Here is a 121896-nt window from a genome sequence, read left to right as displayed (position 1 = left end):
CTGCCTCCTTCCCCTCCCCCATCACTCAACACAACCAGGCCATTCACACTGCCTGCGGTGCCCAAACTTCCACCTGCAGGCAACTGCCATCCAAGGGCAGGCAAGGGCACAAGGACCTGTGTCTCTCCCCTCGCCTCTCATTCCCTAGCACCCAAAGTTTGAGCAAAAGTGGAGATGAGATCTCTGGGAAGGCCAGGAATGGTGAGGGATGGTGAAGGAGCACATTGGGCCCGGGACACAAATTCTGGCTGCAGAACATTCCCGGTCAGACAGTTGTTTGCATAAAAGCCAAAAGCCACTGCACCTGGGGTGGGAGGCCCTCTGGGGAGGTACTCCCTGGCTTGGGGGAGAGGGGGAAGGAAGGTGTCATGGAAAGTCCCTGAAGGACACGGGGCGTTGAATTTGCTGCGGTTTTGTTTTTAACTCTGTCTTGACCTGTGAAGTAGGCAGCTGCCTCCCTTCCCCCCAAATAACAGACCTTCCCCCAGAATAACACGAACATACCCAAGGAAAGAGCACTGCAGTGGAAAGTATGGAGGTTAGAGGGCCTGTGGGTGATGTAAACTGCCCCCCTTCCCCAGGACTGGTGGGGCAGGAAGCCCAGAGCAGTCTTTTCCCATCACCTCACCTCCCCCCCTACCCCCCAGGCCCCCTGGCCCAGAAGAGCTGCCTAGTCAAATAAACCACAGCCCTGGGGGTGGCTGGTGGGAACTAGGGGGGGGCAGATGCCACCTCTTCCCCAGCCTTGTCCTTCCACCAGGTCACTCCCCATCCCACCCCCACTGGAATTTGTCTCTCTGCCTCCCTGTCACTCACAGAGCCTACCACCCTCCCTAGACTCCTGGATGAGGGGGATGAAGGGGGAAACAGAGTCAATGAATAGAGCAAAGCTCTGAAATGTCAGTAAAGCAAATGGCAGCCTGGTGCAGACTCCAGCTGTCCTGTTGGACTCCTGCGGTCCAACCCCAGCTCTGCCACTCTCTGGGTGAACCTGGGCACTTTGCTTTCCCTCTCTGGGCCTTCATTTTTCCCTGGAACTGAGTCTCTGAAGTTCCTTCCAGCTGAGACCGAGTCTGGCCTCAGTCCCATTGTTCTGGCCAGGCTCTTCCTCTAACTCGAGAAACAAGAGGAAAGAAAGGGGGTACCGTGCCCTCTTCCTTTTCTCCCCACCACACCTCAGGCATTCACAGGGAGGTTCGGCGCTAGAGCTAGGGTTATGGCGGCCTGTGATTTTCCCAAACGATCACTTTCTAAACCATTCTATGAAATTCCGATCCTGGCCCACAGGAGTGTGGGGGACGAGGAGGTGACAGTGGAGTTGTAGCCTCTGAATATGGGCACCGAGGCTGGGTCTGAACTCCCGGTCCCGTCCTCTCTCAGTTTCTCTTAATTCTGTGTGGACGCCACACCAGATTCCCGGGTTGGGGGTGCCCAGGTGAGGCAAGCGAAGGCCAGGCGGAGGGGGGAAGGGGTGCCGTGCGGCTCGAGGTGGGAGCTGAGGGGGGTGTGAGGGGAGGGGCAGCTGCACTTCTGAGAAACAGCTCCGGCGTCTCAGCAGCCCGCAGCCTAACCCCCTGCCTGCGGCTTCACAGCTCGCTCCTCCTGCCGCCCACGCCGCTCGGGGCCTCTCCGGGGGTCGGCAGCCCCCGCGGAGGCGGCGGCTGCTGGGGAGGAGCCGCAGCTCCGGAGACAGCGGAGTGGAACCCATGGCGTAGGGGTGGAAAATGCAGGGAGGCACGGGGCGCGTGACACCCCGGGAGTAAAAAGTCATCCCTCCCCCGGGGTCCCGAGCGCCAGCCCTCGGCACGCCTGTGTGTCCCCCCTCCACCCCCACCCCAGATGCTCTTCCATCACACCGGGGTAGGATCCAGAAGTGAAACTGCTCGGGGTCACAGCCCAGCGCCGCCGCTGCGCCCCGCCCCGCCCTTCCGGGCACTGCCGCCCGGCAGGATCTCCCAGCTCTCGGGCGACTGCCGCGGAGGAAACTGGGGGAGGGGGAGGGGAAGTGCCCCGCGGGGCAGTCTGCAGAGCGCGGCCTTCTCTCCCGGGGGTGCCCGAGCGTAACCACGAGTAGGAACCTCGAGAGGCGCGGACTTGAACAGCGCGAGCGGAGCGGCGGCGCCTGCACTCCCCGCCACGGCCGCTGGGTGTCACTGCCGCCGCGCGGCTGAGCCGCTCGGGCGCCGTCGGAAGGCGGGGGCGCGGGTCCCAGGGAGCGGGAGCACTGGGCCCGCCGCGCCCCGGAGGTCCTGCCTGGTCTTGGCCGCCGAGGCCCCGCGAGGCTTGGCTGCGACGCTCAGACATCCCTCCACGCCTGGCGTCCTGAGGCCCCCACGCAGCCCACCAACTCGCAGCGAAGAACAAAGTAACCCCGGGCCCCGCGTCGGATGGGCCCGCTGCTGTGGCGCCACGCGAGCCTCCTCCAGGAGTTCCAGAGACCGAGGAGCGTACTCAGCGGCCCCGAAGCGCGCCCCCTGGCGATGCGGGCCGGCCTTTCCCCGCGACCGCAGCTTCCCGACTGCTCGACGCCCTCCAGCCCAGCAACCACGCGCAGGCCGCGTCGTTGGGGGCGGGGGAGGGGGGAGGGGGGGCGAGGAGAAGGGAACCAAAGGGCAGGCGGCGGGTCCAGATCACCTTCCTCCTGTGCTGCGGTGCCAGAGCGACTGCTGGATTCTCACTCTGACTCCTGCCTGGTCCGACTCAGGCCTCACCTTACTCGTGCAGCGGCCCCTCCGCACCCCACAGTTCATCCCTTAGAAGAGTGGGACGCGGTGGCTCAGCTTGGAAGTAGAGAACCAAAAGGTGGGAACCCGTATCGGGACTGATGGGTGTTAAGAGGGCTGGGAGAAAGGAGATGCCCTGGAATCTTTTGGAAAATGGAGGTAGTGTCTGCTAGGAATACCCACTGCTGTCACGTCCTGAATCTAACTCAGGGCGCGGGGTGCGCAGGTAGATGCAGAGGAATACGTCCTTGGGACAGGTCAACCCACATGGGACTGAATTTCAGACCTCAGTAACGCCTGGTAAAGCACAACCCTTCTCAGCCCAGACAGCACCCACGCTTCCTAACACTCCTTCCTTTATGGAGATCATGGAGAACCCCTCCGTCCCCAGGATCACCCATCCTGTGGCTGTAGACTCCAGCCTCCAGTTGCAACATCCAACTTCCCCAAGATCCCAATGTCTTTTCCCTCCTCTCTCAACTCCCTACCCCTGCTGGAAGCTCAGAATCCTCTGTCCTAAGAGGCCACACTGCACACCTCACTCCCCAGCCCCAAAGCTAGGGTTCCGTCCAACAGTGCAGGACAGGAAAGCAGACTCTGCCGCAGACCTTACCTCCGTGCAAGTTGGATCCACCAACCCCTGACCTCTCTGCTAGACCAAGTCAGTCACACAGTAATGGAAGCCTTTTAGCCAAATACACCATGAAGCGTAATTCCCAGATATAAAGGCAATCAATGCTCTCCCCAACCCCACCCCAACCTGCCCCCCCCCAATTCCTGCTGCAACCCTTGGAAGCAGGAAGCCAGTAGTAAACTGCTTATGTAGACAGTTTGGAAGAAAGGATCCTCTGAATGGCCGTGGTCTCCCCTGCCTGTCTCCTTTTATTCTTCCCTCCCTCCCTCCTCAGGGTGCCTGGCATGGGCACAAGGAAGGAGCCAGGCAGGATCACTGACCCAATGTTGAACCCTCTACTGGCACCAGGAGGGCCTCCACCCATGAACTTGGAGGCAGTGCAGGTTTCATTGAACAGGATGTCTGGGGAGCAGGGAGAGCATAAATTGTCCAGAACGTTGTTTGGATGTCCCACGTAGGGCAGCCTATGGGAGGTGGACTTTCCTAGACTCGTGCCCACCTGTTCCCAAGTCCAGAAAGTTGGCAGTAGCCCTCCCTGCCCTCCATGCTTGACCAAGCAGGGAGGTCATCCCTGTGGCCACACCCTCCTCCAGGCCCATGGTGCTGCCAAAGACAGCTATACCCTGGCACCAGGCCCACACCAGCCATACTAGCCCCAGGAGCTGGTGTCCGTGATGTACTATAGGCCATTTAGAGCCAGCCCCCTGGATGTGGGCCCTCCGTTGCCTTCTCTCAATGCCTGGGTCCTCCTCAGCATAGGGAGATTACAGGGAATTTCCTTTTTCTTTGTAATTTCTGAAATGTTCTTTCATAGGCGCATATACTTTTTATAATCAAACCCAATAACTCGATGTGGAAAAGACAGTATCTGAGGTGCCAGCCTCTACCTTCTCCACGGTGCCCCTGCCTCGCTCCCACCAGCCCAGTCTTCCTCAGAGCCACAAGCCTCCTCTAACCGCACTGCAGCTATCCTTGGAATTCCCTTGTGCCGTCTGGCCTCTGTGGCTCATGCTTCAGCCTCTTTTGACAGGAGAACAGCATTCTTCCCATGTCTTCAGAGCTGGGGAATCTTGCCCTGGGTCCCTCTGCAAGCTGATCTTGAGGGGCCCTTGTCCCCCACACTCTCAGCTGCTGCCTTTCCTCCAAGAAGCCAGAGAGCTCAGCCACCCAGCAAGGATGTTCCGCTGCTGGTCTCCAGTATCCAGCTCAGGGTCAAGCCAGCTGCCACCTCGAAAGGTCCCCGATGGCCCAGATCCTTCCTAGTGGCCGGCACCGACAACGGAGGGGACAGAGAACAAAGGGCAGAGAAGGGCTATGTTCTACCACTTGCAAGCTGGGCTGAGTCTGACCTCTGTCTCTAACTCCATGTAGGACCTCAGGTGGGTCCTCGCTTTGAGCCTCAGTTTCCCATTTGTAAAGTGAGAATGATATCTGTCGCACATACTCCGATTAGCTGATTGACAGAGAAGGGCATTGTCCACTGCCTGGTGCCTCAGACTATGAGGAGACACTGGGTCCTGTTTTTATATAGCCTAAATCCCTGGACATGCTTAAGAAGTGACTTATTCTGGTCCCTTTACTCCCACCCCAGCACGGACCCCTAGCACCCACACCTTAGAAGTGGCCCTGGGCATTCCTGGCCAGTCACACGTCCAGCACCAGTCAGCTCAGGACCGATGCTGGGATGGTTCTGGAAGCCATCCATGGCAGGCAGCACACAGCAGGTTGCTCTGGTTCCCGCTAAAAAGAAACAAAACCTGCACCCCTCTCATGCCTTGACTGCGGTAATTTCTTCGGGGTAGATCCCCACCCAGAAGGTTCCAGGCTACAGGGTGGATGAGGACTTTCTACCCACCTCTGTCTGACAGGCCTGGCTCCCCAGCCTGGGATTAGCCAAGGTTGGGGGTGCCTTGGTCACAAGTGGCTGCTGGGGCTGCCAAACCTAGCCCCAGGGCTGGCTACGGTGGCTGGTCCTTCTCAAGGTCACTTCAGGACAACCTGCTCACCAGAGACCAGGGCTGCAGAGAAGGAAAGGGCTCTTCAGGAGAGGACATTCCCACCCCCCACAGGCCATTTGGGAATCCCACCTGGAAGTCAGCCATGCAGGGCTAGCAGAACAGCCCAGACCTGTATTCAGACCTGAGGTGATCTCCTGGCTCTCTCACTGTGACCTGGGGCAGGTCTCCTCACTGAACCGTCAATTTCCTCACCAGCAAAACAGGATCCCACCATCTCGTGCCCCATCTCAAAGATTTGAGGAGAGGTTCTCCGTTTAAAAAAATCTGCAGGGGTTGGCACCTGGGTGGCTCAGTGGATCGTCTGACTCTTTGGTTTCGACTCAGGTCGTGATCTCACGGTTCGTGGGTTCTAGCCCCACACCTGCATCAGGGACTTAGGATTCTCTCTCTCTCAAAATAAATAATAAAAGAAAACTGAAAAATGTTTATTACAGAATTTTCAGGCTTACACAGATTTAGAGAATTTAATGAATCCCCATGTACCCATCACCCAGCTTCAACTATTAGCAACTCATGGTTAACCCATGACTATACTCACACCCTCTCCCCTAACCTTGGAGTTATTTTAAAAACAAAGCTAAGACATCATTTTACCTGTAAATACTTCAGAACGACTCTCTCAAAGATGACGACTTAAACGCACACACATGCACACGCACACGCACACACAATACGGTTATCACCCCTTGAAAAGTTAACCATAATTCCCTAATATCATCAAACATCTCACCGGAGCTCAAATTTCCCCCAATTGCTCATAAATGTTTTTACAGTTAGCTAGTTTGGATTTGAATCAAATAAGGTCAGCACATAACATCTAGTTGACATATGTCTACATTTCTTGAGAGCTAGAGATTCCCCATCTTTTCTTGTAATTTTGCTATTGTGGAAGAAACCGGGTTGTCTATTCTGTAGTTTCCTAGTCTTGATTTGGGTATTTGTATCCCCATGTGTAATTTCACACGTCCCTCTGTCCTCCATATTTCTGATAAATTAGTAGCTGTATCCAAAGGATAAGACTGCGGTTTTTTGTGTTTTTTTTTTTTTTAATTTTTGTTAACGTTTATTTATTTTTGAGACAGAGAGAGACAGAGCGTGAACAGGGGAGGGGCAGAGAGAGAGGGAGACACAGAATCTGAAACAGGCTCCAGGCTCTGAGCTGTCAGCACAGAGCCCGACGCGGGGCTCGAACTCACGGGACCGCAAGATCATGACCTGAGCCGAAGTCGGATGCTTAACCAACTGAGCCACCCAGGCGCCCCGAGACTGCGGTTTTATTTTTTGGCAAAAATAATGTCTAGTCGGAGTTCATGTGTCTGAAAAGAGGGTCTCTTTGTGATTTAAAAATCAAGTGGCAGATTCGGGTGTTGCCAGTTTGACAGAGTTATAAACCTTTCCTGTCACATAAGAGCTAAGACTATAAAATTCCCTCTTAGACAAAACTCTTTAGACAAAAACAGACCAGCATGGGCAGTGGGGAGAGGCCAGACCCTGCAGGATCCATCTGGACTTGTATTTTGGAAAGATCACTCTGGATGTTGGAGGATGGGTTGGAGGGGGAAGCCAGACTCAGAGGGCTGAGTGTTGTAGTGTACCCATTATATGACTTTCTGGAAGGAACAGAACTGTAAGGACAGAAAGCAGGAGGGAGAGGGGTTGACCATGGGGGGCATGGGGACTTGGGAGAGATGATGGGCCACGTGTCCAAGTAGGGGTTGTAGACTCATTAACTGTCAGGACTCATCCCAGCAGTGGGCCCAGGACTTGCAGAGGATACAGGCTATGAGAGTCCACTCCAGCTCCCAGGCCTGTTTGAGTTACCCCCACAGCTTTAGGTCCTGTCAGGAGATCTCACCTGGATGACATTCCCTTATACATTCATTTATTAAACAAGAAGTTACTAGGCACCCACTATGGACCGGGCTCCATGCTGGACACTGGAGATCCTCAGATGACCAAGACCACCCTGCCCTCAAGAAACATCCAGGCTGGGGGTGCCCGGGTGGCTCAGTCGGTTGAGCATCGGACTTCAGCTCAGGTCATAGTCTTGCAGTTCATGAGTTCAAGCCCCACATGGAGCCTTCTTCGGATCCTCTGTCCCCCTCTCTCTCCCTCTCTGCAAGGAAGAGAGAGAGAGGAAGAAAGAAAGAAAGAAAAGAAACATCCAGGCTGGAGGGTACCTGGCCTGGACCCATCGGACACATTTGCCAAGGCCTGGTGCCCTCTTCTCCCACTCCCCTTCTCTACTCCAGCTAGCCAGGTCTTACCAGACAGAACTCATAGATGTATCAAAAAATAATCTTTATTGTCACTAGTATAAAACATAGCAGATCAACTGGCCTCTCAGTCTGTACAAAGTGTGGGGCATAAGACCACCTGGGCTACCCCATTTCTCCCAAAATGCCCTGCCCAGGGCAGTGCCCAGGAGTTCCGTGAAGGGGAGGGCCACCCCAAGTGCCTTCTCTTGAGGAGACAGGTCGGGGGTGGAGTGGGTGAGGAGCACTTTCTGCCTGAGGGAGGCAGAGGGGCCGAGGAGAAGACCCTCTGGAGTAGGGGAGCCCTCCAATTGTTCATGAGCCTGTCCCCACCTTCTGCCCCCTCCAAGTCCACCCTGTGAGCATCGGGGGCAGTGTGGCCAGCCTGGAACAGGCTGAGACCCATGCCTGCTTCCGTGGCCGTCAGAGGGCCACGCGGGTACAGCAGTGGCGCAGCAAGCATGGCAGGATGCCACGGTTCAGCTGGTGGAACTGCACAAGCTGCAGCAGGTCCGTGAAGCGAGTCTGGCCGTCATCCATGCTGAAGTAGAGGCGGCCCTCCTCCTCGCTCTGGGGGGACGGCCACAGGGGGCGGGGTGGAAGGTCAGGGAGGGACTCGAGGGGATCCCTCCTGGGCAGGGCCGAGGTCCCCAGTGCTTGTGCAGGGGCAAAGGAGAGAGCGGGAGGCCCCAGATACACCGCGGGCCGGGGAGCTTCTCGAGGGGGCCTGGTGAGGAGACCGGGATTACTCACCGGGAGGATGAGATAATGTTTGACCTTCTGCAGGTGGCACAGAGAGAGGACAAAGCCTTGTGGGTTCCGTTGACTCTCTCGAACAAGGAACAGGCTGCCAGGAGACAGGGCAACGTTACCCGAGGACACACAGCTGCCGCCTGGACACGGGGCCTCTCCTGTCCCTGGGTCTGTTGGCCTGCTCAGCCCTGCCCCTTACCCGTCCACCAGGCCCTGCTGCCCGATGAGCCGCTGGCTCTCCTCTCGGGAGATGCGTCCATGGAACCAGGGTTGGGTGCGGTGGATGGCTGGAGTTGGGGGAGGCAGATGGGCCGTCACTCTGGGGAGGAGGTCCCCACACTAACCTCCCCCACCGGGAATGCTCAGAGAAGCCACGGCAGCCCCCACCCCTGGGGACGCCGGGTGCTCACCCACCTGCACTGAGGCTCGTGCCTGAGCCTGGGGTGGGCAGGCTGAGACGATGGTTCTTCTGCAGAGCAGTGGGGGACACAGGGGATCAGGGCGTGACTGAGGTATCACCCGGCACCTCGAGAACATAGAGACCCTTTCCGCACCTGGCGGCCCGCCTTACCCCACTCTTCGTCCCACACCATGGAAACCCACATGGAGAGAAAGTGCCCAGTATAAACATGCAAATGGGTACAGGCCCCTCACCCTCCAGGCCTGGGCCTCCTCCAGGGCTGCACTCAGAGCTTCCCGGGGGTTCTCGATGACACGCCCAGCATGGCCAGAGAAGTCCATGGCCACCAGGGTGTTATCAGAGACACTCCTCTGTAGATGGGATAGGATGGAGAGGGGTCAGACGGGGTCAGGGCACCCACCCCCAGCTAACCCCCCTGTGTACACTCACCAAAGGCGGGGAACCCACACAGGACGGACGCAGGTGGCGAGACTGTGCCTGCTGATAATTCTTATACAGCTGCACTCCATACTGTGGGTTGGAGAGAGAGAACCTGAGGTCAAGCAGGTGCTGGCAGCTGGGCTGTGAAACCCACACACACCAGAACTCTCCAAGGGCAAGACTGCATCTCTGCCCTGGATAAGGAGCTTTCTGAAGCCGGAGTGAGGACTCCAGCCTTGGGCCCAACATACTAACAGAGCAAGGCTATGATGCCCCCTCATTCCTGGGGGCAGAGTTATAACTCCTCACTCATGCCCCCATGCCACTCCCAGGGTCTCACCTTGAAGAGGCGGAAAGCTGCTAACCAGCAGGTGCGGCTCTGCTCATCCTCGCTGCAGAAGACCCGAAGCCCCTTGTGGCCGTTTCGAAGCTTATTTGGCTGTAGAGAGAGGAAACCAGCTGGTCCCATATCTGCCATTAGGACCAGATATCTGTCTCCGTAGGGCAGGACACAGGGCAGAGGGCAGAGGGCAGGGGGAGGAGCCTGGGTGTCCCAGATGGGAGCTCAAAAGCCCTAGGTAAGATCCCAGGGCCTGAGCAGCTCCCGTTGCCTCCCAGGCCAGGCCAGGGTCTTTACCTTGATACAGAAGCCGAAGTCCGTGGGCATCCCATAGAGCTTGCGGCCCTGGGTCACCACGTACACGTTGGACTCATTCACATCCGCTACATACTGCAGGTGCCTTGGATCCTGTGCAGCACGGGTAGACAGGACTTGTAACAGGCAGACCCTGTCCCCCTATTATTGTCCCAGTAAGCCAGCTGGGGAGATGTCAGGACCAGAGAGGAGCAGAGAAGTGCCTCAGGTCACAGAGCAAACAGAAGCAGAGCCAGGGCTCGAACTCAGTTTCACCTGCCTTTCCCACCACTACTTCCTGGGGTAGGTACGCTAGGAGGGAAAGAGGAGCAGCTGAGGGTCGCAGGGTCCAGGGGAAGAAAGGTCCAGGAGTTCCAACAGGGAAGGGACAACTCCTAGAAGGACCAGGAATGGGATACCCTAGGGGCTGGGGCTGTCAACCTTCAAGACCTCACCTTGGAGGTGCCCTTGGTGGAGTAATAGAGGCCAGACCGGCGCAGGAAGCAGAAGAAGCGTTTCCAAAGCTTCCGTCCTGACCCTCGAAGCTGCAGGAAGCCCTGGATCTCTGGGAAGCTGCCTGCATTCAGGAAGTTCTGAGGCCACAAGAGAGCAGGAAGAGCGTGAGACGCCAAGAGGGAGACAGGGAGATACACACACACATACACAAAGGCCTTCATAAGAGAAGGTGATCCACATGGATTTACCGTCCCATTTACCAGATGCAGAAACCTGACGCTCAGCCAGGAAAAGTAACTTGTCCGGTCGTTTAGGACCGTGCTAAGCCCTCCACCACACACAGGGAAGGCACAACGCTTAAGGGTCAAAGAGCGACAGGAATCATGACTGGAAATATCCCTTTACCTGGATGAGGTCTTCATGGGATATGCCTGTGTGTGCATCCAGACAGCTGGAGACCATCTTTTCCGGGAACAGGGAGTGCTGGGGGGAAACGAGAAAGGAGCCAGGGATTGAGGGCCCAGGTTGGGGATCAGGGTATCCCAGTGCCCAGACCCCCTGCACCCACACTCACTGGGGAGCTCTTGAACAGTTCATACTTGGCGAAGTTCTTCCGGAAGACAAAGCGGCTGTCTCCACCAATGGGCCAGGCAGCCTGCACTTCCACCACTGACTCGTGGTCCTCCAAGCCCCGCTCTGGCGTCAAGGGCAAAAAGCAGGGCTCAGCGGAGACCTGCCAGGCCTCCCAGATGAGCCACCTGCCCAGCCCAACGTGTGAAGCATTTGCCTCCCTACCCAGGCAGCCCCCTCCACCCCAACTCACCCAGCGCCAGGTGGGGGTGGCACTCCACCAGCCCCCAGTTTTCATCGCTCAGGGCGTGAGCCCGCTGCACCAGCATTTCACACACGTAGCGAGCCGTGGCACCTGCCGCCACCTCCACAGACCGGCAAGCCCCATCTTCACTGTACACCTTTACTACCTGTGCCCCGGGAATTGCAGATGACTTGAGGAAGGGCAAAGGGCGGTTATTTCCCTTCTGCTGCTGCTACACCTGCAGGGATTCCTGATCAAATCCCCCAGCCTCCACGGAAGTGGCACCATATCCACCCTCATATCCACAGCATCCCCATATCCCTGCCTTCTCTCTCCCAAGACAACTCACATGGGGGCGGCTGGCGTCTCGAGGGAGCAGCCCCCTTGCAGTGGAGGGCCCCCCAAGAATGGGGGTCTGTGAAGGAGGACTGCAGAGCTCAGGGAAGGGGTTGGGGATGGAGGGTAGAGAGCTTGTCCGCAGCTCCTCCTCTCGAAGAAGATTCCTGTGGCCCAAGGTAAGGGGCGGAGAAGAGTTGACTGCAAGCTTCTGTCTCACCCCGGCGCTGACCGCCTCCCCACCACCAGCCCCTCCTCAGCTCCATCACCCCATCGTACCTGCTGGTTGGAATGGGCAGAGGCTGGGACCTCTTCACCTCCCCAGGCAGAGGGGCATCGGGAGGCGGGGGAGTCCCAGGAGGGGTCCCAGGGGTCAGGTACAGATCTTCTGGCGAGCTGCTGAGATGAGGTGGAGACAGACCCAGCTCCATAACATCTGAGGGAGAAGAGGGGGCTGGAAGTGGCTGATCTTGACCCCTTGTCCTGGGAAGAGGGGCCAAGAGGACCCAGACCTCCTGACTTCACACAGCTGCCAAGGGGCCCCTCAGAGTTTGCCCAGCACCTCATTGCTCTCCCTCTAACTGGAGTTTCTCTGGAGCCTCTGGGGAAGGGTAGAGTGAGTCCATTTACAAAAAGGGACTTCAGGTCCCTGAGAAGGAAGCATTCTTGCCCCCATCGCAGGTGAGTCAGGGAGTAAAACCTGGTATTTGGACTCCAAGTCCAGTGCCCTTCTTTTAGCCCCAGCTTGCCCAGGGGAAGAGCTAAGAGGGTCCCACTCCGCCACCATGGGGCAACAGACTCCATAACCCACAGACTGTTCGAGGCTCAGACTTTCAGTCTCTGAGCATGCTCTGAGCACAGGGCACTCAGCTCCTCCGGGCTCTGCCCCAGGTTTTTCCAGTGCTTTGTTGCCAGACCTGGTTGCCAGAGCCTGTTGTGGCAACGCCTGCCCAAGTGCTGAGTGATGCACAGAAGGGGAGAAGGAGATGGGCCAGGATAGGAACCAGGAGGGCAGGAGGCAGGCTCAGCTGCAGTGAGAAGGACAGGACTAACCTGGGGGCCCTGGCCCCAGCAGCCCCCAAACCTTCTGTGCCCTCCCCAGATTCTTCCTCCCGCCCAACTTTCTTGAAGCCCCAATGCCAGAGCTCCCTCCTCTGAGCAGCCTTCCTGGATTTGCCACCTTCAGACTGAAGGTCTCCCTCTCTGCACTGTGCTGGGGACTCTGTGCCAATTACGTGCACCTGTCTTACCCACCCACTGGTCTGAAGACGCCTGGCACTGCTAGGCAAGGCCAGGGTCTTACCCATGTCTTATCACCCACAGGTGCTGCACAGGTACCTGAGACAAGTAAGGACAAGAGAGCTGGGGCAAAAATGCCCACCGGGGGCAGAGGCAGCACGGGCTCCTCCTCCACAGGAAGAAAGACCCCTTTGGCTGGGTGAGGACCTGGGAGCACCTGAGACCTAGGCCAGCGCTGTTAGGCTGCTGGGGGCACCTGGCATTGACCCTCCAGGATGGGGTAGGTCCCGGACTCTTAAGTGAGGGGATCTGGGGGACAGGTGAGTCAGGGTGGGGCGGGACAGCACTGCCTGGGGCTCTCTATTCAACCTTGACTCATCTGCACAACTTCCTGGCTTAGGAGAAACACAAACAACCCTGCCTCTGCCCACCTCCCTCCACTCCCGCCCCCAACCTACCAGCCTAGGAGGAATGGGGGAGGCACAGGGCAGGGACAGGATGGGGGAGAAAGAAGCTGCCTGGCCTGCAGCTCCTCTGACATCATTTTCTCCTCCCCACCCTTGGCCCACCTCCAGTCCAGGTGGGACTGAAGTCTGCCCCCAATCTGGTAGCCACCACCCAGCCCAGGAGCCCCCTCCCCCAAGGAGAGAAAAAAGGCCCGGCCTGGATTTCAAAGGCCCATCTGGAGTGGAGCTGACCTCCACTGATGCCCTCACTCACCACAAAGAAGAAACCACGAAGTGCTCTCTATCCCGGCTGGGGCCTACCAGGCTTTCATTCTGATGCTGCTGCCCACCCCTGGAACCCAGGACTCAGTGGCTCAGAGGACTCCTCTACATCAACCCTGGGGGATGAGGGTCCTCCTGACACTCTTCAGGGTGTCCTGGCTGGAAGGGTACTACAGGAGCAGAAGTAGAAAGTCAAGACACCCAAGAGGACAGACACAGACAGGCAGAAAAAGGAAGGTTGGAGGGAGAGACAGGGAGGGGGCTCAGGGTCCTGCAGGGAAGGGTAAAACACACCCACCAGTGAACATCAGCAGACACCAGAACATCAACAACAAAACGCAGTGTCCCCACTCCCATCCCGTTTATCCTCTGGCAACCAGCCCTGGTGACTTCACTCCAGGGAGAGGGAGACTGGGGGAGGGGGGTGTGCAGGGAAGCCAGACAGGATATCAGAGACCAAAACTGGGGTCCTCCTCCAACCCAGGGAGGAGGAATCAGGGCAGTATTTGGACCGGGAAAGGGGAGAAGATCTAAATCAGAATCAGATTAGATAGAGTCTGGCCTCAGAGGGCTGGAGGGCCGACTGAAGACTTGGGTTTGGCCTTTCCATCCTTCACCCTGCCCTTCAGACCCTTCCAAGACAAGAGAAGAGTGGGGCAGTTAGGACCAAATAGATGAAACTGGGAGAAGAATGGGGGTCCTAGCTGTGGGGCCCTGGCAGGCCCCCTCCCAAGAAACCCGAACCCTCAAACTGGGGCCCTCAGAAAGCTTCTGTTGAAGAAACAGACCCCGATAATCTATCAGTCCCCGAAACACAGCAACTCCACGCCGAAGCTTCCCCTATGGCCTCTCCTGCCCCGCGGCTCCGGCCCCACCCTCCTTCCCGCCGTCCCAGCCTCCTGCCTCCTTGTTTACTTCCTGAATCTCGCCCCACCTGGCTGGCCCCAAGGGCGGGTGGCAGGGCAAGAAAACAAGGCCACCTCCGCTGCTAACCGGGGGAGGGGGAGGGGCAGGCAGGGCCGAGGCCCGGGCTGGGGACCAGCAGGTGGCGGGAAGGCCCCCGTCTGGCCCAGCACCCCTCCCCGCCCCCCATCGGGATTTATTGTAAGGGGAGGAAGGCTCAACCTTCGGGGAGTTCTGGGGGTACAGGGCCCAGGTGAGGAGGCGGGAAACCCCTAGGTGACCCAGAGTTGGGGGGAGGGTCCAGGACCCTGAGGCCCCGCCCACTCCCTCACTCGAAAAAAATGACCAATGCGAAAAGGGAGGGTGAGCTCTCTTAAAGTTTAATTTGGGAAGAATGCTGGAGTGTCTGTGGAGTTAATCATTACACGCTGCTTGCCTTCGTGGAGGGCTCCCCCAGCAGGATCAGGGGGACAAGGGAGACCAGAGTCCAGGGCAGGCCGACCAAGAGGGGCGGTGGGGTTGGGAGACTTTCCAACGGCAAACAGGTGCATTCTCCATCCCCGTAGTGCCAGGGAGACCCAGATTCTGTCTTTGTGCAAACACTACCCCCCCCAAACATGTACACACACTTTCCCTTGGCCCCACTGCACTGCTGACCCCCGGCACCAGCCCCCCAGCCTTCGAGCCTTCCTTCTGAAGCCGGGAAAGACCCTCAGGCCTGCCCCGCCCCCACCTTCCCTTCTGAGGGTAGGACCCTGTGTTCTGAGCAGGCAAACAATAGGAGAAGGAGTTCTAGCAACTTCAGGGAACCCTCTCCTCTACTGCCCTCCAAATTGGAGGGTACCCCTTCCCCAGGGGAGACGTCAATCTTTAGTAGAGCCTTGGGGAAACCTCAAACGGGTAACCTCAGGCTGAGCAAGGAATGATCCGAGGCAGCTCTCGGTATTCGGCCCCCCTCCCAGCCCTCTTTCTGGGGAGGTGGGGAGGGGCTTCAGCGGGAAAGCAGCGTCTCTGGAAGGAGAGGATCAGAGATCTTCCTTTCTCAACCCCATCAGCAGCTTTGTCCGGGGGCCAGAGGGAGGCGGGGTACAGGGAGGGAAATAAGGAATAAGGAAGACAGGAAATGAGAATAGGGAAAGACTGAGAGCAGATGGTGAGGAAGGGGCGGGATATGGGAGACTGGAGAAAAAAGAGAAAGTGAGGCCGCCAGAGTAACGCAGAAGGAGGCTGGATCTTTCCAAATTGGCCCCAGACCTGCTGCTCCTCCCCACCCTCACGATGAAGGCCCCGTTTTGGTCCTTACCTGCACCCTGGCGTTGGAACACTTGGCTGGGGCCACCGGTTTAGGGAGAGAGACGCCTGGCCCTTAACTACCTGTCCCCCTCCTGCCCCCGCCCTTGGCCTGACATCACTGAAGGGGAGAGGGAAGGGGGGAGCCAGGCGGCTGTCCGTCCGCCCATCAGGGCAGCCTGCCAGCTCCTGGCCCTGAGACCCGCACAGCCTGGGGCCCTGGTGGGGCTGGGGGTGGGAGCAGATTATCGTCTGGGACCCATCCTGGCAACCTTACCTAGAGAAGCCCCAGCAGGAGTAGCAGGACACGGGGTCCGAAGTCCGGTTCTGTCTAGGGACCCCAGATACCTGGACTTGATTTCAAATCCACTCCCTCTTCCCTACAGGTGGTAGGAGGGCGTCCTGACTTTGGAGGTAGAAGTGAGGGTTGGGGGAGGGACAGCCCTATGTGTCCAGGCTTCTGGACGAAGGAAACTAAAATTATCTTGGGCAGGTGGGGGCGGGGCCGGGGGGGGGGTGGGAAGCATGGGAGGAGGAGCCACAGGAGGAGGGGCGGGGACTCTGACACTCTACTCTGGCTGGGATTGTTTTTGCCCTTCTTAGCCAGCCAGCAGGTGCCAGGGGAGAGGCGGGGAAGACAGTCGAACTGAACAGCCTCCAGAGCGAAGATCTGGAGTCCTCGTGACCTGGGAGGGAGGGGCTGGGGGCTGGAAGGTAAGGGGAAACGACCGGCGCACCCTTCCCCAGGCTCCTCACCAAATCGGGTCTGCTCATTGGCCAAGCTAGGGGGCCTGTCTGCGGCTCTGAGTCCCACTTGATGGGGCAAAGAGCACTCAGCGAAAGAGGGAAGCCAGCCAGAGGGGTGTCCAGCAATAAGGCCTGCCCCTTGACCTCCAGCCACAGTCTGGCCACCCAGCCTGCACCCTGGCCCTCAGAGGCACCCAGAGTATGTTCTCCCTTCTTTGCAAAGTCCAGGGTCTCAGCTTCTTCTGAAATTGAAAGAGTTAGGCAGGGTCTCATGGTGAGAGGAGTGATCTGGGGGAAGCTCTGGCCAGGTGCCAGGGGACACGCCCTCCTCCCCCCCCCCCCCTTTTGAGCCATCACTTTAGCTCACTCTTTCAGCATTAGGCACACACAGGGGTCAGGGAGAAGGCCTGGATCAAAGGCAGTGGTCACCTCCCAACCAGGAGTTGGTGACAGTTGGGTAAACAAACAGTCCATAGAGTGATAAGAGGTCTGCCCTGGGGGACCATCAAGGAGTGGCTCTAGCCTCAACTTTCTCCAAATGGGTTTTCCTTGGAAAAACCAGTATAAGTGGACCAAGCAAAGAAGTAGGGGAGGGGACAAGGTCACCTGGGCCATGGAGCAGTTTGTGCAAAGCACAGCAGGCAATTCACTCAATCATTCCTTCATTCATTCAGTTAATATTTGTTAAGTACCGGGGCGCCTGGGTGGCTCAGTGGGTTAAGCATCTGACTTCAGCTCAGGTCATGATCTCACAGTCTGTGAGTTCGAGCCCCGCATCGGGCTCTGTGCTGACAGCTCAGAGCCTGGAGCCTGCTTCAGATTCTGCGTCTCCCTCTCTCCCTGCCCCTCCCCTGTTCATGCTCTGTCTCTGTCTCAAAAATAAATAAAAAAACATTTAAAAAAATATTTGTTAAGTACCTACTAAATGCCAACCGCAAGCTTGGTACTGGGGAAAAAGTGGGGAGAAACAAAAACAGATCCTGCCCTTATCCTCATGCAGCCCAGTTGGAGAGACTGATGTTAACCAAAGAATCACACATGGGCGCCTGGGTGGCTCCAGTCGGTGGAGCATCTGACTTCGGCTCAGTCATGATCCCATGTTTCATGAGTTCAAGCCCATATTGGGCACACTGCTGTCAGTGCAGAGCCCACTTTGGATCCTCTGTCCCCCTCTCTTCCCCTCCCCTGCTCATTCTCTCTCTCTCTCAAAAATGAATAAACATTAGGGGAAAAAAATCACACAAAAAATAAGGGGCACCTGGGTGGCTCAGTCAGTTAAGTGTCCAACTCTTGATTTTGACTCAGGTCGCAATCTCACAGTTCATGAGGTTGAGCCATGTGTCGGGCTCTGCGCTGACAGCTAGGAGCCTTCTTAGGATTCTCTTTCTTCCTCTCTCTCTACCCCTCAGCTGCTCGCTCACTCTCTGAAAATAAACTAAAAAAAAAAAAAAAAAAGAACCCCACAAAAATAAGAAATGACAGGTGACAAATATGCTGGGAAAATGACTCACCCAGGGAGTTGGGGAAGCCTTCTCTGCGGAAGTGACAATTGAGCAGAGGGGAAGCTGGGTCTGGAGCAGGGAGAAGGTTGAGACTGGTGGGTGGGAATGGGGGGGGCACCTTTCATGATGGGGAAACAAGTGCCAAAGCCCTTGGCAGGAGGGGACACAGCACACAGAGGCAGAGTGGGGTTGAGAAGAAGGAAGGAGAGGAGGCCACACAGGTAAGCTTGAGCAGGTGTGGAGAAAAGCAAGCATTTCGGACTGAGCTGTGTTTCTCCTAGTGTAGCCTGTGACCACCTGCCTCCACATCTCCCTAGGCTTGTATAAAAAAACAGATCCCTGGGCCCCTCCCCACCTACTGAATCTCAGTCTCTGGGGCCAAGACCCAGGAATGTGTGGTATTGACAAGCCCTCAGGTGGTTAAACCAGGTTTAAGAGCCATCCATCCTGTCTGTCCAGACAGGCAGGAACTATGGGCAGAGGCCAGACCCTGCAGTGTCTCTCTGGGCTTGAGCAGAGGCGAAGAGAAGTGGGCAGATTTATATTTTGGAAAGATCGCTCTGGATGTTGAAGGATGGAGTAGAGAAGGAAGCCAGAGTTGGAAGGCTGAGTGCTGTAGGATTCCATGTATAGGTTTTCTGGAGGGGGTGGAACCATAAGGACAGAAAGCAGATCTGGGGTTGGGGAAGAGGGATCGGGGTTGACTGCAAACAGCACAGGGACTTGTGAGGAGGTAATGGAGCTGTTCTGTATCTTGGTCATGGTAGTGGATATACAACTATATGTTAGGACTCGCAGAAAGGTACACTCAAGAGGGCAAATTTTACTCTGTATAAGTTATATCTGAGTTTTTTTTAATAAAAAAAAGAAACGACAACAAAAAAAGAATAGTTTTATAAGTTAATGGAATAGAATCAAAAGTCCAAATATAAACCCTTACATTTCTGGCCAAATGATTTTTGACAAAGGTGCAAAGACAATTCGGGGGGGGGAGGGGGAGATTAGTTTTCTCAGTAAATGGTTCTAGGACAATCAACATGCCAAAAGATGAATTTAGATCGTTACCTCACACAATCTACAAAAATTAACTCAAAATAGATCCTAGACCTAAACGTGAGAGCTAAAATGAAACCTCTGAAGAAACCATGGGGAAAAAAATCTTCATGACCTTGAGTTAGGCAGAGATCTTAGATGCAACAGCAAAAGCACAAGTAACAAATGAAAAAATCGGTAAATTATACGTCATCAAAATAAAATTCTTTTTGCACTTCAAAAGACACCATTAAGAAACTTTAAAAAACAGGGGCGCCTGGGTGGCTCAGTCAGTTAAGTGGCCGACTTCGGCTCAGGTCATGATCTCGCGGTCCATGAGTTCGAGCCCTGTGTCGGGCTCTGTGCTGACAGCTCAGAGCCTGGAGCCTGTTTCAGATTCTGTGTCTCCCTCTCTCTGACCCTCCCCCATTCATCTCTGTCTCTCTCTGTCTCAAAAATAAATAAACGTTAAAAAAAATTAAAAAAAAAAAAGAAAATTTAAAAAACAAAACAAAACACCTGTTAAAGACTGGGAGAAAATGTTTGCAAATCATATATCTGCTTAGGGACTTCGTATCCAGAATATATAAAGTACTCTTATGAATCAATAATAAAGAAACAAACAACCCAATTAAAAGTGGGCAAAAGATTTGAAGAGATGTTTTTCCACATAAGATAGAAGGATGGCTAATAAACACATGAAAAGGTGCTCAACATCATTAGTCATTAGAGAAATGCAAATTAAAACCACAATGAGATACCACCCCACGCCCACCAGGATGGCTATAATCAGAGACAGACAATAAGCGTTGACAGGGATATGGGTAAACAAATCCTCATATAGCTGATGGGAATGTAAAATGGTACAGGCACTTTGGAATAACAGTCTGGCAGTTTCTCAAAAAGTTAAACATACCATGCAACCCAGCAATTCTACTAAAGAAATGAAACACATGTACCTACAAAGACACTTGGGCGTTCATAGCAGCATTATTCAAAATAGCTAAAAACTGGAAACTGGAAACTCAAATGGCCATCAACCGGTATTGAATAGATAAACAGAAGGTGGTATATCTATACGATGGGATACTGCACACCAACAAAAAGGAAAAAAACTACTGTACGTGATATAGCACGGATGAACCTCAAAAACTTTACACTGAACAGGGGTGCCTGGGTGGCTCAATCTGTCCAGTGACCCATTCTTGGTTTAGGCTCAGGTCATGATCTCTTGGGGTTCATGGGTTCAAGCCCCGTTTTGGGGCTTGTCCCAAGCCTGCTTGGGATTCTTTCTCTCTCTATTTCTTTCTGCCTCCCCCCACCCCCTCTCAAAACTAAATAAACATTAACACACACACACACACACACACACACACACACACACACAACTTTATACAGAATGAAAAAAAGCCAGAAGCAAAAAAAATGGATATTATAGCATTCCATTTATATTAAATGTCCAGAAAAGGCAAGTTTATAGACAGAAAGCAGATCAATGGATGCCTAGGGCTGGAGCCAGGAGCGGGACTGACTGCATACACGCAGGAGTGACCTTTCTAAGTTGATGGAAAGGTTCTGTAACTGGATTGTAGTGGTGGTGGCACAATTCTATAAACCACTGAATCTGTTTTTAAAATGCATGGTTTGAAGAGATGCTGATGTAGGTAACCTGTTAGGATACTACGGTGGGACTCCGGGGAGGAAAAAGGCAGCGAGACAGCCTCCATATTTGGAGTTGGAAAATGGGAATGATGCCGGCCCTGTAGTGAGAGCAGGATGAGATAGGGGAGGTGCAGGAACAGGACAGGAGTGATGGGAGCATGGAGCTTGAGGAGTGGGAACCCCGAAGCCTAAGGGTCCCAAATGCAGGGGAGAGGCCGTCACTGCCCCGCTTTTGCTTACAGTTTTGGAGCTTAAGAATCAGAAGTACTTGAGTGCTTAACCATGAGGTGGTTTAAAAAGTCATCAGCATGTTTGCAAGAAATGGCAACTATTCCACACCATCCGCCAACCCCAGGCCGAGTCCGCTTGCCCCCTCACTTTCGCTTCCTTTTGTAACCTGGGAAGCGCTTTACAGTCTAAGATATTTCAGTAGGTTATATAAGACGGTGACGTCCAGCAGATACGAGGTGCTGGGCAAGCCTAGAGCTCTGAAAAGGTGGTCTGGACGGGTCCACCCAGCCCAGAGTCCTCAAACCGAGGATACGGCCAAAACGCAGCAGTAACTGCGGCCTGCAGGAGGCGCCCGGACGTAGCGCGCGGCCCGCCCCGCCCAGCGGCCCCGCCCCGTCACGTGCCCGCGGCGTCGCGTCACACCCGGAAGCAGCGGCTGGAGCGGAGTCGGGAGCAATGAGCGGGGAGCCGGGGCCGACGTGTGAAGCGCCCCCTCCCGGGGAGATTGAACCGGGTAGTGGGGTCCGCATCGTAGTGGAGTACTGGTGAGCGTCTGCAGCCTGTGGGGTGTCCGGGCCGGACGGGGGTGGGTCCACGGGAGGCCCCTCCCCCGAAAACCCAAGCGGACCCCAAGCGTCTTGTCCCTAGTGAACCCTGCGGATTTGAAGCGACCTACCTGGAGCTGGCGAGTGCCGTGAAGGAGCAGTATCCTGGCATTGAAATCGAGTCGCGCCTTGGAGGCACAGGTGAGGCCCACAGAACACCTGCTGAGTCAGTGTTCTAAATCTCAACTCTACCACTTTCTAGTTCTGGAATTGCCTGTTTTATATAGTGTCCCACAGTGTCTGGCAAAGGTCCAACCAATTCGAGTCCCCTCCCAAAGGTGAGGGGGTTACAGATGAAGCCTGTAGGGAAAAACGGGGGAGACTGCAGAAGTGTGGGATTGGAGGGGAGGGATTCTTTCATTGAGTTATGAAGCCTGAGTTCAAAAGGAAGGACACACAGGTGATGCCTCCCTCAGGTTCCTTTGGCTTGAGTCAGGGCTAGGAAATGGCTTAAATAACAAGAGTCTCTAGTGGGGCTGGTGGGGACATGAAGGAGCCTGTGTGAAGTCTAAGAAGTGTGGAGAGTCTCTCCAGACTTGTCTGTTCTCAGCATACAGTTCATTCATTGATTTATTTTATACCAGGGGCCTTTGAGATTGAAATCAATGGACAGCTGGTGTTCTCCAAGCTGGAGAATGGGGGCTTTCCTTACGAAAAAGATGTGAGTATTTACAATGTTGGGAGGCCTCTGTTCACCCTGCCCCTGCAGTGCATCATCCCATTCCACGTGTCTGCCCTCTCTCTAGCTCATTGAGGCCATCCGAAGAGCCAGTAACGGAGAACCCCTAGAAAAGATCACCAACAGCCGTCCTCCCTGTGTCATCCTGTAACTACATGTGATTCCGGGTTCCTGCTCTGTTCTGAGACCCATGCCTTGGTCTCCCCTTTGGTCCTGCTGAGGGCTCCCCACTGCCCTCACTTAGCTCCTGGTAAGCTAGGAGACTCTGGCCTCCACTTTGTCCCTTTGGGTACCAGGAGGGAATAGAAGCTGTTGTGGTCTTAGGGGTGGGAGAGAGACCCTCTCCGTGGACCTTTCCATAGCCACCTTCTACCCCCTTTCTAGGATCAGTGCCCAAGAAAAGTCTGCTCCCTGCCTCCAGCTTAGCCATACTGGTCAAATGCCACCACAGTTATAACTTATTTTCCACTAGCCCTGGGCAATGTCAGCTATTGGCAATAAAGTGGCACTACAAATACCTGTGCCCAACTAGTGTGTTTTTGTTCAGCGGATGTGGGGATAGTAGCAGAGGCCAGCCCAGCCTTTATACCACCAGAGTGGCTATGCTGGGTGGGTGGGCTTTCTGGATAGCTACTTCTATTTCATTTCCTCTGTCATAGCCGAGGCAAGGAAAATGAGTCACGCAGTAGGTACTGCCTCCTCCTGCCTCTGTCCCTCCCCACACTGCCCCTATCCATAGGGAATAACCCCATTCTGGTGGGTGGCCTTAGGAATTCATTTTTTCTCAGCAAGAATGATCTGGTTGTCAAAGGGCTCTTGAACCTGGAAAAGAGCCTCCTCATTCAAGCTTTCTCGAGATTTCTAGCCACTCCCTCCAGGAAAAGATGACTTGAGTGTAAGGAGGTGAGCTTAGGGTGGGCACAGAGCCACCCCAGACATAGGCTGGTGCCCAGCTATTTTCCAAAATATATTTGCAAATGGAGAAAGTGGGTGTGGAGAAAGGACATCCTTCCCCCAACTCCAGGGACCCACCCCTCTCCACAATACCCGCTCTCCCCGAGTCCTTATTTCATTAAAAAAAAAAAAAAAAAAAGGTAAAAACAAAACAAAACAAAAAAAGCATAAGGACTGGATCTGTACAAGGACTGGATCTGGGTGGCATTGCTGCTCCCTTGTTCCTGGGCGCAGAGCTAGGTCTCAGAGACAGTCTCTGAATGGGTTGCTCTTATTCCTAGACACTCCCTGGAGCCTCCTCCTCTTCCAGGCCCAGCTTTCCTAAGTCCTTCTGTGTCAAAGGTCTGGAACAGGACAGCCAAGCTGGGCTGTTCCCTCAGGTGAGGAGACTGGCTGTGGCATCCACGGGACCCTAGAGTTGTCTGGGGCAGGGCTCCAGTCAGTCAAGGCTCCCCAGTGCTGCCCCCTCTTCCAACCAGGCTGGGCCCCTCTTGGCCACCTGGGAACTGGAGGAGGAAGGAAGGTGTCTAGCGTGGCAGGATTCCCTGCTTCATCGCGATGAAGGCCAGAAGTCAGGCTTTCCCCACTCCCTGAGGGTTCAGCAGGGTCTCGGCAGATTTGGCCTTTTGGCTCACACTGGCACATCCAGGCCCAGGTATTCGGGGTTCTCTGCTGTAGGGGTCCCTTCAAAGGTGCTGGGTGGAGAGCCCCGCTCAGATGTGTCCTGGTCCCAGTAATAGAGGTTGTCAAAGGCTGGGCTGAAGGCTGGAGGAGGGTGAGGCTGAGGGGCAGCCCTGCCCCGGGGTGCCAAGTACTCGGGGTTCTCCACAGCACCCCCAAAGGCAAAAACGTCTTTGACAACCCCATTCTTGCCGGGGGAAAGAGTCTTGGGGGACAGAGTCTTGGGCCTTTCCAGAGTGGCACCGGCAGGTCGAGAAGGAGGCAGAGGGCCTTCTAAGGGCGATGGGGGCTTTGGCCAAACCTCTGGCTGGTTCACGTATTCTGAAAGGGCGAGGAGGGGGCTCGTTAGAGGAAGAAACCCATTTGTCCCAGCTACTACCGGTGTCCCCACAGTGGGCCCTGGGCTGGGCACCCCAAGCTCCCCCCGCCCCTCCCAATCTCTCATCTTGGGCCTGGATTCCATACCAGGCTGGGGACTGCAGGTCAGGGGGGCAACGTAGCCATCAGTCTCAGGGGGTAGGGGTACGGTAGGATCCTCACTGTACCGCTGTAGAGGGCTGGGGTCCTGTGGGGAAAGGCTCTGCAGCCCCTTGGCTGCCCCCATTCCCAAGTCGCCATCAAACACATCAGAGCCAGCCCCTTCTGAGGGTGCCAGTGGAGACTTGGGAGGCTCTTCCTCAGAGGGCTCCAGCCCCAGTGTCAGCTCACCACCACCACTCTGGAGATGAGAGAAAGTTACAATGGGGTCATTCATGGATCTGGGATAGAGACTCCATGGGAGGTGATAGGGTCACAGGGGATAAATTGGGACACCATTGGGATTTGACATAGTCACCATGAAGAGGAAGGGGTCAAGGCTTGGAAGGCAGTAGGAGTCGTCAGGGATAATGGGGTCTCCATGAGAGGTGACTGTTGGGGTGGGAGGGGACATAGAAGAAAAGGACACGGAGGAGGTAACTACACCCACCCACCACAGTGTGACCGAGGGCACTGACCCTGGTGGATGAGCTGCGGTGTCTGCGGTGGGCTGTGCCCCCGGCGCCTGGGGCAGGGTCTGGGCAGAAGAAACCCTGCTGGGGTACCAGGTACTCCTCAGCATCCACCAGGTCTCCCATGTCCTCATCCTCCAGCAGTGAACGGTAGAAAGTGCTGTCCAAGGGACTCGCTGGGCCCAAGTCCTCATTCTGGGAAGGAAGGAGACGGTGACAGCCTCTCCCCAGCCCAGTGCACAGCCTTCCGAGAAAGGCTCAGGGCGGACAAAAGGTATGAGGAATGAGGCAGGAGCTGGGCTTGGAAGCCTGGGATCCTCTCCCTTCCCACCCTCTGTGGGAGAGCGCTCTTAGACATAGGCAGGGATGGGGTAGAAAGGCCCAGTACCTGGATGACCACAAAGCGCTGGGGGTCCCTGGCCATCCGGGAGAATTCGGCCACCAGCTCCCGGAAACGTGGCCGACATTCAGAGTCTATCATCCAACCTGGGGGCGGGAGGGAGCTCAGCATCTCAGTTCTGGCTGCAGCCTGTGCACGGGCCCCACCCCCTCTCCAGTCTGGTCTAGACAACCCCAGTGACTAGAGTCCAAAGTCCTCGGGTGGTAGAAAAGAGGTATCAGACTCAGATCCTGAGTTAGACCCTTTGAGAATCTCTACTAGTTTTCCCTTTTTATTTTGCATATAAGTCTCTTCCTAGTTGGTCTTCTAGAGCTCCTCTGGCCTGGTACTGTAAAAGGGAAGCGAGACCCTTCTGAGGCTCCTTCAACCATACTTGGAACCCTGGGCCCACATACAACCTTCTCTTGGCCTCCTCCCATGCCCCTTATAGGCCCCCCTTTACCACCCCCCCCCAGCACTTTCCATCCCTTCTCCAAGTAGCTGGCATAACTCAGCCACACACATTTGACCATGATCATGTAGACATCAATGGTGCAGATGGGGGGCTGGGGCAGCCGTTCCCCCTTCTCCAGCAGGTCAGGAATCTCCCGGGCTGGGATCCCATCATAAGGTTTGGCCCCAAAAGTCATCAGTTCCCATACAGTCACACCTGGGGCAAAGACAGGGTTAAGAGGTGAGGAGACAAGAGGGAGCTTTAGTGCACCGAGTCCCAGAGGCTCTGCCCAAGAGCCTGGCACCATGGGAAGAAGGGAGGGGTGCAATGCCAAGGGGCAGGAGATAGCCAGTCTTTCCTTAGTCCCAAGGAAGTACACAGACCCCGGCAGCCCCTTCCTTCCTTCCCACATTCATGCTAAGGTGTCTCCATTAATTCTATCCCTGCTCTCCTCCTTCCACCAACATGGCCCCCCAGGCCCGTGGCTCCTTTTCCACCCCTCCTCCCAACCTTCCCTGCCACACACCGTAGCTCCACACATCACTCTGATGGGTGAACCGCCGGCGGAGAATGGACTCCAGCGCCATCCACTTGATGGGCACCTGGGAGAGCAAAGAAGTCCTCAAACTAGGTGTGGTGGGGAGGTGGCTGTTCGTAGAATTCTCCCAGGGTCCAGACCCACTCCACCTTGCCTCCCTCCGCTTCCTCCTCTAACCTTGCCCCCATCGGCATGGTACTCTGTCTCGTCAATGTCCAGCAGCCGAGCCAGCCCAAAATCTGTAATCTTGACGTGGTTGGGACTCTTGACCAGCACGTTCCGGGCAGCCAGGTCCCTGTGCACGAGCCGAACATCCTCCAAGTAGCTCATCCCCTGGGATCAGATGTATCCATATGGACTCCGCTCTGGCCATATTCTCCCAGGAAACCTCCCCAATCCCAGCCCTGTGTGAAGTCAGAGACTTGCCCCCAAGGACACCTGCAGAGCTCAGGCCCCCTAAGTGCATACCTTGGCAATCTGCACACACCAGTTCAGCAGGTCCTGGGAGCCTAGGCGCCCACGGTGTTCTCGGACATGGTCTAAGAGGCAGCCATAAGGCATAAGCTGTGTCACCAACTGCACGGTGGATGTCAGACAGATGCCCAGAAGGCGAGACACATATGGGGAGCCCACGCCAGCCATCACATACGCTTCCTGGGGGGCAAGAGTGCACCCTGAGAAGGTGTGGGAGACCACAAACCTGCCACCACCACATACGCCTCTTGAGGGTCGAGGCGTGATGGGGGACCTTCACCCAATCCATCCCCATCCTGCACAAACCAGAACCATGGCCCATGGGAGGTTAAGAGTCAAGGCTTGGGGAATCACAGAGTGCCTCCCGAACCTCAGTGAAGAGAGAGCCCAGAGCCCAGACATACAGCTAGGAGGTCCCTCCTGTACTCCTGGCTAGGGAGAGCGGAGGGGCTTACGTCCAAGATTTCTTTGTTGGCTTTGGGAGATGTATTTTCCCTCAACACTTTGATGGCCACTGGGATTTTCACATTTTCCCCATCAGGGATCCAGATGCCCTGGGCAGAGAGAAGAGGATGTGAGCAGGAAAAGGGAACCCCAGATCCCACCTACAGTCGCCTCCGAATACCCTCCTCACTCTGGGGCCAAACCTGCTATATCATCAGCCTCACTATGTAGCCCAGCTCTCCACTCCCCTTCCCCTTGTTCCAGCCTCCCACCAAACTGTCCAACCAAACAGCACCACCCCAGCTCTTGGCTGTCTTCCCCACAGAACGCTTGGCCACACCCGCTGTATCCTCTGGGACCGCCCACCCAGGAACTTTGGCCCCACCCCTGACCTTGTAGACAGTGCCAAAAGCTCCGGATCCAAGCACCTTCACCTTCCTCAGCTCTGTTTCTTTCAGGATTCGCATCTGAGCCTGGTTGGGCATGGCTCCACTAGGCGTCAGGGGCTCCACCAGCTGGGGCGAGGGGGGTGGGGTGTCAGTGAAGGAGGCTGGGCTGTAGACCCCAAGCCAACAGGGAGGCCCTCAGACTGCCTCACCTCCGTCTCCTGCAGCAGCCTCCGCATCGTGTACTTCCGGATCTTCTGCCGCCTTCGCTTGATTAGGATGCCAAGGACCAGCCCCACAACCACGACCAGCAGAATGCCCACCACAGCAGCAATGATGGACGTCACAGGGCTGGGGGCGGGAGCCAGGGTTAGGGACTGGGGACCAGGCTGGGGCATGAAAAGATGAAGGAGCCCCAGGGAGGGGCATGCAGGTAACTGGCCTTTGGAAAGGGAAGTCAGAAGGGTGACCCACGGACTCCCATCCTCTCTTTCCTACTCAGAAATCTCCCTTGGCTCCCTACTACCTCCAGGAGAGTCCAGCCTCCTTGCTGGACACTCAGAGCCCTTTTTACCCCCATCTCCAAATTGTCTATGTGACTGCCCATGGCTGTAGCCCAGGATTCTCAAACTTCCTGACAAAAATCACCAGGGAGCTGGTTAATGTGCATGAGTCTAGAGCCCCACTCCTAGCAACTCTGATTGTGGTATGGGGTGGGACCCCAGGAATGTGCATCCAGTGCTTCTGATGTTCCAGCCAAATTTTTCACCCATAGGTCATGATTTTCCACACCTCCCAGCCTTTGCACATTCTATTACTTCTGTCTGGACCACCGTTTCTCCATGGGATCATCGTTTAAGACTCAGCTCATCCTAGGATAGATGCAGCTCTTGGGTGTTGACCCTACATCATTACCATCCTTGCCCTCCTCCCTTGCTTGGCTAAAGCCTGGCACATCACAGACCTCCCGTGAATGCTTGCTTCATGGACAAATGATTGCTTAGATACTCCAATCTGTTTTTGTCCGCAGAGTCTTTCCCAAAGAAAGACTTTGCCCACTGCCCAGAAATCAAGTCCAACCCTGTGGCCCGGTAGTGAGGGTGGGCCTGTGCCCTAACGTGACCTAGACTTCACCCCTTACTCCCTTCTCTGGGCTCACTTAATGGCCCACCATGCCAGAACCTTCAAACACATACATCCTAGGTTTTCCTGACCCTTCCCCCACAATGCCACCTGGTTGCTTCTCCCTAATGCACGTGAGCTACCTGCCCCTGTTTCAAGGCCTGGCTCAAATGCCACCTCCTCCTTGAAGCCTCCTGCCACCCCATTAAGACTTCATCTTTTCCTCCAGGGCATCTGCACTCTCTTCTCAATCTGCCTTCTGTCCCAGTGAGTCGAATGTTGCCTATGCCCCTTATGAGGTATCTAGCTACTCGAGGGTGGGGAGGTACTGGGGGGGTCTTTGCCATCTTTTCCTGTTCCCCACTCTCTAAGCATCCTGAGGAGGTCCTCCTTCCACTTGCTGAAGCAAATTGAAAGGTGAATCAACAGGGGAAGACTGGGCTAGAAAGGGACATGTGTCATGTCAGGAGATGCCCCTTTCCTGCAGCAGGGACCACCCAGGGGCTGATAGGGGATTGAGGAGCAGCATAGGGTGTGTCCCGGGGATCAGGCTGACCTGGCTCTCTGCTCGGCGGGGCAGCCCTTCTCGTCCAGGTCCGCACAGCTGCAGGAGAGAAAGGCCCATCAACCAAGCTGGGAAACACCTCCTGGTCTCACTCCAGCCTCACAACCACCCTAAGGTGGGTGTGGCTGGGTTATTATCCCCATTTGACAAAGACAGAAACTGGGCTTAAAGTCACCAATACTCTTCCTACCACCCCACAAGGGGATTCCTTCTCTGGCCTTGAACTTGAATTTCCTGCTCCCCTCTACCTGTCTATGGTAGGTAGGAATTGGGGAGCACCCAAAGAAGCATCAAGTCCAAAAACACAGCTACGTTCCTCTATAAAAGAATGCCAGGGCAGTAAACTGGCCCAACTTCTGCAGAGGACAGTTTGGCAATACCTATTAATGTCCGTGACCCGGCAGCTCCACCTCACAGGATATACTGTGAAAATGCCAACACCTGGGGGCACCTGGGTGGCTCAGTCGGTTAAGCGTCCAACTTCGGCTCACGGTCCGTGAGTTCGAGCCCTGCGTCGGGCTCTGTGCTGACAGCTCAGAGCCTGGAGCCCGTTTCAGATTCTGTGTCTCCCTCTCTGCCCCTCCCCTGTTCATGCTTTGTCTCTATCTCAAAAATAAACATTAAAAAAAATTTTTTTAAACAAGAAAATGCCAACACCTGTATGCCAGGGGGCATGTATAAGATGCTAACTTGTACGTGGGGCTCAAGTGCAATAAACAGGAAAGAAAGAAAGAAAGAGAAAGAAAGAAACAAAGAAAGAAGGAGAAAAAGAAAGGGAGAGAGAAAGGGAAAAGAAAAAGAGAGAGAGAAAAAGGGGAGAAACAAAAGAAAAAAAAAATCACTATCCCTCAAACAAGGACATGGTTAAATAATACTATATCTGGGCTGCAGATTGAGTAGTTAAAAAAAAGAGGAGGTATGGGGAGCCTGGGTGGCTCAGTTGGCTAAGGGACTGACTTTGGCTCAGATTATGATCTCATGGTTTGTGAGTTTGAGCTCCGTGTCAGGCTCTCTCCTGTCAGTGCAGAGTCCACTTCAGATATTCTCTCCCTCTCTTTCTCTCTCTCAAAAATAAACACTAAAAAAAATTTTTTTAATAAAAAAAAAGAGGAGGTAGATCCATGTGCATTCACGAGAAAGGACCTCCAAGATACATAAAGTCAGGGGTTGGGGGAGAAGCAAAGTCCAGAACAATATGTAGAACACAGTCCCATTTGCATTAAAAAATGCATATACATGTGGGGTGCCTGGGTGGCTCAGTCAGTTGAGCGTCTGACTTCAGCTCAGGTCATGATCTTGCAGTTTGTGAGTTTGAGCCTCGCGTCGGGCTCTGTGCTGACAGCTCGGAGCCTGGAGCCTGCTTCAGATTCTGTGTCTCCTCTCTCTGCCCCTCCCCTGCTCATGCTCTCTCTGTCTCTCAATAATAAACGTTAAAAAAAAATTTTTTTTTTAATGCATATACACGAAAACCAAACCTGACTATGTATGAGATGAACTATATGAAATTGCTATTTCTTGGCCATTTTTGACCTACAAAAACAGCAATCTTACAGGATTCAATCTAATATAAATGTAATATGTGTTTATGCAGATGTGTAGAGAAAAGCCTGGAAGGCTGCACGTAGCAGACTGAATCTGATGGTTTTCCCTAGGGGACTGGAATGAAAGGGCACATTTGCTTTGCAATGTTTATACTTTTTGTTGCTGAAAGTGTTTATCATAAGGATGTATCCATGTGTCTCATGTGTAAATAAAGAAAACTGAATGAAAAAAATAATAAAATAGGGTATATCACCATGTCAGGAGATGGAAAAACATTGCAAGGTTCTGTTAAGTGAGAAAAAGGCAATTTGCAAACAATATGTAAGGTCTGTGATCCCATTTTAGTATAAGGAAATATATGTTAGAATGTGCACACATAAAAACAGTTGGAGAACAATAATATATATTAACTATAGTTTATATGTTATAATAATATATGTTAGAATGTGCACAGATAAAAACAACTAAGAATAATTATATATATATATATATAAACACATATTTCACGTGTTATAATAATAATTATATGTTAGCATGTACACAGGTAAGACCTGGAGGAAAAATATTACAAATTATTAACAGTGGGGATAGAACTGTTAATGACGTTCATTTATATTTCATGTTTTCATTTAAATTTTTTTTGTAATTTAGAGAGCATGCGGGTAGGGGAGAGGAGCAGAGGAAAAGAGAGAGAATCCCAAGCAGTCTCTATGCTCAGCATGGAGCCCAATGCAGGGCTTGATCCCACAACCCTGGGATCACAACCTGAGTGGAGATTGAGTCTTAATGCCTAACTGATGGAGTCACCCAGGTGCCTCTAAGGACTAATTAAAAAAACAAAACAAAACAAAAACTAAGCAGTGTAAGCAAAGGCAGAGTTATCCCCCTTTTACAATAAGAGCCCCAGAAAGTCTCCTGGGACAAAGCCCTCCTTTCTGTAGAGAAGGCCCCCAGACTCACGAGTGGGTGCAGTTGATGGGGCATGGCTGGCACGTGCCCTCCTCATCTGCGAACTTCCAGATGGGCATGAAGGAGAGGTCAGGTTTCACCCCACTGGGGCAGCGAGCCACACAGAAAGGAGGGTCCTTGTAGTGGGCACAGGCCACACACTGGTCAGCTTCCTGGGAAGGGAAGAAGGATTTGGAAGGGGGCTAGCATCAACACCTCCAGGGCAGCAGGACATGCCCTTGTGTCCCCTTCGTGCTTCCCATGGCCACTCCACAGCACTTTCGCCTTGCTCCTGGAACAGCCCAGACCAGCCGTGTCTGCCACCCCTGCTCTTCACCCAGCTCCCCCCTCCCCTGCTCAAAGCTCAATCCTCAGGCAGGAGGCTTCAGATGAAGAACTGGAAGTCTAGCAGGGGAGTGTATTACTTAAGATATAACAGCAAGTAACAATAGTTAACTAACACACAGCAAATCGCTTGGGCACGGTGCCAAACCCTATTTTAAGTTCATTCTTCCCACATTCCAATGTACAATATTCACTTTATAAATGAGCGAACCAAGGATGGAAGCAGGGCCTGGATCCGAATCCAGAGAGTCTGATGCTTAAGCCCATAGGTCTAACCACCTTGGCACAGCCACAGCCAAGGACACAGGCCTCCCCGGGACCTTTGCATAGTCTGAAGGGTCACAGGGTCCACTACACAACTTGCAGTCCCCAGCATGCCAGCCTCCTAACACCCCCCTGCCAACCAGGGCTGAGCTCCGAGCCCTCTTCTGGGACATTCTACTGGACATGGCCAGGTGCCCGGCCACCCCACCCCGCCCCTGCCCTCACTTCCCTCCACCCACCTCGATCAAGCCCACCAGCAACTCACCGAGCCCAAGCAGGTCACTGAGCCATTCTGGGGCTGACACTCCGGGTGGCATGGCAGACAGAACCTATCCTTCACATACTCCCGGGGAAGCCTGACAGAAGGGATGGCTGAGGAGGGGGTCTGGAAGGAGCCCCCGTGCCCCACTCCGGCCGCCCCTCCTGCCCTGCCCCGCGTACCCCTGCAATACTCGGCATTCCTCCACGCACTCCTGGCCCCGAAGGAACTGGCTGCAGTTGACACACTGGGTGGGTCCCGGACCCCAGCAGTGCCCGTGGGCACACAGCGGATAGCAGGCCAGGCCCTCACCCGCTGCAGTGAAGAGGAAGGGGGTTAGAGGGGACACTCAAGGAAGGTTCCAGGTCCACATGAACCAGGGGAGGAGGCTGTGGGCTGGACGGGGTGGGAATAGGTGCCGGGCAATGCGGGGAAAGAAAGAGCTGAGGTTCCAGGGACAGAGAGGAAAAGGAAGGCACAGATGCCAAGGCAGTGTGGCCAGGCCCAGCCGGAAGCCATGCCAGGAAGTCAAGCCAGCCACAGCCGTGTCAAGAATGGTGCACCAGGGATGGGCAGTCTGCACAAGTCCGAGATTGCTGCTGCTAGGGGCCCACAGGCACTCCTGTGTGCCGGCAGACGGGGAGCGTGTGGCGCTGGGCTCCCTGTCTTACCGCACTCGTCCTCTGGCCGGTTGGCGCTGTGGAGCAGGGCCTGGTGGGGGTTCCGGAAGAGCTGGTCCCAGGGCACCGTGTGTACGAAGCAGAGGCGGGAGTTGCGGTGGATGAGGGCCAGCCCACTGCCCAGCTCCCGCAGCGAGCGCAGCCCCAGCCAGCTGATGCCCAGCCCTTGAAGGGTCAGCGAGTAAGCACCGCTGTGGGAAGAGTGTTTGGCTGTCGGCAAGAGCTGCCCTCACCTCCTCCTGTCCCCAGCACACTCCGAAAACTCCCATGGAAATGTTACTGCTGGAGTCCCTGGGGAACAGGAGAGCCCACCATGCCCAGAGCTTCTCAACGGGCTCCCTGGGAAGGTCCTCAGGCCCCCCCCCCAACTTCCCCGGTGCTCACTCATGCAGAACTCGGCCCCGGATCACTCTGAGGTTCTGGAAGACACTGAGGTTAGGCAAGCTGTCTGGCCACGCTGAGATGTACAGGTAACCTGCGGGCACAGGGTGAGGCTAGGGGTGTGGGGACAGGAAGAGGACCCCCGACCCCATCAGAGCAGGATGCAGAGAAGCAAAGCCCACCTGTAATCTCCTCCAGAGCCTCAAACACTCTGAGCTGCTCAGGCTGCAGGGGGGCAGTGTTGGAGGCTGGGTCCCTAGAAGGATTAGGAGAGGAGTCAGCAGGGCCAGGAAGTAGGTGGGCATGACCCCCAGAGCTGACCCGGCCACCCTCCCCCACTGCCCTCCATTAATGACTTCATTTAAACCCTTTGCCCATCAAGCCCGACTGTTTTCATCCTGAGTTTCAAAGCCCAAGCCCTAGTTTGGCAGGGTCTGTCAAAACAGTATTTATATCCTTTGATCTAGAAATCCTACTTCTAGGAATGTGGCCTAGAGAGACATTGGCTCCTGTTCCCAGAGACATGTACAGGGCAGAACTGTTTGTAAGAACAAAATTAAAAACGACCAAAAGACCCATCAGTAAATAGAGGAGTTGTTAAATATAATCCTGTCTATCCTGACTATAGATGAAAACTAACATTTGGCAGCACTTAAAAAAAAAAAAAAAAAAAAAGAGCACTTAGTATCGGCCAGGCACTGTTTTATGAGCATATGAATATTAACTCATTCAAACATAACCACCTTATGAGGTTGGGGCTATTTTTGCCCCCATTTTACAGATGAGAAAATTAAGGTACAGTAAGCAGGTTACACGACTAGAAAATGGTAGAGCCCGGTTTCGAACCCAGGCAGCCTGGCTCCTGAGCCTGAGCTCTTAGCTCCTACTCTGCTCCACCTGCTCGTAGCTGTTGAAAGACCAAGGCAGCTTGACACGAAGTGCCTTGACCAGCTCTCTAGGGCGAGGGGCAGACAATATTCATGACAAGCTCCCATTTTAAGTCAACCTTCTCAATAAAATTACTAGAACTATGTTTCTCTGTGTGTGTCTAAGTATGTACAAATGGTCTAGGAGAACCCACACAAACTATTAGCAGTGGATTCCTCTGGAAAGGGGAATAGAGTTGCAGGAAGCGTTGAAAGGAAAGTCCTCTTTTTATTTTTTTTATTTTTTTTTTTTTAATTTTTTTTTTTCAACGTTTATTTATTTTTGGGACAGACAGAGACAGAGCATGAATGGGGGAGGGGCAGAGAGAGAGGGAGACACAGAATCGGAAACAGGCTCCAGGCTCCGAGCCATCAGCCCAGAGCCTGACGCGGGGCTCGAACTCACAGACCGCGAGATCGTGACCTGGCTGAAGTCGGACGCTTAACCGACTGCACCACCCAGGCACCCCGGAACGTCCTCTTTTTAAATACATATTTTTATTGAAGTATAATTCACATCCAATAAAATGCACAGAGTTCTGATGTACAGTTTGAGGAGTTTTGACAAATGCATTCACTCATGTATCCACTACCCCAACTGATACACAGAACATTGTCGTTGCCCCCAGAAACTTCTGTTGTGTCCCCTCTTGGTCCACCCATCCTGGGGCAACCACTGTTCTGATTTCTACCACCACAGAGTGGTTTTGCCTATTCTAGACGTTCACGTAAAGAGAATAGCACAGTGTGCACTCTCTCTTGTTTGACTTATTTTGCTGACCGTAATGGGTTTTGTTTTTGTTTTTTTAAATAGGTTCCACGCCCAGCGTGAAGCCCAACATTGGGGCTCGAACCCTGAGATCAAGACCTTAGCTGAGATCAAGAGTCGGACACTTAACCACCTGAGCCACACAGGTGCCCCTGAACATGTTTTTGAGGCTCATCAATGTTGTTGTAGAGATCAGTAAGTAGTTTGTTTCTTTTTATTGCTGAGAATTCCATTGTATAGATAAGGCACCATTTATTTATTCAATCACCTATTGGTATACATTTGCATTATCTCCAGCTGGGGGCTATTATGAATAAAGCCACTGCAAACTCCAGGAGAATTTTGCTTTCTCTGGATGGCTTGGCCTCCACACAAGTGCATATTTGTGGATAGCATGTCATTTATGCAAACAACCCCCCCACCACGTCCCCACACCCTCTGGTCCCCCTGCCCTTCCTGCCTCTTTTGCATTTCTGGCCTCCCACCTCTGTCTCCCACCATCCCCCAGAGATACTGCCACTTCTGGGTCCTCAGGATTCATTGACTGCCCTGATGCTGCTCAGGCCGCTGTGCCCACCCTTAAGTCCGCGTAACCTTACCCCTCAAAGCTCTCTGGCAGAAACGCCAGGCTCCCAAAGATCTTCTTGCAGCCGACAAATTCTTGGATGTTGGCACTGGTGACTGCCCTCGCCTCCCGCAGGTGCTCCATGCCTAGGCCGTAGCACACTGTGGGGAGGGGCAGGTGGTGAAGGGGCCGCCTCGGCCCCCACATGGAGCACCAGGAACTCAAACTCGGGGGTCCTGTCCACAGTTCCCCCTGGGGCCCCGTGCCCCCTTGCACAGACAGGAAATACAGGGGAACGTGTCAGACTGATCCAGGGAGGGCCAGGACAGAGACATTGGAAGAAAAGGACTGGGTCCCAGGAGGGTCTGAAGAAGAATGGGACTGTGGGCCAAGCTGGGTGTGCAGAGGGGCAGGAACTGTAGCCTGGCTCCGGGGGTGGCCAGCAGTTACCTCGGGCACAGGGCTTGCTGCATTTCTCACACCGCTGTGTTCCATCCTCAGCTGTCACCTCTTGGTTGTTCAGGGGACAGACCAGGGTGCAGGATCCCACGTCCGTAGACAGGTAGTTGTCTGAGGAGATGGGGACTGTGTGTCCGTCTGCCCTGGGCCTTCACGCCCCACCATGCCCACATAGTGCAGTAAGAATATCAACCAATACTGCAATCCCCTTACTGCGTGTCTGCACACTCAACAGTCACGTACTCCTCACAACCCTACGTGACGGGCACTGTTAGATTCCCATTTTGCCAAGAGGGAATCATCGTAGTTTTATGTAAATTACTCAAGGTCATGTGCTATCAAGTGGAGAAGCCAGGACTGGACACAAAAAGTCTGGCTCTACATTTTGTACTCTAACCCACCGCGGGGAGGATACAACCAGGAGCTGAGAGCCCACTCCTGCCTCTCATGACACGAAGAAAGAGGGCCCCAGGTCTGAGGTCAGTCCCCCGATGCACATCGATAAATACAGGAACTGTTAAATAAAACTCTGATCAATCTAGACTATACAATAAAAATTAGCATTTAGGAGTGCTTAGTATGTGCCAGGCACTATTCTAAGAGCTTTACCAATATATTTTTTTTAAGGCTTATTTATTTATTTTTGGGAGAGAGAGCTCGAGCAGGAGAGGGGCAGAGAGAGAGGGAGTGAGAGAGAATCCCAAGCAGGATTCATGCTATCAGCACAGAGCTCGACTCAGGGTTCGAACTCATCAGCTGTGAGATCATGACCTGAGCCAAAATCAAGAGTCGGACGCTTAACCGACTGAGTCACCCAGGCGCCCCTAAGAGCTTTACAAATATTAACTCATCCAAATCTTATAACCACCTTATGAGGTTGGGGCTATGTTGCCCCCATCCTCAAATGAGAAAACAGGTACAGGAAGCAGGTCACGTGACTAGAAAATGGTAGAGCCCGGTTTCGAACCCAGGCAGCCTGGCTCCTGAGCCTGGGCTCTTAGCTCCTACTCTGCTCCACCTGCTCTTAGCTGTTGAAAGACCGCGGCAGCTCGACACGAAGTGCCGTGACCAGCTCGCCAGAGCGAGGGTCAGACGATACTCACCATACGCTCCCATTTACTTAAACCAACCCCCCTCCCAGCAAAATGACTAAAACGACATTTGTCCCTGGCACTCACAGGGACAGGCAGTCACACAGCTGGCACCGAAGGTATAACGGCCCTCAGGGTTGGGCATGGATTCGAAGGTGTCCGTGTTGTAGGTGACCAGGGCTGGGCAGTGCAGCTCACAGATGCCACTGTGGTTGAAGTGGAGGCAGGCCTGGAGGTGGGGGGTGGGGGGTGGGGGGTGGGGGTGGCGGGGGTGGAGACAGGCAGCTGGTGATCACTGGGCTGTTTTTCCCTGGCGTGCAACGGGCAACAGGGCAGGAGCAGGCAGGATGCCCCTCCCCTTGCACCCCGGGGTCCCGTGGGCACATACCAGGCAGTCAGAATGCTTGGGGCCCGTGCAGCCAGCAGCACATTGCTCGTGGCAGCAGTCGGTGGGCTGCGGGCCCTTGCAGCGGGCACAGCCGCCAGCACAGACAGTTCGAGTCACTGTGAGACAAAGGGCAGGATGAGGGCTGGGCAGTAGCCCAGGCACCAGACCCTCACCAGCATCACTTTCTGTGATGACTTCCTGCCCCACCCCCTGGGAAGACACCCAGCCCGGCCCCCTGCCCCCCGCCCCGGGATTCTGGGCCTCCTAGCACTCACAGCTCTGACAGTCCCCGGAACTTGCTCCCCAGCAGTGGGAGTCTTTACAAGCTGGAGAACAGGGTTGGCCTGGGGAGAGAAATAGAGACCAGGAGGCAGAATGCAGTGAGGGAGAGTCAGCAGCAAAAGAAGACTCAGAAAACAGAGGCACGATCTAGAAGCAGAGGGAGGCAGGACAGAGGACCACGGAGATGAAGAGACACAGAGAAATGGCAGGAGGGAAATGGGACAGAAAGAGGGAATGGGTAGCGTTAGTACAGGGGTGGGGAGTGGAGGGGGTGTGAGTGAGCGGGGAGTTTGGGGATCGCTGGGTTGCCTGAGAAAGAGAGGAAGCTACAGGCAGGGAGAAGCATGGCTTACAGGCCCGAGAGCGGTTGGTGTCTATCAGCATGAGGGCCAGCTGGTTGTTCTTGTGGAAGATGTCCTTCCACAGAATCGTGTCCTGGTGGCAGAGCTGCGGGTTCCGCTGAATGAGGACCCCTCCCTTCAGGATCTCTGTGGGGCAGGCAATAATCAGCACTTTCCTTTCCTGTCTGTCACTTTCTGCCCTCCCAAGGGACTCTCCTGACCTCTTTAGAGGGGAGCAGGCCTCTTAAACACACCCCAGTTTCCCCAGGGATTAGAGAAGACACCTTCAGCATCTTCTAGCCGTACCAGAACCCCACCCCCGCCCACCCTGCCCCACACACATGAACAACCTGAGATCCAGAGAGGAGTGAGTTGTCCATGACAGGGTCCAGATGTCCATGCCACTCTCTCCTGTCCTCCCACCTCTATACTCTGTGCACACTGCTTACTGGTTAAAAAAGACTCTGGAGTCTGAAAACCAGCCTCACCACTAACTAGCTATGTCATAGCTATGGAACCTTGAGCAAGTCACTTATCCTCTGTAAACCTGTTTTCTCCTCTGTAAAATGAGAATAGCACTGATGCTTCCCTTGCAAGATTACAGCACAACCAAAATGGGATCGTGTATGCCAAGTGACTGGCCACAGACTCTGGGATACTGTCAGCTCCAAGGCTGCCACATACAGTTATGCAGGTTGTTCACTGCGCATGTGTACTCAGCCAAGAAGTGGACTAACCCCAGCCTGTATCCTAATTATCAAACTGTGCAGGCTCGTGCAAGCTGTGACTTCCTGGGAAGAAGGGAGATCTTCTCATCTTCACAAAGGCACCTTCCCAAGCCCCACCTGCATCCATCCAGAAGGGATGCCAGTTCTAACTCACACAAAGTTTCCCACGCATAGCAGTGGCCCTGATCAGCTCCCGATAACAAGGAGAAGGTTTCAATGATAATGATGATCACCTGTGAGGCTTCGGAGCTGCAGCTCCCGCAGCCCTCCTAGGGCAGCCCCTGTAGCAGGGGTGCCACTGTCCAGTGGGTCTCCGTTGTCCAGCACGGCCAGGGCGTAGTTGTCCTCAAAGAGCTGGGTGCCTCGCACGATTCGTAGCCTCTGCAGTGGGACCTGTTTCACTTGGTTGTGGGCAATGAGCACATAGCCTTGCACCTCCTGGATATCCTGGGAGAGAACAGGACCAGGTGGGGCTGAGGCAGGCCCAGGCCCTGGAACACGACCATCCCCCCCCCCCACCAGGCCTCCTCTAAGTCACCAAGTGCAAAGCCCCCATCCGCTGAGAAGTCCAGCTCTGTCATGCATAAAGTAGAGATCAAGGCCACTCCCCACCTCCCCAAACCAGAGTCGTGTATGATCAAGACAGATAAATGGTGGGGGGAGCACTGTGTGAACTATGAGCAAGCGCCACACCCTCTCTGCATCTCAGTTCCCTCATCCATAAAAGGAAACACCTAGATGACATGACGTCTGTGATTTGACCAAGCCTCACACACGTGGCCCCACTCCAGGGCACTGGGGACACAACCCAGCAGGCTGGTTCCCACTCTCTCCCCTGCTCGTGACCCTTTCACATACATTTTCCATTTGGTTTTCCCAGAGGGGAGTCAAAGCATGCTCCCTGCTTCCAAAGCACAGACAGAGAAGCCAGGGGCCGAGACCATATTCACGTGCCTTGTCGGTAGAACTGGACCTAGAACCCACAACCTCCCAGCAGCCCTTTCACCACGCCAGGCAGGACAGGGACAGCGGCCGGGGCAGATGGACAGGGGGAGGCGATTGCTGGCAAGGGAGCCAAAAATTTAGCAGAGGCACACGTGCATTCTACCCAGGGATGTCCAGGGCCAGCCACATGACTGAGAGGGAGTCAACTGGTCTTGCAGTAGAACAGATAGGGCGCAGGCATCAGAAAGGACTTCCCAGTTGAGGAGCCGCAACAAGAGAAGAACTATAGGGCACCTTCTTCTACCACCCATTTATAAGCACAGGGCTCAGCTCAGCTGGAGGCGGGACCTGGCTGGGTCCCCCATGGGCCTCACCTGCAGGAAGGAGAGGCTGGCATTGGCATGCAGGTAGGTGAGCTCCAGGTTGCCCTGTACCACTTGACAGCCCTGGTAGAGGTGGCGGAGCATGTCCAGGTGGGTCTCGGGACTGGCTGGGAGCCGCAGCTTCATGTCTGTGCCGGTGCACACTGGGAGGAGAGAGGAGATGGGTCAGAGGCCGCTGCCCCGTCAGCTTCTCCAGCCTGGCACCTCCTCCACACTCACTCCGCAGAGTCATGCCATCTCGGACGGCGAGAAAGCACAAGTGAAGGACCCCGCCTCCCATGTCCCTCGCACCTGCAGAAGGCACAACGGCCAAAGAAAGTCTGCAAGTTTGGGAAGAGGAGGGAAATCAGAGGAAACGCTCCTTCTGACTCGGCCCATCCTGAGTATCCAGAGGGGCCCCCATTGTGCCAGCCCTGGGGAGTTTGCCCGCCTGATCCGGGGTGGTGGCTGGCAAAGAAAGCCTCCCTTTGTCCCCAAGGCACCACTCGTGGCCAAGGGGTAAAAATCCCCCAAGAGAAGCCATGATGAATCATGAAGCTTCTGGATACCCCCTGCCCCTATCCCAAGCAAACAAACTCAGGGCATTCTCCCCACCCCATTCCAATACCACCCACATGCCAGCCTCTTGGCAAGGGATGTCCACCCCCACAATGCCACCCAGAAAGGAAGGAAGGAGGGTCAGCTAGAGTCATAGCTGGGGCATGGGGACCACTAGGGGCCTGGTCACTTCAGGGACCTCTGGAATTCCCCCAGGCAGAAAAAAAAAGGAGCATCAGACCCCAGCAACGGGCATCCGGACCCAGGCTGCAGATCTTGGGCCAGAGCGATGCCCTACTCTGACGGCTCCTATGCTGGCACTTCACCCTTGCCACCTCCTCAGGGCAAGACTCCAGAACCAGCTGGCAGAATCTATGCCACGAAACTCCTGCCACAAGGGCACTACGTCAGCCCTGTGTACCTTCTTCCCAGGGCCAACCCTCAGCCAAGGGGCATCAAGATGAATTGCCTCCCCGGCCCACCTGGACCCCAGCAGCGTGTCCCTGAGACCGGAAGTACCTACAAAGCCCAGGGATACAGAAGGGGTAAACTACTCCTGGTGAGGGGGGTGCTCTGGACAACAGCTGGCACCAGGCCTGCCAGTAGGGGGGAGATTAAAGTGCCCAGTTGAACCCGTTTTTCTGCTCTGGTGAGGAGATGAATCACCTGGCGCGTCTTGCCCAGGAGGGTGCGCCGGGGGGAGGTGGGTGGAGGGCACCCCCAGATACACAGGCCCACAGGTGCCTGAGCTGCTTGGATTTCCTGTTGGTTGCCACTGCACCTCCCACGGACTGTGTGCAGATTCAGGGGGACAGCAGTGGCTGACTTCAAGGTCTGACACCAGGATTCCTGCTCCCCCAGCAACTTGGAGCCTGAAGTCAAATCCTGGGGGATAAGAGAGATCCCCTGCCTCCAGAAAGCTGGGGAAAGGCTGGTAGGGCCAGTGCCTCGGGTTCATGCTGAGGCCAATGGCCATGAGCTGACAGCCTCCCAGTAAAAGCCGGAGTGGTCTCTGTTCCCACCCCTTTGGACAGATAGGGAAGGAAGCAAAGAGGGAGGAAGGGGAGGGCCCAGAAATAGAACTCAAGGGTCCCTCCCCCCAGACTCCCAAGAGAAACAGGAGCTGGGGGTGGCAGGCCAGGCCCAAAATAACGCCCGCTGCCAGGACCTCCTGCGGCCTCAGCAGCCTCAGCTGCTTTGTAGGCACAGCTGTCTTTAGACCCAGACCCCAAAGCTCTGGCCCAAACCCGGGACAGGGACAAGCAGAGCTGGAGCAGAGGCTGTCTCCACCCGCTGTGGCCCTCTGCGGCCTCTAAAGGACACCAGCTGTGGCAGCCAGGCAATAGGAAAACAACAACAATGGGAACACCAAGGGCAGCCACGTTAGCTGAGCACCTACTGTGTACTGTCAGGCACTCTGGGTGGAGCCTCATTATGTCCTCCCGAGGCTGGGACAGCAACTTCTCTCTTGCAAAGAAGAAAACTGAGGCCGACAGGGGTTCGTCTCCCAAGATCTTGATAAAGCTTATGAGCGATAGAGGCAGGATTTGAACTTGAGTCTGTCTGACTTTAGATCCTACGTTCTTAACTGGACATATACAAATTCACCCCACATCAGGTGCAAAGGGAAATACATACCAACTCTACTGATACCACTGATAAACATCACAGACTCTGGGCAGGGCAGGGGGGCTGGGCTGAGCTGAGGGCCAGAAAGAGTGGTAGCCCCACCCCACTAGTGAGTTTGTGGCTGATTTTAGTCTAAGATTCTTTAAGCATTTGCAGAGGGTGGTGAAGTCAGGTACTGAGACCTACTCTCCCAGAGAGCTGGAGGCTTGCGGGCAAATTTCCCCACCAAGCTGACATGAAGCCAAGAAGGGCCTCTTGACACCTCCCCTACTTCCACCTCTGTCCCCTTCACCATGGAGCTCAGCACCTCCCACCCCCTCCCCCATCTGCTCACCAGACTCCTTCTCCCCAGTCCTCACCACAGTCCCCATATCCACTCAGCCCCCTTGATTTTCAGGGGGTAGGGTGTGATAAGTCCTGTTCTACACAGGAGAGCTCTGTGTCTTCAGGACACCTGACCCTCAGAAGCCCCAACCTCTCCAGCTCTCTGACGCAAAGTCACTATGAGGCAGGACCAGCCCAACACCAGATAAGAGTTTGCTGGACGGATGGACGGATGGATGGATGGATGAAATCCAATCAAGAACTTGCAAACCACAAGGTAGTAGTTGAGGTCCTGGTGTTCATCCCTCTGCTGAAAGGCTATTCAGAGTCCTTCATATCCCTCTGGCTGGACTTCAGTGGTCAGGGTTTGGTCCCAGCTCTGGGGGGTGCTCTCCAGAAGGTTCTGCCCTCCCTGCCGCACTTCAGCCCCAGCTGCTTCTCTTGCTCACCAGCAAGAGATACTTCCTTTGGTTTCCATGAACACTACCTGCATCCCCAAAACTCAACTCCCCCAGACCTACAGGTTAAGAGCCCATTCTAGTGATGCCCAGAACTCACGCACCATACATACATGGTATCAGGTCCCATATCAGACCAGGGCCTGGGCTCAGGATCATTAAACCAGAACCCTAGCTGGCCTGCTCATGTGTGACCTTGAGCAAGTCAAAGGACCTCTGGGGGCAGAGGCCATATCAGATTCATCTCTATGCCCAGCAGTGCCTGTGACTTCGTAGGCACTCAATGACTATTTAGTGACCTGAACTTGGCTGTGAGGATGGGATAATAAAACACTAACAACTCTTACTTTCTGCAGAGAAGTTAAATGAGAGTTAAATGAGATAATGAATCAAAAAAGCAGCCTGTAAACATGAAAAGGCTTTGTAAATAGAACTGAGGCAACACAAACATTGGCTGTAATAATTCTCCCACTCCTAGAGAGCACACACCCGTCGCCCTACACGAGCTCTCTTCCCAAGGGTGAGAAGGAAAGGTAGCTTAGCAAGAGATGGAGATGTCACCCCGTAAGGGTTTCCCACAGGCAGAGGCAGATAGGGGGATCTCTTTCCAGATCATTTCAGCTCCCAGGGGCAGGCACAACTACTGGGGCCTTACTCTAGCCCCCCACTGATGGTTCCTCCATACTGGTTTCTCTTCTTCCATTCCAGCTGTCTCCCTCATTCCAGCCCTGCAGGGCCCCCTGACTTCCACCCTGTCCCTGCCCTCAGTCCCTTGCCATGCTTGGAGGGCCCAAGAGGAAGGCAGGCTTGGGCTGGACAGGGAGGGAGAGGACCTCAGTGGGCCCCAGCTCACTCCACTTTCTATAGGCTAGATAAGGGAACTCACTTACCTGAATAACAGAGTAGCACCTCTACCCCAGTCCGGCTACCTGGCTGCCCCTGAGGCTTTGCTCACCCCATTCCTGTTGAATAGGATATGACTTTGACCAACTCTTAATGCCTCCTCATTAGACATTATTATTGGGTCTACTAGACATATTGGGGTCACTAGGAAGCCTTGGATAAATCACTTCACTTCTTTGAACTGTGTGTACCCACTTCCTTGGATTGTTGCAGAGATGAAATGAAACCGTTGATGGAAAAGAACCTGGCACACAGGAAGCACACTGGACATTTTTCAAAAGTTCAGGCAAGGTGTGGGAGGGGAGATGAGCTAAATGGGTAAGGGCATTAAGGAATCTACTCCTGGAATCATTGTTGCACCATATGCTAACTTAGATGTAAATTTAAAAAATAAAGTAAATAAAAAAAGTTTTTCAAAAGTTCAGGCAAGGGAAGTTCATATAGCTGGAGTGTGGGTAATTCCAAACCAAGAGAAAATGAAAGATGACTTTGTATTTGGAATGAGATGTATTTTCCCTTTTCACACTTCATCCTATCGTTTCATTTGTTGCTTTTTTCCCCCTTGAGTATTAGAATGAAGTTACTTTCCTCAAGTAAGGTAAAAAGGAAGGAGGTTGTTAGAAGAATCGCTTGGGAATTAAAATAGGACCTCTGCAAGATAAGGATGTGTTTGCTACACTTGACAAAAGTTTGACCTCTAAGAATGGATCCTAGCAAAATCCTGACCCTCTGGATCCTCCCTGTCTCCCCTTTCCCCCAAATTCCTGCCCTAGCCCTCAGCCCTGGGATATAATGGGGGTGCTAGAGGCAGCCGGGCGGTGCCCTGCCATTGCAACCATTCTCTGCCCGACACACCCAACATCTGTCTTTGCACCCAGCAGTGCAGATCGAGGGGTGAGATAGGCCTGAGGAGGCCCCAGTCATCGCTGAGAGAACTGACCCCTCCGTATCCCAGCACCGCAGCAACCCCGGCCACCCCCACCTGCTCAACTTACAGGCCCAGCTGAGGGGGGCAGCAGCTCGGCCTGACAGCGCAGCCTGGCCTCACCCATCGCAGCAGAAGGTCAGGGCTGCAGACAGACGCCTGCCTGGGAAACAGGGAGACGTATGGGCTCCCAGGAAAGTGGAACCTCCTTTGTCAGAGAGAAGGCGTGGGGCCACCTCCCGCTGTTTACAGCAGATCTGACCCAGCACCTTGAGGGAGTTCCTTGAGAGGGCAGAGTTCAGTCAAGTCCCTAAGCCAGCAGGGAGACTGCTGTTTGGCAACACAAAGCCCAGACACGCAAACACAGACCACACAACGCAGGAACACCCTAGCATAGACGCCCCTCAGAGAATACTGCAACGCTCTGACAGAGAGGCCCTCGGGCAACACACAGACGGGATGACCCCCACCCCTTCTCCAGACTCCCTGACCGATGGAGACCACCCACTACTCCCCACAACACTCCCATTTTGTCTTCCCTACAGCACAGTGATGCCAGCAGCAGAGTCGCCCATTGTTCAAGGTGGATTAATACAGTGATTTCGAATGTGTGGCTGGGGGTCGCACCGTCTGGGGGGTCCCATCTTGGACCCACTACTTCCTTGATGCGATATAACCTCTTTAAGCCCAGGTGTTTACCTGGAAATGGGAATACTAGTAGGATTTCTCTTGTGGGGTTGGTCTGAGGATTTAGAGGGCGTGCACGCAAACCACCGCGCACCATGCTTAGCCCAAAGTATATCTCCAGCACACGGTGGCTTTAATTGTTAGTGCCTAGATGGGCCAGTGGGGCAGAACCGGCACTACCCCCGCCACCGTGCCTCCCCACACACAGCATGAAGGAAAAGGCAGGACAACCCAGCCCTCTGCAAACCCACATCTGGCCCTCTGTCTTTACCTTTCCTTCCCGCCCCCCACCCACCCCGCAGGACTGCCCAGGAATCCCCCGCTGGGAAATCTCCCACTCTATGCCCCAGACCAGGAAACCTACCACCGCCCCTCCGTGGCCCGTGCTCTCCAGAAGTCACAAAGCACACAGTCCCCGGGCTGGCCCTGAAGAAACTTGCTCAAAACAAACCTCTCCCCCTCCCCCCACCCCAGACTCCAGCATGAGGCAACTCGGCAGTCCGACCGGCCACCCTCTCCAGCCCGGCTCTGGCCGGACAGGTTACTTTCCCCACCACCCCCTCCACACCGCGATCCTGCCTGAAGCTGGAGGAACTAAACCCAATCGGCTGCGGGAGGAGGGGGGGGTGGGGAGATGGGACAGGGGGAGGGGCAACAGAAGGGACCCCCGAGGAATCCAGCTCAGTCCAGTCTGGAGGCGGAGGCTGCCAACTGGAAAGTCTTTGAGAAAGCTTGAAGGGGCTCAAGAAAGGGGAACACACACACACACACACACACACACACACACACACACACACCATGCAGTACACCCTTTGATGGCAAACTTTCCGAACAATTTCAGAGAACTTTTTTGACAAGTTCCCATTGCCGTCGCCGAGTCTGGAAAGCGCCAGTCTCTTGCCTGGGACATCTAGAGCGGCTTGGGCGTCATCGCCCCCCTGCCCCACCTTCCTTTGCCCCCTCCCCGGCGAGGCCGGCTGCTCGGGAGCGCCGACACCGTCCAAAACTTCGGACCGGGAAGTTCGTGTGGCCCCCCCTCTGCCCCCGCCAGCCCGAGGACCTTCGGCGGGGGCCCCAGGCTGCAGGGTCGCGTCGCTGCTTCGTGCCCTCCCCACACCAGACCTACCTTGGGTGCCCGTGGCTCCGGAGGGCAGGAGGGCGAGGAGGAGCCCCCAGCGGCACCAGGCCGCCAGCTCCATGGTGCTCACTGCGGCTCCGGCCCCATGGCTCGGGCTGGACCGGGCTGCGAAGGGCCGGGCGGCTGCCTGGGAGCTCTGCTCGGCTCTCGGGGCACGACGCAGGGGACTCTCAGCTCCACAACTTCATTCTTGTACTTCCTCAAGGCAGCCCTCCTCCTCCACCTCCTCCTCCTCCCGTGATTGGGAGCGAGCGTGCTCACGGCTCGCCCCCCCACCCCCTCCACCGCATTCCAGCGAGTCCCTGGGAGTGGCAACTCCCAGCTTCACTTTCTCCCTCGGCGCGCAGGCCTGGGGTGCGCCCCTCCCGGCGCCCGGACGCCGGGGTTGCCTGCGCACTTCTGGCGCGTTCCCATGGAGAACCCCTAAAGCAGGGGACGGCGATCGGCACCCCCTCCTCCACCACCGGGCGGAGTCTGGGGCAAATGCTTTAGGCTGCCATCCTTAACTTTCCTTGAAGTCGCAGGTTTTATCTTAGACATTCCTGGCGAGTTTGCACCCCTACTCCATCACATGCCTGTTTTTAAAAATATCAAATGATGGTTCTCCCACCACATCCTCAAATCAAATTGATAGTAAAGGAGGTGGATGTGTTGTGTTTTCAACTTGTGGCTTCCAGGACTCCCTGGCATACCTTCTGGAATCTTTTAAGTATCTTTTTCCAGTCTGAAAAGCACAGTTTTAATCGGGAGAACCTACAAGTTTGGGGAGAGAGTCAAATTAGAGGGACTTCCATCTCAGTCTTTCCAAGAACATCCATTTGTCTGTTTCTTCACAGGGCCACTCAGCACTCAATTCATCCAAAGTTCCTTTTCTGTCCCTTGCTTTTTACTAGCCTGTTCAATTCTGCCTCCCCACCCTGCATTCCTTCTGGAGCCCCTGGCCCTGTTCTTAAGGCCCAGTGGGGGATGGAAGTGGGGGTGATGGAAGGAAGGTGTGTCTTTGTTGGAAATTCCAACCAAAACTGCAGGGGACATACTTAACTAACAAATTATTCGTTGTTTATCTGAAATTCAAATTTAACTGGGCATCCTTATTTTTATTTGCTAAGTCTGGCAACTCTAGTTGGAATGTCTCAGCCAAGAGCAGAGCATGCCTGTGCTGGTCAAGAGGGGATCAGAGGCATCTACTGAGCACTGAAGAATGAAGGACACTAGCATTTCTTAAACTGCTTTCATATTCCTAGCATGGTTGTTGGTAGGCATTTTCACAGTAGAGGGGTTGGAATCAGAATGACCTGGGTTCAAAGTTCCAGTCTGCCATGTATTAGCTGTGCAACCTTAGGCAAGTGAGCAAGCCTCTCTGAGTCTCAGTTTGCTCACTACTGAAATAGGATCTGGCATGCTCTACCAGGGATTAAAGAAGATAATGCTCCTGAAGCACTCAGAACAGTGTGTAGCACATAGTAATTGCTCAATAAGTGGTCTCAGGTTTATGGATACTGGGGTAGTTCCAGGTTTGGTGGTACCTGAACTTATGAAATTGGGGGGGGGGGGACTCTCTTCAAGGTAAGGAATACAAAGTTATGAGCACGAAATTAGACACATATATGCAAATGAAGGGCCTGAAGCTTACCCTTCTTTAACAGCATGGTGAGTCCACCTCTGGCTCTAACCAACAATGTGCAAACTACAGGTTAAGTTCATTTGGAAGTTTGGTCATTGAGCCAATTTAGATGATCAAGACAAGTCTTTTTTTTTTTTTTTTAAGAAATAGAATGCAATACGGGGTGCCTGGGTGGCTCAGTCAGTTAAGCAGTTGACTCTTAGTTTCATGATCTCACGGTTTGTGACTTTGAGCCCAGACTCGGGCTTCGTGCCATCAGTGCAGAACCTGCTTGGGATTCTCTCTCTCCCTCTCTCTGCCCCCCCCCCACTTGTGCTCTAAACAAATGAATAAATAAATAAAACTTTAAGAAAAAAGAAATAGAATGCAATGGAAATGATCTGTGTACATCGCATGTTAATGTGGGTAAGGGTATTTGTGTGTGATGGGTGATGATATACAATGGATTTATCCCTTGGATAATAGTCACAAACGTTCAAGAAATACTGCTGAGTATGGGGACACAGCGGCCCTTTGGGATGGGCATTAATATCTCTATTTTCTCTAGCGTTAGAGTTGGAGTTGATTAAGGTGAGGGCAAGATCAAGGAAAAGAGGCTCAGATGAGTTAACCAATTTGCCCAGAAGCATCTGTCTCAGAGCTAATGAGGGAAAAGGTGAACACCTAGCCAAAACTAGTCCCTCACCCTCACTCATCACAAACCCAAATCCAGGGACCTGGTTAAGGTGCCTCTCGGCCCTCAGGGAAAGGAGACACTAGACCTAGTCCCAAGAGTCACTTGTGGGTCATGCACTGGAGCACTTGCTCTTCAAGAGACCATCAGGGTGTTAGGATCAGCATCAGAGATGTCCCTTCCCACCCTCCCCTGCCCTGGTGTTAAGAGGGTTTGTCCAGCCAAGAAAGCTGCTGTGCAACCGTCCTTTACTGGACCCTTCCTCCATGTCCCTGTCTGTCCTAGAGCCACATCCCTCATCTCGCAGAGTCCTGGGTTGTCAGAAGGCAGATGTTCTCTTTCCCCATTTTGCAGAAGAGGAACACTGAAACTCCAAGGGAACGAAGAGAAACTGAGCCAGGAGTTTGGCTTCATGCGCTCTGCTCCAGGACTGGGAATCAAGGGTACCATGAACTCTCCCTCCCCCAGGGTGTAGTGGAGCCAGAAAGGCTCTCCAAGATATCTGAGTAACTACTAGTCATTCTCCTACAAAGATCCCATGTCCCCCCACTGCCTCACTCCCACCCAGTCCACAAGTGCACCCTCTTGGCATCCCAGATTCCAGGGGAAAAAAAACCCAGACTGGAGACAATGCTCAGTCCCAGCGGGCTGCCCAGAGAAGGCGGGGCCAGAGGGAGTGGACCGGGAGTAGGGTTGGGGGAGGAGCGAGGTCAGAACTCACGCCCGGGGAGGAGGCTCGAGAGGGGCCAGTCTTCCAAAGAGAATGAGCCCATTCAGAGCTGGGAAGGAAGGGGAAAAAACCTTGTCTGGTGTTTGACAAGAGGAGAGGAAGGGGGGCAGGGGTGGGCGCTGCTGATTCGCTTCTCCCCTCAATTGCCTCTCCAGCAGGGCCTGGCAGGAGAGCCAAGGAAAGAGGATGTCTAAGGGACAGAGGTTGAAGGGGGGCCTGGGGTTGGTGGCGGGGGAGGGGGGCTGCTGGAGGAGCTGAGAGTTTGCCAGCAGGGTCCAGTGAGGGGCCTGGGGAGAGGGAGACAGCTTCAGGGGAGAGGGGTGACTGCAGGGCAGAGGAGAGCCAAGAGAAGGGCAGAGGGCAGATATATGAGATCTGCCAGAGGAGGTGCTGGCCTGCGGGCAGTGGAGGTATCCACTGGCACTGAGGTGGCACGATGGGGCTCTGGCTTAGAGAGGTGACCTCTAAGGATCAACAGGCTGGGGTCTGGACCCAGCAGCCTGTGAAATGCCAGTCAATCATTGACCAGCCACTGAGACTGGGGAACACAGGAGGCCGTGTGTGTGTGTGTGTGTGTGTGTGTGTGTGTGTGTGTGTGTGTGTATGTGTGTGTCTGTTTGTTGGCACCAGAGTCTCCTCCCTTCTGCCTACCTCACCAGCCAGCCTGGGGTCAGAGGACTGAAAATAAACAGAAAAAGGGAGGAGACGGTCCACAGTCCGAGGTTCAGGCCACAAACTGGTGCCTACCCCATAGGGCCTTGAGTCTGGGGCATGAGTTGCTGGGGAAGTGTCTATGAATTAGTTATTTGGAAGGAGTCCCCCAAGAGTGGGCACAAAGCCTCCCTGGGGCCATAGGAGAGTAATTTGAAAGCTTCTGATGAGAAAATCTTCCCTTCCCTTTAAGAACACTTGCTACCTAGCCACTGGGAGCCCAGGGTTAGGCCTAGGCCCTAGGTAGCAAAGAGCAGAGCCTAAATTGACATACGAGACACGCTACCCCTGGGCCTGCTGATCACCTCCCTCAACCCTTGTCACCCCATGTCAGGAATGCAGGCCCAAGGCCTGAGGAATCTGCCTTTCTCTCTCTCTAGGTTGCTTTGCTAAGACAGAATGCATTCTTGCGCCCTCAGCCTTCCCTGGCTTTAATGCCTATAGGAGAAGTACACGTGGTTTCCATCTTGGCCCATGGATTGTGCTCCCGTATCCTGTGCTGTGTGTTTGTGCTGGCCATCTAACGTGCATCTCGGTTTATCTAGGGATCCTTTCTCAGATAGTAGCTGGGCTGTGTGGGCTTGAATAAGGCTTTCATTTTGCTGTGTGAAATATGAGAGTTGGACTGAAGAGTTCCTGGTTGCAGTGTTTTAGACGTCGTGCGGGGGCAGCGACTCCTTCAACCCCATGCTTATTCCCTGAAAGCCCCACTGAGCCGCCCCTCTGCCAGATTCCAGGTTCCAGATTCTTTGTTTCACAAACACTGAGTCTTCCTGCTCTACTCAACCCTTCAGAACTCGCCTGGCTTGCTGCTAGAGATCCAGACTACTGGGATGTGAATGAGGACATTTTTGCCTCTGGCTTTTGGTTTGGGGAAGAGGAGGCTAGGAAGCTTCCAGAAGCACAAAACTGTGGCAATCATGAAGTCCTGATTTGGTGAGGCAGTTTCAGTTTCAGATGATTTCATTCACTGGACCCACGTCGTTGATTCTTCTTTTGTTGTTATTTTTCTGTGTTTGTTTTCGTTTTGTTTTGGGGGTTTTTTGCCCTTTACGTCCAGTAGCTCTTCGAGATCTATCGATTCCTCTGTGCTTTTCCCACCTCCACCACCAGCTAGACTAAACCTCTGTCAGGTGAAAGCACTAGCCTTTGATCTCCCCGAATGCTGCTGTTGCCCTGTTTTAACCCTACCCCCTGCCCTCTTCACAGAATAAATGTTTTACTTTTTAACTTAATTTTTTTTTTTATTTTAAGTAACCTCTCCACCCAACATGGGGCTCAAACTCACAACCCCAAGATCAAGAGCTGCATGCTCTGCCAACTGAGCCCTCCAGGCACCCCTAAAGTAAATGTTTTCAACATAAATTTCATTTGTTCCAGCGCTAAAACATCTCCCAATGGCTTTCCATTGCCTAAGCTCTTCACTGTGACCCAAGACCTGACAGAATCTGGTCTCTGGCCTTCCAGCCACATAGGCTTCCTTTCTGTTTTTCAAAGATGCCAAAATTAGTTCCTGCCTTAGGGCCTTTGCACGGACTATTCCCTCAGCCTAGAACAATCTGCCCCCAGGTGTTAACAGGGCTGGCTCCTTCTGGTCACCTAGGTTTCAGCTCAAACGTCACATTTTCAAAAAGGCCTTCTCTGATCACCCAATCCAAAGTAGCTTTCTCCTCCCTCCCCATTCCCTTACAACTTTTCCCGATTTACATGATCCGATTCTATAACTCCACACATGTCACTACATGAAGCTGTTTGTTTTGTTTTGTTTTGTTTTGTTAACATTTTCCCTTTGTTTTTAACGGTTCATGTAATATAGGATGAGGCCTCCAAAATCGGAAGTGTAAAGGTTTTAAAAGAGCCCTATCTCTAGCTCGGATTACTCTCAAAGGGAGAATCCTGCTTTGTTAGGATTTCATCCTCTTTTCTAAATTTCCTATCTTATTTTTTTTAAGACTTTATTTTTAAGTAATCGCTACACCCAACAGGGGCTGAAACTTACAACCCCGATATCAAGAGTTGCGGGGCACCTGGTTGGCTCAGTTGTTACAGTGTACCACTCTTGATCTAGGAGTTGTGAGTTCGAACCCTAGCCCAACGTTGGGTGTAGAGATTACTTAAAAATAAAATCTTAGGGGCACCTGGGTGGCTCAGTCAGTTAAGCGTCCGACTCGGTTTCAGCTCAGGTTATGATCTCACGGTTTTGTGAGTTTGAGTCCCTTGTCAGGCTCCGTGCTGATTGTGCAGCGCCTGCTAGGGATTCTATGTCTGCCTCTCTCTGCCCCTCCCCTGCTCTCTCTCTCTCTCTCTCAAAAATAAATAAACATTAAAACAATTAAGACTTTAAAAAATAAAATAAAATCTTAAAAAAAAAAAAAAAAGAGTCGCATGCACCACCAACTGAGCCAGCCACGCAACTTAAAATGTCCTCGTCTTTAAATGGACGTGCTCATTAAAAGATTCATCCCAGAATCATATTAAGGACAAAATGAAATAATGTAGTAGGAAAGGACTGGTCTATCAGACGCAAAGTAGTATTAGTACTAGATTGTTTCCCTGTCAGCTCCTGGGGGGCTGAGTAGTTGTTTTGTTCTTTTCAGCTTCCCAATCCGTATCAACTGGGTGCTCAACTCCAGGGGGCACTATTCATGTTGTACTTAACTTGAAGAGGCACTAATCACAGAAAATACAATGTGAATGGTGCACCCCTGAGCGCCATTCACAGTAAATACAATGTGAATGGTGCCTCCTGGAGTTGTGCCTTGCCTAGCCTGGTGCTAGAGCTAAGAACTCAGGAAATGTTTACTAAATGAATAAGTGAATGGAATACAATTTTACTTCATGTTCATTTCACTTCTCAATCAATATAAAAAGGAAAAGTTGACCCGGGGTGGAGAGTGGGACAGGAGGAAAGGCTGTCATTAATCTACACACACTAATTACGCATCTAGGCTACAAGGCTTCCATGCTTCAACGAGATGGGCATATTTGTGTGTGCTGTGGTGGTGTAGGCAGGAGGAGTGGATGTTAAAGCAAGTATCCTATTCCCAAAAGTCCTTCTCTTGATTTTCCTTGACATGTTACACCTCTTGGATCTCAGCCTCATCTAAATCACGCTGATGGATTTAGCACCCAATTTTTTAACGTTGAATTATATTGTTCATTCATTTAAAAAGGAAGGAAGGAAGGAAGGAAGGAAGGAAGGGGGGGGAGGGAAGAAAGAAGAGATGCGTTCTTAGCGCCTAACATGATACAAATTGTGTACTAGTACTGGAAGTAGAGTGGTAAACAAGACAGCAGAGGTCCCCACCCTGCCTAGGGAAAACATACCACTGTATTTTATATCATCCTCCAGGTGTTACCGCCCTCGGAAGTGGTGTTTAAACTGAGCCTAAAAGGGGTGCCTGGGTGGCTCAGTCGGTTAAGCATCCGACTTCGGATCAGGTCATGATCTCGCGGTCCGTGAGTTTGAGCCCCGCGTTGGGCTCTGTGCTGACAGCTCAGAGCCCGGAGCCTGTTTCAGATTCTGTGTCTCCCTCTCTCTGACCCTCCCCTGTTCATGCTCTGACTCTCCCTGTCTCAAAAATAAATAAAACGTTAAAAAAAATTTTTTTTAACTGAGCCTAGAAGAATAAGCACGCCTGAGACTACAAATGATACAGATAAGGCAAGGCCGGGAGGGTTGAGAAACATGACCCCTTGGCTCTGGCGCAGGGGCCAGATCGTACAGGGTTTGTGGAGTCATGATTTTATCCTGAGGTACTTGGGAGCCAGTAAAGAATTTTAAGAACAAAAGTGACAGGGTCAAATTTGAATTTGGAAACGGAACGCGGACTGGAGAGGACAAAGGTAGGAGGAGACAAAAGCCTCCCTTCCGGGAGACTCGGAAAGGGACTACTGCGGCAGTCTCGGCGACAGATGATGGTGATGTCTTTAACCAGGGTGGTGCCAGGGGAGATGGGGAAAGACATGGGCAGTTCCAGGTGCACTAGGAAGCGAAACCCGACGGGGGGGGGGGGGGCTGGTGAAAGAATAATAACCGTACTTCAAATACAGAGACCATGGAGAAGAAACAAGACGTATATTGATAGAAAAAAGAAAAAAAACCCAACAATTTCTTTTGCTCCTTAAGCCACCTGGCGTCCCCCTTCTCTTAACCCTGCCGCCTCGATATATGCAGATGACAGTAAGACGAGGGGCGGGGCAGGCGCCCACAGCAATCCGGGAACTTTTATTTAAAGTGCGTGGACGTCACCGGAGAGCAGAATAAAGAACACAAGGCACTTCCTGTTACTCCGGAAGTGAAGGCTCTTAAGCTGCTCCGCCGGCGGAGGGCCAGATTGAAGGGATGGCCGGGCGGACCGCGCGGCTGGTGCTGCTGGCTGGGGCAGCCGCACTAGCAAGCGGCTCCCAGGGCGACCGCGAGCCGGTGTACCGCGACTGCGTGCACCGGTGCGAGGAGCGGAACTGCTCAGGGGGCGCACTGAGGCACTTCCGCTCCCGCCAGCCAATCTACATGAGTCTAGCAGGTAAGCCCCTCCCCGCATCAAGCCCCGCCCCTCGCCTTGGCTCCGCCCCTTGCGCCCCCAAACAACCTTTGAGCCTTACCTTCTTCCCCCGGGGTCCGTTGTTGTGTGCGTGAATGGAGCCCCAGGGTGGTTAGAGCATCATCAGACGGTCTTACTTTCCCAGAAGCTTTCATGTTTCACTTTATTTATTCAGTCAAATGGGAAGTTATTTAATACTCCTGGGTACAGGCCCTAGAATGACACTGAAATCAGACCAGCATCCTGCCGTTCGGGGTCACAGTCTGCACAGGGACATTAGCCTTCTCCAGTGCAAGGTAAAGGATGATTTGAGCACTAGAGGACCCTAGGGCAAGCAGTAGGAGCATATGGCAGGAAGGAATCGTTTCTTGCTTTGAGAGGGTAGGGACCGTGATCATCTTGGAACGTTCTGTGATGGAAGGGCTTCAAGACGGATACATTAAATTTGGGCCTGTGGCCATAGTGGTCACCTGTCGTGTGACAGGTGTCACAATAGGTCAGTTAATTTTCACAGCCCTATAAGGTAGTTTCTCTTAACCCAGTTTTACAATGGGGAAATTCGGAGAGGTTAAGTGCCCTGCCCAAAGTCACACAGCCAGTAAGTGGTAAAGTGGAATTTCCAGTTGCGGCCTGTCCGACTACAAGTTTGTTCTCTTTACTATCCCTTTGCGTTCCAGAGCGAACGGAGAGAGTGGAGGCCCTGGGCAGATGTGGGCATATCCAGGAGCTTGGTTTACTCAGGGAGCAGGGTGCGGGGTGCCTGAAAAGGAGTATAGAAAATAAAGCTGGAAAAGGAATTTGGGGACTCAAAAGTCAGAGTGAAGAATTTGGGCTTCATTTTCATAGGACGGGGGTAAGATGGCAAGAGTGCTTCCCTGGCAAGTGAGAGCAAAGCCTGAATTCAGGAAGAGCAAACATAAACCCACCTGTCCACTAGTGGGTCCACCAGATGCCGAAGTTCCCATCTTGGTGAAAGGAGAAGAGAAAAACATCTCTGTTTGCTCATTGCACATCCCCGTCCCCTAAAACACATGCACACGAACACATACTTTTCTACCATCTCTCGTACATCCTAGCGGGAAGCCAGCATTTTGAGATTTCTTCCGGTCCTCTCCACCCTGCGGGCCCTCTTAGCCTGCATTTGAGCTTGAGTCCCATCTGCACTCTCTGTGCCTCCCGTGATAAGGAGTTCACCAGGTCACATTTCTCTGTTTCAGGCTGGACCTGTCAGGACGACTGTAAGTATGAGTGTATGTGGGTCACTGTTGGCCTCTACCTCAAGGAAGGTCACAAAGTGCCTCAGTTCCATGGCAAGGTGAGTTGGAGGGTCAGGAGAAGTGTATGGTGGCAGTGTGGTAGGAGTAAGACACCCCCCAGTTAGACCACACCATCCAAGCAGTCTGAGCTGTGGGGTGATGGGCGTGTGTTTGGGGCGGGTACCTGTTCTCAAAATCTGCTGGGTTTCATATAATCAGATGGAACCAATGTATCCTGGCTCTAGATTTGGAATAACAAGATCTGGGAAGCTTTGTGGTCTCAGCCATGCTGGAGTTCTTAGGGTGGTTGAAGGTCCTTGCTATGAGGACAAATTTTCTGACCCTCCACAGCATGCTTTCTTTTGCTTTTTCAGTAGAAGTTCAGATTAAAATAGTAATACCCCCTCAGATTGCCCAGTGAGTCATGGTTTGCTAGTGCTTTTTCATCCACTATGATTTTGTTCTGGACTATTGAGGTTGGCAAGAATTATTTTCCCCAATTTGTCAGAGGAAGCGGAGGCTCAGAGGCCTATGGTCAGTGGTAGAGAAGGAGTATATTAGGATCTCTGTCTTCCTGATGGCAAGTCTAGGCTGTTTCTACCAGACCATACTGAGCCGTCTACACTGGCCCATCTGTTCTTCCCAGAGACCAGGCTTATAGTGCTGTGAGTGGTGGCCAAGATAGAGGGATGACCTTCAGCTAAGGACTGGAGGAGAGCTCATTGACCCAAAGAGGGACTATACGTGAGGCTTTGGCCGAGGACCAGAGCTAAGGAGCCAGCTGAGGACCTGTTGATGTGGCATGTCAAGGAAAAGCATGTTGGGCTAGCTGGGGGTTGCTTGCTGCTCAGGCCCCCTCCATGTGCTCCCTTTTCAGTGGCCCTTCTCCCGGTTCCTGTTCTTCCAAGAGCCAGCTTCTGCCATGGCCTCTTTCCTCAACGGCTTGGCCAGCCTGGTGATGCTCTGCCGCTACCATACCTCCGTGCCAGCCTCCTCCCCCATGTATCCCACCTGCGTGGCCTTCGCCTGGGTAGGTAACTTGGCAGTATTCCTGCTGTACGCCATCATCTAGGAAGGAGGAACTCTTAGATCCCCATTCTCATGCAACAGGAGCTTCCCTTCACCTACCTTCCCCTCTGATTTCCAGGTCTAAAATTGCAGCTGTGGGGTGGTCAGGCCTAGGGAGAACACAGGGAAGGTGCTGAATCAGACTTTACCTTTCTAGCAGAGTCCTAGGCCAGGATATTTGGAAGGGAGGGAGGAGGCCACTAAGAGACCCCATAGGGCAATTTACAAGCACAGAAGGGAGATGGGTGCTAGGGAGCATGCTGGGACCACAGGTCTTTCTGGGCCCCCCCCCACCCCTCCCCCGCCCCGAAGACTCAAAGCAATCTCAATCCTAGTCTAGGTCTGGAGGTACGGCAGTCACAGTACTCTATGTAGAGCTCAGCCTGGTCTTAGACCATCCCTGAGAAGTCGAAATATGTTCCATGTGAGTATCCAGAGAGGGCTCTGAGCTTTACAGGTGACTGGTCAGAGAAGCCTGGAATTGTGTGAGAAACATGGACTAGGGTACACATATGAACTGTGACAACCTTGGGGGGGGGGGTAATGAGAGTAAGAGGTTGCAGTCAGAGACCCCACTGTAAGCCTTAGGGAAACAGTCTGCTCGTTCACCTTCCTGCCACCAAAGCAGCCATTAATTCATGTATTGAGCCTACTATGTGCTCGGCACTTTGCTGGGTGCTGGAGATCCAAAAGTATATAAAAACAGACAGGGGGCACCTGGCTGGCTCAGTCATAGAGTGTGTAACTCTTTTTTTTTTTTTTAAAGTTTATTTATTTTGAGAGATACAGAGAGCAGAGGAGGGGCAGAGAGAGAGGGAGAGACAGAATCCCAGGCAGGCTCTGTACTGTCAGCACAGAGCCCGGTGTGGGGCTTGAACTCATGAACCATGAGATCATGACCTGAGCCGAAACCAAGAGTCGGATGCTTAACCAACTGAGCCACCCAGGTGCCCCTCTTTTTTTTTTTTTTTTTAATAGGCTTCACACCCAGCATGGAACCCAGTGAGGGGCTTGAACTCACAACCCTGAGATCAAGACCTGAGCTGAAATCAAGAGTCAGATGCTTAACCGACTGAGCTACCCAGGCGCCCTATAGAACATGCAACTCTTGATATCAGGGTCGTGAGTTCAAGTTCCACATTGGAGGTGGAGCTTATTTGAACAAAACAAAACAAAACAAAGACAAAAACAAAAACAAAAACAAAAAGTCAGGTTCCTCCGGTAGTAACCACACAAGCACACAATTGAACGTAAAAGTACAGTTCTGGGGAAAGTGCAGTGGAGATGTGTTGTAGGGGTGTGTGATGGGGTACTAGACCAGTACAGGGCAATCAGGGAAGGCTTCCCTGAGGAAGGGGCCTCTGAGGTAAGATTGGAATGATGAATGAATGTTAGCTAGGTGAATGCAGGGAGAGTAGGAGGAGTCATCTACATAGAAGACATAGAATGTGGACAGGCAGAAGAGAGTGAGAACCTGAAAGGCTAGGGGGTCGGCCATACAGGAAGCCAGGGAGTAGGTACGACAGGTAAGCAGGTAGGCAGTGAATGGGGCTAGCCCATGGAGAGCCTGGGGGGCACATTAACACTTTAGATCTGGACTTTCAAAGCATCAGGAAGCAATGAGGGTCGGAGAGAAGAGGTTTCATGAATAGATTTGCTTGGAAAACTCATTCTGGCTTCTGTGTAGCAAACAGATTAGAGGGGTAAGAGTGGATGCAGGCAGCTAGTTAGTTTTAGCATAGGGCACAGTAGCTAGACTGGTGGGGGGGGGGAAGGGGGTTATTGAAGAGAACTATGTTTGAGCTATGTTTTGAGTTGACTTTAAAATTTTTAATTTATTTTATTTATTTAACAAACCCATGCATAGCTCTTACTGTACGTCAGGCACCATTCTAAGCATTTTATAAATATTAACCTTGTTAATCGCATAAATAGCTTATGAGATAGGTAGTATTATTATCCCGAGTTTACAGATGGAAACCAAGGGCTGGAAAGGTTAAGTAACCTGCCCTAGGAGCCAGAGTTTGAACCCAGGCATCTGGTTCCAGAGTCTGCACTTTTTTTTTTTTTTTAAGTAGACACCATGCCCAGCGTGGGGCTTGGACTCACTCATATCCCTGAGATCAAGGGTCACATGCTCTACTGACTGAGCCAGCCAGGTGCCCCCAGAGTCTGCACTCTTACTATCTTAGCTGTGTTGACAAGCCTCAGTCGTAGGTTAGATGAGGAAAGAGGAATCAGGAATAACCTGGTGTTCCCACTTATGAGAGAGTGATAGAAGCCATGAGTGTGCATGAGATCACCGAGGGGAGCTTAGCAAGAAGAGAAGGGATCTAGGATAGAGCCCTGAGGAGCCCCAAACATAATGATTAGATCAAGAAGGATGGGCCAGCGACAGAGTCAGGAGTGGCTGGAGGGGTAGGTGGAAAACTAGGATACCGTGTGGTTGGGAAGCCCTGGGACAAGAACAGGGAGGAGAGGGTAGGCCGTCCTCTTGAATTCTGCTGGACAATCAAGAGAACTTTAGGACACCCTGGATCTGGCCACCCTGAGGTCTCTGAGGACCTTAGGAAAACTGGTAGTGTGGGGGTGCTAAGAAGTCCAGGCCAAGCCTCAGACTTAGGAGCTGGGGATTGGAAGGAGGCAGGGGCGGGGAGGCTGTTAAGCCTCTGGGAAATGTTGATCCTTCGTAATCTTTTCTATTTAACAAATATTAATAATAAGTGTTATATGAATTGCGTAACAGGCATCGTCCTAAGTCCTTTACATATATTTTTCTCATTCAATCCTCATAATACCACCGTGAGCTCTGAGTAAGGCTCAGAGAGGGAAAACCTTGTCAAAGTCACCAGCTCACAGGTTGGTGACTGGTGGAGACAGGACTGACTCCAGGGCTGTCAGAGCACTTAGCCCCTCTCCTGGGCTGTCTCCATGATAAATGTCTGTTGAGCATTTGCTGTGGGTAGAGGCAGGAGTTAGCACTTGTGGGAACTGAGGCACCTGCCTCAAGAAGCTAAGCCTGGTCCAGCTGGCCCAGGAGACAGAATGCAGGCAGAGCCGAGGAGGGCTCTGGTAGAGAGCCCTCGAAGTAGTAAGGTGGGGAGACGTGTCCTCTAAGTGGAGAAGTCTTCCAGGGAAGCCCAGAGAGGGAGAGAGCCTCCATCGGGGACTCACAGGCCCGATAAGGCCTAGATGCATACAGATGAGGGGAGAAGAGGTTGGATTTCTGCATTCCAGGCTGGTGGCCCAGCAGCAGCAATGGGATGGAAGCTGGAGGATGTGGGCACCGGGATAGGCAGCCTTGGAAAGGTCAGCCTAGCTGTGGTGTGGCTGAGTGCAAGGCGGTGGAGGGAGGTGAGGTGGCACAGAGAGGGCCCTGAGTGCTGAGGGGCAGGAGCTCTCGCATAGGCAGGGGGCTGGCATCCGCATGCCCTGTCACCGGCCCGGGAGGGATAGAACCACCACTTCCTGTTTAGGCCTCTCTCAGAGGAAAGAATTTGGTCCTGGCCAAGAAAGCAGGAAGGGCAGAGAAGCTGAGGAGAGTACACCTGTCCCTTGGGGTTCTTCCAGGGGTCGCTGCTTTCTGGGCCCACAGCCTGTACCCCCCGCCCCCAGCCCTGCCTGAGAGCACTGGACAGCCCTGCCTGCCTGAACTCCCTGAACAAAGCTTAGAGCCTCCTTGGAGAGAGGCACAGGTCTGAGGGACCTCAGAGGGTCCCAGCCCTTGCCAGTGGTCACGTCACAACGCTCGTCTTGATCTCCCTGATTCGTGGGTCTTTCATTTCACTGGCATGTGCCACTCAGCTTCCTTCTTGGTGAGGGTCCCGCCTCCCAGTACCCTTGTAGTCCAGTGTGACCGAGGACCCTGAGGGACAGAGCAGGGGATGTTAGATTGAGAGAGGGCAGATACCTGGGCCCGTGTCTTAGGACATCCTACGGAATATGGGGCTCTGGGACATAGAACCTCCTCATGCTATCAGTAGGTCCTTGAGGGACAGAGTCTCAGTGTCCACACTCCCTCTGATGACCCAGTCTGGATTGTACACTTGATCTTTAGTCCTGTGCGCCTGTGTTTATAGGAGGGAGGGATCCTGAGCTGAATGGAGGGTGTGGCAGTGGACTTTGTCTTGGGCTGGGTCTTCTGGACCGAGTGGGGCTCCTGATTTCTGTTGGGATAGGACGGGAAGGCCTTTTCCAGGTTCAGTCTTGGGCAGTGGGGTGGGCAGGGGGTTCTCTCAGTCTTTTTTCCTGGGAAATGAGGAGACCCTGCCCCAGCAGGGCTGACGAAGCTGGCACCAGAAGGGAGCCTCTGCCTTGACATTTGGATCTGGGCTTGGGCTGGGAAGCTGCCAAAGCTCTGCACATCACAGACCTTTGACTTCAGGGAGCTGGGGGCCCCTGCTGTCTGTAGAGCCAGGAGGCCAAACCAGTTCCCCTCCCCTTTGCCCAGTGAAGAAAGGTCCTGAGAAGTAGAGGTGAGAGGATGAGAGTGCCAGCAAAGCCCAAACCGTCTCTGCAGGATGCTTGATGGAGGTGGGGACTGACTGTGCTCTACCTCTGCTGAGGAAACTACCAGAAGAGACAGGTTGAGTCTGCAGCAGAAGGATGGTTAGACTTCAGGAAGGACTTCCCATTGGTCAGAGAATGGCAGGAAATCAAGGCATCTTTTTTGATGGTGGAAGAAGCCATCTTTCCCCCAACTCCATCTGCCTCTTCCCCTCTTCTCTCTCAGGAGTGAAGCGAAGCAGGGTTGCCCTGACTGAGGCAGGGGATGAGACACTGTGGCCTCTGGGAGGGGGGCAGGGTGGCAGCAGGCGTCATATTTAACATTCTGCCTCCCCCACTTCTGAGACACTGAGCTATTTAAAGACCCACATGTCCCCACCACCACGGTGTCAATGACAGCCCCGAGCACTGGGGCTTAGCACTGGGGTCGAATTCCTGACAGATCTGGCTCATTTGGCATCCAACCAGTTTCACGGCTGTGATATTTTTGTCTCAATTTTCTTATTTTCCAACAGACTGAAACAGCCTCCCGCTCTCCCTCACCCAGCCTTCCCTGTCCCCTTCCATTTCCACCCTGTTGGCACCCTGCCCCTGGCCTCCCCCTTTCCTCAGTGTTTACACAAAGCTCCTGGGGCCCTGCTGGGCAGCCCAGCACCCTCCTGGCCTGTCTGATTGGCCGGCTACCATCTACCTCCCCCCCATTCTGCTCAAGCTTGGCTGAGGAGTCTGGGAGCAGCCATACACTTGAGGCTTGGAACCTTTCCCTTCCTTCCCCGTCTGTCTGTCCCCTTTGCTTGAGTCTTGATTACAAACTCTGAGTGAAGAGAAACAGTATCTCTTCTGTGACTCCTGGGGGGAGACTGACACTTATGGGAATACCTACTGTGTGCCAGGCAGCCGTAACAGCAGCTGTTTATTGGGTGGCTTTTTTGTGCCAGACATTCTACAGACATCATCTTCAGGACCCTCTTATGCAGTGGGTATTATTATTATTAACCCCATTTGCTAGATGAGACAACTGAGACTCAGAGATGTTATTGGTTCAAGATCATACAGCTATTTAGGGGCTGAGGCAGAACTTGAATCCAGGGTCCGTCTTATTATGGAGGCTCTGGAAATTCTGCCTCTAGTACGAACAGTGGGGTGGGCCAAGGCAGCCATGGGGAGACCACCTCTTCTCCCCCTGGACTCCTTTGGCCTTCAGGGAGAGTGGGAGGCAGACTTGGCCTCTTTAGCTTCAGGTCTGTGGAGAGATGTGAGAGTCCCATTCTGCTCAACAAGCTGGGAACAAATAACACCTAATGGTTTACCCTGTCCTGGGCACTGTGCTATACATTGTGTTTGTATTGCTCATTAAATCCTTGTCAATACTATGATTATTTTACAGAGGAGAAAACCAAGGCACAGCAAGGCTAAATAACTTGCCCAAGGACACACGGGAAATGCAGAGCTAGGATTTGAACCCTGGTAGTCTGACCCTTGGCCCTGCATTCTTAATGACACTATCTCCCAAGTCTGAGGAGAGGGCCAGAAGAGGAGTCCCTCATAATGGGACACTTCCCAGGGGAGAGGGGACATTTCAGGGGTGCAGAGTCCAGGCCTCAGGTGGGTCTCTATAAGTGGGAGGCACCCTGGGGAGGCAGTTGGACAGGGGACAGTTCCCATTCCATCCTGTAGAGCTAAGCCCTGACCCTGTGCTCCCTCTCCCCCGCTTCCAGTGTTCCAGCCACCACTTAGCTCAGTCCTCTTGTCACCTCTCCCTTCCTGCTGTGGGTGACAAGGAGGCCTGGTTGGCTGCCAGTCCCTGCTGCCTTCCCCTCCACCTCCCTCTCATACTGGCTCTGGGGCCATTCTCCTCCCCAAGAGTGTCCCTGTTCCTGGCCTTCCCTGGAGACCTGGCCCATGTGATCTCCTGGGCTCTGTCTCCAGCCCCAAGTCTGCTCCTCTCTCCATGCTGACCCTGAGTGTCACAGACCTCGTGGGAGCAGTGTCTGAGAAGCCACCCTGTTCTGTCCCGTTTTCCAGCCTCCAGACCATGCCTCATATACCATCTCTGGGGAAGAGGCAGACCCAGGGATGGGACTGGATGGCCATCTTCAAAAGAGCAAGCAACCAGACTTAGAATAATCACCTGATGTCAGGGCTGGAAAGGGACAAAGGATCACTTAGGCTAGCTCCTGACTAGTCACAGGGGAAAGCTCAGGCCCAGAGGGCAGGGCCTTTGTCCAGGTCATGAGGAACATAAGCCGAGAGATTCAGCCTAGGACCCAGGCCAGACAGGCTTGCATGGGGCTACCTGAGCTTCCAGAGACCTCTAGTGCTGACTGGCTTTGCAGAGTCTTGCCTGCCTCCACCCCTTTGCTCTTCCCATTCTCTCATAAGCCCCTTCAGGCCTGCGATAGGGAACCCATCCCACTGTCTGACCCTGCTGCAGGACTGGATAGAGAGGCCTCTTCCCTGCTTCTTCTGTCCTGTGCCTGGCCAGTCTTCCTGCTGTCCTGGACCCAAGTGAGCAGCTCCTGGCCTTTACCTGTCTTTGGCAGGCCTGTCCCACCCTAGGGCATCCCTCTCTATCTCTAGGGCATTCTAGGGCGGACCTCAGGCTGCTGGTTTTTTTCCTCTGACCAGTTGTCACTAGTTTCCCCGCCCAGTGTGGGGAACCTCCACCTTAGCCCGCCCTTCTTTCAGTGATTTGGGCTCTACCATGGATACAGCGCTGACTCCCACAAGGTCTAGGACTCATTTGCAAGATGTTTTGTACTGTCTCCTTGCAGTTAATTTCCAGGGAAAAGGCCTCGAATGGTCTCCTAGGCCCTTGCCCACCACAGCCCCTTCAACCTTCTGTTCCTCCCAGAGCCTCAGAGCAGCAGCCACTGGTCTGGCAGGTTGGGCTGGGCCACCCAGGAGGAAGCTGGGCTCAGTTGGCCAGCCTCCTCCGTAGAGACTTGGCCCCAGTGGGATCTGCTTGATCTCCCTCCCTTGCTTGCTTTCCTCGGGACACACCCCAAGCTGGCTCGAGCCCCTCCACCCCACCCACTTCATTCCCGCCCCCAGAGGCTGAGGTCACTGGCTCCCCTGGCCAGGGTGGGGCTGTCATCACCTGCCAGTTGGGGGAGGAGGCAAGGTCCCCCCAGGGGCTGTTGTCTTAGCGATTGAGTAAGCAGGGAACTTGGATGTGCCGGAACTGGGAACTGGTTCCCAGGCCAGGCCGGAACCTGTGGAGGCTGCAGCCCCCATGGCCCAGGGGGTTCAGGGTTCTGGGAAGCTGAGGGCACGGGTTTGTTCTGTGGGCTTCAGGGGCAAGGGAAAGCATGCTTCTCTGCTCCAAAGAGCCCCTTCCCCAAAGAGAGACTCCTGTGAATGCTCTAGGGGTCCTCCCCACGTGGAGACACCATGCTTACCAGCCCCTCCCTACAGGTCTCCCTCAATGCTTGGTTCTGGTCCACAGTCTTCCACACCAAGGACACCGACCTCACAGAGGTGAGCACCCCTTCGGCCCCTCTCCTGCTTGGGACAGTCCCACAGGAGCCCAGAAGAGGTGGGGGTCAGCTCTTCGGTTTCATAGGGACTCCATTTACAGAGCACTCGCTATGTGCTAGGCATTTTTAACCTATTCGTGCCCTTGAGCGTCCCTTGACCCTGGTGAGGTAGGTGTGATTATTGGCTCTTCTTAACTGATGAGGCAGCTGAACTTTGGAAAGGCAGAACTACTCACCCCCCCAAGGGTGCAGCCGGTTCTTGGGCGCAGGGCTGTGGGACTCGAGGCTGCGCTCCAGATTCTGTGGTGTGCTCATGTATTTTGGAGTCTTGGCAGGCACCTCCACCGATGCCTCCAAAGCCTCGCTGCTGAATGCATTTTAAAAAGTTGTAGAATATGAATACAAGGGTCCGACTGTTAAATTCAGGAGTGAACCAGCAACAGGCAGAAGGGGCACGAGACATGGACCCCCATGTTAGAGTACGGCTGTGCCTCTGCCCCCCCCTTTGCCCCCACCCCTGGTGGGTCCTCTGGGGGCCCTGCCCATACAAAACCTTTTCCGCCTCCCCTCCCCTCACACTGGCCCCTCACCCAGCTCTCCCCGTCCTCAGAAAATGGATTACTTCTGTGCGTCCACCGTCATCCTACACTCTGTCTATCTGTGCTGCGTCAGGTGAGCCCATCTTGGCCTCTGTGGGGGCAAAATCAGGCACTGGGGGCAGAAAGGGGTCACCTTACCCACCCTTGGGGGTGCTGTCCCCAGGGTCTTGCACCCCAACACACACACACACCCTCCAGGCTGTTCTGAATGGGGACTCGGGGGGTAGAATTGGCTCTTTCCAAGGAGCAGAGGCACTTGATCCCAGGCCCCTGGAGGTGGATTGGAGGCCTGCCCAGCTGGCTTGTTTTGGTGGGGGGAGGAGGGCAGTGGCTTCCACATACTGATGTCGGGGTGAAGGGATGTTTAGGAAATGCTGCCCTGGGCACGGGCCGCCCTCCACCTGAGCAGCTCTGGATTGTGGGGCAGGACCGTGGGGCTGCAGCACCCGGCTGTGGCCAGTGCGTTTCGGGCCCTCCTGCTGCTAATGCTGACCGCGCATGTCTCCTACCTGAGCCTCGTCCGTTTCGACTATGGCTACAACCTGGCGGCCAATGTGGCTATTGGTGAGGCACGGGGAGGGACCTGAGGCTCCTGGGGTTATGGGGGAGTGGGGGACCCAGCCCACCTGTAGAACTGCTGGCCTGGGGTGGAGGTACGGATTTGGTGCTGTTCCTGGAGAAGGTTCTAGAGAGCCCCTTAGGGTGGGGGAAGGGGAAAGAATTTGGGGTGGGAGAGAGGGGAGGCTGGCAGGAGAGTCTGAAGGTGGTCCTGGGGTCAAAGAGCATGAGGATGGTGGAGGTTTTGTTGGGGGGAGAAGGAGGTCCAGGGAGTGAGCCTCTCCCCACCCCCCGCCCGCACCCAGGCCTGGTGAACGTGGTGTGGTGGCTGGCCTGGTGCCTGCGGAACCAGCGGCGGCTGCCTCACGTGCGCAAGTGCATGGTGGTGGTCCTGCTGCTTCAGGGGCTGTCCCTGCTTGAGCTGCTCGACTTCCCACCTTTCTTCTGGGTCCTGGACGCCCACGCCATCTGGCACATCAGCACCATCCCGGTCCACGTCCTGTTCTTCAGGTGGGTGCTGCTCCCTGCCCAGTGTGCACCTTCTTTGTGCCCATCCTCACCCGCTCCTTTGAGGAGACTGAGGCCTCTGTGCACACTGGCCCCCCCTGCCTATACTCACCCCCACGGGGCGCTCTCAAAGCCATACCTCAGTGGGCTCCTCCCTCTGGCCACAGCTTTCTGGAAGATGACAGCCTGTATCTGCTGAAGGAATCAGAAGCCAAGTTCAAGCTGGACTGAAGGCCCTGGGAGCCTGTCTGCCCCACTGGGGGTCCTGCCCTCTCCCCGCTGCTCCCCTTCTCCTCATAATCCTTGAGATGATTAATTTTTTTTTTCCTTTTAGCATCTTGAACTTGGACATGAAGGGTGTGGGCCCAGAATCATGTAACTGCCCATCCCCTTGCTTGCCCCCACATGGCCCTCCCAGGCCTTGGAGTCTGTTCAGGCTTGGCCTCTCAGCATCTGGGGTTAGAGAATGGGCAGCCTCTCTGGTTCCTGGAACAGAACTGGAGTAGAACTGTGTTCTTGGCTCCACCAAGAGGAGAGCTGCCTCTGCCTCCCCATCAGCCTCTTCCCCACATCCCCTCAGTGCCTGGGTGGTTCCCACAGCTGTTTGTCTATCTGGGAAACCAGGTACCACAGGCCTTTGGGGACAGTGGGGTCCCCTCCTGTTACCCCCCTGCCCTCCTCCAGGGCACCACTAGGTGGCACTAGACTCTTGCTCTTTGGCTACCCAAGTTCCAAGGTTGGTCCCATTCTCCCTATGGGATCTTGAGGGACTAAGCCCCTGGGACTGGGGAGTGGTCTTACCCTGACTGTTGCTTCAGCCAGACCCCCAAGAGGCCTCACTATGTTCCTTCCCCCTTCAAGGCCAGAACCCCACAGAGCCCAGGACGGGAATCCCTCTGGCTCCTCTGCTGCTGTTCTGGTTGAGAGCCTGCACATGAATGTGTACGCGAGTGTGAACCAGACTGAGTGCATAGGTGACAGAGTGGTGGGCACGGGCCTGAGGTGTGTGGGATGCTGGGTGGGACAGTGTGTATGAGCGTGGGTGGAGAGTGGGGTGGGGTGTGAGTGGTTTTAAAGTGTGTGCTGCAGGACAGGTGGGTGAATGTGAGTGCCATGAGTGTACCACACAGTGGGGGCAGGTTGGAGAAATATGGGGTATCGAGTTACCGCCAACAAGTACCTATTGAGTGCTAGCTCTGCACAAGGCCCCAGGCCAGGCAGAGAGCCAGGATATCCTCAAAGTCTGGCTGGGGGTACGAGTGTCCAGGCTGCATGTGTGTGTTTCTGTCCATTGCCCCCACTTTACAGCCCTCCAAATCTCGGAGGGCCCCCACACAACTCAAGATCACCCTCCAGAACCAGCCTCTTGGGAGTCAGAGGGAGGTGGGGAAATGGAGATCCTCTGCGCCTCTCCAGCCTTCTGTCTCCTTGCCTAGGCTTGGTTGGCCTTCCCTTCCCGGAGTAACCTACCTGCTAAGCCCCTTTGTCACAGCCTGGACCTTGGGAAGGGGGGCAATCTGAGGGAGTAGGGGAGGAGGATTGTGGCTGGGTCTGGTTTCTGGCCTTCCCAGAGACAGGCAGGGGCCACGCTCTACCTGCACCCCAGTAAAGGTGACCCCTGCTAGTTGCCAGCAGCCCTGGCACATTTGTGCTCCGCAAGGATAGAACGTGAAGCTCCAGAAACTTTCCATCCAAAGGCAGTCTGTGTGATTGGAGCAGGGAGTCTGGATTCTTGTTCTTTCCCTGCCCTCTTGCCCTCCCTGGAGTCGGGGCACTGTACCAGGACTCCAACCTCAGACTCGGGTGACCTGTGGTTTGTTTTTTGTTTTTTTCTTTTTTTATATTGAGAACTATTTTAAGGTGAGAGAGAGGGTAGCAAGGAACATTCTTAATAAACGAATTCTCAGCCTCACCTACCCTTGTTCAGCTCATTTGTGTGAGTAGTGTGGGCTTGGAGGGAAGGAGAAGACACCTGGCTGGAGGCAATAGGCAGGTGGGGTCTCTACCTAGGCACTGGGGGTGGGGATGGCAGGGACCAGATGCAGAGCAGCAGCAGAGCTGGGCGGAGCTCCAGTCCAGGGGGAGTGGGCTCTGGGAGAGGGAACTGGTGCCTGCATTGTAACTCCTTCCCCCTGCACTGTCCACTTCAGTCTCCTGATTATCTCCCCACTCCTCCCCTTCTGGCCTGAACTAGGCTCCACTACTGTTTGCTACTTAACCTTCCTGAGTTTCACCTGCAAACAGGACAATTGGACCTGCTGAATGTGAGGGCTGAAAGGACCTAATAGGTGCCTGGCACATAGCAGATGCTGAATGAATACCCGCTGACCTTGGCTTTCCTTAGTTTGGGAAGAATGAGTGGTAAAGAAACCTACCTTCATGGAAGCTTCTGGAAAAAAAGGGGGGGCTAGGGTTGGTGGCTTTCACACCCCCACAACCCTAGAGAGAGCTCTGGGCCCTTGTTTCCCAGAAAAGCCACACACAGCTGACACTCAGCAGGAGGAACTGATTTCTTTATTAGGTGCCACCACAGATGACAGGGAATCTGGATATATGAGAGCCATCAGCACAGGGTGCACTGGGCCATCACACCCCCACCTTTTTCTGGGCCCAGGCGAAGAAGATGCCCTTGACATCGTCTACACCTGTCTGAAGGCAGGCAGGCATGACGTAAGTGCGCAGGTCCCGCACCTCATAGCCGCTACGAACCAAGGCCTCCACCACCTTCTCCTTACACATGGGTACCACCACCAGCCGGGCCTCCCCAGCCAGGTACCATGACTCCTCTAGGGCCCCGATGAGGAGGAGGTGCCCCCCAGGCCTCAGCAGAGTGGTGATGTGGTCCAGGGCCCTCTGGAAGCTGGCAAGGTCTGGGCTTACAGCCTCCAGGCAGAAGGCAGAGACCAGGGCATCGGCAGGCAGGGGCGCCAGGCTCCCAGCACCCAGGGGCTGGGGCTGGTGCACATCGATGTGCAAGACCCGCTTCACCCTGGCTCGCAGCTGGCGCTCCTTTTCCTGCCAGGGCTCGCTGTGCAGGGGCAGAAGGCAGGGTCAGGACCAGGGCTCAGGGCCGCCCCACGTTCAGTCCTCTGTTGCCCCCTGCCAGCCACTCCATGGGAGGCTCCCTTACCCCTTGCCCTCAATGAGGCAGACGTGCCGGCTGTACATGCTCCAGTCGAAGGCCCCCGGCTCCTCCCGAAGCCAGAGCCCCAGCTCCCGGCGGTTCACCTCCAGAAAATCTGTCATGGTGATGTCCTCAAAGTGGGTGCAGGCGCTGAGCAGCTGGTATATGGTGGGGCCTGAACCAATGTCGATGAGGGTGTGTCCAGACACCTCACCTGGGAGGGCGCAGGGGAAGAGGGTCCCGGTGCCGGCCCTGTCCAAGCATCCCCTGCCTTGGTCACGCTCTCCCTTACCTGCTTCTCCCTCCCTCATTCCCTTCCTCCTCTGTAAAGTGCATCTCCATCTGGAAGACACATTAGCTAACCTGGATCTGAGTCCCCCCACCCCGTCCAACACAGACTGACTTGCCTTGGGAAAGGAACTTAGACAATCTGAGATTCAAGTCCCACATCTGCGGAACTGTCCTTACAGAGAGACTGAAGTGGGGAAATCCTACAGTGACGGGCAGTCCCCCGCCAGTTGCCTCTTCCCTCCCCAATCTCTGCTTCCATCTCTTTTCTTGGCGTCTCTCTTCATCTGGGGCCCTTTCCTGCATCCCCCACTTCACCTCTCAATTGTGAAGGATCTGCACCCCCCAATACCCTCCTCACAGGTCTCTCTATGCCCCCCCCCGCCCCCGCAAAGGGATATTGCTTCTCTTCCTCTTCTATTTTCACTCCTAACTACCTATCTGTGCTCCTTGGCCCCCCTCGGGCTCTGGCGTATGCCCCTTTAGCTCCCTGATGACTTCTTGTCCTCTCGGCCTCAGTTTCCCCCGCGCTCACCGGTGGCGAAGGTCTGTGCCAAGCAGCTCAGCTTCCAAGGCCCGACGCCATCCGGGCTGCTCAGGTCGCCCCGAGGGGGCGCGTAGTTGTTGCGGAGGTAGGCGCGGGGCTCGAAGCGCTGGTAGGCGGAGGCGACCGCCGCCCGGCCCGGGTGCGGGTCCGAGTCGGGGACTGCGCCCGCAGCGGGATTCGGGTCTGCCGCACTCATGCTGCCGCCGCCGCCCGCCCGGTCCTCGCGCTTCGCGGTCCCTTTATGTGCCGCCCAAGTCCCGGCCCGACCCTCCGCTGCGGGGGCGGCGGCTGCGCCAGGAACCGCCCGGGGCCCCGCGTTGCATTTCCCCCCACCCCATCCATCTCCTTTAGTGTCCGAGCGGCAGACACTCGGGGCGCGTGTGGGGCGGCCCGGGCACGTGTGACCCCCACCCCCGCCCCGCTCCTCCGCTGCGCCCGCGCCCCGCCACTCTGCCTCACCGGGCCTGGCCCCAGGCAGCCAGCTTCGTGCCCCCAAGACCCTTAGATCCCCCGCCCCGCCAGCCCCCAGCTCTTCCCGTCGCTCTCCTCCAGCTCCCCGGCCATTCACCCCCTTCGCCCGGCACCCCATTCCTTCTCTTTGGCCCAGGGTCCAGTCGGCGCTGTTCCACTGCCCACCTCCCAGCGCTCTCGTCCCAACCCCGGGCCCGGCCCCCTGCGGGCTCTCCTTCCTCCGAGACACCGCGTCCCACATCCACCCCTTTCCTTGGTTTGGTCACCCCAGCTCCCCCTTCCCTCCTCCAGCCCTCTTTCGTCCTTTCCTCCCAACCCTCGTTCCCCAGCGCCCCCCACACCCACTCCGGAAAGGACAGTCCGTTCTGGCCTCCGCCACCGTCGCGGTCGCCCCGGGGCCCTAGAGCGGAGCTCCGGCCCCGCCCGTCCGATGGCAGCAGCGATAGGGGATGTGAGCGGGGCTAATGCACTTAGCCTTCCGAACAGCGGGGCCTCCCTGCGGGCCCTGCAGGCTCTGAGCCGCTTATCTGGGGGCTTCTGAAGGCAGAAGGTCGGAACATCCTAGCCATGTTGGGCACGCGGGTCCCTGGTGACGGCGGAAGGACGCAGGTGTTCCCCGGCCTGCCGCTGTCGCCAGGGGGCGCGGGCTGGGCCTTCGGTGCCAAGGGATTTGGGGTTGCACCAGTCTGGGGTCTCTGACCCCTCTCCTTCCCCAGCCCACGCTGCATTCCCCTTTCTTGGGGAGGGGGTCAGGCCAGGCCTGTAGGTCCTGCTTGGCACTCCAGGTCGAGCTGCCAGGGTCTCCCCTCCTTTCTCCCCCGAATGGGAAGTGGATTCCATGGAGCTATCTCCATGGTCTTCCTGGAGTGGACCCCTTTGGGCCAGTCCAGTGCACCTCTGCCCTAGGTAGGCTACGAGCCCCTGTCCAGATGGGCCCCTAGCCTCCTCTGTGCCCTCACCTCTGTGCCCTCGCCGGTCCCCACCTTGTCCCAAGAGGAACAGGTCTCCTTGTTGGGCCAGGCAATCAGGTTGGGACATGAGTCACAACAGCTGCAGGGGTCACAGACAAGAACCCGACCCTCCACTCCCCACAACCCACCCTGGGCTCCCTGGGTAGGGTGGGTAGAGCAGCTGACCGGAGCCAAGGACTGATCCTGTCTGGATTCAGAACTGAGAGGTAGGTCAGCCTCGGGGTCAGTGACCCCATCCACACCCTTAGGTACAGCCAAGGACAATCCTGGTGCCAGCCCCCTCCCTATTCTCCATGAGATCATTTAAACACACCCTGGATGCCAGCTGGCCTGCTGGGCACTGCCCAGTGCCAGGGGACTGGACACAGAGTCCAGGAACTGCACAGCAGAGCCAGGGCATGGAAGGGGGCCTGGACAGACAGCCACCCTGTTTACAGCTCTGTTCCTGTCTCCTCTGCCCCCACCACCAAGCATGGAGCGTACCCACTAGCTCTGCCATATTTAGCCCAGATGCAAGGCCTATTCCCAGAAGTGAGCATGGGGGGACACCAATGGGCTGGCCCCCACAAGGAAAGAGACGAAAAGTCTGGAACACAATTGAGCATTTATTGCAGCACTAACAGAGGATGCTGGGGGCCCCACTCTGCCTCTGCCTTCTTCACGTCCCCCTCACGCCAGTCTTCTCCAAGCCTCTTCTCAGAGCATTCCAGATCCCCTTAACACTTTTCCTCATCTTTCTCTGAAGCTGAAGCCTGGACCAGGGTCATTCCTCTCAGGACCTCTTGTCCTCACCAGCATCTTTTGTCCCTTCTCCTGGGGCTGGGGGTACTTGGCTGTGCTGGCCCCCAGCTCTCTACCCTTAGTGTCCACTGTCTTTGCCCCCCTCCCTTTGGGAACTCAGGGGACCCAGGCATCCTGGCCTCTGGCTCCCTCCTCCCCTAGCCCCCAACTCTGGGCAAACTACAAAGCATCCATGGCCAGCAGCTGCCCTCCATGGTCCTAGCCAGGAAGGGCCCAGCCCACAGTGGGCACAGTGGAGCCCGAGTCACCGTCCCTCTCAGCCTCTCTGTGCTTCCTGGGACATGGAGCGGGACAGGGAGCGACGAAGTGCACCGGGCTTGCTGACAGGCACCACAGGGGGCAGCTGCTTGGTGATCTCGGCCACGTCCTGGCGTTCCACACACTGGCCCCCCAGGGCTGTCTCCAGTGCCAGCAGCTCCCGCAGCTGGAGAGGGGTGTCCTCGCGCTCCTCCTTGGCGGCACCCATCTTGGCGGGGGTGAAGATGGGCAGTGGCAGCACCCGCTGGTAGGGCAGCTGGTACTCCTGCAGCCCGCGGCCGAGGATGCCCATACGCATCACCAACCAGGGGGAACGCTGCACCAGCGCCTGGCACTGTCCCTGCCGGTGGTAGGTCTCATGCCGCTGGGTGTCCTCCTCGTGCAGAGAGCAACTGGGGAGGAGAGGGGAGGGGGGTACCCAGCTCCTGAAATCTGCTACCCTCCAGTCACGAGCTGGGTAGGGGGCTCCCTGGGGCTGCCAGGACTTGGGGTGCGAAAGGGGTGACTCCACTCTCCCCAGTGGGCCCTCTCCTTGTCCCTACCCCCAGAAACTTCTGCAGGGCTTTGTGCTCTGGCCTCCTGAGCCTCAGGAGGGGTGTTGTAGGGGAGAGGAGGAACTCCCAGCTGGCTGGCACTCACCCCTCCTCAGGCCGTGTGGACAGCGTCAGATCCTTCCATTCAGCCCAGAAGGCTTCTCGCCGCTCACAGTCCTCCTCGGACACCTGGCAGCTCAGCTCCGCGGTCGCCATGATCAGTGCTCACTCCCTCTCAGCTCTGCTCCTCCCAGGCCCTTTAAATAGCCCCCTCCTCCACCTCCTCCAGGGGCTATTTTCAGCCCCTCTGGCGTCAGATGCTATAAGCAGAGCCAAGGCTCACTGATGGGGGACTCTGGGCCCAGGGTGGGGGTTGGGGTACCTGGATTCCAGCTGCCCCCGCCGGGTCAGCAGTCAGCTTCCAAAGAGATCAAGATGCTCCAGAGGAGGGCAGAAGTCCTCAGAGTGACACCTCCAGGTGTCTGACACTCCTTTGACACTGTCTGAGACCAGGCACGTGCCCAGCCTCGTGCCACCTTGGCACTTGCCCTCTGCCCCACCCCTTTCCTCTTGCCCAGGGAAGACAGCAGCCTGTCTGTAAACAGAGCAGGAAATGGCAGGAATCGAGGCCCATTCTGGGCTCTGTACCAGGCCATCAGGTCCTACCCCCACTCCTCTCCTCTGCCTGGGATCAAGGGCATAGCCCCTAGCCATGCCCCTTGACAGGAAGGGACAGTGCAACCACATCCTCAGGTGTCTGCACCCAGAGTCCTGGTCCCCAACTGCCACCACCACACTGGCAGGAAATTACTTGGTTAATTCCATACCTGGGACCCTGGGCATGAACCTTTGCCAGAGGTTTTCCTTTCTCGTGGCCAGTGGTCAGAGAAGTGGTTTCCCAAGTCAGGCCAGTCAGGTCGTAAAGAGCAGATGTGGGTGGCCGCCCCTATCACCAACACCCCCAAGCAGGTGAGATGGGAATTCAGGGGCTCTGATGAGTGGTACAATCAGATCTGGCTCTAACTCCAACTCAGCCATAAACAGGCTGAGCATGGGGAAGTCCCTGCCCCTCTCTGGGCCTCGTTCCCTGGTCTCAACAGCCTGACCAGTTCTACTATGCCATCTGGGAGGGGCCTGGCTCTCCTTCAAGGGGAGCTGGATGGCTGCTGGGGAAGCCGAGCACCCAAGGGGAGCAACTCACGGTGCAGAAATACACGTGGCACAGAGCACAGGAGTGGGAGTGAGGAATGAGGGCATCACTGAGTGGACACAGCAAAGGGCACGGGAAGAGGCCACACAGGAGCAGAGGGCCTTGCCGGAACAGCACAGCGCCCAGCAGCTGGAGAGGCCCATGGGCACCCACCTGGGGCAGAACTGCGCACTCCTGATTACCAAAGCAGCAGGCCTGATTCTTGTTTTCTTCTAATGACAGCCCCATGATCTAACAAGTCTCATTTTTACAAAGCAGGAAATGGAGGCTCAGAGAGGTAGATTTACCCAGGGTCACACACCTAACAAGGCCCAAGATAGTACCCTTCTGGCCGTATGCTACTTGCCCCATGGGAAGCCTGCGGGCAGGGAGGGAGGAAGGAGGGGAGGTGTGGCAGTGGCCCCTGTTAGCCCCCCCCCGCCCCGCCCCCCGCCCCCCGCCCCTCGGAGCTGACTCTATGCTGCCCCTAGTGAGTGCGCTGGGAGCGGAGAGGGTAGGTGAGTGCAGCAAGAGAGACCCAGGGAGACCTGAGATGCCTCCTTGACCCAGGAGCCCGGGCCCCACCCCAGGCCGGCTGTGGGACCCCAAGGACAGTCAAGGCCTGCCATGCTTGCTGCTGGGGTCTCTCCTACCTCCCCCCAGATCCTGGGCAGGAGATTTTCCCCTGACTTTCCCTCAGAGGAGGCCTGGCTGGGGCGGGGGGGGGGGGGCATTTTTCTCTGACCAATCATCTGTCCAGCTGGACCGGTCAGGCAAGTGGGGGTGTTCAGGAACTGAGTCCCCATTGGCTCCACACTCCCTCTGGTTCTGCAAGGGTGTGAGAGGGTGTTGTCCACAGTGCTGCACTTCTCTTCCTTCAAGAGGCCAGGCAGGAGGGGCTGCTTTTTCTTTTTTTTTTTTTTTTTTTTTTGAGTTTGTTTTTAATAATTGGCTCAAATTACAAAGGTCCCCAAGGAACCCTGGGGGAGGGAGAGAAACTGGGAGTGGCAGAAGTTCACTGCCAGCACCCACCCCCCTACCTGCCACCCGCTCCCCAACAAGTGCATATGGAAAAAGGTCCCAGACCCTTTAAATAATCCTAAAAAACCGTGGTGAGAAAGCAGGCAGATGAAGGGGCTCCTGCACCTTAACACTGGCGCCAAGGCCCGCCCTGACCTCTGTCCTGCTCAGGGCCGTGGCCCTCCCCCATCAAGTCTGAGGCTCCCATTCCAGATCCTGCCCCTGGCTAGGTAGGGGAGCGCAGGTATCTTCCTCCAGGAGGCAGGGACAGTCACTGTGTAAACATCAGCGGGACAGACCCCACTCGCCTCAGCAGCAGGGCCCTGGAGTCCAGATGCTTGACCTCACAACCTGCTCACAGCCATGGCTCCCAGGTCCAGTGAAGCACGGTGGAGGGTGGTAGCTTGGGGCCAAGGTGCTGCCACAGGAGGAGACCTCTTCCCGCTGCTTGAGGCCAGGTCTTCTGTGGGCAGCGGGAAGCTCCACTGGCCCCCTCTCTGGCTCTGAAGGCTGTGGTGACAGGACCCTGGCCTGCAGGGTGGCGAGGGGCATGGTTACGCCCGGGCGCCCAGCTCTCCGATGCGCTGCCGCAGGTGAAAGGCAAATTCAAACATGGTGGCTGCGAGGCTCTGGTGGATGAGGTACCGGGGCAGGCGGCCCTGCGGGGAGGTGGGAAGAAGTTCCAGGATGGCCTGTCCGCAGCAGGGGCTCCCCTCTCAACAACATGCGCCAGTGGGAGGGGGGGGGGTTGGGGGGGTACCCTGGGCCAGAGCAGCAGGTGCAGGTGCAGCTCTGGAACACAGCCTAAGCCACCCTCTACCCCTCACCCCCGGCAGGAAGAACACGCTGTGCCGGGTCCTGGCACCAACCACACAAACAGACCTAGGAGGGGCTGGCTTGGCAGGCAGCCACTGCTCCTTGGGGCCTCCGGAGTCAGAGGTAAGGGGAGGTACAGGCCCTCCAGCGACTCAGGACGAGACCATCTTGATCCTGCCCCAAATTTTAGCTTAAGGAGGCAGTGTAGGTGAGGCCTTGAGCAGGATGGGAGACCCCAACGTCCCCCACCAAAGTCCCCGCTACTGTAGCCTAGCCAGCCTTGCGGCCTCAGCAACCCCACCTTGAGATCTGTATTAAGGATCCAGATGAAGGTGCAGACTCGGGGGTTACTGGCCGACTTGAGCACGATGAAGCCCCCAGGACCATTCTCTCCCCTAAGAGAAAAGCACCATTGGGGGGGAACCTTGGAGCCAGGCAAGGCCTCTGACCCCACTCCACGCTCCATTCCTGGCCCATCCTGGACTGGGGTGAAAGAGGGAAGGAGGCTACTGGTCTAGCAACTGCCACTCTGCCTGAGCAGGGCCCAGAACGGGTGTCCCAGAGGCTACAGAATACAGCCCTCTACCCCACCAGGTGACACTCGAATCCTCCTGCAGCGCGCCGATGTTGTGCACCCCCAGTGGCAGTGGTCATTTTCTCTGTCCAGGGATTCTCGGTCAGCTCCGGCTGTGAGGGGTGGGCTGTGCTCGCATTTCTCACCCCTGCCCAACTCAGGGAGCAATGCGGTGGTGTCAGGAGGGGGCGCTCTGGGAGGGGGTGCCCTCCCTGGCAGTGGGCAGGGCATGTCCTGTCACCAGTCACTTCCCTCACAGCTCCACTGAGAACTCCCAAGCTCACTCCGCGTACAAGGAAGTCAGCACCCAGAGAGGAAATAAGCCTGTTCATCACCCAGGAGTCTGGTGTGCCAAACCTCATACTCCACCAACAGTGCTCTCTGTGGAAGCCCAGGAAAGATGGGGAGAGTGGAGAATCGGGGAGGAGGCCACCTGCAGCACTGGGGTCTAAGGATAGACAGCAGGAGAACTGGAGGATGCCTTGGAACAGGCAGCAGGAAGACTGAAACTCCTCTTCCTCTGGGGGCACTTCCGAGCACTCTGGGGACTGGCAAGGCAGCGGGGACCAACTCTACTCAGGTAGGAAGGTCAAGCTCCAGAACACAGAACCTTCTGCTCAGGTCACCTGGACCGGCGCGACCTCATGGCTCCCAGCTCCCTTCCCCCGGACTGGTCCCTATCCCTGGAGCTGCCCTCGGGCCTGGGTGGTGTACTTCCAGCCATTAATCGCAAACCCCCCCCCCCCCCCACCGGCTCCAGGAGGCAGAGCAGATTAGCAGGACTAGGGGCTGAGTGGGGCAAAGCCCAGCAGGACAGGGGACAGGAAGGCGGCCTCAGCAGGAGAAAGCACCCAGCTGTACACACTGTACCCTCCCCTGTCCTCACAGTCACCAGGGGAGGGGCCAGCTGGGGTGACCCTGGGCAAGGCAAGGCTCACCTGACATATTTGTGTGTAGGGGGCTTGGCGCAGTGGGTAGTGGCGATGCCCGACGACAGGTATCGGTCTCTGCGCCGCTCGATGCGCCGCACGTTCACGAAGTCCCTGGGGAGCAGGAGTGTTAGACGGGAAGCAGGGAGCCAAGCCCAAGATCCAAGGGCAAGAGGTCTGCCTTAGAGGAGGGGCTTGGTGGTGCTCACCTCGGGGAGACCACCCCGCCCGCGGCCCCCGAAGAGACATCGTAGGAGATGAGGGTGTTGTCCTCTACTCGCTGCAGGATCTAAAGGCCGTGAGGGGAGATGTGAAGTATGGCCCGGCCCAGGAAAATCCCAGTACCTCAGGGAACCCCCACACCAGCCTCCTCTCTGCCCAGGCCCTTTACGGAGAGCCACTTCCAGGTCCTGGGCTGGGCTTTCTCTGCATGCTCCCTCTCCATCTTCCTGACCCTCACCAGGAGGCACCGTTACCATCATACCCATTTTAAAGACCGGGAAGCTGAGGCACAGAGCAGTTCATGACATGACCCAGGTCCCCTGGGGTAACTGGTCGTGCTGGGGTATGACTGCACCCTGATCTGCCGTGTTGCTCTGCCTCTGCCCTGAGAGGTAGCCAGGCCAGGCCCCCCGGTTCTTCGGCTCACCTGGCAGGCAGTCACCGTCTTGTTCCACAGCACCATCCTCTCGGGCTGCAGGATCACCTCCTGGTACACCAGCTCCGCCGGGCAGGGCAGGAAGGTCTGGGGCAGGGCGGGCAGAGGGCTGGGTGGCGCCAGATGTGCTTGGACACATCAGCCCCTCCCTCTTGGTGGAGAGAAACCTGCCAGAAGGCAGGAAGCCCCTTCCTGAAGTCTTAGAGCAGGAGGCTCCAGGACACTCCAGCACACCCGCTTCCCTCACTCACCTTCAGGATGAATGTCTTCCCATGAAAGGGAACCTCAATGGTATACACAGTGTCCCCATATTCCTGTGGGAGTGACAGAAGCGTGACAGGGAGGTGGGTGGAGGGCATGGGGGAGGGCGCGGGGGGGTGGGCTACCGGCAAAAGAATGGGCGACAGGGCAGGTTTTTAACAGCTTAGGGTAGAAAACTCCGGGAGTTTGGGGATATTCAAGTAGCCACTAAAAAACAGTGGTTCTGACAAATGTCCGGCAACGAGCAGAGTAAGGCTTTTGACATCAAGTTAAAGGGCAGAAGCACAGCTACAGCCGTGTCTCCAGGCTGGCCAGGGCCGTTGAGAGGGACGGGCCAGAGAGAGGGACGGGGACGTGTCCCCCTTTTTCCAAGCTCCCTGCCATCTCTTTAGATGATGTTGTTTTGATCGTGAAACAAAACACCAGACACAGGGCAGAAGCCTGGCTTCCCCTTCAAAGCCAGAGCTGAGTGAGGAGAGCTGCAGGGAGCTGAGGATGGGCGTGGGGCCACGAGCAGGGGGAGGGGGCAGTGGAAACATCCAACCCAGCCCAACCTCCTGCCAGGTGGTGACCCCAGGGCCCAGCCCCCACTCCTGATGCGGGAATACGGTTCCAAACTGTGCAATTCTGAGGGCTTCTCAGGCCTCAGAAAAGCAAGCAAAACTCTCAACACACATGAGCAGGTTAGGTGGGAGAGAAGTTTCTTACATTGTTCTTCTCAAACTTCCAGTTCTCCTCCTGGGCCAAGATCTGGTCCACCACCGCCATGGCCTCCTTGCCCTGATGGACGTACTCCCGTTCCTGGCCAGGGATGAAAGGCATGGAGGGGTCAGCCCGAGGCCCATACCCTACCTTGTTCGTGGCCAGTTCTTTCTCTAGATACTCCACACGCATGGAGTCTGGGTGGTCTCTCGGGCCCTGTGGGGTCCCCCAGGTGCTGTGGCTGCTCGCCTCCGGGCCCCAGGTATGAGGCAGACCGATGGGCCTGACTGACGGTGAGCCAGACACGCAGGTGCACGACGACTGGCATTCGGGCTGCCTGAGGTCCATGCTCTGCCGGGAAGGCCCCGCCCACCCTGGCTGAAGCCAGCACTGGCCCTTCTCCGAGGTGCCCACTCCAAAGGTCAGGCGAGGTGGGCAGCCAAATACCTGGGCAGAGAAGATTTTCTTCCCAAGGTCTTCATCTGATTCATTGTCAGACCCTGCAGAAAACAAGCACAGAGACATTAAGAAGGTGTGGGGACAGACTGTGGGGACACAGTGCGGTTCGGGCATAAGTGCAACGTTGCGGGGAGGACAGAAGTATGTGTAGAAGAAGGTTGCTCACTTTCCCCGGAGAGCCAACAGAAGGAACAGAAGGAACCCAGCCAACCCACTCCTCATAAAGACCCTCCCTGAAAGCAGTTCCCCATCCACCAGCCCTCACCTGCAAAGGATTCTGGGGGTGAATAGAACTGGCCCTCGGATAGAGCGCCAGAGAAGAGCAGGGGTCCTCGGGCGACAGCAGCCTGGGCAGCCAGATACCCTGGGGGAGCAGACATGGGCAGCCATTGTCCCAAAACAAGGGCAGTCATGCCTTAGCAGCCTGGGGTCCCCCCAACTCCAAGCTCATCTTTAGGCTCTTGGAGGCTGTTCAGAGCTGGCAAGATAGCTCAGAACTGGCTCTCATGCCTGAAAGTCTCCTCTCTTAGGGCTATGATGACCCTCACTGCACCCCTTCCCCCAGCACTCACATCGCTCCTCCTCAGCCTCCTGTGGTAGGACTTTGAAGTCAAGGAACCAGGTCTCCAACCAGGCAAGGACAAAGGAGACGATAGGGAGCAGGTAGCCGAATGCCCCTTTGCTGAGCAGCTGTGGAAGGACGGGGCTGAGCTCCACGGTAGGGGGGTCGCCCAAAGCCCAGAGTCCCCTCTTGGGGCTAGTAACTCTGGCATACACCCCATTCCTGGACCAGCTGCTTGGGGACCTCTGCGGCACACACCTCTGAGACAGATTAATGAATTCTGCAGCAGGATAAACTGAGGTTAGGCTGGCAGAAGGACTTTTTGTTCTTGGGGTTGTAGAGGGGCAGGTGGAAGAAGCCAGTGATGAGGATTCCTTGGAACTATCAAAGGACAGGATTCCCCCTCACCCCACCCTGACAACAGAGACAGACACCCCAAATCAGAGAAAGGGTCCCTTCTTAGGAGAAGCCCATCCCCCAGGCTAGAAACCCACCAGACCAGCCAGACCCCTGAGCCACTAACCTCAGAGAGGATGACCTTGACAATGAGGAATGCACTGGACACCAGTGTGGTGACCTGCCCAGGGGAGGAAGGAGGGAGAGAGGGCAAACAGGCTGGGGGGTGAGTCCTCCTCCACACCATCCCTTGCACCAGCCCCACCAGAGCCTGAAAGCTGCGGGGCAAGTGGCGTCTTACCGCAATCACCCACCAGTGCCGGAGCCTCAGCACAGCATAGCCCAGGAGCAGTCCCGAGAAGCGGAAGAAGGCCAGAACCTGGTTGGGGGGGGGGGGGGGGAGGGGGGCAGGACACAAGCCATCACAGGCAAGCCACTGCCCTTCCCCCTGCCCAAGGCTGACCTCCCCCAGGTTCCCTCTACATGGGCATGCATGCCGTGGCAGAGAATGGTTGAGTCAGTGTTCCTCTGGGGACGACTTGGATGTGACCTTCTTAGACAGGGGTCTACTCTTCCCCTTTACGCTTGGGGCTCTCTGAAGGGAGAGCCTTGTTTAGGAACTTTCTGAATATTGAGAGCTCCCTGAGGATGGGAGCCAAGTCTCCTTGCTCAGATTAGGGTGTGTGTTGCAGAGAGAAGAGAAGCCAGCCAGGGAGTCCTGTCCCTGTGTCATCTCTGCCCCCAGGACCCCCTAAGTCCACTCACAAAGATGTCAAAGAAGGAAGTTTTAAAGTTGTAGTGGATGATCTCCTGCTCCAGGTTCTTCTGGATGCCTGTGTTGGTCTGGAAGAGGGAGATATGAACAGCTCTACAGGCAGAAACAAGTCCCCAGGGGTGCCCTCACCTCTGAGGATGGGGAGGAGACAGGGGGAGTGTGGAACCTGGAGATGCTGAGCCACTGCCCAAGGAGGGCCCCGAAACACCAAGGGAGCTCAGCCAAACTAACATCATTCATTCCTCCAAGCACCAGGCAACCTAGACAGGCAGGGCCTGGCTCCAGCAATGACATTCGAGGGCACAGTGCGCAGGGAGGGGGAGTCTTGGAGGCCCCAGGGCTGTGTAGGGGAGGCTACAGGCCCTGTGCAGGCAGGTAGGGCTGGTAGACTGGGCGCTGGGAGCCTGCCTCTCACAGAATCTCATCTCCCTCTCACCATTATGGGGCTCCATCTTCCCAGGCAACCATCCATCTGGGGCGGTGGGGAACGGGGGTGAGCAGCGGTGTCAGACGGAGCCCCAGGTGGCAAATCAACTGATTAGGTTTGTGCTTAATGGGCAAAATCCATCATGGTGCTGGAGAGGATGCCCAGCAACGGAGACGGGAGTGAGCAGACTTGTCCTCACCCCTGTCCCTGCCCTAGTCACCCACACATTTTCAAGGGGAATCCTGATACTTTGGCTGGGGAGGGAGAGGATGTGGATGGACACTGAGAGCCAGACCACAGCCCGACTTCTCAGGAGGAATGGGGTGCCAGCCCCCTGGAGGACGGGGGACAGAAGGGGACTCCGGGGAGTGGAACCCAAGAGCCTGGAAGGTGAAGACCCTTCATGACCACCTAGACTGGAGTTCCTAATCCCTGGCAGATGATCCAAATTGAAGTAGGGGGGCTTATTAAAGATACAGATGTTCAGGCCACTGAATCTCAGATTTAGCTGAACATCTGGAATTTTCATACAGTTCCCAGGTGACTGATGCTTAGAGCAGGAGCCAGTAGTCTGGGCAGCCGCCTCAATAACACTTGAAGGCCCCTACACGTCTCCACCATGTGCCTCTACCTCAAGACCACCCTGAGCCTCATGGAGTCTCACACACCACCCCTCACACCTGACACCCCACCCAACCCCACCCCAGCTTGGTCTTCCTCTTCCTCTTCCTCCTCAGACTGCTCCCTCTTGGGCCCCATAGCCCCTCTGACCCCTAACAGTCGCCGTCCCTCACAGCTCTCCCTCTGCCTGGGCACGCACAGAAGCTGAGGACATCCTGACTCAGGGGACCTGAGTTCCAGCCCCTGCCAGTCTCTGGCTACGAGACCTCGCATGGATGTTGCAACCCTCCTGGGGTCCTTACATCCAACGCACAACACCCAGTCTGTTAGAAAACTAAAAACATATATGCTCTAAACCAGGAAAATAAAACTACAAAACCGAAAATCATCCCATTTTTAAATAAGTGTCTACCAAGTGAAACATTATGGCTAACTCCACTAATGGTTACAGTCCAGCATTCTGAACTTTTCCTTATGTTTGAAAACAATTTTGAGATTAGATTTTTTTCTTGTTCTGCAAGAATTCCCAAGTATGTATAATGACTGCTGAGCTATTATAGCCAGTACATCTAGGTGATTTCAAAAGTAAAATTACAAAAAATTTTTTGGCTGTTTTCTGGAAAAAAAAAAATATTTTGAATGAAGGCTGTGGGTGAATTTTAGTGCTTGCTTTGAAGCTGGATGGGACCTTCAAAAAGAAGAATGCCTAAGACCTCAGAAGCTCTTCAAATGGCTCTGGACCTTGCTGGCCTCTGCTTTTTCATTGGCAGGATGGTCCTTAAGGTCCCCCAGGGCTCAATCTTGTTGAAGGTGCCAGTTCATCTCTGTGCACAAAGGACAGTCACCCTCAGAGCCCTCCACCTCCACACGCCCAGAATCATATTTGTCCTCTCCACCCCTAAACCAGCCCCTTCCCCAAACTCCTCACTTCTATCAACAGTCATCCTTTTTCTGTCACTGAGCCTGAGACCTGGAGAAAGGGCACCTGCCATCCTGAACTCTGACCCATTCTGCAGAAGGAAAACAAGGGAAGGCTCAGAGAGGCGCAGTCCCCTGCTGAGGTCCCACAGTGAATACAGAGGAGGAGCCAGGACTGACTGAGCCTGGGATGCTTTGCTCCCACAGCTCCTGCCTCTGTGGTCGGGGCCTGCTCTACCCTGTTGGTGCCTGGAGATCAGGTCCCACAAAGCTGGCCAAGCACTGCCCAGGGGGAGGAGGGTAAGGACCCGGCACTGAGAGGCAGCTCCATCTCCAGGCTGCTAAGTGGCCTCTCACCAGCCGGGAGAGGCCAAACTGGGGGGCACCGGAGGAGTGTCCAAAATGGAGAAAGAGAGAGCTAGGAACCATTGAGAACTGGGAGTTTTTACTGGTTTGCTCCCCCACCGTACCCCCTGCCTTCAGCACAGTGCCTAGGATACAACAGGGCTTTGAAAAATGTTTGTTGAATGAATGAATGAATGAATGAATGAATGGAGCAAGAGAGCAACATAGCGCAAAAAAAAGACAAAGGTTTCAATAGTCCAACCAGAGTCCACTGGGCTGTCTCCTCCTTTCTCAAGAGTGTCCACTAGAGGGCAGGTTGGCACGGAGGTCCAGAGTGTGAACTCTGCAGCCTGAGGGTCTGGGTTCAAACGCTGCCCTCCTTCGCATACTTGCCGAAGAGAGCCTAGACAAATGACTCAAGCCCTCTGAGCTCCCAGCTATTCTGATCTTCCTGTTCTTCATCTTACCTGGAAATCTGTCCTGCCAGAGAGGCAACCCTCCCAGACAGCTGGTGCAGCAGCTAAGGCCCGGATGACCCCCGCCCCAGCCTTGGCCCCACTCACGTTCAGTTCAATGATCCAGAGCAGGGAGATGAAGAGCAGGTCGAAGGTGACAAAGAGACAGAAGGTGCGGCGAACATCAGAGATGGCTCGGCGCTTCTCTGGAGGTGGGGGGAGGAAGTGGGAGGAGAGGCCCTGGGAGTGGGACAGTGATGAGCTGAGGGAGGCCACGGCCGGCAGGCTGCGCTCCAAGTCACGGGCCAGCTCCCCAGACAGTCTGTTCATCCTGGTGGGCCCCCACCTCAAGGTGGGGAAGGCGGGGCCTCAGCTGCAAGGCTGGGGAGAAGCAGGGCAGCTGGGTCAGGTCACGCGTGTCTCGTGTCGGGGCGTGGAGGTCCCATTAACCTCCTTCATCCCTTCACACACAGCCCCAGGGACCCCGTTTGCTCCCAAACACATCTGCCCCCTCTCACATCTCAACCCCCTAGCAGCCCAAGGCCCTCCCAGCCCAAATTCTCTCCTGCAGCCCCACTTCTGGGCTGGAGGGGTTTGAGCATCCCTCTCTCTCGGCCCTCCTCACCAACCCCCGGTAAAGCCCAGCAGCCTCACGGTTCACCCTTGGAGGGCTCTGGGGTCCTCCCCGCTGCTTGAGGGCACAGCCTGCTCCTGCCAAGCCCAGCCCTGTGGTTCAGCCTCCGGTCCTGTCAACAGCCTCTCGGCCTGCCCCCACCCCCAGGAGAAGAGGGCCCCAAGCTCTGTTCTTTGTTTGCCAAGCACAAAGCCACATTCCCTCCCAGCAGCCAGCCCTACCCTCCCACCCCCTAATCCATGGCAACTGGGAGGGACTTCCTAGAGCAGTGTCTCCGTCTCCGAGAGCTCTGCACTGGGACAGCGGGTATGGAGAAAGGACATCTTGGTCCCTTCTCTCTAGCTCCACCCCACCACGCCCGTGTCAGGCCCAACACCATCCTCTGGCCTGGCCATTACAACTAGCCTAGCGGGCGAGTCTCCAGGCTGCCTCTCTCACCCTGTAACAACACTTCTTGCACAGCCAGAGAAAGGCTTTCCAAACACTGATCACACCCTGCCATTCCCCGAGCCCTCCAGTCCAGGCCCTGCCAGCTCTTCCAACGGCTCCTCGCACAAGGCAGGCAGGGCTCACCCCCAGCGCCACCCTGGCCTTCTTTTAGGTCCCTCAATGTGGCAGCCTGGTCCTGCCTGGGGCCTTGGACCTAGCTCTCCCTTCCCCGGTCCTTCCAAGAAGCAGCTCAAAAGTCCTCTCCTCAGAGCCCGCACCCTCCTGCCCCCAGTCACAGTGTCTTGTCCTGTTACGGGGCTTCACATTCTTCCCTCCGTGAACTCGTCACTACCCAAAATGGTCTTATTGTTTTACAAACCCTACAGGTACGGGGCTTTCACCTGACTGGTAATTGCTGTCTCCTGGCGTCTAGCACGATGCCTGGCACCTAGTGGATGCTGGACTGGCTGCTGAACAAATGGGGGCTCCAGGGGGTCTCCTGGTCCTCAGCTCCATGCTACGCAGCAGGGAAATGGGGCAAATCCTGAAGAGGGGAAGAACCAGCCACTGCCCGAGGCTAGGCCAGAGCTCCACTGCCTACAGAACACTGTGCCCTCGGTTGTGTTTCATGCCCACACGGGGCAGGATGGGTCCTTCCACATTACAGGTAAGGCAGCCAAGACTGAAGGGTGAATGGACCCACCCCTTACCTGTCTGTGCAACAATGGAGCTGAAATTCTTATGAATGCTAGAGGCAGAGGGCCTCGGAGCACTCCCTCCCTGCCACACGGCCCCCAGACCCAAGGTCTCTACTCCACCAACGTGCTGGCAAGGAGCCTGAAGAGGTCCTGTTGCCTGGGCAGGGCGCACAGCATGGTCGGTGCCTTACACTTCTGCTGCTCCATCAGTCTCTCCCTGAATCTTCTCTCATGCCAGCACCAGGGGGCAGGTTTGGGGGCCAGCGAGAGGGGAACCCTAGATATTGGTCTCTGATCCTGGGACGGCAAGATCTAACCAGTCTCCCCCCTAATCTGTTATCATTTCATACCTTTGTTATGTCTACTACTGGCCGGGGCCCTCAATCTATCAGGTCCCAAACAAGCTCCCCATTTGCGACAGGGAAGAGACTCTGACCAAGCCAGTTTGTCCATCCCTCTGCCTCTGCACAAGCCCCAATGGACAGGAGCTGACTGTTCTCAGCAGAGGCACCCGGCCCAAGGCCACCCCTAATACCACACTACTGGGGTTGCCGTGCCCAGCTCATCTGGTACTGAAGGAAAGCTGGGCCTAGCTCTGGCAGGACGCAGTAAGAGAGAGATGTGACAGGCCGCCGGCAATGACACCTATCCCCAACATCCATCCCCCGGACCTGGTGCCAGACTGAATGCTCAGCGCATCTCTCACCATGACAGGGCCGCAGCTCCAGGGCAGGTGACATTTCCTGGTGTCTAATAGCCCTCTTGTCTGCTGCCAGACCTGTCTCCATCTCTCTTCCTCCTTCCTTCCTGTCTCTCTCATAAACTACTTTTCTGTCTTTGTGTCTCTGTGCCAGCCCCCATCTCCCCACTTCATGTCTATCTTTCTGGGTCTTCCTAAGTCTCTCCCCTCTGTCTCTCTCCACCACCATCACCTCAGTCTCCCTTGAAAGTCTCCCTTTCCACGTGTGTGTGTGTGTGTGTGTGTGTGTGTGTGTGTGTGTGTGTGTCGTCTTCCCTATCTGCTCCTCTCCCTCTTCTTGAGTCACTGCAGGGTGCTGTGGCTTCCCTATTCCCAGCTGCTCCCGAGTCTGTCTGGCATCCCCCCGGCTTTCTCCCTCCCTCCCTGGGGACAGGACTCGGGTGGTGGCAGTGTGGTGTGAGATGCCACTGCAGCGGCAACAGCACCGACACTCACACACGCAGACATCCTTGTTGAAGCAAGAGACACAGATGGGGGAGAGCACAGGTGTTGGGGGAGGCCGGAAGAGCTGCAGACACAGGGGAGTGTGGGAGCCACGCACGGGGCCTCTGAAGCAGGGCTGGGGGCAGCCGGCCAAGAGGCAGAGACAGGGGGCTTCTACATCACCCTCTCCTACGAAAGCTGCTCAGAGTCCAAAGTAGAGTAGAAGGAGCACCAGCCGGGAATGAAGACCTGAGCCCCACTCTTGGGACAGCCGTTGACCCCGAGTAACTGAGCAAGTCCTCACAAGCCCCTGCTGCGTTACCTGGGGGAAAAAGTCAGTGATTTTTTTAAATCCCCTTCTTCAAGCAAGAGAAACTTAAGAAAAAAAGAAAAAAGAAAAGAAAACCCTACTTGGAACCTTAATAAACAAGAAAGATAAAAACAGACTGTTACAGGTCCTGCCACAGAAGGTGCCACAGAGAGCCTCACTTGGCAGCCTTTCCTGGGTCACCCTGGAGGCACCTCCTTGGGCGCAGTTTGAAAACCGCCCACTCAGATGACTTCAAAAGATCTTTGAGCTCCGTCAGACTGCCTGCCAGTCCAAGAGGTGAAAACCGTCTTGGCCTGGAACTGCCCTTAACGGTCCCCAAAGCACTGTTCTCTGCCCCCCTGGCCCTGCGGGTGGAAGGTGGGGCAGGAGGGTGCGGTGGAGGCCTGGCCTCCCCCACACCGCCGTGCCCACCGTCCTGATGAGGGGGAGGCAGGAATGAGTGCTGTGGGCCAGAGACAGCACGGCTGCCGCCCAGGCCCATGGGAGCAGCAGCCCCTGCCGAGCCCAGCCTCCGAGGTCACCTCTGCTGTCCTTGCTCCCTGCCCCGCCCACGTGCCTGCACAGGTGTCTGGAGTGGAGCGGCACGTTATGGCGTGAAGAAGTCCGTCCGGGACGGACAGAGCAGACTTGACACTCACCCATTGTGTTTTAGGGGAAGCGGAGCTGCTAAGGCCTGGGCACGGGGGCAAGGAAATGGGAGGCTTTATCATCCCCGGTAAGGGAAGGAGGGGTGAGGGGAAGAGGCAGGCCACTGGGCACAGTGGATTACTCCAGTGCTTGCAGCTCCTGAGGCAAAGGGGAGGGGCAGGCACGGCCCTCAGGGCCTGCCAGGCCTTCTCTTACCCTAGGAAATGCCAGTATTGGCCAGACTGAACGAGGAGCTTTTGGGTAGGGTCCCAGACTCAGGACAGACAACGGCAGGCAGCTGACATCATGGAAGGAAAGCTGGACCCTGAGGTCAGGGTTCAAATCTCAGTCTGCCTTTAGAAGCTGTGCAACCTGGAGCAAACGTAACCGTCCTGACACTCCATTTCTTCAGCTGCGTTAAATAAAGGCAATGTTAATATATTTAATGCCTTAGAACTATATCCTAAAATGATTCAAATGGTAGATTTTATGTTATGTATATTTTACCACCATAAAAAAAAGCAACGATAATTACTACCTAGTCCTAGGGCTGGCACGTCAGAAGTATGGTACGTGCTTGGTCAGTGGTGGCTGAGACGGAACAAGTAGCTGGCAAGGTCATTCAGGTAAGAGGAAAAGTGGGGGGGGGGGGGGGAGGGTGCTTATACACTACAGCGACATGTAATGAAATCACCCAAAAGGCCTGGGTTCAAATGTGAGCTCTACAAGTCCTCTCACAGGAGACCCAAAGCAAGCTTTCTTAAGCCTAAAGTCTGGGTCCCCTACCTGTGCATAGAATGGGCCAAGTCATTCCAGCTCCAGGCAAAGGTGAACTCCCAGGCTGGGGGCGGGGGCAGGAAGCGGGGGGGCTGTCCCTGCTCCCTGCACAGGCTGAGGAAGTGCCAGTGGTGCCCAGTCCCCCCTGCAGTTCCAAGCTCCGTCCCTTCAGTCACCCCCAGATCCCCATTTCCATAGTTCTTAGGGGACAGAGGCACAGATGAGGTCCTTGCCAGCTCAGTCACAGCCCAGACTACAAGCTCCAGCCACCTCTCTGCAGCTCGAAACCCGGACTGCCTGCAGTTCCTGGCTGGCGTTTCCTGGCCAAGGCAAGTCTTCAATTTGAGCAATGCCACTTATTCACTGTACAAGCCTCAGAGGCTACATCTGGAAACTGGGGACAATGGTCTTGACCCTGGGCTATCGGGGGCATCAAAGGACACAGTGATGCACACGAAGTGCCCAGAACGGTGTCTGGCTCCACAGAGTAAATGCTCATTAGACGTTAGCCACTGCCACCACTGCCATCTGAGTTTCCTTGCCCTTTCCCAAGCCCTGACCTCCAACAGTGGCCTGGCCAAGCTGTACCAGGCCCAGTGAGAGCTTATTCCACAAAGCTATGCTCTGTGGCCCCGGGGAAGGAAGACCAAGTCTCATCTCTATCCAGAAATGACCCACATTTCTGGGCAGTGTGGCTTCTCCAAACCTTCTCTTGAGGCCGATGGGACAGTGGACACAGGCTCTCAACACCTCCCTCACCCCATATTCCTCAGGAAATATGAGCACTAGCCCCCACTGGCCACGGAGGCTTCCCAGTGGAGTCCCTTTCTCCATACAAATCAGGAGGAATCAGTAAGGCTGAGAAAGGACTGGACTCCAAGCTTAGAGAAGTTTCAAACCCTGGACTCCTGCTTTACTATCCCCGGACTTCTCTGTGCCTTAGTTTTCTCCTGTGTGAAGTCGGGATAACAACAGCACCTACTTCTTACAGGTATTACAAGGATTACATGACTTCTTCAATGCAATGGCCTAGGACAGTGCCTGACACAGAAAGATCACTGCATAAGGATTAACTAGTATGACATCCCTGCCTCTTCTTTAGAGGAAGACACAGTCTTGAGCTCTTGACAGCCTCCCTGAGATGGCTTTAAGCTGGAACTGGGGCTGTTCTGGGTCAAGTTCCCCATGTAATGCCCAGGTTAGTGGAGAATCCATAGACAAGCAGGAGGCCAAGGCTCTGGGTGTGGAAGAGAGTTGCCCTAGCCTGTGTCCTGCCACTGGCCAGCCTGGGAGGGAGCTGGTTCAGGGAGGCCAGGATAGCAGATCAAACAGGACTGCAGACCATTCTGATGAGCCAGCACATAAGAAATAAATCTGGCCTAGCACTGGCCTGTGATGGCACCCTGCAGCCACCCCTCCTTTACTCGTCACACTCCCCACCAGGAGCTGTAAAGATGAGGAGTTGGAGGAGGCAGAAGGTTGCAGAGGCCTGCCCACAGTCCCCCAGCCAGGATGGGGTAGAGCTGACCCCGGGGTCTCTGCTGGCCGGGAAGCCAGGTGTCAAAAGACCCCGAAGAACTTTATGGCCAACCAGTGAGGGCTTGTGGAGAACCCGGCACCCTCCCCTCCACATCCAAACCATCAGCAAATCCTATTGGCTCTTCCTTCAAAATCCATCCAGTATCTGCCCACTGTTCACCACTACCACTACTGTCACCCTGTCCTAACCATCACCCCTCAACTGCCACAGCTTCTTGACCACTTCCTTGTCCTCATCCCAGGTCTGTTCTCAACACAGCAGCCAGAGGGATCGTGGTAAAAGTCAGACCAGACCTCCCCAATGCCCCAAACCTTCGATGGCTTCCAGTTCACCCTGAGTAAAGGCAAAGTCTCCATCCTGGCCTACAAGTTCCCTCTTCCCCTGGTCTATTCCCCTGAACCCTCTGGTCCAGCCACACTGGCCCCTCTCTGTTCCTTGGATACCTCAAGCATGCTCACACCCCAGAATCCTTGCACCTGCTGTCCTGTCTGAAGCTCCTCCCCTATAGCCCCCACCCTTCATCCTCTTACCCTAATTTACTCTTCTTCACAGCGCTTATCACCCTAGACATGTTCTAGGTTTACTGGTCTGGGTTCACTGCCTGATCTCCTCCCACCAGAATACAAACTGCACAAGGGCAGAAACTCTCCATACTTTGCTCAATGCTGTGTGCCCAGCACCCAGAATGGCACCAGGCTCACAGAAGATATTCAGGAAACGTGCTGAACAGCTATTTACACCTTTCCCTACAGGGGTGTGAGCACAGGTGCACAGGTACACAGTCACACCCAGCCCTGAAGAAGCAGCCCCTTCTGGTCCAGACTGTTTCTCCTGGAGCTGGACTCCACCCTCTGCTGGTGTCTCACCCCACTTAAGAGTCCAGGCACCCTCTCCACCAGCAGGCAAGGGGAACTGGCACCCTGGACACCAACTTTCAGGGAAAAGGCTGGAGGTGAGCTAAGTTCCTTGGATAGTAAAGGTCAAGAAGAAAGGATGTGCTCCCTTAGAAAGACTCCAGTCCTCCTCTCTTGCTATGGGGGTTGATCCCTGTCCCCTTCCCCTGACACTTTCCTGACCACTGGCTGCTCCCAGGACACACCATGGCCGGCAGGTCTCCCTTCTGTGTTTTCTCATTCTGGAATGACCTCACCCCTGGGCTTTCCCACCCCAGCTCTCCCTCACCCTCCAGGCTTCCCCAACCCCAGCTCTCAGGACTCTGGCTCAGTACTTTCCTTATCAAACAGCTAGACTTGAGCCTCAAAGTCATTTTTCTTGAATGCTTTAGGCCTGGGTCACAGTGTTTTGCCATGGTACATGTCTAAGAAGTTAACTGATCTGTGGGTCTGTAATGCCCACCCTGGAACAGGTGAAAGGGCATGAGTCTGGGGACTGAGCATCAGACCTGGAGTCAAAAGCCCAAGGCCATTCTTGGGGCACCTGAGTGGCTCAGTCAGTTGAGCGTCTGACCCTTGATTTCAGCTCAGGTCATGATCCCAGGGTCATTAGATCAAGTCCTGCCTCGGGCTCTGTGCTGTGCATGGAGCCTGCTTAAGATTCTCTCTCTCTCTCTCTCTCTCTCTCTCTCTCTCTCTCTCTCTCTGGCTCTCTTTCTCTCTCTCGGGGAGCCTGAGTGGCTCAGTCAGTTGAGCGTCTGGCTTCGGCTCAAGATCTTACGGTTGACAGGTTCGAGCCCCGCATTGGGCTCTGTGCTGACAGCTGGGAGCCTAGAGCCTGCTTCGGATTCTGCCTCTCCCTCTTTCTCTGCCCCTCCCCCACTCATGCTCTGTCTCTCTCTGTCTCAAAAATAAATATTAAATTTTAAAAAATAAAAAAAAAAAAGATTCTCTCTCACCTCCTCTGTGCCTCTCCCCCGCTTGCTCATGCTCTCAAGAAAAAAAAAAAAAAAAAAAAAAAAAAGCCCAAAGCCATTCTTCATTAGGCTGTGAGCCCCTGAGTAAATCACTCAGTCTCTCTAAACCTCAGTTTCCTCATCTATAAAACGGGGATAGTATAGAGACCACTTCACAGAGGTACTGAAAGGATTAGAAATAACACACGCAAAGTGTCTATGCTTAAGTAACAGCAGCTATTACTACTACTAGGAGCCATGAGACAGTGTTAGAGGCAGGGTCCTGGGCCAGGCATGTACACACGGCACTCTGCCCAGACTGAGCGTCCCATCTGTGCTGCTGGATGGAAGGATGAGCCTGGCCGCAGAGAGCTGACCCAGGATGGCACATATTAGGCTCTACTGTACTTCAGGGCTCAGTGGCCTGTGCCATCAGCCCTGGCACAGTTGGCTTATTGGCCCCCACTCTGTCCCGCCACTAGAGAGTTTGCGAAGTTTTCTAGAGAAGGAAGAGTTTAAGGAGAGGAGGACACAAACCAGGCTCCATTTCTCCTTTCCTTCTGGGGAAGTGGAAAGGGGAAGAGTCGAGCCAAAACAGAAACTACATTCATCACTTCACAGTGCCCCCTCCAGCCCGGACATTCTGATGGTACACTTTACTGGAAAACCTTAGCAGGCTAAGATCTACTCAGCTGTCCTGCCCCGTCCACATGCCAGGCCCTGTTGAATGTCGGGGATGCCCTGGCCTACTCAGGGGCTGGTGAGTCAGGCCCCACCACACCCTTAGTGCTACTGGATAAAACTTGGGAGCTAATGAGGTCAAGTTCTCAAGGTCAGCCTGGAAAGGGCCAGTCATCTTCCGGGAGAGATCTCAGTCCTATCAGTCCACTCAAGGGAAGGTCCCACAGGCAGAAAGGAGTTCAGCACAGACCCCTCCCAGCACCAGCTCTGACCAGACAAAAGCCAGGGTCAGTCTTTCCCTCTCCAGAAAAGGTTCACAGGGATACACAACTGGTCAGATGGGATGCCTTGCTTGTCCCCTGTCCTATAGACACGGCAGCTGCCCCTTTGGGGGCTGGGACCTGGAGGCAGCTTCTCAGAGACAGCTGTAGACCTGGAGTCAAGAGACAGTTCTTGAAGTTCCTGCTGAGTGACTTCCCCTGAGTCTCAGCTTCCTCATCTGTTAAATGGAGCCAACAGTCTCTACCACTCAATGGAACAAGTATGAGCTGCCAAATACACAGGACTTTTGGTCTCACCCACACCTCCTCCCCAGTTTGGTGTGCAAGAGCTCAGTCTAATGCAGCATATGAACTGAGAACCTATAACATGCCAGATACTGTGCTAGTCCCTGGAGATGTTTAGGGGTTCTGGGTCTGGTGAGAGAGGCTAACATAAATCAAACACGGTGCCATACTGTAATCAGCACTTTCAGTGAGGAACAAACAATGGACTGTGGGCTCTCAGAGAAGCATCTGACCCAGGTTGGAGTGGGTGAGGTTGGGAAAGCCACAAAGAGAGGAGCCATCTGACCCAGGCCTTGAAGAATCCGCATCTACCAACCACAGGAAAGGAAGATGAGCATTCCAGGTAGGCAAAGGCCCAGACTCAGGTCTACAGCATAGGCCCAGCCCACAGGCTTTCAAGCTGACTACCCCAGGGGGCCTGCCCCAAACACCAGGCACCAGGCCTTCACACCTCTCCTGGGCGTGGTCCCCACAGGCTCCTAAATCCAGAAGACACTTCTTCGTGGTCAAGCAAGAAAAGGAATCCCCAACCTCAGCAGAGGAGGCTGCCTCTGCCCTCTTGCCCACCTTAGCCCTCCCCCTGAAAGGGAGCCAGGTGCCCATTCTCTGAGTCCACCCTGGTCTCTACTTCCCTTTGGTAATTTCATCCTCTTGCTCTAAGGTCCCTCACTAATTGTCTGCTCCTCTGGGAAGCCATTCTTGGCCCTCCTCCCCATGGGTTCCCAGAGCTCTGTGTACATTTCTCTAGAATTAATGCTTGCCATGTAACAGTCATTCACTTCCCGAGTCATTTCCTGAGCAGACTAACATCAGGTCTGGGTTTTTTCCATTCTTGAATCCTCACTCAATAAATCCAGATCCTGCCCCCAATACCCTCCACCCCAGCATTTTATTTATTGACAAAAAGCCAGGCTTTGGAGTTCTGGAACAGAATGAGAAGTAAGCCACATCAACTGTTCTCAAGCAATTTAAGAAATTAAAAATGATAACCACTGCTCTAGAATGTTCTTATATAAGCAGTAACGGTTAAGGTTTATTTATTGAGCATTCACATGCTATTTTAAGCTCTACACATAATTTCATTTAATCCTCACGGTAACTCTATGAGGTAGGCATACTGCTATCTCCATTTTACAAATTAGGAAACTGGGGCGCTTTCTTCATCTAAGTCATTAAAATAGTGTCAGAACCCACAAAGTCTGATTCGAGAGTCTGTTTGCTCAACCACTGTTCTACTACGGACAGGGTGTTGTAGGGACACAGGGGGTTGGTGTTAAGCCTTGGACAGGGTAGATGGAAGGAAGTCTACCCAGAGGTGGTAGTGTCTGAGCTGAGCACTGAGAAGGACAAGTAGAAGGTAGCCTGGCAGAGAAGAGAAGGGGCTTCCCAGACAGAGGGGCTGGTGTGCAAAGGCAAGGAGACACAAAATTGCAAGGCGTGGGCAGGCAGCTGCATGTTATTGGACTTTAGGGTGCACATAGGAGACTGGCAGGAAAGAGGTCAGAACCCAGAGAGCTCTGTAAATAGTGCTAGGGAATCAGCCTTTTCCCCACAGCAACGAGAAGCCAACAAAGGGTTTTAAGCAAGGAAGTAACACTATGAGACTTGTGTTTTAAAAGGATCACAAGAGTTAGTTTGGAGTCTGGGTTGCAGGCAGCCACGACTGGAGGTTGCTAGCAAGCCACTGCGGTTATCCTGGTGACAAACACATCAAGGTGGTCACAGAAGAGATGGAGGCCCAGGATCAGGTTTGAAGCATGTTCAGGAAGTTGGCCGGACTGGGTCACCCCACTGATGTGGGAATTGAGGGAGAAGAGGAACTGTAAGATAATTTTCCGTTTCTCGCTGGGATGGGATGGCAGAGGAAGAACGCGCTTGCTGGGAAGGAGACCAGTTGAAGTGAGCTCCAGCCGAAGTGGAGCTGTCCAACTGGTAGCTGGATGGCCAAGTCTGGGGCGCCAAGGAGGGGCTGCGCTGAAGAAAGAAGTCGATCTGAGCGCCTGTTGGGCCTTTAGGTGGTGTAAAGCTGAAGCCATGAGAGTGGATGAGACCATCAAAATTCAGTGTATAGTGGGGGCTGGGCAGGAGAAGAGAATGTGAAACGGTACTTCTACTGTCAGAACAGTAGGAAGAAAATAAGGAGATGCTGACGCGGAGGACGCCAAAGGGGGCGGGGTGTCAATTATATCAATTAGGAACGAGTGTCACTGGTGTTATGCACCTCTAAGAACTCATCAAAAGGGCCCTTTTGATGTCAGTTAGGAAGTCATACACTGCCGTTTTCAAAGGAAGTCGGGGTAGACCGGATGACAGCGAGACGCATACCTGCTGGAATGTATATTTTCTTCCTCTTTCAAAGACCCTGACCCCTGCCCACATCCAACTCCTGCCCCCTAAAACCCAGATTTCGTCCCTCGCCCCTCCCTTCACAGTGGAGAGCGAGGCTCGGGAGGACAATCGCGGACGCCCTCCCCGGGCGCTCTCGGGTGGGCGGGGCCGAGGAGGGTCGGCGTCGGAGCCCCCGGAACCCCGCGTGGGGCGGAGCGAGGCCGAGCAGAGGAAGGGGGCGGAACCTGGGACGCCGAGGGTGTGGGAAGGGTCGGACGGAACCAACAACGGACACTAGGCAGAGAGGTGGAATCCGCTGGCAAGACACAGCCCTCGTACCACCCGACCCCACTGACCTCCCCCGGACCCACCTGCTCCATGTCAGCCACCGACCGTGCTCCTCCAGCCCCAGCCGCAGCCAACCCCGCAGCCCGGGCCGGGCCTCCGAGCGGAACAGGATCTCCCGGCGGCGGCGCCGCTTCCGCCGCTGAGCCCGCCCCACAGAGCGAACAGGGACGTGCGTAGACGTGCAGCCCCGCCCCTTCGCCTCAGTCTCCGCCCCCAAGCCCTGGGGCCCCGTCCCGAGAGCCGGAAGCGGGGACTGCTTAAGAGGTCTTAAAGGTTGGGGAAATGGGAAAGAAGCCCAGGGGCATCATCATTGTTGGGCCCCAGAGGCCTGGTACTGTGGGGAAAAAAGGGGAACTTCCTGAGGGGAGGTCTTTGGGGCTAGGGGACAGGTCCTTTGGAGGAACCCACTTACTCTTGAAAGTTCTTTCTCTCCCTGCCTCTTTTCAGCGATCCCTAGCAGGATCTAGTACTTCTGTGGTCCTTCGTAAGAATGCTCCTAGCTTGTCTGCAGGAAAGACTTCCAGACTAGAGGACTGGACACTAGGATCGAGATGGCCACCAACCAGGTCTTCCACATACGGGAACCCGTTATCCCCTCCTCCCTCTCCTTTCCCCTGAAAGAGGAGTCTCAGCACAGTTATTTACAAAGATTTATTACGGCACAGGAGTGGTTCAGGCCTGGAGTCAGGGAAGAGGGGAAGGGGGCAGAGCAGCTGGAGGACAAGGAGAACCTGGCTTCCCCACCGTGTGCCCCCCTAAGGACGTATACTAGGCGGCATTCCTGGCATCAAAGCATAAACAAAACGCAACAAAGCAGCCTCTGCTAGTCCATCTTCCAGGCACCCAGGCTGGGGAGCAGGAGTGATAAGGGGAAGATTTCCAAAATGTTGAAGCTGAGGAGAAGGATGCCTGAATCCTGGGCCCTGGGAGAAGCCAGAGAGAGGGGTGGTAACTTGAAATCCCCCATAGGAGAGGGGATGGAGAAGGATCTAAGGGTACCTACAATTTCTCAGTACCCTCTTTCCCCAGATCTTAGGGTCCTGCCCTGTGGGTTTCCTGTGCCCAGGGGAGAGGGTCTGGGGAGTGGAATTGTGAAGGATAAACCTTTGCCCCCCCACACACACACCCTTACTGGATTATCTGATGCAAAGTCTCTCACATCCCGCCTCCCTCTGGGTAAATGGGGGAATGACTGGCAGGGGTAGGCATCAGGCAGCAAGTACCCAGGAACTCTGGGCATCAGCCAAAGGTGGGCAAACAAGCAAACACAGACCAGCCTTAAGTCTTCTAGAAGTCAGAAGCCACAGCCCTAGCGAGTGAGGGGGAAGGGTACAAAATAGGGTGGGGACAGAGTGGGTTTCTGGGGAACAGCAATGCCCCCTCCACTTCCTTCTGAGAGATGCAAGGCCGGATGCCTATGTGCCAGGCTCAGGGTGGGCAGGGCGCTGTGGCTCCTCCCCAGACTCTGCAAGGCAAGCAGAGGGACTCAGGGCTTGGCCACGCTCATGAGAAATCCCAACCCACCTCCCCACCTCCCCACCTCCCCATTCCCCACCACCAAGCCTCACCATTTAGTGCCAGATCTTCCACTTGGTCCTTGGAGCTTCCATCTCTCTGGGGCTCATCCAGAGGGGGTGGGCGCTCCCAGGGTCCCTCCAGACCCTGGCCACAAGTTATCTTCTCCCCAGCTGGGGATAGGGTAGAAGGGATAAAAACGCAGGCTCTTAGGTATCCATTCAGTGGTCCTGGAGCATGAGCTGAGTTTCTGTAATAGCTAAGGCTAAGCTTTCTGGGGGCATCCTGGTATAATAGACAGAACACTGGCCCAAGACAGCTCTACCGGTGAATAGTTATATGACTTAGATGAGTCAGTTATTACCTCTCTGAAGGGGATAGTAAGAGGGAAATCATGTAGATTGCCTTAAATAAGACAACAGTTACTACCCTGACCAGCCCAGCACCAGCACTCCAGGAGCGGTGGCAACTGATATTGGTCCTTGGTAGTCTTGTCATTTGCCCCTCTGCCCTACTGCTTCTCCTGAGAAAACATTCTCCTCTCACCTCCTCTTTACCTGTCCTAAGGGTCTCAGTGAGAGTGGACTCAATTCCCAACAGGAGCTTTTGCTCCAGAGATGCAGAGAAGAGGTCCAAGCCATTTTGTTTGGATCTGAGGGATGGACGCTACAAGCAGGGGTGGTCAACTGTTTTTCATCCCCATAAAATGAAGGACCAGAAAGTTTAATGTGCACTGGGAGAGACAGATATGGCACAATCTACTATAGCTAAGCATGGAAAAAACAGCCATGGGAGTGACAGAGATCTTTCTGCCTAGGAATTCTCTGGGCTTTGGGTCCTTTTGTGGAGATTTCTAGATCTGGGGTCTCTAGCTCTGAGGCCTTCTGTGTCGGTCTTAGGCCCCTCCTTGGCAGGTCTCTTCCCAGGCAGTTGGGGTTGGAGGTGCAGAGGACCAGGTTGGTTCTTGAATCCTAGATTCTCCATTTAGACACTAGAGGGCACCCTCTCACCTCCAGCCCAGGAAACAAAAAAAGGGGAGACACAGCCACAGGGTCCTGGGGAGGACTTTAGAAACCAGCTCTCAGCCTCCTAGCTGAAGACCACATCCTACGTTCAGAAATGCAGGTAAAGGGGGCATTGGGCCCTCTTAGTTGTCTATCCCTGCGTTTCCTTGTACCCCCTCACTGCCATGGCGAGGAAGTCTTTTCTTGGGTCTGGCCTGAAACCTCAAGCGGAAGAAAGGAATTATCAGGGACAACCTGATTGGGAGAGGGACAGGGTCAGGATGAGAGCAGCCCCAGTAAGCCCAGCAAGGCACATATGGGTGGGAGGACGGGCAGGCCCTCACTGTATGACCGCAGCTTACGTGTGTCAAAAAAACGCCCAGGCCTCTCAGGGAGGAACCCACCTAACCCGTACTCGGGGAACCCAGGCATCTTGGCCCCGTCAGCTTACCAGGCCCCCTCCTGCCCTTCAGAACTTCGGCCTGGCTGTCCTCCTCCTCCTCTTCCTCTTCCTCTTCCTCCTCGTCTTCCTCGTCTTCCTCTCTAGGGTAGCCCAGCTCCCGCAGCTCCCCCAGCTCATCCTCCTCCTCTGAGGCCTGGTTCTCGCTCAGGTTGCTGATGGACTGGAGATGCGACTCGGCAATACGCTGCACAGCTGGCATGGGGGAGGCAGGAAGGCAAGGGTCAGCCAGCCCAAGAAGCTGGAGAGGCATGTGGCCCAGCCTCCAGTCTCCTTCCCATGGCTGACCCCCTCAGGGGTATAGTTCAAAAGCTAAAGGTCCCAGATCAGTTTGCTGGGGGGCCAGACAAGGGCAAAAGCAGCAGGCGTTAGATCCTTGATCATGTGTGACTCCTAAGCTGTCCAAAGATGCAGCCCCCCCACCAAGGCTGGCACTGGGCAGCTCCCCCAAACTATAGGGTGTCAAGCTAGACAAGACCAGGCAGGTACAGCAGCAGCTTAACATTCCGTGGCTAGGGAACTTGTTTCTCCAAGGACCCAGTACTGGAGACAGTGTCCACCAGTTATAGCCCTGGACAGAAGGCATAGGACCCATGGGCCAGGGCCTGGGGGATCTGTCCCTTTTAGTTTCTCTCAGAGTGCCCAGACTGCCTAGGGCCCATTGCTTATCCCAATCCTGCACACACCCCCTCCAATTCCGGTCTTGGTCCCCACTCCCTGGCACTGCCCACGTCATAAATGCCACTCCACACATCTCTGCCCCGGGTCCTGGGGTAGGAACAGTTTGGAGACTGAGGATATAATAGTCTACAGCCAGTGAAGCCTGTGCCTGGGGATGTGGAGTGCTCAGACGCAGCCCCCACAATCTTGACCCACATCCCCAAGCTTCCAGCTCCCTCTGTGGTGACCTAGAAAGCAGCAAACACCACCCACCCCCCCAACACCACCAAGGCCTGCTGGGATAGGGCCTAGGAAAGGAACAGTGTGGGCAGCTGAGGAGACGTTTCAAAAAGATGGAAAGGACTGTGTTAGGAGAAAGGGGCCAGGGCTGGGGGATCCTGGGGCAGAGGCAGGGGTTGAGGGGAGGCTGTGAGGTGTGGCTGGGGCAGAGGCAGCAGGGAGACCAGGAGCTGGTGGGAGTTTAGAGCACTGGAGTCACTGAACTCACAGCTCACAGAGAAGATGCTGACAAGCTAGGTGCTGGGGTTCTCCAGCTCCTTCTCCGTGGCAGGCAGCCCCTCCCCTTAGAAAGCCCAGAGGGGTAGATCCAGGCTGGAAACCTCCGGTGCAGTGAACAGGGCACCACGCTCCTGCCAACCCGGGACTGGCACAGAGGGTGCATTGTGTGTGCCCACTACCCCACCCTGCCCCAAGTTCCCAGCCCGGTGCCTCCTGCTGGCTCTGGGCAAGCTACTCAGACAATAAAAATGCAATAAATCGCCCTGCCCTGGCCTTGGGGACGCAGCAGCACTTCACCTTGAGCCAAGTGTGAGAGCTTGGCCTTGGAGAGTACCCTTCAAGCCAAAACTCAGTGCTGTCCACCCTCCCCCGGAGGTCCCTGGCTTCTCCCCCTACAAACACCCCCCCCCACCCCGCCAGGTGCGCTCCCTTGGCCAGAAAGGGGCTGAAGCCTGCAACACAGTGCCCTCCAGGTACAGAAGGGTCCTCTGAGGGTTAGGGGGAAGGGAGGAGAGGAAGGAGGTGGCTGCTTGAGCAACCACCCTCTCCCCTAGTCGGGGGAGTACAGTTCAGCTCCTGAGCTGCAATGCCGATAGGTGTGCAGTGCCTGTGCCGGCGCCCCGGGAGCCTCCCGCGCATGCGCCTCCCCTTGTGCCTCTCGGGGCTCCCTGAGGGTCCCCCCCCCAGCCCTCTCAGCTGTCTTCTTCTCTATCTGTCCTCATGTCTGGGACCCTGGACCATCCCCCCAACCCAAGTCTCCCTTTTGAAAGGTCCCCAGCACAGCCCCCAGACTGCCCTGCCTCTCCCAACTCAGACCCTCCTAAGGTGCAGCCTGAAGGGGCAGTGGTGGTGGGACCACATTTCTAGCCATTGCAGGATGCCCAGAAGCACTTGGGCCCTATTCTCCTCACCCCTGCCTTCTTCCCCATGCTCATAACCAAGAATCCAAGGGACGGTTCTTGTCCCTCACGTCCATTCAGCCCTCCCCAGCCCAGAGTAGGAAGGAGAGAGGTCCCGTGTTCTCTCTTGAGAAGATGCCACCCCCCTCCCATTTCTACTGCAGGGGCTTGGCCTTCCTCCATACCCCTACAGGTGGGAAGTCCTTCCAGGTGCTGAACCCACTGCCCACATGCTATCCCTTCCTCTTTCTATCCTGGGGGGGGGGGCGGGGGAGAAAATGCCCTTGCCCTTCTCTCCTCTCTTCCCAGCCTCTCCTCTCTGCTCCCAACCCTGGCAGGCAGGCTGACAGGTAGGTGACAGGTGTGCCTGTTGACCTTGGCCAGTGCTGGGAACTCATTAAACCCGCCCCAGAGGGAGCTCTCAGCACACCCACCCAGCCATCCGGTCCTCCCTCCACGGGAGGAGGGGGCTGGCCAGGCAGGAAGAGCCTCAGGCCTGGAGCTGCAGTGGGGGTGGGAAGGCATTCTTTAGCTCAGTTAGGAAGAGTCCCTCCCCATCTCCACACCTTCTCCTCCAGGTGTATCTCCCCCAGCTTCCCTGCAGATAGCCAAGTCTCCAGGCTGACTCTAGAGGCTCTCTCTGATTTCACACCTCCTCCCCCATGTACGTTTCCTTTCCTCATCCTGGAATGCCCTTCCATGCCTTGCCTGCCTGTTGAATTCCTACTTATCCTTCAAATCCAGGCTTAACCATCCTCTCCTCGGTAGCTCGCCCATGACCCTTTGAGGCCAAAGGCCCCAAGAGGGCAGGAGCCAAATCTTACTCCCCTGATTTTGCCCAATGCTACCAGTGAGGCCTGGCATACACTAGGTGCTCTATAAGTGTGTACTATAAGAATGACTTGTGTTTGGAGCACTTGGGTGGCTCTGTAGGTTAAGCATTCGACTTTGGCTCCGGTCTTGATCTCACTGTTCATGAGTTCAAGCCCCGTGTCAGGCTCTGTGCCGACAGCTCAGAGCCTGGAGCCTGCTTCAGATTTCGTGTCTCCCTCTCTCTGTTCCTCCCGTGCTCTCTCTCTCTCTCTCTCTCAAAAATAAATAAAACATTTTTAAAAATTAAAAAAATAGACATTAAAAATTTTTAATAAACAAATTAAGAAAAAAGAGTGATTTGTGTTTTAATACAGAAAGGAGATGGGGCGCCTGGGTGGCGCAGCCGGTTAAGCGTCCGACTTCAGCCAGGTCACGATCTCGCGGTCCGTGAGTTCGAGCCCCGCGTCAGGCTCTGGGCTGATGGCTCAGAGCCTGGAGCCTGTTTCCGATTCTGTGTCTCCCTCTCTCTCTGCCCCTCCCCCGTTCATGCTCTGTCTCTCTCTGTCCCCAAAATAAATAAACGTTGGGGAAAAAAAATTAAAAAAAAAAAAAAAGAAAGGAGAAGCAGGACCAAGAAGCATCCAGTTTGCTGACCTCTGCAAATGTTATGCCATTGGGAGAGGGGAGTAAAGGCTGCACCTGAAGAAGGTGCTCGTTGGAGAGCAGGGGACCAAAAGGTGGCCTGGGACACACTTGCAAAGAGGAGGAACAGTACTGAATCACTTTATGTTGATGATACTTGTCATTTTAGGCCAGCTATCTCTTTTCCTTCAATCCCACCACCTTATTTTAAGGCCCACAGACACCTCTTTCAGCCCCTGGGCCCCTTCATTACAAGGCCAAATTAAGAAAGATCTGGTCCCTAAGTAGTGGTTGGGGTACACAAGACAATCCCTCCCCTTTGACAAAAGCTCAACATTTCACCTCCCTCCCCCAGTGTCAGCCCTGCTCCAGGGGCCGAGGGGACAGCCAGACTAACACACGTGGGGGGGGGGGGTGGTGAGGTGGAACAGTACCTTTCAGCGAGGGGGGTGTGTAGGCACATGGGTTGGGTCTCTTCGATTTGAGGTGATGCCCCTCTCCTGAGGCTCTCTGCCAGGGTAAGCACCAGGTTAAATAGACTCACCGAGGCCCCTTCCCTCCACCCTTCCCCCATTCCACCCCACCCTTGGCAACCCAGGCCAACTGCCCTAGCCTCTGCGGATGGGTCCAGGCGCCGCTGCCCCTCTGGTCCTGCTAGGACTTAGGCTTTGGAAGGGTCTCCATACGCCATAGCCTGGCTCAAGGTAGAACCCCAGCCCAAGTCTGAGCAGGGGAAAGACAAGGGCAGAGGAGTATGTGCTGGTAGAACCCTGGCACCGGGCACTCTTATCTAGGTGCCAGTTGATATGCTCATGTGTCCTTCAAGTGGCATCCTGTATTAGCCAAGAATGATCCTGTCCAGCCCACTGCAAAGGGGCCCCCCGCATTCCTCCTTCCAGCTGCCCCTAGAAACTCACCTGGTGAGGGGAGGCCTCCTCCTCTGAGGGTGTCCACCAATGATCCAAGGGAAACGGAGGGAAGGAGAGAGAAGAGGGGGGAGAAAAGAGAAGAGAGAAAGAGAGAATTACTTTCCCCAAAGGCTCAATCTCTGGGGAAAGGGAATGTGTGCCCTTTCCTTCTGGGTATTCGGAAGTGCCTGGTCAACAGATAAACCCAAAAGAGTTTGACTCGCAGACCTTACCCACTCTGCCCCATTTTCTGCTCAGTTTCCTACTCATGGGACTTAAGGAAGGGCCCCAAGAAGGCATCAGAGTTAGGGTGGGGCCAGGGCTGGGGCAGCAGGGAAGGGGCCCACCTGGCGAGGAGTGCTCTGAGAGCCGGAACAGCATGGCAGGGGTTGGTCTCCTGCGCCGGATCTAAGGAGATGGAGAAAGAAGTGGGGGGGGGGGTGCAGGATAGACACCTGCACCCCCCCCCAAGGCAGCAGAGAACAAACAGTGCTTTGAAATCCCCAGGGAACCTTTGAATCAAAGACTGTCAGAGCTGAAAGGAACTCTATAGCTCATCCAACCCCCTCATTTTACTGAGGTGAAAACCCAGGACTCAAGGAAGTTCAGCACAGAGCTCAAGGCCACACAGCTCACCATGGCAGAGAAAGGAGGAGAAAAGCCCATCACTGACTTCTAGCCCACACCCACCCCACTCCATGGCTCCTCCAGGATGGGCATCTCCCTTTCTACCTTTCCTTATCCAGGAAGCCCATCCTCTCCAGCTTTTGCAGATACCAGACCTCCAGAGCCGAAGCTGGCTCTGGAAGATGCCCCATGGGCCACGGCACCCACGTGGCCCTGCCCACTTAAGGTCAGCTCAAGGGCTTCAAAGAAACTGGATCTAGCTGCAGAGGGAGGCTGAGCCAGCGCACTGCAGACACCTGCAACCCCACACTGAGACTCAGGGGTGGGCCTGAGCCCCAGACCCACAGGGTCCTGGAGGTGTCCCTGGAGGCCTGTGTCCGGGTCCCTCTAGCAGTCTCTCTCAGGCTGTAACTCTTGGCCCAGTGCTCATAAAAAAACAAAAAGTTGTCCTCCTTGGTATGTGAGCCAAGCTAAACAGTGAGGGGGGGGGGGCGGGCACTGGGCACTCCCAGCCACTGCTCCCCACCCCCTCCCCCCCAGCTCTCAATCAGACCAACTGTCAGTTAATTAGGTCCCCTCTGAGCTCCAGGGAAATGCACAAAGAGAACCAGGTGAATTAAGCTGAAACTGCCACCTCCCCCTGCCAAGCTCTCCAAACTGCCCTCCAGACCCAAAGCTGCTTAGGCCCTGGACCTCCCCCTCCCCCCATGCCTCCCCTACCTCCCCCCAAAAAGACTTGGCCCACTCTCACTGCTCTGCTGGGTGCCAGCTGCAGCTCAGCAACAAGTGAACACGCTACTTTGTGGGGGGCGGAGCCCTCTTCTCCTCTCCCTCCTCCACCTCTACCACCTTTGGAGACCTCTGGACCCCCCCCCGCCCGCCCGCCAAGGCTCTCCAAAGAACTCAGTACTCTGTGAAGAGGTCTGACTCCTGGGACCACCGGTCGCCCCCACCCCCATGTTGTGGCTCTGTGTAGGGCCTGGCAGGGAAGGAGGTCAGCACAAGGCTCTGGTGGCCGGGCCCAGGCATACACGGTGGCACCAGAGAGGGGCAGAGCCCGGGGCCGCGAGGCGGAGGCCTGTTCTGTACAATGGGTCAGTGCACCGCGTTTCTCACTTCCGACCGGCTCCTGCTGGGGCCAGGGCGCAGCGGTCCCGGCGGGAGCCTAGAGAAGGAGGACACCGAGCAGGGTCCAGAGCACAGTCTCCCCGCCCGCGGCCGCTCCCAACGGTCCTGCCCCGGACGCTCGCCGCCTGAACGGGAAAAAGTTGCCCGAGTCTGCAGCGAACTTCACGCGCTGCCCCGCGCCCCCGCGTGTCCGAGGCGGCCCGAGACTCTAGGTCGCCCCCACCCACCCACCCACCCCCGCCCCGGGCCGGTCCGGCCCCGGCAGCTCCCCGCCGCGGGAGGAGCTGCCGGGGGTGGTGCGCGGCCCCCTTACCATCTCCACCTGGCGGGGGTCGAGCTGGCTCGGGGGCGCGGGCACCGAGAACTGGATCTTCTTGCGGTCCTTGGGGTCCATGGCGGGCGGGGTGGCCGGCGGGGCCGGGGTGGGGGGGTGGCGCGCGTCTCGGGGTCCCGGGCTGCGGTCCCGGCTCGGCTTCCCGGCGCTGCTCGGGGCGCGGCGGCGACCGCTGGCTGTGCGCGGCGAGGGGGAGGCGAGCGGCTCACGCTCAGATAAAAATACCGCGCGCGGAGAGGGGAGGGCGCGCGAGCGGGAGGGGGTCGCGCCGGCTCGGAGCGCCCCCGGCTCTCGGCTCCCGGCTCTCGCGCTCGCCCGCCGCGCCCGCTGCGCGGGTCCTCCGGCGCTTGCGGCCTCGGCTTCGGGCTCGCCGGCTCGGGGTCGGTGTCTTTCCCTGAGTCTCGCCTCTCCCTCCTTTCCTCGCTCTCTCCGAGGGTCTCTGTGGGTGTCTCCGCCTTCCTCTCTCTCCCTCCCTTCCTCTCCTCGCGCCTCCGTCTGTCTGTGCCTTTCCCCGTCCCTCCAGGTCTCACCCTCTGGCCCCAGCCTCGGGGTCCCCGGCCCGTCCCCTCGGCCTGGGACTGGCGCCCGGGGGCTTGGTGGGAGGGCTCAGGGGGAAGTGGCCAATGAGCACCGAGAACCGTGTTCTCCCCGGGCCGGGAGGAGGGTGCGGAGTGTGAGCCAGGACCGGGGAGCGGGCTGGGGGCCCCCTGCCGTCTCCCGAGAACTTGAAGCTGCATTATTGATGGAGTCCAGCAGGGAGCATAATGGGGGGAGGCCGGCGGGGCGGGGGGGGGGGGGGGGCGGAGAGCAGGGAGAGGGGCAGCAGGGAGACGGGACTCTGACTTTAACCCCTTCGTGGCCTGGGTCCTTGGAGTTTCACGGGGAGGACTGCGAGGTCCTGTAGAAACTACCACCAGCATGTCACGCTGTGAATGGGGGTGTCCTAGAGAGCCAGCGAGTGTGAAAGAGCTGGTGTGCGTGGGAGGACACGTGTCAGTCATCCTGGCAGGGAGTGTGTGTGAGTGCCAGGGGCCCTGTGGTGCCTGTAGCTACGGAGTGTGTGTGTGGGGGGGGGGGGGGGTCGGTGTGCATGAGTGTGTGTGAGTCTGTGTGAGTAAGTGTGTCAGAGTGTCAAAGATGCGGGTGTGAGTGGCAGGGTGTGGGAAGACTGTGCTGGGGGAGGGTGTGGGTGTGGGGGAGGATGTCAGAGACTGTCAAGGTGATGGGCTGGCGTGTGGCAGCTTGCAGAGGGTGGGGGCACTGTATCCACAGCTCTAGCCGGTGCAGAAGAAGGAGATGAAGTTGTGATGGGGGGCGGGGGGATGTGTCCCTGCCCTGATGCACCCTGGGTTCACGTGTCTCCTCCTTTCTCCCCAGCTCTGAAGCGGGGGAGACTGAGCCAGCCCAGGGGGACAGAGTTGGGGGGCTGCCTGTACCAGTACACGTGCCATCACGTGTGTGAGCTTGGTGCATTCAGGAACAGAGCTGGGGGGAGAGGTGTGTGTGCTCGTTTCTGAGGTGTGAGCCTCTCTCTTTGCAGAGGTGTTTGTGTGCGTCTCTGGAGGGGAAAAGGGAGGGGCCGGCCCACTGGGTTGGAGTGTCCCTGTTGATCTGTCCAGGCCCTGGGTATCTGTACAGGTCTATGGGTGAAGGTCTGAAAGCTTCTCTGTAGCACTGAGAGGGTGCATGTGTAGATGTGTACATAAGAGTGTGTCTTCCTTCGGGCTCTGTTTGTGTTGGCTGTCTTCTCTCCCGGTCACACTCAGACCTGGAACAGTCAGAAGCACTCCCCAACCCCCCACGCCCCGCCTCCTCCAGCAACTTTTCCACTCCCAGCCCCAGCATGCTGGGTCCTTGGCAGAAGGGTGCAAGAGACCAGAGGAGTCTTGTGAAAGGGGGTCTGCACCGCAGAGTCACCCAGAAGGTAGCAGGAGAGCAGAGTTTTGCTTATGGGAGCTGGAGGTCCTGGCCATTCAGCTCCACTCCCTGCAACCTCAGGCCTGGTTCAAATCCTGCTATGTTTGTTGGCTTACATGCTTGTCGGGGAAACAATCAGATGCCAGGTTGTGGGCCAGGGGTGTGGGCATCTCCGGCAGCCCATGGTTTGGCCTAGGCCCCTCTTCCAGGTGGGATGTGCTGGGGAGTGGCAAAGACCAGTTTGGCAACTCCTTAAGAGGGTGAATAAGGAGGTCCTGAAAGTCAGAAGGGGCACAGGAAAGGCACGGCCCAGGCAGTTTACCTGAATGGTCACTGGGCCAAGGTGAAGGTGAGGGGCCTGTGGCTTCCAGTGCTAAAAAGGTGGGAAAATCCTGGAGCAGGATGAAAGGGACAGAGGAGCACTGGGTGGGTGACAAGGGGACAGGGTCAGGGAGACATCACCACCAGTCACACCTCAGAGCCCATCAGAGTGAGAAGACCTTGGGGAGCACAGTGGCTGAGGCTCCTTTGATGGAGGGAGGACTCGTTTATGGAGGTTCTGCAAACAGGACTGGCACTCTGGAAGGCCACGAGGGAAATATTCCCCTGACCCAGGCTGGGGCAGCTGGGAAGGTAGACTCCCCTCTCCCTCTCAGCTAGGCTTGGAAGATGGGGTCTTTGCGGTGGAGGGGAGGGTCTTTACCCTTTTCCCCCAGCCTTTGCCCAGGCCCCCACAGCTCTGAACCTGGGCCAAGAGGGGTGGGGAAGCCTGGCTGACAGAGGAACAGGCACAAGGGACAGACAGAAAGAAAGATGACAGAGACCGAAGGTGAGAGAGAGAAGGTGGGGAGTCAGGAAAAAGTGAAAAGAGACAGAGAAAACACATGTGAGAGATGGAGAGACAAAGGGAGAAAGAAAGCCTCACCATGGAGAGAGGCAGGAGACAGAGAAGGAAAGAGAGTAAAAATAGCTCAGCATTAAGATAATTGCAGCTCACAGCTCTGCCCTCCGTTAGGAATTAAATGAGGTTTTATTACTTTGATTTTTCTCTCCTGGATCCTACGCGACTTCTCAAGAACTTGGGGAAAAGTTTTTCAGGTGGGCGGCCAGGTGGCGGGGGCTGTGTGGGTGACAGAGGAGGAAAGGAAAAGGACTTCTGGGAGCTGGGGGATGTGGTCAGGGGCAAGGAGTGGGGTAGGACTAGGAAGGATGGGGGACCACAGCGGGGACTGGGAGACATAGCCAGGGTCAGGCACATGGTGGGCGGCTGAGAAGCAAGGGGCCAGGGTGACCTCCATTTCCATTCTCTTTGACTTAGAATTAATCATATGCAAATGAGATGTAAAAATAATGTGCCACTCCTCGGTTATTATTCTTGAGTTAGAAGCACAGGCGGTTGCGTCCAAGAAACAAAATCAAGACCTTGTTTGACTTAACTCTGATTGAACTATGGGTCTTTCCGCTTGGACAGACAAAAATAAGTGTAGTGTAGTGTGTCTATTAATGTGTCATGGGTCTGAACACACTATTTTGAGCCATGTCCTCCTCACACTCTCTCTTCACATCATTGCCTGGTGCTGCCACAGTGCCTGGCAGACAGGAGGCATTACATTCACCTTCTCTGGAAGGTGAATTTGCAAGGGAGGTATAAGGCCTTTGCCTTCCTTCTGGGAGTTGGGAAGAGTGGACAATCGTGGATATTCCCCTCCTTTCCCCAAGCAAGATACAGTCAGGTGGACAGAACATACACTGGGCACTTGCACAGATCTGCGTAGGAATCTTAGATCTATGACTTACTGTGTTACCTTAGATGAAATTCTTAGCCCCTCTGAGCCTCAGTCTCCTCGTGTTTCAAAACCCACTTCACATGGTAGCCCTGACGTTTCAATAAGATACAAGTAAAGCCCACAGCCCAGGGCAGCGCTCCCGGTAGGTCTTCAGTCCATTCCAGCTTCCCTGGAGTTCAGAGGTGCAGTTCCCAATAGGGCCAGCAGGTGGCGGAGTCGGCCAGGGTTTGGGCGGCTAAGCTGCTGGCACTGCGGGTCTGTAGTTGGGCATCACACCCGTGACCTTGGCACCACGAAGCTGAGCAGAGCTGGCCGGGTTGGCATATGGCAGCTGGAAGGGAGGCCCCGGAAGCCCTGGGAGGCAACCTTAGAGAAGCCGGGGAACGCGAGCTGGGCATACTGAGACAACTTTCCCTGAGGAAGCTGGTGGTGGGGAAGCGGGAGAGGGAGGAGGGAAGGGGAAACACACCTCTGGGGAGGCCTGTGGTCACCAAGAGGAGAGGGCAAGAGCACTCTCAGCCAGGACAATAGTGGTATCAGGACAGATGGGCAATCATCTGAGACATTCATTCACACATTCATTTATTCATCCATTCATCCATCACCCATCCCTTTGCCCACTGAATAAATTCACACTGAGTGCTTTATAAAAGATCAACTTTATTGAATTTGAGTTTGTATTTCTGGGGTGCCTGGGTGGCTCAGTCGGTTAAGCAGCCAACTTTGGCTCAGGTCATGATCTCATGTGGGTTTGAGCCCCACATCTGGCTGTCTGCTGTCAGCTCAGAGCCCACTTTGGATTCTCTGTCTCCCTCTCTTTCTCTCTCTGCCCCTCCCTCATGTGATCTCTTTCAAAAATAAATAAACTTTTTTTTTTAATCCTAAAGTATACACTTCTATGCGTTTTTGAGAATTTTACACTTGATCTTAGCCAAAAGACCAAGAAGCGATTGTTTTTGAGAATTTTAAACGACATATGACCACTATCACAACACAGATATAGGACATTTTCATCACCCCAAAATGTTTTATTTTGCGCATCCAAGTCAACCTTCCCGCCTTGTTCACTGGGTGTATCATAACTCTTTGTTTTTTTTTTAATTAAAAAAAATTTTTTTTAATTTACTTAGGGAGAGGGAGAGAGAGAGCACGAGTAGGGGAAGGGCAGAGAGAGAGGAGAGAGAGAGAATCCCAAGCAGGTTCTACATTGTCAGCACAGAGTCCAATGCAGGGCTTGAACTCACGAACTGTGAGATCATGATCTAAGCCTGAACCAAGAGAGGGAGGCTTAACCAACTGAGCTACCCAGGCGCCCCTATCATAACTCTTAACACAGTATTTTGAGAAGTGCCCTTCCCACCATCTCTTCGCATGGTCCCCTGCCTGCCATAGTGCCCAGAATATAGGAGGCACTGCATGCTGTAGAGGGGACGACTGAAGAACAAATGAACGGATGAATACACAAGTCATAGAAATCGTCAACGGCTGACATATATGGAGCACTTACTCTGCATTGGTCACTGAGCTAGGCCTTTTATATGTATTATCTTATTTAATCCTCATTAATACCATTCCATTTTACAGATGAGGCAAATGAGGCCTAGAACTTTTACCCAGAGCCTGGGTTCCACAGAGGCAGTGTGACTCCAGAGCTCTCACTCTTTACTGCTGCCTTTCATACATTCAGGATGGGCGAGTAGAAGATTGTTTGCATGCACTGGCCCAGGCTTCTCTCTTGCTCAGCATTGGACCGGGTTTCTCTCCAGCCCAGTTTGGGAGGCACGCAGGGGAGGCTGGCAAGGGTGGGGGAGCTGAGATCAATGTGTGGAGGCTGCCCTCTGGTGGCAGATATGAGTACAGCGGTGTCTCTGCCCTCTGGCGCCCCCAGGTAGGATGCGGCTGAGAAGAGTGAGCAAGCAGGCAGCCCACAGTGGGGGCAGCCTCAGCCCCGGGCACCTGGAGACCCCCTGCTCTGGCCACTGCCTGGTGCCCCCCCAGGTGCCAGCTGAGGCTGCCCCCGAAGAATGCCAGCTGCCGGAGCCGGCCGCCTCCTACCCCCTCCACCAGCCCTCACACATACTCCGATCCCGGTCCAGTCGGCTGCTTCCATTCCCTGAAGAAGAGGCCCTAAAGTTAAAACAGCTGTTAATTTATAAACCAATTTTTCCGTGACTGCTTAATAAATCGCCAGCAGCTGCTCTGCCCCCTCCTCCTGCCCAGGCACCCGGCCCTGAGGGCTGCATGGAGAAGCTCGGAGCCGCCAGCCTGCCCCTCCCGCCTCCTTCCCTCAACTCCCCAACTTGCCCCCCATTCTCCTAGGAACTGAGCGTGTGTGGGGGAAACCCTGATGAGCCCATCTTCTCTGGGCTTTGGTGGAGTAGAAAGGTAAGGATGGATTTTCTTTCCTAGTGGGCTTCAGCCTAAAGGCTATCCCTCCCAGTGCCCTGCACACCCCATCCCCCAGGATCCTTGGGGCTCAGAAGGCAGGTGTCAAAGGTCTTCTTAGGGCTGGGGAGTGAGGGTGTCCAGATTCCCTAGAGGAGTTCCCCTGAGACACTGGGAGGTAAAATGACCCTAGGCTCATCCCTAGGAGCACTGGAATCTCAATTCCCTGTATCAGGGTGGTCCCACTGACAGCAGCTAACTGACTCCCTGACCCTGCGGTTCCGTCAAGTGTGGGCTGGGATAGCATCCCACTCTGGGGGAGGGGGGGAATGCCCATCCCCAGGATAATGAGAGGAGGGATTGGGGCCTCCCAAACACTCATTTCACCCAGCTTCCACTAGCATGTAAAGGGCACCACGAAAATACACGTGGGGTGGGGGCCATGTGGATGACAGGGGTGAGGCCATGTTTTCTTCGCCTCTGCCAGTTGCAGAGTCATCCACCCAAAGGCCTGCTGCTACTGTGAGACCTGACTCCACTGGGCAAGGGGGTCAATCTGGCCATGCCCCTGTAGCCACAAGGAGCTCAGTAGGGAAGGGGGGAGCAGGGCGGTAAAGCACACGAGGTCAGGAGTTCAAATCCCACTCTCCTGCTCACTAGCTGTGTGACCTTGAGCAAATAACTCAACCTCTCTTTTCTTCTTCCCTGTCTCCACCAGTAAAATAGGAATACTAATATTATAGAATTGTGAAAATTAAACCAGTTGATGCACATAAAGTGCCTGGCACATAGTAGGTGTTTACAGAGTGACAGTATCATCCCCCTGCTGGAAAGAGCAGAGACTGGATTTCTTGGATCCCTCACATCACAAATCTGGGAGTGGAGATGTTCAGGAGATTCCCAGAGGAAATGGCAGGTAGGCGTGCTGGGGCCAAATTTAAGAAAAAACAAGGATTCCTGAGTAATATGGTTCTGGCTGGACTTTCTCATTCTATTCTTCTCCCATCTCTACCCTCCTCTTCCTCCTGACTCCTGCAGTAGCCATGGCCCTTCCCCAACCTGCTTTTTGGGAAAGAAGGAACAGCCTCCACCCAGCTCTGGAGCCCCCACCTCTCAGAAGAAAGTCCTTCCCAAGGCCTAACTGAAATCCCTTCCATTACTTCTCATGTTCTCTACTCAGCAGGGGCTGCCAGGACCCTTTCTGGCCTCACTCCCAGCAGCAGAGTGGGGAGGCCCAGAGAGCCTGCTCAACTGCTGTCACACAAGCTGGGTGTGAGCCTGGCCTTGCTACAACCTCCCTGTGTGGCTAGAGCAACTTAGTCAACCTCTCTGAGCCACGGATTCCCCAGCTGTAGAATGGGGAGCATCCCAGAACCTTCCTCCTAGGTGGTTGTGAGAGTTAGATATGTCATTGCACATGGAGTTCTCAGCACAGGGCCTGGCTCTCAGCAGGTGCCGAGGACATGGCAGTAGAGAGAGAGAGAGAGAGAGAGAGAGAGAGAGAGAGACAAAGGGCAGAGTATGGTGGAAAGAACCCAGATGCCAGAGTTGGACTGTCTGGATTCAAATTCCACTCCACTACTCACCACTGAGTGACGTTGGACAGGTCATTTAACCTTCCTGTGCCCCTATTTCTCCATCCATAAAATGGGCACTGTAACAGAGCCTATGTCACTGGGTGGTTGTGAGACCTCTAGAGCTCTCAGAAAGTTCTCCATCTCAATAAATGTTGGCCTGAATTAATTAATAGCAATAAAGAGCATTGTTAGTTGCTATTATTATTGGCCCCACTAGAGCACTGATCCCCTTTGGGCTTTGCCCCATCCAGGGGCTTGCTGATGGCAGGTTGGAAGGTGCACAGTACCAGACTGGAGACCCTGGTCCTGGGGACCCCAGCTCAGGGCAGGCCTGCAGTCTCTACTTTAGTGTTCCCTCTTCTGGCATCCTCTGGCTTGGGCACAATCCGGAGGCACAACCCGCTGTCTCCCTGAGTCAATGGTCCTGCAAAGCAGCCAGACCCCTCCCTGTGCCCAGGTCCTGACTACCTCCTGGAAATAAAGCAGATCCCGGGGGCCCACTCAAGCTCAGGACTGCTCTGCCAGGGTGCCAGCTGGTGCCCACGGGGGCGGGGCAGTGGTTTGATCATGTGGAAAGGGAAAGCTGGAGGCTTTCCTGGGTGGCCCCCTTTCCTGTGTGGCCCCCACCAGAGACATGGAAAGACTGGGGCACCCAGGCCATCCTAGTAACTCCCTTCCCCTAGGACAGACAAGGGTGAGAACTAAGCTCCGCCTTTCCAGTGCCTCAGTTTACTCAGCCATCCGGAGGATGGAGTCTTCATTTCTGTCTCCCTGGGGCCCCAAAGGCCTTGGCATTGGCCTCTCGCAGCTCCTTGCCCTCTTTCCTTTCTTAAAGAAAACGAGCTCAGCCTCCTCCTTCCCTCGCGGATTCTCTCCTCAGAAGCCACCCAGGAGGACACTTAGCCCCGAAGGGGAGGGGAAAAGCCAGCCCCAGGCTGGAGACCGCCTCTGCAGGGCGTGGGCTGCATCTCCAAGGCCGCCCTGGGCACCAGCCCCGCCCGGGTCGCCCTGCGATCCCCGCCCCTGCCCCTTCCCGCCGCCACTGGCCCTTTAAGAGCCTCTCCGCGCGCTGCCGTCCCGGATCAGCCAGAGAGACCATTAAAATTTTATGCAGAATGAAAATGGGCCAGGTCTCCAGCTTCCTCGCTCCCATCCAATGATTTATTACTCGCAAATACCACAGAACTAATTAGTATAGTAATTAATTAATACGCATTTGCATATTTGCATGTGCAATTAGTGCAGTGGAGTGATTACTGGGAGAATGAGGGGCCCCGGATTGTCAGATGTGAGGGGGAAGTGGCCTGGAAAAGAGTTAGTGGGAATGAACTTTGTAGGGAGCGCGAAGGCGGGGAGGGAGGGGGAGGCGAGCGGGGGCAAGGCGGGGGGCGCCGGGGCGCAGGGGCGCCTCAATGGGGCGCGGAGCGGCCGCGCAGGGGAGCGCCAGGCCTGGGCCCGCCCGCGGCCGCAGGACGCCGGTCGGGGGTCGCGACCCGGGCGCCCCCGCCCCGCCCGCGGCCCCGCCCCGCCCCCGCCGCGTGGCACGGCTCCAAGCGCGCGCCTGATTGTTATGCATTGTGTTTCTTGTTGCGAGCGGAGCCGGGCGGAATGGGGCTGGCACAAGCTGTTTCCCTGCCACGCGGCGGTGGCACCTTAAAGGGGCAGCGTCCTCTTCCCGCCGCCGCCGGCCCGCCTCCCCCGCTCGCCGACCCCACCTGCGAGCCGCCTGCCGGACCCCCTTCCGTGCGGTCACCGGCGGCTGGAGCCCGGCTGAGGACGAGAGGGCGCGCGCGCGGGGCCGCTCGGGAGGTGGCGCTTCCCCGGGGGGCGCGGGGCACGTGCCGAGGGAGACGGGCGGGCAGGAAGTCAGGCTGCGAGCGGGGATTGGGCGGCTGGGGCGCGCCGGGCCCGGTGCCAGGCGCCAGGCGGGGACGGTGAGGAGAGAACGCGGAGAAAGCCAGGAGGAGAAGGACAAGGAGGAGAAGGAGCGAGTGGCAGGGTCCCCCTGGGTGCCAGATGCTTCCTCGTAGGATGCCGCTCCGCTTCTAATCTCACAAAGATTCTGTGAGGTAGGGCTCCTTATTCCCATTTTACAGACAGGTACAGAATGGTGTGGCAGGCGGCTGGTGATGAAGAGTAAAGCTGATCCAGCTGGTCAGCCCAGCCCCACGTGCTCCTCAACGTGGCGACAGGGGCCAGAAGAGGGAGTGACATGACATCAGGGAGGGCTTCCTGGTGGAAGAAGCACGTCGTGGAACCCGCAAGGGCAAGGGGGGCACCTTCTGAAGGAGCTGGGGAAAGAGGGAAGCATGTTTCATGTGACGGCCTCTTCCCTGGCAGGGGCTCCCACCCACCCATGAGTAGAACTGTGGAGACACAGGCTAGGACACTGGCTCCTGTGACCTGAGGGCCTGGACAAAGGGCCGACTCGGGGCAATAGTCCTTCCCTGGGCACCCTCCTTTCCCTCTCTTATCACAGGGGATGCTCTTCCCCAGTGTGAAGATAGGGGGGTTTCAAAGAAAAGAGTACTGTTTGCAATAGTGAAAGAGAGACCAGGACCTCGAGTCAGGGCTTGGTTCAAATCCCACCTCTGCAGCATACTAGCTATGTGACCTTGGCACAGCAACCTTGACCTCACCCTCTCTGTGCTTCAGCATCCTTGTCTTTAAGTGGGGCTAACGATAATCCTGCCTCCGAGGTCATGGTGAGGAGGAAAGATCATGCACGTGAAACCTTGTGCCCGGTACAGATCATGCCCACCATTGTCATGATTACATTGTTGGGGTTTACGTGTTACATTATTACAGAGTTCTGAGGCCCCAGGGACAGAAGGACCCCAAAGCAGGAATTGGGGTCCAGCTCTGTCACTCATTAGTCGTGTGACCTCAGGCAAGTTACCTTTCCTCTCTGTGCTGTGGTTTCCTTATCTGTAAAATGGAGCGTTGGTACCTCCAGACTCTTCCCTTCCCTCCCTGTGCTCACCCTACAGGGTAGTGAAGTAGGGAAGTGATGGCTAAGTCTCGTTCACACTATCCTGGGCTCCAGTCTCCCAGGGGCTGAGCCAAATAGAAACCTCCTGGGTATTTCCTCAATGTACACCCCACCCCCCAGCACGGCCCCTTGGGGCTGTCCTGTGAGCACCAGCACTGTCACAGGTGTGAGTCACCTGTGTCTACTGCCGGCTCTGGTGCCCCATCCGCCCATGCTGGCTCAAGAGAGGCATCAGAGAAGTACGTGGTCCCCACAAGCCCCCCTACACCCAGAAGAGGAGGAAGCTCCAGGGGAGGAAACCAGGAAATGCCCCGGTCACAAGGAAGTTCACAGCAGAGCCCGCCTAGAGGAAAGGGAGCCCAGGACACACGCTCTGTCCTCTTTTACTGATGCCCTTCACTGCCCCATCATGGGCTACCATCCCCCATCAGTCAGGATCTAATCACCCCAAGTGTTCTTCATAATTGGCTGTCCTTTCAGCCCCTCCCGTTAGTCCTGAAGGAGGTAAGCAAGTGGGCAGGTGGCGCTAGGCCCATTTCACAGATGAAGAAGCAGAGGGTTGTGTGCTTTAACCAAGATCGAGACCCTGCCAAGACCAGTGCTCTTTTGGCCACCTTGAGCTCCCTCTTCATCCGAATGCCTTGGAGTAGCAGGGGCAGGACCTCCTGACTGCTCGCCTGGAATGCTGACGGAAGGGCAGAAGGAAGAAGTAGTGATGAGGGGCACCTGGGTGGTTCAGTCAAGCGTCCGACTCTTGATTTGGGCTCAGGTCATGATCTCGCAGTTCGTGGGTTCAAGCCCCCCGTCAGGCTCTGCGCTGACAGTACAGAGCCTGTTTTGGATTCTCTCTCTCTCCCTTTCTCGCTGCCCCTCCCTGCTCTCACTCTCTCAAAATAAATAAATAAACTTAAAAAAAAAAAAAAAAGGATGTGACGAACAGAGCTCCAGGAACAAAGATTTTTAAAAGCTAAAGCCGGGGTGCCCGGGTGGCTCAATCGGTTAAGCGTCTGACTTCCGCTCAGGTCATGATCTCACGGTCCGTGAGTTCAGGGCCCCGCGTCCGGCACTGTGCTGACAGCTCAGAGCCCGGAGCCTGTTTCGGGTTCTGTGTCTCCCTCTCTCTCTCTCTGCCCCCTCGCCACTCACACTCTGTCTCTGAAAAATGAATAAACCTTTAAAATTAAAGCTAAAGCCGATTAGGGGCTTGCAGAATCAGCCATATCCGGCCAGGGGCTGAGGCAGCATTTCCACACCTGTTAGCCTGTTTGACACTTACAACAGTCCTAGAAGGCTGGTTTTATTGTAATTATCAAGCCCATTTTACAGAGAGGAAGGCTGACATGCCACGTCAATTCCAGGATTGGTGGCGAGGCTGAGGGCAAAGGAGGGAGGGTTTCGAGGAGAGGCTTCCTGTGTGTGGGTGTTCTGCCTCAGCTGCAGCCTTCAATTTCTGGGCTAGAACTGACACCTGCTCCGACAGCGGCAGACAGGCCTTTGGTGCCACCACCATTTCTTGAGGCGATTCTCTGTGCCAGGCGCTGGGCCCAATTCCTGTCTTTGAGGACCGTGCTGTCAGATGAGAGAGACCCGTGAGGCAAAGGCCAATACCTATGCCTATGTAGAAGTGTGCAGAAAGTATTAGAGGAGACTGGGTGGGAGCATCTAACCCAGAGGGACTTCCCGGAGGAGGTGATGCTTAGGCTTAAAAGGCTAGGAAAAAGGGAGAGGGCGCTCCAGACATAACAGACAACTGGGACAAAGGCTCACAGGCACAAGGCTTGTGAAAGTAGAAGCAGTTTAGAGCTGCTGAGGGTCTGGGTTCAAGGCAGGGACAAGTGCTGGGGCAGCCGGGTCGGGGTGTCCCTACGGAGTGTGGTCTGCTCCTAGGAGTGATGAGGAGCCATTGGAGATGCCTGAAATACGACTTTTTAGATAGGATGGGCAGCATGGGTAGCCTTGATCCCGTGCAGGAAGCTCAAAGGGCAGTAAGGGCTTCACAGGGGAGGAGGGCCCGGACAGGGCCCATGAGACAGAAGGGGTATGAGATATTGAGGGGGTGGCTTTGGGCAGCAGCAGCAGCAAAGAGGAAAAGGCAGTGAGAGTGGGACTCAGCCTCGTCCCTGGACTTCAGTTCTCGCCCCCTCGGGGGATTACAGTTGCCTCCTGCAGGGTCAGAGTAGAAAGGAGAGGGGCTCTGAGGCTTCAAGAGGTGGGAGGCTGGAGCAAGGGATCTACAACCGGGCAGGGACCACTCTAGTGAGGGAGGCGCACTGGGGCCTCTGTGACCTCAGAACCGGAGCTTGGTGCCCAGTATGAGGGTCAAGCTCCTCCAGTCTCAGCCTCCATGACCCACGCCCTCTGAAGGCCATTTTGCGGGGGGGGGGGGGGGGGGGGGGCGGGGAATCTGTGATCCCCTATTTCAAGTTCAGCTCCCCAGAATGAAATTTGTGCAAAAGGCAGGAGGAGGGGTCTGGAGGTTCTGAGCTCCACCAGGGACCCTGGGTCTTGCTGCTTTAGGAGATTCTCTGGAGAAAGGCTCGTACCCTCAAACTCTCTTAGCCAGCCAGGCATTAATGCAGCGAGCATTTATTGAGTGCCAACTCACTACAGCCTTTGTGAAGCACTGGAGTATTGAGATATAAAACAAGTAGCCACTGTGGTCAAGTCAGGGAGACAGATGGGTAAATGGATCCTCCTAACAGAAGGTGGTAAGCACGGAAGCTGTCCTGCCTGGGGAGTTTCCAGGAAGGCTCCCAGGAGGAGGTGTCCTTCCAGGAATCGTCCTTGTGAGGAATGAGGATGACTGATGAAAGGGAGACTCAGAGACCCAGAGACCAGTGCCCATCAGGGAAGCAACTCTTAGAAAAACAGGGCTCAGGAGCCAGAAGTCAAAGGTTATGGGGCAAAAGGCCACTCTACTCTTGGAACAAGGGAACAATCCTGAGGGGGCTGGCTTTTCAGAAGGACTGGAAGGTCTCCCCCATCACCCTCTGTCCTGGGTTGGGGGCAGGATGGGGAGGGGGAAGGGTGCAGCAGAGTTCTGCCTCAGGACTCTCAGCACCATGCCTGGCCCCATGGGTGTGTGCCCACCCATCTTTGGGTGGGGCCTAGGCCCAGAACGGGAGCCCAGGGCTCAGGCAAAGGAGAATCCTGGTAGTGAGCTAGAGGTCAGGACAGGAGGTCAGCACGGAGGAGGGGGGCTACACCTCACTGGTCCTCCCCCTCCCCCTCCCCCGTGGCACCACAAGGCACGCAGCCGCATATCACCCGTGCCAGCCCTCACCTCCCGGCAACGTCGCCGCATTCTCAGCCACGCCATCTGGCGTGCCCGCCGCTCCCCAGAACACTGCGGCGGGCGGGGGAGGGGGTAGCGGGGCAGGTGCCCACCCCAGAGCCAGGAAGAAGCGGCAGGTCCCCCTCCCCCAACGCCCTTTTGGACTTGAGGTGGGGCAGGGGGATGGGGAAGGGGGTGGCAGGTGCTCTCATGCTTCAGGAGGAAGCTTCAAGCATCCTGAGCTGATAGAACAGGCGCCGTCTGGGCAGTGCCAGCCTGCCCCCTCCCCTTCCTCCTCCCCCCACAGCACAGCTAATGCCAGCAGCACCGGGCCCTCAGAGGATCTCCAAATTCCTGCCCTTCCCCTCAAATCGGAGATGAGGGTGACGAGAACAGGCCGCCCCCTCCTCACTGTGCTCCTACCCTCATTCTTCACCTGCCCGCCCCCCTCAGCGGGGGGAGGCCCCAGGACCGTGGCCTTAGATGGCTTCCGCCACAGAACGGACACCTGGGTTCTAATCCACCTGCTCCCCACGGCTTGGCACTTTGGTGGGAAATCGAGTCTCCTTCTCCAGCACACTTGCCCCCGCCGATCTTATTTGGGGCATGGTGGTGGTGGTGGCGGCTGGCTAGGTGTCCTTCCGGGTGTCAGCATGGAGTGGAGTTTTTACAGATTTCTATGTATGTCTGTACTTTGGTGGAGCCCGGGGTGTAACGAGAGCAGTTTTACAGAACGTTCATCCTGTCCCCTGAGCAAGATTCCCCTAGACTGCTCAGGAATGACCTGTCCCCTCCCTCTGTCTCTGCCTGTCTCCCCCCGCCCCCCCCATCAGGACCTGAGCCTGCACAAAATGGCCGCCACCCCTCCGAGGCAGCCATTTTAGGTGCCCAGACTGTGGCCTCCCTTGGGATGGGGCTATGTCTCCATGGGAACCTCAGACCCTCAGCTCCCAGCTCCCTCCATGGGGGTGGGCAGCAGAAATGGGAGTCTTCCAGGCCTGGCTGAGGTACCCACCATTCCCCTTTTCCTCTCAGAGACCCAGAGGGGACTAGGCCCCTCACCAACTCCCTTCCCCCAATGCCAGGGGGAGGAACAGATGGCATCTCTGGGTGTCCTTCTCCTTCCGTCTCCTTCCTTCCATTT

At 55.4% G+C, this 121896-nt stretch overlaps 9 protein-coding genes across 22 annotated transcripts in view; 3 read left to right on the top strand and 6 right to left on the bottom strand.

Annotated features, from left to right (window-relative positions):
• Positions 1–7659: 7659 nt before the first annotated feature.
• On the bottom strand, positions 7660–16097 carry GRB7 (growth factor receptor bound protein 7). Of its 4 annotated transcripts, XM_045044729.1 has the most exons (16): positions 15638–15885; positions 13424–13601; positions 11744–11900; positions 11478–11631; positions 11138–11294; positions 10889–11010; positions 10720–10797; positions 10314–10451; positions 9862–9972; positions 9565–9663; positions 9234–9314; positions 9038–9154; positions 8798–8852; positions 8583–8670; positions 8384–8477; positions 7660–8200 (listed from the first exon to the last, which is right to left on the bottom strand). In XM_045044729.1, the coding sequence occupies exons 3-16, from the start codon at positions 11893–11895 to the stop codon at positions 8054–8056; spliced, it is 1593 nt and encodes a 530-aa protein (XP_044900664.1). In that variant the 5' UTR covers positions 11896–11900; positions 13424–13601; positions 15638–15885; the 3' UTR covers positions 7660–8053. The 4 variants fall into 4 exon arrangements, with proteins under 4 accessions (XP_044900664.1, XP_019673380.1, XP_044900663.1 ...); XM_019817821.3 differs by lacking the exons at positions 13424–13601; positions 15638–15885 and adding an exon at positions 15902–16097; XM_045044728.1 differs by lacking the exon at positions 13424–13601.
• A 5087-nt stretch (positions 16098–21184) lies between these two features.
• MIEN1 (migration and invasion enhancer 1) lies at positions 21185–22599 on the top strand. 2 transcript variants are annotated; one of them, XR_002738113.2, is made up of 5 exons: positions 21185–21343; positions 21447–21544; positions 21988–22064; positions 22150–22332; positions 22467–22599. XR_002738113.2 is itself a non-coding variant. In XM_003996783.6 (4 exons), the coding sequence occupies exons 1-4, from the start codon at positions 21255–21257 to the stop codon at positions 22231–22233; spliced, it is 348 nt and encodes a 115-aa protein (XP_003996832.2). In that variant the 5' UTR covers positions 21185–21254; the 3' UTR covers positions 22234–22599. The 2 variants fall into 2 exon arrangements, 1 of the variants encoding a protein (XP_003996832.2); XM_003996783.6 differs by having other exon boundaries at positions 22150–22599.
• A 437-nt stretch (positions 22600–23036) lies between these two features.
• Positions 23037–47222, bottom strand: ERBB2 (erb-b2 receptor tyrosine kinase 2). 2 transcript variants are annotated; one of them, XM_006940248.5, is made up of 28 exons: positions 46954–47222; positions 45211–45303; positions 40356–40507; positions 39270–39483; positions 38321–38455; positions 37961–38029; positions 37686–37801; positions 37385–37526; positions 36198–36317; positions 35782–35908; positions 33670–33743; positions 33491–33581; positions 33098–33297; positions 32609–32741; positions 32433–32523; positions 31571–31731; positions 29060–29107; positions 27594–27732; positions 27388–27510; positions 27007–27105; positions 26546–26731; positions 26255–26410; positions 26066–26141; positions 25609–25755; positions 25095–25192; positions 24713–24901; positions 24183–24435; positions 23037–24038 (listed from the first exon to the last, which is right to left on the bottom strand). In XM_006940248.5, the coding sequence occupies exons 3-28, from the start codon at positions 40488–40490 to the stop codon at positions 23668–23670; spliced, it is 3693 nt and encodes a 1230-aa protein (XP_006940310.2). In that variant the 5' UTR covers positions 40491–40507; positions 45211–45303; positions 46954–47222; the 3' UTR covers positions 23037–23667.
• Positions 47223–54406: 7184 nt separating this feature from the next.
• PGAP3 (post-GPI attachment to proteins phospholipase 3) lies at positions 54407–69132 on the top strand. Of its 2 annotated transcripts, none has more exons than XR_002149194.3 (8): positions 54407–55229; positions 56465–56562; positions 57381–57533; positions 65495–65557; positions 66151–66228; positions 66583–66719; positions 67019–67223; positions 67388–69132. XR_002149194.3 is itself a non-coding variant. In XM_003996781.6 (8 exons), exons 1-8 carry the CDS (start codon positions 55049–55051, stop codon positions 67449–67451), a joined length of 963 nt encoding a protein of 320 aa, XP_003996830.1. In that variant the 5' UTR covers positions 54718–55048; the 3' UTR covers positions 67452–69132. The 2 variants fall into 2 exon arrangements, 1 of the variants encoding a protein (XP_003996830.1); XM_003996781.6 differs by having other exon boundaries at positions 54718–55229; positions 66167–66228.
• Positions 69133–69716: 584 nt separating this feature from the next.
• PNMT (phenylethanolamine N-methyltransferase) lies at positions 69717–71630 on the bottom strand. 2 transcript variants are annotated; one of them, XM_045044088.1, is made up of 3 exons: positions 71168–71630; positions 70351–70519; positions 69717–70248 (listed from the first exon to the last, which is right to left on the bottom strand). In XM_045044088.1, exons 1-3 carry the CDS (start codon positions 71373–71375, stop codon positions 69807–69809), a joined length of 819 nt encoding a protein of 272 aa, XP_044900023.1. In that variant the 5' UTR covers positions 71376–71630; the 3' UTR covers positions 69717–69806. The 2 variants fall into 2 exon arrangements, with proteins under 2 accessions (XP_044900023.1, XP_003996870.2); XM_003996821.6 differs by having other exon boundaries at positions 70351–70558; positions 71168–71613.
• A 1576-nt stretch (positions 71631–73206) lies between these two features.
• TCAP (titin-cap) lies at positions 73207–74623 on the bottom strand. The gene is made up of 2 exons (XM_003996780.5): positions 74320–74623; positions 73207–74072 (listed from the first exon to the last, which is right to left on the bottom strand). Exons 1-2 carry the CDS (start codon positions 74427–74429, stop codon positions 73679–73681), a joined length of 504 nt encoding a protein of 167 aa, XP_003996829.2. The 5' UTR covers positions 74430–74623; the 3' UTR covers positions 73207–73678.
• A 1517-nt stretch (positions 74624–76140) lies between these two features.
• STARD3 (StAR related lipid transfer domain containing 3) lies at positions 76141–97493 on the bottom strand. Of its 4 annotated transcripts, none has more exons than XM_045044089.1 (15): positions 86785–88178; positions 85429–85701; positions 82545–82622; positions 82081–82158; positions 81907–81960; positions 81394–81511; positions 81087–81185; positions 80810–80862; positions 80369–80461; positions 79651–79713; positions 79391–79486; positions 78951–79030; positions 78751–78855; positions 77540–77633; positions 76144–77081 (listed from the first exon to the last, which is right to left on the bottom strand). In XM_045044089.1, the coding sequence occupies exons 2-15, from the start codon at positions 85648–85650 to the stop codon at positions 76977–76979; spliced, it is 1338 nt and encodes a 445-aa protein (XP_044900024.1). In that variant the 5' UTR covers positions 85651–85701; positions 86785–88178; the 3' UTR covers positions 76144–76976. The 4 variants fall into 4 exon arrangements, with proteins under 4 accessions (XP_044900025.1, XP_011287468.1, XP_044900024.1 ...); XM_011289165.4 differs by lacking the exon at positions 86785–88178 and adding an exon at positions 97335–97493 and having other exon boundaries at positions 76145–77081; XM_045044090.1 differs by lacking the exons at positions 78951–79030; positions 86785–88178 and adding an exon at positions 97335–97493 and having other exon boundaries at positions 76141–77081.
• Positions 97494–97947: 454 nt separating this feature from the next.
• PPP1R1B (protein phosphatase 1 regulatory inhibitor subunit 1B) lies at positions 97948–107407 on the bottom strand. Of its 4 annotated transcripts, none has more exons than XM_023244759.2 (7): positions 106800–107407; positions 105079–105139; positions 104741–104763; positions 104258–104333; positions 100282–100485; positions 98880–98999; positions 97948–98776 (listed from the first exon to the last, which is right to left on the bottom strand). In XM_023244759.2, the coding sequence occupies exons 1-7, from the start codon at positions 106878–106880 to the stop codon at positions 98727–98729; spliced, it is 615 nt and encodes a 204-aa protein (XP_023100527.1). In that variant the 5' UTR covers positions 106881–107407; the 3' UTR covers positions 97948–98726. The 4 variants fall into 4 exon arrangements, with proteins under 4 accessions (XP_023100527.1, XP_011287469.1, XP_044900026.1 ...); XM_011289167.4 differs by lacking the exon at positions 106800–107407 and adding an exon at positions 106390–106641; XM_045044091.1 differs by lacking the exon at positions 106800–107407 and adding an exon at positions 106448–106641.
• Positions 107408–121632: 14225 nt separating this feature from the next.
• Positions 121633–121896, top strand: part of NEUROD2 (neuronal differentiation 2) — a 7601-nt gene continuing 7337 nt past the window's right edge. The window contains exon 1 of the mRNA XM_045044832.1: positions 121633–121759. The gene's annotated coding sequence lies outside the window, so the exon portion shown is untranslated. The remainder of the gene's footprint in view (positions 121760–121896) is intronic.

Source organism: Felis catus, chromosome E1, assembly GCF_018350175.1.
Source record: "Felis catus isolate Fca126 chromosome E1, F.catus_Fca126_mat1.0, whole genome shotgun sequence".
NCBI classification, from domain to species: domain Eukaryota; kingdom Metazoa; phylum Chordata; class Mammalia; order Carnivora; family Felidae; genus Felis; species Felis catus.
Note: the sequence above shows the minus strand (reverse complement) of the source record. Positions and strands in the feature narration are given on the sequence as shown.

Bases quoted from the DNA above. Each gene is read 5' to 3' on its own strand.
- GRB7 (XM_019817821.3), bottom strand. From the start codon at position 11,895: ATGGAGCTGGGTCTGTCTCCACCTCATCTCAGCAGCTCGCCAGAAGAT. The intron at 10,798-10,888 runs GTGAGTGTGGGT...GTTTCCCCCCAG, and splicing joins AACTGTTCAAGAGCTCCCCA to CACTCCCTGTTCCCGGAAAA. The intron at 9,973-10,313 runs GTGAGGTCTTGA...CGTGCTGCACAG, and splicing joins CCACCAAGGGCACCTCCAAG to GATCCAAGGCACCTGCAGTA.
- MIEN1 (XM_003996783.6), top strand. From the start codon at position 21,255: ATGAGCGGGGAGCCGGGGCCGACGTGTGAAGCGCCCCCTCCCGGGGAG. The intron at 21,344-21,446 runs GTGAGCGTCTGC...TCTTGTCCCTAG, and splicing joins CGCATCGTAGTGGAGTACTG to TGAACCCTGCGGATTTGAAG. The intron at 21,545-21,987 runs GTGAGGCCCACA...ATTTTATACCAG, and splicing joins GTCGCGCCTTGGAGGCACAG to GGGCCTTTGAGATTGAAATC.
- ERBB2 (XM_006940248.5), bottom strand. From the start codon at position 40,490: ATGAAGCTGCGGCTCCCAGCCAGTCCCGAGACCCACCTGGACATGCTC. The intron at 33,298-33,490 runs GTGAGCACCGGG...CTCTTCCCACAG, and splicing joins CGGGGCCGAGTTCTGCATGA to CGGTGCTTACTCGCTGACCC. The intron at 24,436-24,712 runs GTCAGTGCCCTC...TCTCATCTCCAG, and splicing joins ACCGCAGCTCATCCACCAGG to AGTGGTGGTGGTGAGCTGAC.
- PGAP3 (XM_003996781.6), top strand. From the start codon at position 55,049: ATGGCCGGGCGGACCGCGCGGCTGGTGCTGCTGGCTGGGGCAGCCGCA. The intron at 55,230-56,464 runs GTAAGCCCCTCC...TCTCTGTTTCAG, and splicing joins AATCTACATGAGTCTAGCAG to GCTGGACCTGTCAGGACGAC. The intron at 65,558-66,166 runs GTGAGCACCCCT...CCCCGTCCTCAG, and splicing joins AGGACACCGACCTCACAGAG to AAAATGGATTACTTCTGTGC.
- PNMT (XM_003996821.6), bottom strand. From the start codon at position 71,375: ATGAGTGCGGCAGACCCGAATCCCGCTGCGGGCGCAGTCCCCGACTCG. The intron at 70,559-71,167 runs GTGAGCGCGGGG...GCGCCCTCCCAG, and splicing joins GGCACAGACCTTCGCCACCG to GTGAGGTGTCTGGACACACC. The intron at 70,249-70,350 runs GTAAGGGAGCCT...GCCCCTGCACAG, and splicing joins TGCCTCATTGAGGGCAAGGG to CGAGCCCTGGCAGGAAAAGG.
- TCAP (XM_003996780.5), bottom strand. From the start codon at position 74,429: ATGGCGACCGCGGAGCTGAGCTGCCAGGTGTCCGAGGAGGACTGTGAG. The intron at 74,073-74,319 runs GTGAGTGCCAGC...TCTCCTCCCCAG, and splicing joins TCCACACGGCCTGAGGAGGG to TTGCTCTCTGCACGAGGAGG.
- STARD3 (XM_011289165.4), bottom strand. From the start codon at position 85,650: ATGAACAGACTGTCTGGGGAGCTGGCCCGTGACTTGGAGCGCAGCCTG. The intron at 82,159-82,544 runs GTGAGTGGACTT...CCCCCCAACCAG, and splicing joins CTTCCTTCTTTGACATCTTT to GTTCTGGCCTTCTTCCGCTT. The intron at 81,186-81,393 runs GTGAGTGCTGGG...CTGCTCCCCCAG, and splicing joins GGAGGCTGAGGAGGAGCGAT to GGTATCTGGCTGCCCAGGCT.
- PPP1R1B (XM_023244759.2), bottom strand. From the start codon at position 106,880: ATGGACCCCAAGGACCGCAAGAAGATCCAGTTCTCGGTGCCCGCGCCC. The intron at 99,000-100,281 runs GTAAGCTGACGG...CCCTATCCCCAG, and splicing joins GAAGGGCAGGAGGGGGCCTG to CTGGGGAGAAGATAACTTGT. The intron at 98,777-98,879 runs GTGAGGCTTGGT...CTTGCCTTGCAG, and splicing joins GGAAGATCTGGCACTAAATG to AGTCTGGGGAGGAGCCACAG.